Source organism: Neodiprion pinetum, chromosome 6, assembly GCF_021155775.2.
Source record: "Neodiprion pinetum isolate iyNeoPine1 chromosome 6, iyNeoPine1.2, whole genome shotgun sequence".
Lineage (NCBI taxonomy): Eukaryota > Metazoa > Arthropoda > Insecta > Hymenoptera > Diprionidae > Neodiprion > Neodiprion pinetum.
In genome coordinates, this window is record NC_060237.1 from 23,238,258 (window position 1) to 23,374,564 (window position 136,307).

Below are 136,307 nucleotides of genomic sequence, written 5' to 3' on the forward strand. Positions count from 1 at the left end.
CTGATGCGGCCGTTCTCCTTGAAACTTAATCTATAAATAAACGAGGCAAATAAGACGAAGAAAGATATTACGGAGAAAATGAAATGGATCGTATAACCATAAAGTGGAAGTGAACAAAAATAAGAAAAGAAACCTCGTGTTTATCCATACGCGCCGCAACCGCAGGGCGGAATCTCTCCGGAGGTCACGTCTATATCGAGAGTTTACTCGAACCTCAGACAATCGAGCAAAAACAAATCGCTGGGGGATCTTACGGCCCTTCGGCGATGGTAACCAAAGAGCGTTAACTGACTCTACGCTCTGAGTTGTCTATATTTACTCGTGATACCAAATTTACGAAGGTCGCGAATAGATTTCAATGTCGCCGAAATATCAGAAAACTTTCGATAACCTCAGCTCCTTTGAGATCATTTCTAGAATGGAAAATACAATCTGAGAATTCTTCGCGTCGTGAATTTTTTTAACAAATAATTACCCTACATGTACAGTTTTACGTACTTCGATTGCCTCGTGCTGTTTAATATCCCGGTTACTCAAAAATATTCTCTCACACCTTGCGAAGATATTTGTGTGCACGAACGGATTCTATCTACATTCAATGTATAATTTAGTATTTGTTTTCGCGGTTGAATTTTATTCGATGTTTTCGTTCCTTCCTCTCCCTCACCCCCCTATTGGATTTGTACTTGTTTGTCGTGGGGGTGAAATTGTGTTCAACGACACGGTAACGTCGTGATTCCGAAAGCGAAACGGGCAAAGCTGCAAGCGTCTTTTACGAAGCCGCGTATCCGTGGGAGCAAAGAAACGTGGTATACCACGTTGTATCACCATATGGGGTCCAAAAATTTCCATATACTTATTCGATGTTTCGAATCAGTCGATTTGCATTAGTATATAAGGCAAACCTGTGTCGAACCCGGCAGCAAAGCCATACACGATCGGAAAAGGATCATCTGTCTGGGTGGATTATTCAATTGACTCACAGAAAACGGCAGCTGAAAGCTCGGTGTACGTATTTCTATTCCACTTTGCGGGATAAATATTTGAATCGTTCGCATGCGATTTTAACTCGGTTTACAAAATGTAATTCATTTTCTAAACGTGGGTTGTTTCTCATTGAACAAATTTCCTGTATACCATTTCTGAACCCCCCTTTATTTTCCTTTGGAGAACTCATAATCCCAGTGCAATATATCGCTTCGGAGTTCGACCCTCGAGCGAGAAGGGTCTCCTCGCTGTGAAAAAAAAATTGATGGAAAAATTAATATAAACATAATAAAAAATAAATAAAAAATGAGCAAATTCATGTTCAATTCCTAAAGGAAACGCCGAACAACTACGCCGTATTACGTCTTTGGCATAATATTGAAAGTCGGCTGATTCTGCGGGGCTGAATCTGACCTACATACGTAATTCGATGTTGAATGTTTGATCTCTCCCCACGTTGCCCTGCAGACATCCGGTCTCGGAGTCTCGCCGTCTGTCGCGATGGCGTGGGCGTGCACCATCCGCGTGTCTGCCGGCGTCTCGAAGCGAACCTGTAGATCGAGTTGCGTCATCCTCACCCCTTTCGATTCGAGGCCCCCCGCCCCGTTTCCCTCGTGAAATTTAAATTCAGAGAAATTGCACCGCCCCTGCGCCGCGCCGCAACGGTTCAAAGCACTAATTTCGCTTCCTATTCATCTTCATTTCCCACTCAAGCCCCTCGACGCTCATCCGCAGCATCGTGACGCGAACATTCGGTAATCGAAACCTCTGTCAATGTCGCGGCAGATATTATTCCTGCAGGACACGAGTCGCGTCAAATCCGGATTCTCCCCCTCTTCGTTCGCCGGTAGCCCCCGAATCGGGGGAGCATAGAGTCCGGATTATCCCTCGGGCTGGGATTGTCCGACTGTCGACCCGTCGTGGTCGCCTTTACTCGAGCCGTTGTTTGGCCCCGGAGTACAAGGTGGACAACGGTCACCCGATCTCGGGGGTTGGCTGCTTCGGTCCCGAATGCTGCTGTGAAAGCGACTCGAGTCCCTCTTTCCCGCTGCCCTCGAATCAGCGGAAGCAACAAGCGGATCCACGCGACTCTCGCGGAGACGTGAATTCTGGTTTCCTTCTGTGCGGATCTTCTGGTCTGGGTTCACGTCGTCAGAATCCCGGTTCCCGGAAGATACGCGGATGGGTTCACAGTGGAGGACTTTCGTCTTACACAAGCTGGGTACTCCTTCTCCCTTCACTTTCTCTAATACACCCTAACAAACTTGTCAAATTTTACTACCGTAAGCCGAGTCGACTCGACGTGGGTAACTTTTATCGATGGAAATTGATAGCGGAACACCGCTGCTGCTGGGACACCAGTGAAACGCTATCGGCCCGATTATATCCAGATTGTTTGTAAACAGAGTATGAGTGATTTGTGACCAACTTTTTGGAAAAGGCACGTTGCCCTATATATATATATTCAAGTTTGAATTTTCCACTCAGAAGCCGCGGAATCGTCGAGATTGAAACGCAAATCTTCTCTATCCGAGAGTCGAAGGTGCCTCGCGCGCTGCAAGTTTCGTTTTTTAGGATTTTGTTTATTTCTTTCATCCCCGAAAATAATTTTCCGTGTTTTAAATTTCACCGAGGGTTAACGTTTACTTTTTCGGCACGAGGCTGCTTCGTTCGCGTTTATACCCTCGGTCAAGAAGGTATGCGTGATATAAAATTTCTTGACGCATTTTTTCGCTTATAAATTTACCGCGTAGTGTCTCAATATACCACAGGGGTGAAAATATAGTCGACGGTTTCCGCCGGAATGCATTTGCAAGATCACCACCCCCTTTCCAACCGGCGTCCGCACCCCCTTCCACACGGCAAAAAATTACGCGAATCACGACGGCGAGCCAAGGTCATTACAGAACCGACCCTGATAAGGCCGGCGTCCAAAGAGTGCGAATCACGGAGATGAAGTGAAATCTGACAGACTTATCGCGGTGTCGCCAATGTGCGGATGCTGGGTCGTTTCCCTCGTGATTACGTTGATTTTTTTGCATGCCTTTTTTCAAACCTCTTTTTCTCTCATCTCGTCACTGTTTGAAAGGAATCTTTTCTCTTCGTTCTTCTCGTTATAACTCTGCTCTATTTCACTTGACTTTTTTACTAACCGAAAGCACCCCGTGAATTTGGAAGACGGCGAGGCGCCTGCGCGCTCAAACCTTGTACCGCAGACCTGGTGGTGGATGCCGAGCTGGAGGTAGACGTGAGAAGGGGAGCGCAGCGACAGTAGGGCCGCAACACCAATCCGCGACAGGCATTATTGTGAGTAACTCATTTTATGGGTAATTGTATACGTTTGCTTTTTTCCCTCTCTTTCCACAACGGAAAAAAGAAAATGATTATTTAATTTACGAAAACCATTTTTCACAAAAAGCGAAAAAAGAACACGTTATTCCACCGTTTGACAAACGTCTCGATTCGAAATCGTCTGTGGGTACGCAGATGGACGAACGTGGTAAACAAGATGTAAAGAAAAACCATTCTTGTTGCAAAAATCTGCGCACAATCGGGTATATGATAAGTTTGATAAAGCATTATACGTACAGTTACAGATGTACCGGTTTTGTTTATCGCGTATATTTGTTTAACCACATTCCATCCGCTTGTTTCACTATCAGGACTATCAGTATACCTGTAAATGTGACAGACGACATTTTTTATGGATCCATGTATATATCTGCGTTTGTAGCGGCGGGAGAACGGTGTAACTTAATATTCGATCTCTCCAGGGAGTCGTAGTTTGCTACTTTTGTACGTTTATTCTCCACTTTATACGAATAAATAATATTTATAGTACACATGGAGGTATGTGGATGTTTAGCGACGAGTGGGGTTAAAACTGAAAAATCTGAAACTTTCAAAACTCTTGTCTACGGTCGAGTGATCAAAGAACGCGATATCGTTCCCTCGCGACGGATTATACAAAAGTAACGACTGTTCAAGCTGCTCCTTGACATCAAAGAGAAGCAAGACCGTTTTTGCGAGGTCGGCGTGCGGTTAATAGCAGCCTTCTTTGAACACGCGTACCAAACTTGGGTAATTAGCACTCGCGAAGGACTTCGAAAGTTATACCGATTAGCCAAAAGTGTCGGCATGATCATTCTCTAATGTCGCGTCGTGTAACGCGAGACGCGCGCGTTTGCGACCGAGGCGATTCGGTGACGCCAAAAGCATGAAATCGTCTCACGGGATAATGAAATCACCATTTTAGTGTACTTGGTGCGGTTGGCCCGCTGGGATTTACCGCGCGGCCGTGCTGCCGGTATAATTTTCATGAATATATCGCTCCACCATTAAGTCCAATGTTTACCTTAAACCGGGTTGCGCGCGTTCGCATGGCCACGACGCTCATTTATTACCTTTCTTTTTCAACTTTATTTTCTCTCGTATCTCGTCCCTTTTTTTTTAAAGCATTATTATTTAATTAGGTTAAGCCCGAGTCGACGTTGTCGGCTCGTTCATCCGTGGTATATAAATTGGATGACGCCGCATCTGCCCTGTGAAAATATCTCTCGCTTCAAACGCGATCGATCCTGGTGGATTTGCTCGGTTGACCATCGGGTGAAAAAACCGTAATAACGATATAGCATTGCCGGGGTTGTTGTACGTGTAATACATGCGATTGAAAAAAATAAATAAATAATAGGAGGACGGAAGACAAAGGACGAAGAACGTTGGATTTCACCTGACAAAGCGGCGACGGCGCAAGGGATGGTTATAACTTTGTAAATCGGTTTTCACGCGGTACGAAATGCATAATTTAACCCCAGAGCGAGAGATAGAGAGAGAGTGTCTGAAGTCTGGAAGGTGAAAAGTTTCAGCACCGTTTTCATGAATTATATGCAGCAAGTCGACAGTAGAGTGGCCTGATATACGGCCAGACAACAATGGGCTAGACGCGTATACTTGGACCCTCAACATCTTCGCGTGTCCCTTGTGTGTATAGGCATAAGAAACAAAAGCTGAAAATTAAATTCACCAGCTCACTGCATACGTATAGCAATTCGTGACTCAGGCCGGATTCCGCTACCTTTGTATCCGATGGCGTGGATTCTTACGGCAGGATTTACGATAAGGAAGGATAAGGGTTGCGGTTGATCGGTGAAATCGAGTTTAGATTCGAGTTAAAGCTGATCTTTGCTCCCCTTGGCTATTTGGGACTTAGATTGACCAAGACCCTGGCCGTTAGATGGTAACACTTCAAACCGGAGCCCCGGTAACTGAACGTCCATTGTTTGCGTCCATTTGCATGTTTCCCCCTGCCTTTGTAGTCAATGGATTCGTTTGATATTGAAATCGGCATCCGCGGGTGGATTTTTTTTTTATTTTTTCCACCTTTCATCCGAACCGAATCAAACTATGCAGAGACATAAAAGTGCGTCTTTTGTTTCGGTAGTTTTGTCAATAGCGACTATCTAATCGAACCTCGTTGAATTGAATTGATACGCTATCGGTAACTGTTGTATATCTACCTTTTCACCGCGTACGTACGTAAAACTCACAACGTCGCTTAGCTCGCCCCGGAGATCACCCTCGCCTCTGTGCACGCGTGCATGCATCCGTGATACACGTAGTTGTGTGCGAGTGCGTATCTCCCGTTTCTCGAAATCCTTGCGCCTCTCTGGTTGGCACCTGCAGGATTTCAGATACGAGCAGAAACGGTACATAAGTATTTATACGTATATACGCGTCAATCCCCGAGACATTCCGTCTGGTATTTTTCATTTTTATCGCAAGGTTGTAACAAAAATAAAAAAAAAAAAACGAAGAAAACGACAGCCAGACGGAAAACCTTTTATTCAATCACGAAAATGGTTGTCTTTCTCTGTCGGTGGCAAACACTTTCGATCCTTTGAAGCGTCGCGGATCCGGCCATCGGATGGTTGAGCGATAATTCTGTTTTTGAGTTTTTGAGGTGACCGAGGGGGTCCGGCAAAAGAACGCTCGACCACGTTAATCGAATGTCTTTTATACAGTGTACGTCATATTTTTATGAATTTCACGCATCGATTAACAACAGTCCAATTCGAATCGTTGATCTCCGTTATGTGAATATTATGTCGTCTTTTTTTTCTCTTTTTTTCCTTTGAACCTAAATTTTTCTTTCTACATCTGCATGCTCGTTGCTTAGCGACGATTATAATTCTTTTTCCACCGTTCGAAAACACTGCGTCTCGTTCGAATGCAGGGGGAAAAAGTTGAGCCATTCATTTGGTTCGACAGACGTGAAACTAATTGATGGAATTTCCGATCGTTCGACCGCTGTAGTTATCAGGCAGAAGCAATGTGGCTTAAACTGTTCCAATTTACACACATTATGAAACAAGCTTTCGTTCGATTGTGAGTAATGCTTTGTACAAATCGCAGCTTTTCTCACTTGGTAATTAAATTCGCACGCATCCACAGTCAGCGAATCGCGGCCTCGTTAACGAACACAAAGAGAGAAAAAACGGATCAAATATTGTACTGTGAAATGTAAGGAGCGACAAGTCAAAAGGATTTCGCCACTCGGTTACCAACGTGCTCAAAAATCATCCCCAATTCTTTTCTCGAGAAGTTCCCGTGAAATAAACCGGTTTCAGTAGAGCAATTCGCGTGATGTATTAAGCGGATCGAGTATTCATTTCGCGCAGGGGAATTTTTTTCGACAGACCGCGCTGATCGTGAACCCAGAGGATACGCAGGGGGATCAATCGATCACTTATTTATTCATTAGGGATTAGCTCTAGGAGCAAGAGGTATTGGATGGTCAGTAGTTGAAAGCGAAATTATACCGCCGAGGGGCAAAATTGTTATCATGCTCGTTCTCCGCGTGATCGTCGAGCTTACGATATCAGTCTCGAAATTTGATCACGCTGTCCGACATTAAGAGGTTCGTCACATCTGAGACGAGTAAAAAAAAAGTTATCTTTGAGATTTTTTTTAGCGTATGAAACCCACTTTTATTCGACATTCATGACATACATTTCAGAGTATAGTATTTTACGTTGATTGTGTTAAACTTTCGTTGGCAAAATCCTAAAACTTAAAAAGTCTCGGCCGTCCGGCGTCCGTCCGAGATGCATTTTTTTTGTTTAGTCAGCAGTTGCGGTATCAGATGTACTTTCGTTATTTTGTATCAGATGAACAAAAAAAAAAAACACAAAATTTCCCTGAAAGTATCTAGAATTAGCAAGCAGCGATCTGGAATTAGGATATTCCAAGTTTTTGGAAAATGGTAGTCGATGATTTGAAAATCGCAATATTTTATCTAAAGTCGTTTAGTATTTACAAAAAACAAAACAACTAGACTTGGTATAGAAAAAATGGATGATTCTCAAGTAACTACTGGACAATCGTATGAAGTGGAACTGCATTGTAAAAATTTTAGCCGAATCGCTCGAGTAGTCTTTGAGATATTTCTTCTACCAATTTTGAAAAGATTGTTTCGGGAAAAACGCGTCTTAAGTTTGTAGTGCAGTTTACACCGAAACAAATTTTTTTTTCTCAAATTTTTGGGTTTTCCTTCACAAGATTTCCCCGACATACACTCACACCACATGGTACTTGCAAAAAGACATATTTGCGAAGAACCGATTTAATCGACACGCGAGAAACTTAACGCTGCGCACTGCGCTGCAAACTGGCAGCAAACGACTAGGACCAGTTGCATCCGGGCCGATCCGCGCACTCCTCGAGCAGTTGGGCAGGGCGCCAGTGGAGGGCCACCTGTTGCGAGAAACTCTTTCGTTGCACTCTCGGCCGGCTCAATTTTCCCCAGCCAAGTTTCACCCGGTGTAAAACTATGCCAGAGACGGCCTTTTCGTCGTGCAGGTGGCGCCGGACACTCCAGACTGCGAAACACGTTCAGAAGCTTGCAGCCGGGTACCGTCTACCTGCAATTAATTCCCCATGAATTGAAATTTCCGCGCTTTTGTGCCGCGAGCTAGTGGGTTTTGCCTCCTTTCGGGGCGAAAGTCATACCGTTCTCAATTACGGGCCAAAGTAAACTCTGCGCTGCATGTTGCGGTGACAGAGGCCGCAACGCGAGATTAGCCGTCGGTTTTGCCGCCTCTCTTCGCTCTCCGTGCGTGATGACTGTGTGCGTCGATATCTGGGCGTATAACATGTCCAAGGTTAGCGTTGCCAAGGGGACTGCAAACTGGGATAAAAGAGACACGTTGGCCCCGTGGCCCTGGGGATTCCCCGGGGATGATGCCGTGGCAGCCCCGCTCCTGCCCCTTTTTCGACCTCCTTTTTCGGGAGTCGTCCGCGAAATACCAGATATATACTAGATATAACAAATTCGGAAATCGATTCGCGGTCACATCTCTCGGCTTTTTGGCTCTTTGCTCCGTCGGACCTTTTCATACCACCCCCTTACTCGGGCGTCGGTCCTACGCAGCTGCTACATGCACTAGGCGAAACCTCGTGTACGCAATCTCTTTTAAATTGAACGCTTTAATGCCGGAGGGGGCGGAACTCGATGGATTTTCGAGAGGTCGGCGAGGAATGGTTATCACAAAAATATTTTACATTCAACTCGTCAATATTTACCGGCTTCGGGGTACGCGAGAGGAAATTTAAACTCGCTGTCTACCTTATATACAATCTTTCTTGGGTATAACGAGACGTACTGTTTATCTCTTCCGAGAGGTCAACGCTATTTGCAAAAGTCACTTGATCGTTTCGTGAACTTTTTCATTACCTTCAACTCTCAGACTCGCAGGGAAGACAGAAGAGCAATTTCCCAAATGGAATATCAGCGTTTCATTACTTGGTACTCCGTTAATCAACCTTAGCGAATTTCCTGCCAACGCTGCTGAAATTTTTCTCACTGAATAATTGCTACGATCGGTTTTCCTAATTCGTTGGAATCTCCGAACCCTTAACAGACGTACATCTAACACATCCCGCATAAGATTTCCCTTGACGTTCACATATATACCTTATACCGATCCCACGAACAAACTCTGCAGGAAATTTCCGAGTCAAATTCTCCTTCTCAATTGTCTGGTCAAGGTAAAATCGTCCCTTGTCGATCTGGCTGATTATACCTGCAGTTTAAATTTCACGACAGAAATATCCCGACTAAACGGGACTCCCTGACGTGTCCTAAATCCACGCAGCTCTGATGCGACGACGGGTTCAGACGCGCTGCGGATATTCAATATGGACAAGAGCGAAGAATTGAATCCGAGCCAATAAAGGTTCGTTATTCGAGTAAATTTTCAAGATTTCTGGGAGCATGCCTGGAATACCTTGTGTCACTGAATATTCCTCAGTGCGCATCGCTGACGAACGAAATTTAATTCTCACCACAACGGTTCGTCGCGACAGCTCACTCCGTCCTCTTCGTCATTGCGAGAATATTATAAAAAAATTATGGAAAGAGAGATGAAAATCCGGAATAAGAATGAGGAGAAAAAAGAATACAAGAAAAATGATATTCCTCGCGAAACTTGCCGCACACGCTTATGGATTTCTCGAAATACGGGGCAGTGATTTTATTGCTGTATCGGGCTTCGACTCGCGGGGCGCATTAGCCGCGTCGGCAAAGCTCAGCTTCCCAGTTGGACATCTCAGCTTGAAGCTTTTCTACGAGCCGTATAAGTATCAGAGGAATCGTTTACTGTAATGGAGTTTTTCGTCGTCAATCGAATCGAGTAACCGGTTGGTTACACACCGTTATATATATATATAATAATTATGTATATATATATATATAAAATAAGACACACCGTCTTGATTTCGTTTCTGGCGTCGGTTTCAAGGAGTTCAAGACACCCGTGAAGCCTTAACCGCAGGACTTTGCAGAGGCCTCCATCAAGGTCCAGCAGACCTCTTCAATCAACTCCTGAACACGACACCAAGTCTCAGCCGTGGTTCAAACTGTCTCAAACTGTCAAAGGAGGGTCATGCCTTCGAGAATCACGCGTTCGCCGCGGGTCCAGGCAACGCGAAGGACTCTGTCTCCGTTAACCCCACGCCACCACTCGACGCCGATGGTCTCGCCGCAGGGATAACGAGCCGTCTTTCGCGTGGCTTGAGCCTTGTGGAAACCAGCCAGTCGACGACGTTGAAAGCCGTTCCGACCCGTAGATGATCCCCGGGTTCCTTCGGCGAACGAGCATCAAATACTCTTGTCATTGGCAGTGTATTTCGAAGGATATATTTTCTTTTCATTGTGGTATGTCGGCTTCGTTAAGGTCGTTCGATGCTTCTTTACTATCATGCCAGCAAAGAGTCACTTTTTACGAGACTGATGCGTCTCGCTACATCGTGCCGAAAGCTGAGCTACCGAAGATCCTGGCTTTGTCTGATTGAGTGGGTTTAAAAAATAGTCGCAACCTGCCAGGGAAGGAGATTGTGAGTTGTAGAACCGACTCCCACGTGATCAATCAATTCCGAAATCAATCGTTCCGAAAGCACCGAGTCTTTCATACTACACATCCGTCATTTCGTCACGATCAACACGCAAGTCGCCGTGACCAGTCAACCGCGCGCTGTCAGCTGGCAATCACGCGTCGCGAAATGACGGATGCGTGTTCCTCCGCGAAAGCAAAGGGCTCAATGTACGAACCTTTCTTCCATTCGATCCTCGAGTGATCAACCGAGAGACTCAAAGCGCAAGTGAATAGCTGCTCGAGGGAAAGAAGCTTACATTTCACCGATCGATAATATACGGTTCTCCGGTAATCAGCTGTATAATAATTTATTTGGCAGATTATACGGTTCCAAAGTACTGCAATATTACTTCGAGTGGATGGAATTCGTTCTAAGTGAGAGGAAGAGGCTGGGCTGGATTGTACAGGGTAGAGAGCAGAGTCGTGTAAGGGCGTTCGGCTAATCGAATTAATCTGCTTAGGATGAAATCTTGAAGGTTGGGGTGGGTGGCCGTTGTGAAATTTCGTTCAGGTCTGGTTGGCTGAGCCGATGTACATACATGTATATTAATGTGTGGATACAGCTTGCGTGTTCGCACCACTCGCGCTGGTCCAGAGATGATGACCATCCGCGGTACGGGGAGGTCGCGTCTATTTATAGCCAACGAGGGGTTCAGCGAGACTACCTGTTGTTGGCGTTGGCTACGTGCACCTGGGTCGAACAACCCCCGGCGAGGGAAGTGGGTCAACCGACCCGCGGAACTGGGTCAACCCAGCTCCCACCCCAACCCCCACTCCGATCCCTCCGTTTTTGCCCTCATCGCTCCCGACCCGCCCCCGACTCTCGTCCTTATCGCCGTCTCCGATGAAATCGCCTTCTCGATGTCGTCCCGCCACCCCGGCAGCGGCTCTTATACGCGTTAAATAACGCCTCAGTGATCTGATGAAAATTAGATCAAAAAATGTGTGATAAAAGTGATTTTACATCAGCACCTCGTCGCACTTTCGGGCGCCTCGAGTTTGGCGAAAGCGTAATCTGCCAAGGTCGATTTACTCGACGCACGGTGCTCCGCTATTCAAATTTCTTTTTTCCTCTCCCTTTTTGTTTTTTTTTTTTTTTTTTGTTTTTGCTTTTTAGCTTCGTTAGCTTCGCTTTGCAAGGGCTAACCTCGTTCCCGGACAGATTTATCCTTCCCCCTCCCTGTTCCGTTCTTCAAATATACCTTGGGGCGTGCAGTCGGGAATCCCTTAGCCAGTCCTCCTGTGATTCACCGCGGTCTTTCAACCATGGCCGGGACCTGGAGCGCCAATAAATATCCGTAATCAGCTAATTGAAATCGGTTCAATTTATAACCGCGTCTGTTTGCTATTTTTATTTATTTACTTTTTTTTTACACAAAGGCAATTCATGTATACAACATTAACGATTTCTTGATACTCGTCGTGTGATAGCTCTCAGTCAGAGTATAAATAAACACGTATGTACCTACAAGCTCGTTCGTTGTTCGCCTCTTCACTCAATCGCTTCAAACCTTTGTCTCCATGGTACTGCCAGTATAGTCAATACCGTTTGGTGATAAAAAGTAGTAAAATATCGAAGGTAACGGAAAAATATTCGGTATGTTCTGGCCGTTTTCTGAATCGTCAGCAAAGCTGCAGCATGGGCAAAGATTGGTATGAAAAAATGACAGGATAAAAAGTCACGTTGCTTCATCTCGCGGTGATCGTGAAGTCTTAACTACACAACTTGAATTACGAACTTGTACAGGGGCGATTTTTGTGTGGAGTGAGCTTCGCCGCGAGAAGCGCCAACCGCGATAATTTCCCGCGGTGTTATTGTCAGCGGGTATTTCATTTCCGGTATTTATTCTAGGAATGAAGTCGGTATAAGATGTAATTTCTGCGCGGCTTTTACCCTCCCTTTTCAGCCCTGTCGTCAGCTCCTTTCACCCCTTCCACCAGCGGATGACCCAGTTGTCACCGGGACGCAACAAGTCCAGATTCCCTCCCTCGCGAACCCCATCTGGAGACGTTTTCTCGGGTCGGGAAAAATATTGTTCCGAACGTGAACAGCCGCGAGGGTGAGAAGGGCAGAGGACAGCGTGACTCTGACATTCGAAATCCCCCTTTACTTCCGGTGACTGAGTAGGTACGTTTACACGCGCGTTATTCGCATTTATAGGTATAATAGATACGTTTGTACACGGGCGGAGAATCGTCGGGTGAAAATATCCTCGTCGTAGGCGCGTGGTAGCGAGGAAATTAAAAGCGATATTTATTGGTGACTATACATTATATGTTTATACTCGAGGAGGCGGAGAGCTGGACCGTTGAAGAATGGGATCGATAACCGTTACGGGATTGAAATCCATCGGCCTTGGTGTATCCCCGGCGTCGTGACGTCCTCACTCCAGGTTTCACGGCTTCGAATTCGATTATTTCCCATCCTCATCGATGAACGCTTCAATTCTCACCCCCGTGATGGGGCCGTATGGCCAATTTCGTATTTACCGGTGTATTTACGCGACATGGTCGGAAGCTTGAGCGACACCAGATCCCGGTGCCTATTTCGGTTCTCTTTCGCTCGGGGCTGTCTCGAAATCCATTAAGGACGTGGCTCATCCCCGGGCCTCCGGCTGAATTACGTATTTACGTATACCCTTAAACCCGTTGCCTGCAGAGCAAACTCGCGAGGAGTTTTGTATGATGTGCGTTTCTGTATATTCGTGGAACCCGATCGCCTCAAGCTGCAGATCCTTCGATCGGTACCGGATAGACGAATTGCTCTAGTCGCGACCTGGTTACACGTATCTAAATTCCCTGTAGATTGTATCGACGCGGTGTGAATTCAACTGTGTGCAGACGTGTGAAATATCCACGGAATAGATCATATACTACAGCAGGAAATTCTAGCAAGGATAGAATTTTTCGTTCGAGGTGAAATTCGCATATCGATTATACTGCAACATCATCGTTGTTCCTTTTTTCTTCCCCCTTTTTGTTTGTTCCCTGATTTTTTTCTCTCTCTCTTGTTTGCCCCCAATCATCGGGATATAGCTGAGGTATAACTTTTTAATTCACCGTCGGATACCAACAGTTGCCCTGGGGGGTAACGGGGGTTAAGAAGCGGTGGAAACGACAGGGAGCGTGCAGAAGCGGAGAGGTAAAGTTGGTGTTACGTCTGGGCTGCCAGCCGCAGGTTTTCCTCATCTCTTCCGATCATTTATTATCTATTACTTATGCTTACCGGTTCTCGCACATTCTTTACAGTAATCCTATGGTCTCTTTCCTGTCACATTGTTTTCTTCCGGCCTCAAGCTAGGCCTTGAAAGCTCACGCCACTCGCTATCATTCTAATTCAGCAACTTTTGTTCTTGCACCCTTCCTGCATTCCTACTCTTTTTCTCTAAAACATGTCTATTTCGACATCAATCTGAGTAAATTTCATTTCGATATTCAATTAATTACCCCAAAACTGAACGAGACCAACTACTAACTCCAACTACCAATTCCAACTATGGATTTCCTATTTCGATATCCACTTTGTTCACCCGAACACCTTCACACTCCTTACTGTTTTAATAAATCATTTATACATTTAAATATAAATCTTCATCATATCATTTCTTACACCTGCTTCCATTCTCGAAGTTGAGTGTAGAGACGAGCTTGAGCCGAAAACAGACGATGATAGTAACAATACTAACAATAAAGATACTAATAAAGTAAAAACGAACCATAGGCGGCGGGCGGTGGATCTGTATTCCGAGGATTAACTTGGTAATTGGGGTCGTTGCAGATGCGACGTTGGAAGCCGATTTAAGGTCACCAAAGCCTAAGCCCGAGTCTGCAGAGCTGAAGGTACGTCATCGTCGGTACTCGGAGTGTAGTGTGATTAAAAGCTCATGGCAGGCCAGAGCTTTTATATGAGACGAAATAAATCGGATTCCAAGAATTAAATTGTCGCTGTAGCTTTCCAGTAGTACTGCGAAAACATGGAAATCCCTAAAGTTTCGGGTATATCGAAAAGGCTTTAAAAAAACTTCGATAAAAAGAAACCAACCGCGACTCGCCTTATTGGTTGCGTTTACTTTCGCGCAGAACGATTATACAAAACTCATGTTCAACCACGCAAGTTCTGCTCGATTCCGCTTCGCGCAGCAGTTATTCGCAGGCGTTGCGAGTGTCGCATGGCTGCTTAAACATAAAAGGGCAAAAAAAATAAAATAAAAATTTGTCACGCAACTTACAATAGCTAATGGGCATCATCTCTTGCTGCGAAGTTTCCTTGAAACGTTTTTTAGTGAGTGGAAATGAGAAGCGAAAAACCTCCTCGGGCGTCTGAGATACCGGCGAATAAGACGCGGAGCTTTTAGGCGGCTAATTTTCAATCTCGAGCGTCTTTCAAAAGTGGATGTATACGTACCTGCATAAAATGAAATTTAATCCCGTAGTTATCTTCCTCTTCTGACGACATTTTTCTGATTAACTCGTACTCGCGGTAAGGTATAAATACATGTACCCTGGGCACAAATATGCTTCGGTATTCTGTAAGGCGGTGTATTTCCACAATTTTTCACCGCATTTTTCGCCATTCCCTGCAGCGTGAGGCATTTTCGTCCGAACATGCAGCGACGGCCGTGTATTTTACGAAATTAAACCGTTGCCCAGCCGTTTGTGAAACATCCTTGCTTTCCTTTCGTTTGCCAACTTTGCGGAATTATTATTATTACTCCGACGAGTTAGCGGTACCTTTGATACAGCCGTGCCCCCCGGGGCTTACCGGACTAATCGTTTAATTTTGATCCACCGGCTCATTCGAAGATATCACGCCATGGAACCGAACCACCTGGAGCATGTATTAGTTCGTGTAAATTCATTGATCCACGTCCGCGAGCCACGTATTCAATCATTTTTTCATATATTTTAAACAACGGTTCAGCTTTAATTTACGACACCTCGTTTCAGGTTTCTCTTCGCTGGATGTTTAATCGGTTCTTACTTATAATACCGGCTGGCACACAAATTTCATTTTCCCTATCATCGCGAAGTTTTGGCACAACGCGCAAAAGAGACCCTCGATATATGTACTCGTTGCAGATCAATCGCTATTCAAATTACGCTTCACCGTTTCAAGCGAGACGATATTGCGGGACGAAATTATAATCTAAGGCTCTTATTATATTTCGAAACGAATCTCCGTTAATACCCAGCTACGCGGGATGAGGTTCGTTCGGGATTTATGAAATTAAAGTCCGCGGTCCGACGGTTCCTCGATTATGACCGGTATCAAGTTGAATGATTCCCGACACGTTATACCGCCCGTCTCGATACTTCCCGGGGATCGCGTCCGTTTCATTTTTTATAGCCTCTTTATCGTCTTGATCGCTAACCCTAAACCAGGCCGTGAACCGCCGCAGTTTATCACCCTTGAATTCGCATCGCCCAACACTTCTCAACCCTCTCACCGCGATGTAGAAACAACGATGCATCTTTTCGCCCTCGTTCGTGTATTACAGGGGTTGGTTTCTGTAACATATATTACGCTTCGCGCAGTCGAGGGAATCCACAGGGAAGGCCAAACTTGTTTTCTAGGGGTGAACGCAACAAGTGTATCATCCTCCTCATCAGTAAAGACTGCACAAATTGAGAGAATACCCTTGTGCCTTGAGGAAGCGTGTTTCATGGTGAAAGGGTCGAAGGACGTTGAAAGCTGTTTTCCTTGTTACTTCGACTTCTTTCATCGTACATGGAAATTTGCGATCCCCCGAAATTTGGATACACGTTGTGTGCGAGTTTTGTTTCGCGATTCTTTATTTCACAAGCGACTAGCGGTTTCTTGAACGTATCGCGTGGATCAGTTTTCACATTTACACGTTGTTGTACAACAATTGCACGCGAAACTCTTCCTTTTTTCATGGCCAAGTGGCGAAGGTATATATTTGAAGCACGTGTCAATGTTCTAAATTGGAAATTCGAGAAAATTTTTTATTTTTTTACTCTTACCCCTTTTTAAACCGAGGTCGCAGTCACCTCTCTGTACCACATTAATCATGGCCCTCTGTTCGGCGACAAAGACTTAAGTCGGTTGGTGTAATACCCAGTACAGCTTAAGCGTTATTACGCAGCATGGGAATATTCTAATTCAGACTATCAAATCGATTAGGTACTCGAGCGTATAAGGTACAACTGGCACAAACGTTCTCGATATCGATAATACTGCTATATTGATATCACATCGTGCTTCCGTTAGCACGACTCGTCCGATTTTGGATAAAACTCGTATTCAACGCCGTTTATTTCCCACAACGAAGAATGCTCGATCGTCGATGACTGGTCAATTATCTGTGTTTCCGCAAATTAATCTACGCCGATGTGCTTGATCAAGATTATTTCTTCGAGAAAAGCGGTTACGAGACTCTTATTTTATGCTCGTTATTATCGTCTGCGCGAAGATTCCTGTTGCTGAAGGGTGGGATCAAAGTGATGGACGATGATGAGGTTGATTCGGTTAGCCAGTACCGAGCCATTCCTTCCTGGTTAATTATCCGGCGACGTTCGGAAATTGATACTTCTTTGCGCGATATATTCTCTGGGTATCCCGAGTTGCTCGAGGCAATCTTGACAGTTTTCGTTCAATGAAGTTTCATTTAGAAGCGATTGGTCCGTGCTTGTGTGTTTCTTTACTTGTTGACTTTTTTCTCTTTTTCATTTTACCCCTCGTTTCGTTATCTTGCCTCCTGGCCGAATGCCGGAGTTTTTCAACTTGGACGCTTGGCAAGACGCATCATATTACTTGATATCCAATTATCCTCATCGCAGTTCAATTCGCATCGCAACCCGGTGATGTGCAACGAAAATTTTCATGCCCACACGCGGTGCGCAAATCCCATGCCTGTTGTGCTGATTTTCGCAATGCTGTATATGTACCTATAACATTGTACATACAAATGAGCAAGGAGCTCGGCGGGTATATGCATACCTACACCCTGTGCGAATCGATAGAGCAAACTGTTGATTCCCGCCCGGATACTAAGGCCGACTTTTTCCAATGGTGAGCGAACGACTTAAATTCAATGTTATTTTCCAAGAAAGTGAAGTGATCAGAGCAATTTCCTTTCTTCTTTCCATTTTTCTTGTCCTTTTTTTCTGTTTATCACGATATTCCGTAGCGCGGGTATGACAACAATTTTCACTCGAGATACGTGCGGGACGTTGGTGGATGAAGTTTCAGGGCAAACACTCCACAGTTGCATAAACTCTGCCACGTAGAACTTGTCACGAACTTAATCTAATTGTAAATTGCGCTGGTAATTAGTCGCATGTTTACGTCTGGGTCACTCGCTTAATTAGTGTTGATGTTCAACTCGAACGGGGGTTATTGATTCTCTGCATCGAAGCGGTCGGTGCAAATGGGGTGGCGAGTGAAAATTTTTAAACCGCTGCGACGTGGTTTAAGTCATCGTGAAACGGGATAGAATCGGCTTATAAATGTTTACTGAGGAATTTCCTGGGATTCGCATTACTCTCGCGGATTTAGTGCTGAACCGTCAGTCGATAGGAAATAAGGAAGCTTAGTTCTCGTGCCAATTTAATTTCCTCGATACTTTTGCTCGTGGTGTCGCAGAGGCAGGGGTTCGGTTATATACGCGGAATAGCTTCGTCCGAAGTGCGTTTTATTATTCAAGGAACTGTGGCTAATCTGTAAAGCAAATTCTTCGGAAGTTAACTTTGCCTTGAAGGTTCGTCCTTTGAATATCGCAGGTACCGCCAAAAAATTTCGACTTGTTCCTCGTCGAGCAAACATTGCACGGAACAGGCAACAACCAAATGCGAGAGTTGAATCATAAGGTACCTACTGTAACGTGCCCTGCAGTACTAGGCGATAACATCGGATAAATTAGACCACCTTCAAAAGTTTCCGTTCAATTTATTTCCCCGCCATTTATTGCGATTAGTGAAAAGTTTGTCCGTCTAATGCCAATTATCGTGAATTTCTTCTTCTTATATTTTTTCGCGTTTAACAAAAGGCCGATAAGTAGTCACGCGAACGTTTCAGTTCTGTTGAAAAAACGTGGGTGCAGTTCTCAATTACAGACGTAAAACAAAGACGAAAACAAACAGATCGAGAGTAATCTGCGATTAAATAAATAAGGCATCTGCATCTCCCAGGTTGAAGCATTAAGCATTGGTACAAGTTACCATTTATTTCCTTTATTTATTTTTTTTTTTATCTACAGACGATCATAAGTACTGAATTTCCAGAATACGATTGGACGCGTGAAGAGAAAATGGAAAGTAAGCATCGTCTCTGATTTGAAAGAGATTTTTATAGAACTTGTTGTTTTACGTTTACATTATTATTTCAGCATGCACGCACGCACACACACACACACGTGTTATTGAACAATTAGCTGCGGGAATTCGTATCGTTCTTTCCCGTTGTAAAACATACCTTCGTTTAATTTTGTCGAGTTTTTCGTTGAACACCGTGTACACGGTGTCCATGCCGTCCCTTTTACGGCCAGTACCCTTGATCACGACGCAGATAGTATTCCTTATCTGTCTCGTCTCCATTCTGAGCGCATTAGAAACGGATGGAAAGCTCCTCGTAATATTCACGTGTGCAATTTAAGCTCGGAAAACCTCTCTTCACCCTGACCTCATTCTTCGTGGAATAAATGCTCGTCCTGACCCCCGCGCTTTTGCCATTCCGACAGGGTGTATCTTCCCATCGTGCAAAGGGCTCAGTTTGCCTCGGTGACATAAAGGCCGAGATCCCGAGTCTCTGTCATTCGTGATACTCCGTTAATATCGCTAACCGTTGCCGCATCTGAAATCGATGGAGCCTAAGTTCCGGAATAACCGCAGGGTTCTATGTAAGGCGGTCGGAAACTCAACGGAACCAACCCTCTTGACCCGCACTTTATTCCTGCGGTCTTTTGATGCTGATTTCTGTCTCCTCCCCCCGGAATTTCTGCGGGCTACAAATATTGCCTTCACTTCGAGGGCAAGTTTACTCGGAAATAAACGAAATGGTCGTTCGTTTCTAATACAGTACATAAATATTTATGCGCAAACAACAGAAATACAAGTGGAAATGCCGGTGATATTGACCTCAGCATCGAATTCTCTTCGCAAGAAACCCATCTGGTGGGTTCGTAACAAGTAATTATTGTTTTTCCACATATCTTTCACGTGAAATTCTTTTGCGGCTGTAATGAATCAGGGATGAACTAACTTTCACCAACCCAAGCCTGTAAACAATTTTTACAAAGTTTCCAACTCGTTTCATTCTGTATGTGTCGTATATTCAGTATTCGATACTAGTTTGAAATTCTCTCTTGTTCAATCTGATTTTCTTATACCTACGTCGGCGGTAATTCTAGTCAAGGATTTACTCTCAATTCAACGGGCTTTAGAACCTGCAGAAATTTGGTTTCTTGTATTCCTTTGCGTCGTGGTTCAAGAAAAGGAATCCTGGTCTCCAGTTGTGCTTTTTTCCTTCGGGAGAAGGAAAAATGTTGGTACTAGGAGGGCAGAAACAAGCAGTTATAAAAGTGTAAGAACATTTCGGGATTGTTAAAAATTGATAGTGCACTTGATGCGAAAAGCTTCGGATTCTGCGTTTCGACCGCAGAATACAAAGCAGGGATCCTCGTGCGGCGGTTGGATACCGAATTTTTAATGATCGGTAACGTATTCCGCCGAGGAGCAGGTGTATTATCGTTGCGGGGGTACGATGACGACGGTGGTACCAGATTGAAAAATTGCGCGTACTTTTTTGACATGTTATAAAACCAGCGTTTCAGGTACGAGTCCTTTCAGCGAGCGCTCCGCGGTTGAAACACCCTTCTCTTCCATCGCTGAAGCATATTGAAAATCCCCGACGGTCATGAATACGTTACAAAAATTCATGATGGAATCGCGGGATGTTTATTGATTGCCAAGAGTAGGCAGGCAGGCAGCAGGGACGAGGACAAAGGGTGGCATCCATCTCCGGTGTCCCTAAATCTCGGCAAATTTCGAGAATTTCATATCTCTGATACTCGAAGATGTCTCCATGTCTCCCTCGCGTTACAGATCGTGCCGTCTTTTTCCTTCTTATGACATACATTTCTCGCTTACTTTATTCCCCTCCGGTTGTTCGAACGCCGAGCCGTCTAGAGTTTAATAAGCTCCTCGATGGATATTGTCAGGGTTCTTTTGCAGACTTTTAGAGTGATTTTTATATAATCATTATGAGCTTTCGTTAAACGTCAGTCGTTATAACCAAGATTCATACTCGGTACTTGGTTCGTCGAGAACGACGCGGAGACTGTTGATTGAATATAATAGATTTTCATTTACTTTTTCAGCAAACAAACGAAAGTATTTTCTTCGAGTGTTTTTACCCTCCACCGAGGACGAAGTAAAATCCAGGAACGTTAAGCAAGTCAAGCGAATACAATTCGAATCGTAGGGACCTGAGTGTATTACGTTTAAGATGATGCATGCCGACCGAATCCCCTGTTTGCGGGGATCGAGCCGTGTACTAAATAATAACAATATGCTCTGCAGAGCAAATTTCGTTGGTAGATAACATCGCGACGCGGTATTTTGAATGATTTGTCACATGGGATAATCTCGGGAAATGATGCAGGTTTCGTGCGCGAAACTCTTTGACCGAATCAATCACGTGTCGAATAGCGTTGCAAAACTCGAACAGCAATTACCGATAGATTTCCAGGCATTGTTTGCACCCCCTCCCCCCCCCTCCCTCCCCCCGAAACCTTTGTTTGCACTGCGTTTATTTTTTTCTTATCTTCGCGTTCGGCTCATTACCGCGAAGCACACTGCAGAGCACAATGGCTGCCACTTGCCGTTGGCAAAGAGCTGCGATTTATTGGCTCGAAAGCACAGGTGCTTCTGCGTGCGTGTGTGTGTGTCTGTGTGTGTATGTACACGATTTTCGCAGTACAATCGGCCGGGCTAGATTCGAGCTTGAACGGTATCTCAAACGAGTTCTAGGCTGGATGTCGGACGGCGACTGCGTAAATTGGCGCATTTTTCATCAGATAAAAACGATAAAAATACCCAACGGCATACCTTCGAAGTCGAGATCCCTCCCGGGTCTTTGAAAGATTTATTTTAAACCGTGTTGACTTTCAATGGTATAAGTAGCCAGAAGCCGTTACGAACGGATGATTTATTCCTATAAAGACATGAATGTTTGATTCAATTTTTGCGCTTTTCTTCGTCTCGCCGAGTTTCTCGTTATACTTATGTGTATACCTATAACATCCGTAATATATAATGGACGGGAACTTAGCGTGAACGTTCTGTAAAGGCTGTCAAACTTCTATAGGAACAACACTATCGTTCATTCGCATTGTTGGCGATGAGAGGGCTGCTCCCTGACAGTAAATCGATATTGAAATTCAGTATACGGACCACGGTGAGCTTTGAATCGCCCGCAAGACGTCAGATTTTGATTCAAAACGCGCGTGTAACGATAATACGTATGTATCGTGTATGTGTGTGTGTGCTTTACGTTCGATTGACAGCGTCGAAAGTGCCTCGGCGACTCGTCGTGCGACTGTAATTTACATTGGATATCTCCTTCCTTCTCTCCTTCTCCTCTTGCATCCCTCATTCTCTCGCAAAACTCTGCGCAACAATTCATAGCGATACGATACAACGTTCTTGTAACAAGGGTGTTAATAGCTTGTATATTATATGTATTGGTACAGAGTTGGGTGGAAAAAAATTCGTTTCCCAGTCAACGCTCGGATGTGTTTTTAAAGAAGCGTGAATCTTCCTCGCTCACATTGAAAATGAATGATTTGCTGAATATATACCCGGCTGGTTCTGTTCGGCTTTACAAAATTTCATATCGTTTTCGCGTACTTAATTACAAGCGTAGAGGTAACATTATACGCACAAGAAGCTGAGATATGTTAATTTAATTTCGTGTCTCTGCATTGAGCCGGCTCTTTTGACACAGTAAGTGTTTTTCTTACCTCAAGAACCAACCCTCGCGAGATTGTTCATTTCCGTTATTTCCTCCACCGGAAGGGCGGAAATTTTGCTCTACCGCGATAGCTTCCGCTGATCACGGCTAAAACGTGATACAACTTCACAGTTAGCTGGTTCGTATTTACAGTTCGTATTTAAAGAATTCTCTACCTTTTATCCAGCGAGAGCGTATCGGCTGTTCGTTTGAAAACGGAAGGCGAGCGCGTATAAAATCCGCGAGATTTTCGATAGTACAATTACAAGATGGAGCGCTTGCTTTGACGCCGAGGACCAAGGGCTCGTAAAACGGTGGCAATCCGCGACATGTAATTGCCCCGATCTTTAAGGGTGATCTTTACGACCTCGAGTCAAGAACGCTCCCAGGGCTTCACGTCCCGATTCGCATTACCGCAGGATACCAACCCCCTTTACCTCTCCGTGCTGACATTTTCAAGGTTCCCGGATAAGCTCTCGCTGGACATCATTGAGGCAATATTTTTTTCCCACGCATTTCTTCAAGCCTTATACCTTTCTTTATCGTACGGGTAATTTTTTCGCCTGTTCAATGTGCGCCCACGCAAGAGCGGCGGATTATACGGCCGGGAATAAGATGTACGAAGAGATATCTAACGCGAGATCGATTCCGCAGAAACGCGAAATTGCCATTACTAAACTCGAGGGTGGGTAAGAATGTCGGAGCTGATCGCGTCTTCGAGCTTCGGCTCGAGCTTGCGACGTTAGACAACCGCCTGTATTTTCTCATTCACAATGTATATCCATTTTAATTTTTTTTTTTTTTCTTTTTGTGCTTTTTTCTACTCCTTTTTTTATCCACCGAGATGGCACGTGCGGCGAGTCAATTAGCTGCTGCCGGAAGTACGGGATTGAGGAAAGGGTGCCGCCGACACGGTCATGCGTGCAACGCTTCGTCGTGTATTCGACAACGTACGGCGGAATGCTTTTACAAGTTGGAAAAAAGAGCGCCGCTGAGACACGGAGAAAACAAGTTTCGCTCTATCTTGGACTGTGTTCCAATCGGTGGATAACGGCGTGTCGGTTAAACTTGATTGAGGTAAATGAAGCACCGGCTAAGCCTGGAATGGCGAAGGAAACTGCGAAGTACGCGCATCTCAATTCGGAACTCGTGCCGATTGAACAGATTTTTATCACCTTTCGATGTCACGTTGGATTGGGAAGGTTTCAACTCGTGATGACATCGCGTTCCTTCATTATTCCCCGGCTTTGTACCCGTCTAATGTCGCCGTCGTTGTAGCTCCCATTTCCTTTCATTTCAACTCACTAACCAACGACGAGGTAAATCATACAAGTCCTCAACGCGAGCTTTGGATTCACCATAAATTCGACTCGGAGGTGAGCTTTGCTTCTCGACCTACCTCCGTCGCGTGTAATCATACAAATGCAAAACAGATTAACAGTCGAGTCGAGTTTATTGCGTTCGATATACGTATATTAAAGGCCAGCGTATCGTGTGCAGGGGTTTCATTCAAAAGTTGCTTATTGTGCCGTCGACAGACGGACGATGAATTAGAAGAAGGTTGGAAGATGTTGATAACGAGTCCTCTTTGCCTCGAGTAAATATCGTTTTTGCTGTAGTTATCAAATTTGCATAGATCGAATTAGACGGTCTGAAATAGCCCCAGTTTCCTGCTTGGCGTGTGATTATTCACCACCGTCGTTAAGCACCAGTTGATATCTTACACGTTGTACATGCAACTGTAATAGATGGTCCGAATGACGTGCGGCATAGCTCGAGACAGAATGTCGTAAACTGGAAAGCTTGCGGCGAAGAGACGTCAATTTTTTATCTCGAGACAGCGGGAGAATGAGGGACAGAGGAGGCGGAGCATTGTTAATGTTTGCTCGCAAGTAGAATCGCTGATACAAATGGGGGAGTCTCTTCGTACAGCGATACATTCTAGATGCTTCATACCACTGCTTGTATTCTAGCTGTACGCGGTTGTTCTTTCCCTTGTATAGGTAATGCTAACGGCTCTGGGTACGTTGAAATACGCAACCCGCGTTGCTTATAGTTCACGGGATTTTCAGGTCGACGTAATTATCGATATTCCAGGCATTCCGTGTCCCGTTTGCAGTGCTTTCTTCACCAAACAAATTTTTAATCAACAACAGTAGTTTCAATGATCGTGCTTTAGTCTGATTCCTTGTGTTAATTATCATGAGATTCGAAGTCGAACTAATTTACACCGAATATCGAAAACCTAAACAATTTCACCGTTCATCGGAGATTGTTAAATGGCGTCTCATTAGATCTATAATTAGGAAAATATGGAAAACGATGAAATTTTTACGCACAAGCTCAACGAAATGTGAGGCGTTTCATGGATGACTGGAACCGAAATATTTTGATGAATATTATTTTTGAGAGAACGGCGGTAAAACGAGTCAGCTTTTGATGTGATTGTTTTTTTTCTTCATTCTATCGCTGTTTTTTCCTCCATATTTCCAAGCTCTCTCTGATTGGAGTTGATATGCTTTGAAGCAAAAAATTTCATCACTATTTGTTCTTTTAGCTACACACCATGATACAGGCGTGTATTCAACTGGGTAAAATTCAGAGTCCCTGCAGTAATTGAATTAAAAACTGGTAATTTGATCATTTCCACACACTTAAAATTAATTTCTGATAGTTAATAGATTGAAAAAAATGCTTTGAAACGACTGAAGCCTGATTCATATTACTGTAATTATTCTCGTTAGTCGAACACTTACCTGTATACGCTAAACAAAAATTTTGTCACCAAATAACGATCGCCCGTCGTGTATTTTTGTACATACCTTACTAACTTCGACCCTGTGTGAGAGGTCCGATCACCCGATCAGAATGATGTTTGATTTTGAGGGTACAACAGAGAGCTGCAAGCTATTTGTCGCGAAGCAGTGCACGTACGGGTTGGTGATAAAAGCTTGTCGCATAATTTGAAAATGATACCACCAAGTGTCGTAGGTAAGCATTGCCAACCAATTGGTGGCTCCCAGTGCCTACATACATTTCACCACCGGGGTATCAGTTTTAGTGAAGAATTCCCCGGCCTGAAAGCCCCTTCGGCGACACAATTACGAGGCACAAAGTACCTTGGAAGACGAACGCGTGTGTGGGAGACGAACGAAGGTCGACTGGGACTATGAAGAGACACTTTAGATCTCGGCTCGCTTCGCTGTTGTTCGAGCACCCGGTGTAGATGGAATACGTAATTGATTTAGGTGGTGTACCGAGTTGGCTATTACCCAGCCTCTGCACACACCTGTCCTCCGCCCTTCTGCCGCTAAGATCTTTCCCCTACCTCGTTCGAAACAGCAGCTTCCTCCATCGGTAGCTATACACTGCCACAGTTGCTAACTCAATAAATTGTCTAATGGCGTTAGTAATCGCGTTGCAAATATTTTAAACGACTTTATAGTTTACCCATTGCAAACAACTGTCGTAAAACTAAACTAAGAGAGAGAGAGAGAGAGAGAGAGAGAGAGGAGAGAGGTTGTCTGCCGTTCCTGTCGTTAAGGTAACGTTCTTTTAAAAGGTTTCCGTATCTATTATGTATTCGCCATTATACTACCGACACAGTGTACGTTTACTTTGGTGAAAAATTTAGGGTAATTAAGAGGAGGTGCCGTTGTGATGGAAAATTTATTCAATGTGCTGTGTACATATATATATATATATATATATATATATATATATATATATATATGTACATTTTTGGTAAATTATGCTTTTCAATATCTTGTTAATTAACTTTCCCATTCAAAGTGCGTACGCATTCATCGTGACGAATACGTCAATTTTAGCTATTCGGAATTCCTGCATTTGCGCGTTAAAGTTTTCAGAATCCAACGTCGGCGATTCATGTTTAAAACGGCTTTTAAAGTAATAAATCTCATTATCGTAGCGAAAACAGATGTGCGCGAAGCATGAAGAAGAGGGTATGGCCTTACAAGGAACGATTTGGGAGCGGTAACTGTTTTCATTTGCGAACATTTATGCGTAACGCGATTTTCAGCGAAATACGTGTAACAGATTGCCAAATTATTCCGAATGAGATCCAACAAATTAAACCGTGTCTTTTGACAGCTGTGATATAAACTTGCATATCCGGGATGAGAATCACCGTTGATGTATTTAAAGTTAAAGGAATTTGCATATCTGCCTTCGAAAATCTCGCCGTATTCAATATAAATAATTATTCCCCTCGTACATATACGCCATCAATTATTACGTATTACGGTATAACAACATTTTCCACTTAAAACGCCGAACAAAGTGAATGTTAAAACGCTTATAAATGACGTTAACTCGTAATTGCAGGACGCTACGCTGGTCTTGCTTATGCTCATCTCCTACGGAATCTGACTCGTGATTAGTATGTGTCTTTGTGCAGAAACTAATTTAGGATCAGAATAAGTGCTGTATGGATTTTTAATCATATTCTTCGGAAAATCGTGTATTATATTTAACAAGCTGCAAGAATTTACAACAAAGTAATCGTCTCGGCAAGTCTTTGGTACAGATACGAAGAAAACCTCTAAGAAGAAACTAGTTTCGGTATGTTTTGCAACGTTTTTACAAGAAATTCGTTAGGATGGCTTACCTTGACCGCAGGGACCGCCGCTTAGGATCACGACCCTATTCTCTCGGAATGACTTTCCGGTTCTTTGCAAGCCGCTTTCGTACAGAATAAACCAGTTCAGAAGGTCACGAGCAGAGTCGGACAAGTAGACGGAGTCGAAGAAGGAATAACGATGCATTCTGTTACTTAATTCAATCTTTTATAGAGAAAAGTATCGTACCTGCGAATTTGATGTTCCTCGAGTGACCCTCTCTGAGAGGGGAGAGCAAATGTTAATACCCCAGCCTTTTTCCCGTCCTCTCGTTCGCAGTTTCAGAACGATTAGTTGAATGAATCACCTGTGCTTAAGGAGGGAAACGACGAGAAGAACGATGGCATTGCTCGTACAAAGCAGTGCTTTGGGAAATGAGGGTGTATAATATTTGAAAGGGAAAATAGTACGACCGTGAGAGCTCGAGGTGTACGCAATCAATGCCGGATAACAAATGCGGTGTTTAAAAGGGACAGATAAAATGGAAAATGATAAATCGAAGTGAGGAGGGGAGGGGGTTGAGAAAAAGTGGGAGAGGGAAAAAAATGGTGTCATCTATCTCGTTAACTAAAGTGCTCAGAAATTAAATTAATTCGGGATACGGGCATCGGGTAGGCAGGTCCACTCCCACTGAGAGTATATTGTTCTGACTTTTTTAGAAGATCCATTGTGGGAAGTTGCTAACACTGAAACAATGCCCTCATTGTTTTAGCATCCCTCAAAACAGTACCTGCACTCAAACCACGCGATCTCGGTACCCCCGTGCTGCCTTTAACCTGATTGTCATATTCGTCCTCATCGTACATATAATACCCTCGTCATTGGCTTCGGCTCCATGAAATCAGACTACCTTTGCGTCCGCCTTTTTCATTCTTTCAGCTTTCGACCCCGATGAAACTCGACGGAGGTATACGCGTTTCTCTTTTCTCATCAAGCTCGCGAAAAGAAGCTTATTCATTTATCCTCAGACTGGAATTCTGAAATCGAGAGAGATATTTTTTTCTTATATATACTATGCCCTCCTACACGTGCTGGAAATTGCCCCTCGCCGGAACACGCTCTATTTTCACACGAACAGTTTCGTTCGATGAAACACCACCTTCGCTGTAATTTTGACGGAAAAAAAATGAATACACATATATACATAATAAGACCAACTAAAGTAGCCGTGTAATGATTTTTTTTCCCTCTTCTTTACACGCCGATGACGTACAATGTGGGCGGTGGCCCAGCTGTGGGGCTACTTTATGGCGTCATATTTTTCCCATCCTCCCTAAGTATCCCACCCACGGACTTGCGCCAAATTTTGTCTCCAACGAACGCAGATGGTACGAGACCCGGAACAAGAATTATAACCTGGGGTGGATATTTTTTCGTTTTCCGACTTTTCTGCAGATCAAAGAGGAAAAGTGATGAACGAATTTTTTAATGCTCGAAATGAAAACCCTCCGATAACCACTTTTTTCTATACATGACTGTGCGATTTCCATCGTAGACCTTACTTCATAACAGGGAATATTAATGGCTCCCGAGCGGAAACTACCACCTTGAATCTGAGCAGTAGGTCGTGCAGCTTTTCATGTTTCATACTAGGTACAGTCCTCTTTGCAACGGGCTCTTTGCGTATATTTGCGAGTATGGAGATTCAAGCCTTTCTGACCGACTTAGGACGGGCAAAGCTCTTTTCCTTTTCACCCTAGCATCGATTTTCGGTTCTGCAAAGACCTCGCATCAGACGAATCGTCTTACCTTTCCCATTCACATGAAATTTCAACGAAGATCTCCTTCTTCTCGACCTTTCGATGACGCGTAAGCGTAAAGTATTCAAGGTCGATTTAGTTTTCACTTCTGCGAAGTCAGCCACTTATATATAATACATATAGATCGTTTTGCCCCCTGGCTGAATCTTTCGTGATCATGAGATTCATTTTTCCCTAACTAAAAACGAAGCAATTAGAACTGCGCGAGAAAAACCAGTCTCATCCTTCCGGTGTGCTGTGTGAATAAAACTTTGCACCCCCTTTTCCTCAACCGTCAGGGACAAGTTTTACCGATACAAGACCGACCGAGAACGAAGGAGAACGAAACCCGGAGGGCGGAAAAAGGTGAGAAAATAGAGAAAGTGAGAATGAGAGACACGTCGTAAAAGTTCACTTTGAAATGCGAAAGAGACCGGTTATATTATTTTATTTCATATTACAGCCGTCACTTTCTTTCAGATGAAGTGCCTGTCGTTTCAGCGATCATGCGATATTGATAAACCGAAGTTGTTGTGTGCCACTGAAATTTGTTGAGAGAAAGAAAGAAAAAAATAAAAAAAAGACCAACGCGTATAACGATAACATCAAGGTATATACCCAGAAGCCATGTATATCATGTATTCATGTATAATGTATATACATATTGCAGAAAAGTTCTCTTATCCATAACATTTCGTAATTCAGGATGGAAAGTGGCAAAAGTTTTGTATTCTACTATTATTTTTCTGCAAATCATAACGCGATAAATATCAACACCCACAAGATAGTTCAGAGACATTAAACGGGTAGCTCCCGCCCATGGAAAAACGACCGATTACCTTGGTTTCGGGTGGTTTTCACTCTTGTACCATTTTCTGTCCGATGCATTTGCCACAAGCACTCAGGTCGGCGAACCGCCTGCAGCCCGCCGTATCCGATGTACCGTCAGATCAGCACGTCAAATGAATATTCGCGTATTCGAACCGCGCTCATCCCGGAAACGCCTGTTTGTTCGCCAGTGGTCCCGATCCATGCGGTTGCGATAGTCGGCCAATGCGAAGAGTACAACCGATCATTGCAAGCCTGCGCTATTGCGCGATTGCGTGAGGCCAGCTGGCTAATGTTTGTTCGTATAGCGCGAGCGAAGTTCAGATAATGCGTGTCGGCAGTCGAGGAATGCCGGGTACGCGAGCAGGTTATTTGATATTAATTAGTGCCGGTTGGTGTAAGCGCTGAGCGTAGCCGGAGCCCCGGTTTCAAAGGGTTGTCAGAGGCAGACAGAGGACGAGAACAAGGGTACGGGGGTCGTAAGGTCGAGGTCGGGATCGGGGGGGAGGGTGGAGGAGCTTTTCACCCCGTGTGTGAGCAGCGTACGCATGCATCGCATTCGTACCTATTTCCATATGTATGTACTTACTTACCGACACCTCGGTGCTTGTACGTAACCGTATGAGTACCTACTTGTCAATATTCATGTTCAGGCAAAGAGAGGAGAGTTAACTATAAATAAACTATGGATTACCACGCTGTCATTTCCAGCGCACGAGTAAAGGTAAGGGTGAAACCTTTGCACAAGGTTTATTAAGCATGTTTACCGACTCCGGTGCTTTACGGAAATGAAAGAACCACGCATTACTAATTTAGCGGGGCGGTTATTTATTCGTTACACTTCTGTGCATCATTCTCAGACATCGATGTAGAAAAAAAAAAAAAAAACGTATTAATCATCGGCCAAGTTCCAATGAAGAAGAGATACCGCGTAGTTTTAATATTTCACGAAGAATATGAAAAATTCATTTCGTTACCTTAATAAAGTTAGCTAGTTGGTAGAAAAGAGTTGCTATTATATTCCTATTTTCTTCGGTTGGTGGAATTTTATTTTTATACCATTTTTAAATGATATTCAGACGAATATAGTTTCCGGAAAATGTACTTCTAACTTTCCCTCACGTTTTCAAGCGGTACGGCAAACTGTTTCTCAAAATTATCTCTATCAATCAGTTTCCTGTCCATATTTACAAAAGCTGGGGCCTCGGTCCTGTTACAAACTTGCCCTGCGATCAGTGAGCTACGGACAATAGGTTGAACCCTTGCGCGGTGGTTCGAAACCTCGTTGCCAGTATTTGTAGAATGTTCAGTAATTTAAATTTCTTGCTGTACTTTTCGTGATGTACGGAATTTTTAAGTGGGCGACGGCTTAAATACGCGTCAAGGATGGAGCCGTTATAATGAATAATAATGAGAACAAAAGAAATTTCGAACGCGTGTACCCTTTAATCTTCTATTGTATTTCCGTCCCACGCTCACACCGTCTTTGTTAGCCCCCCACCCCCCCCACTTTCACAATCAATTACCACCGTCACAAAGTCACCCTGGAAAACAGGGAACGTCATACCGGCAACTCGATCGTTATAATCACTCGCAGATCGAGTCAAAGGCAGTAATATGCGCCCAAAAACGAATTTCCGGTGGAAAAATCAAAACGCAATTGAAAACAGGGGTGAATGAAGATTGTTTTCGTATCCATAGAAATTTGTTTATCCGCGTGCGTTTGTTTACCAAGCGTAAATCGAATGTATTTCGAAACCTCGATGCTGGTTCCTCCAATGTTTTGAATTATTTTTACATCCTAAGTTGTCGATGATATTGTCCAACTGGCTAAAATGGGGTGAATCGGTGAACCGAATTTAACGCTCACAATGCTCGGGGTTAGAGAGAAATGAATATCTTGCAGCGGGTGTAGAATGTTTCAAATATTCTACTGACGGCGATTCTACAGCGCCAGTTATATGGCCGTTGTGAATCGAGGGAACATCGAAGTGTAGATTTGAACAAATATCAAAGCCATTGTAGGTGCATGTGATTATTATTTCGCATGAAATCCCGGCAAAAAATTTCCAATAAATTGCTTGAAACTTCAAATATCCGTTTCTAGTACATGCATATCGTATAAATCTACTACGCAGCAAAGAGATACCGCTGTTCTTTAACAGCCGCGCTCGTCGCAGCTAGGTACATAGGTACTTTACCGTTTTGATCGTGTACGAGTCGTGATTCATGTCTCTCTCACACCGCTCCTTCTCACATTCTCGTTTATATCCTGCCGTGCTCGAGCAAGGCTATATATTATTTTTCTGTAAAAGAAACAACAAATTGATACCAATGGTTCCCTGTATAGACGACTTTGCCATATCATATTACCTGCAGCCAGCATATGACTGTTGTAGCTAACAACCGGACCACATAATGACAAGATAAAACTACATAGCGTGCAGGAAAGAACCTTGTGTCGAGTTTCTGGTATTCGTTTGAAATCTGCAACCCGTGTACACAAAGCCTTGCCGTTCCTTTGAGCTGACGTTTCCTAGATACGTATCTCGCGCTTTCAACGACAGAACTAGAACACTCTGGGTCACATCTCAAATCGCCCATCCATGGTTCATTACACGTTCTTACGATCAGTAAAAATTATCGAAGGATTCCCTTTCGCCTCTGCATCGACGAAATAAGATACGCGCCTTAATTGTCTAGTTAATTTTCAGCCCAGCGGGCACCGATCAAGTTGCAAAATGAAACTGAGTAATTTAATTTTAGTTGGCTTAAAGTAGCAAGATGGAGGGAGGGGGTGAACTTTGTTTGTAGTTTAGTTTCGGTTATTATAACGAGCAGATGCGCGTCTAGCAGGTTAATGTGGCAGGGCTAGGCAACGCAAAACACCGCACAAGTTTCCCCTCGGTAGTGTGTGTCTTGGGACCGCTTAACGCTTATTGTTAGTTGATAGAGTCGGGAGTTTGTGCTGATCTGAGTCGGATGGAAGGGCGGGAAGAGGGGGCTGGTGAGGAGGAGGTAATTTTGATGAGGAAAATAAAGTCTGTCCGAACAACCCTGTGCTCTTTTCAGCTTCCTCTGATCTTCGCAGCGATTAATTACAGAATTCTTTGAAATTTTCTTGAGACCGTTCTGCGCTAACAAAATCTCTCCGGCGATGAAATAAATTCACGCGTCTACTCGTTGCCATTAATAAAATTTCTACGTTTACCAATCCCGCGATGTAATCTACCCCGTATCGAAACTCCGCGCTCCTTATAACGGCTTGACCTCAACAATTCGCATCTGTGAACTCGAAATTCCAAACTTAATGTTCGATATGACGCTATTAACAGTCGTGTCCACCGAGCCATAGCGGCAAATTGAATATCACTGACGACCCATGCCCTAGTCCTTGACTCGACAACTTCTTTCCACATTCACTTGACTCCCATAAATTTCTGTCCCTTCCACCCTGTAGGAATTCCAAGGGTTTCCTCGCTTATCGCGCTCCGTGTCAGTTACACCCTCTTACAAGCGAATGAGGGACGTCAGAGTCGGGTATCGATGACATAAAAGTCCTCTTGGATGTCGACGAGGGAATTTAAAGTTGTGAAAGGATGGAAAACTGGTCATCTTCTTTACCCTAATTCCCCAACTTGAAAGGGTCCGCAGATCACAGTTTGGACCTGGTAAGATATGCTTTGCCAGCACTCTGCATACACGAGGCCCGGCCCTTCGCAGGATTAATCAAAATAACCAGCCTAAATTATACTGACCGAGTTCTGACAAGAGACGATATAGCGAGGCTGAGGGTTCGTCTGAAGCGGAGGAACTTCATCATTCCGTTTGAGTAATTGAAAGGGTTCCTTTCAAAGATGCAGAAGCCCAACTGGGGCCCGAACCTCGAGTCTCGGAGAGAAAAGAAGAAGCGTTTTGATCGTGCAGTTGACTTCGACGCAAACCCGTTTCACATTTCGCGGAGTATTTTGAATACTAAATTGATACCGTAATGGGTTCCTGGAAGTGTGATTCAAACGAGTTGTGACTCGTAATTGCGTTTATTGGCGCGGATCCATTCGGAAAGCCTTTCATACCTTCTCATGGTGAAGGTTACCAAACTGAATAGAATTGTGCCCATAATGCAGCAGGAGAACAAAAGCTTTCATGGGAGGCAGAGTTCCATCGGCATGGTATACACGTTCACGTCAAAGAATCTGTTCGGGCATCTCACGGGTAGAAAGCACTTCGCTCTTATTACTAGCCAATAACTTGAGGTTGTCGTGGATACGACGTGAGCATAAGAGGTCAATGGTCAAGGCACGCGTGCGTCGGGCCGACTATTGCGTGGTCACAAAGGAAAAGTACCCTCAAAGAGGACAGTAGACAAAAGGCAAGGCACCCTGTTTTTCGTCTCACGTCTCAAATAATTTCTCTGTGTTCCCTGTTCCTCTGGTGGTCCTGGACAGGCAATCACGCTGTCAACTTATGCCTACGAAATAAAACCAACCCCAAGTTTCACCACATGGTTTTACAGAGACTGTCGACTACATTGATCAATTCCCCAACGCCTTTGTCTGAAAATAGCATATCGCTGCTGCATTTTAACAAGTAAAATGTACCGTTGTATGTCATAGGTATGTGCGTATTGTTAGTGACTGGTAACTGTGTTACATGTTCATTGTGATTCTGAAGTATTCACTCAGCGCGCTTTCCGCGAGAACTGAATCGACAACCTTGAATGTTTTGATCCAGATTACAAATCTGTCAGTTTTTTCAGTTTACTATTGCACGAACAGCACTGCGATTGTCAGTTCAATGCTGCCTCGTATCGTCAGACGGGTTTCATGGTACAGAAGATCGAGTAAGATGGGTCAATCCCGATAACCATTCAAAGCAAAAACGAGAAGAAGAAGAAGAAGATAACAAGATGGGAATTATTGTCTGGGTCACGCGAAGACAGGAGAGAACGCCTATGATCAGCATTGGAGAACAACTTTTGGCTCGCGCTGTAAATAGGATTGGCAGACGAAACATCTATTTTGATCTCGGAGCGAGCGAATGCTTCAAGTAAATGGCGAAGCCCGTTTCTTCATCACTCTGGGGTGCGCACGACAGACGCGCTACAAATGTAGGCCATAGCCGGCAGAAGGGTAGTTCAACTTGCTTACACGTAACTTTTCGACGAGAGAACCTTCGGGACGTCAAGCCGAGAGGGAGACGCGGGAGTAACGGGAGAACTAAGAGGGTCGGGAGGACTTGAACTTCTTTCATCACCGGTACCGGGATCCGGCCCGTTCTTCTCTCGGCAAGAGCCGGTTTTGCAATTATTAGAAAGTCCCGTTTGTTCCCATGGCGACGAGTCCCTAGCCTATCTTCATTCTTCTCACCGTCTACCTGCCGGGACGCGGAAGCCTTCATTACTCCGTTAGGGTACATCCAGAGCACCTTGAATGCTTCTCGAGATACTTGTCCTCCGGAACATTCACCTCAAGGATACTTCCTTTGTGCCTAGTCTCGAGCATGGTTTGCGCAATGGTTTAGTGTGACGCGAGTTTGATCAAATCACCATTCATTAGCTTCGCTCGAAAATTACTCGAAATTAATATTTCGACAACTGGCAATCTCCAACCGGGATCGCTTATCGCCATTCGCATGCTCGTTCACCCTCACGAAGTTAGACTCTCCACATCCGGGGCACCGGAACTGAAGAGTGCATTGAATTATTAATTAAATCACCGTTACTGCACCGTAAAGATTCGTCGAAATTTCCGTGATTCTGCTCACGGTAATCCTGACCTATGAATTATAACGGAATCGATGCGTTACACGATTCAGGGAGCAAGTTATTACCACTTTATACTATCACAGAGGTGTATTCGGTGCTGTATAATAGGTACCCTCTTTATCCCCATGACAATGGAGGGAAAGTTGAAGAAATAAAAGTCACTTTCAACGAGTGTCATATACCGGCATAACTACGCCAATAAATTCAAATTATATTTCTCGCCTCCTTCAACAATAAGTACAGTATCCATATCGCGTGATGGGGTCGAGCCCATCTTGTCGGTGAGGCAGGTCTTTCTCCCAAGTTTCTCCCGGTTTATTTTCAGGAGTTTTATTCTAACCTTATACTTCGGTTTGATGAAACAGCGTTAAGTTGGCAGATTCTTTCATGATGCACCAAATAACCTACCACGACCATTCCAGCGAAATTGCGCTACCCCAGATTTTTCGGAAGTACCGAAAAAACTTGCCATCCAATGAAGGGTATGATTAGAATAATGCTTCCTCGGGGATTGAGAAGAGCACCGAACCTGGCAGGATTTGAAAAAAAAATCACTGGGTAGGGATCTGCTTTATTTCTTTTTTATTTTCAAAACAATGGCGGACGTATCGAAGAATTATTGATCGGTGATTGTGAATCGAACACTGAACAAGTTACTGTTTTTCCCTTTGAGTCTAGCTAACTTTCAAATTTCCAACCATAGACTGTATTTTAGGACTCAGAAGAAATTTGCAAAATTGGCGAAATATTCTTTCACACATGTATGTGAAATGACAAATTCGAAAATGATAAAAATCTTTGTAGCGATCAGATATGAGAGTGCAGGGTCGTTGGATCAGGTGTACTCGCCTGAACGTAGCTTCCATAATTAACAATAAATGAGCGCACAACGGAGTGCACGTTGCACATCCCTTCCATTACAGTTAACCGCGGTCTCTTCAACAAATTATGCATGTCCGACCACAAGGGGTCAGTTTGTAAACATTCGAACTTAATTAACCTTGCTGCTCGTGTCCGTCAAAGGCGGGTGTTATTTCAAAGTAGAAATCCAATCATACACTGTTTTTCCGGTTTTACCGGCTTGACCGGCTTATCCGGTTGTATTGAACGATTACACAGGCTTGCGATGATTTTCCCATGATAAAACCGAGTAGTAATTTCGGCAGGTATTAGATACGAATCTATGAAAGAAAGTGTTTAAAAAATTCTACGCGTAAATTTTCCAAGAAACGTTTTTTTCTGATTTCCTAGTACTCCTAGAGTTAACTTTCAATTTCTGTGTTAAATATATGTATTAATGGTAGTGTTGGTATTTAAATATTTATTTACTGTCACTAGATGTTGTTTAGGGTGATTTTAAGCATATTTAGAGATACGTAAGAACAAGAGAAAAAGATTGAACAGGAGTTTTGAAGAAAGTAAAAAAAGATATAGGTCGTTTCGATTTATCTAGTCTCTTAAATCTTGATTAAAACTAATACTGTACATTTTATACCTAAGCGTACAGTTCTATATTCATTATATTTTTATTTTTTCATAAGAATTGTTCAAAAATCAGTAAATATGCGTATCTTCCATAAGAATAAATCGCGATATGCTGTATAAGAGCCAGCGCTATATATGAACTCAACATACGTGAATACCTAAAAAAAAAACATCATTGCTTAAGGGGGAAATTAAAAGTTGTATTTCGCAGGTCTGTGTTACGTGTTTAACGGAGAGCGATCACTGCCCGACCGTTTCACGAAATTACACAAACAATCGCAGAAAAAAAACCAAAAACATATAAACAAACAAACAATTAGGTCAATTCACACATCTCTCCGATTTCACCGACGAGCAAAATCTCGGTATGCTCGAGACCATTGCAATAGTTTAAATCACTGTCTCATAAAATCGTATACTCGAGTTTGCTGATTTTGGGGTTGCTTTCCACATTTACCGACTGCTGACTGAGCGTAGGGATTGGGGTTGCGGTTGAGATGCTGGTGGAAGAACACAGAGATCACTTCCCCGATACTCCACCAGTGGCTGTTGCACGTGTGGATCAGACAGACTGATCTACGGTAGGTATACAAATTATCGTACAAGCTCTTCTATTCCCGTCTACGTACGGGACTGTAGCTCGGGAAATTATTCGTCTGACTCAAGGTCACCATTATATACATCTATATGATATACACCTATGTATGTTTGATTGGAATTGATGAAGTTGGCAGTTTACAGGTATGGGGCGATTTTCCGTATCCAGCAAGCTTATTGATTTTGTTGATGAAACAAAAATTGACTGGTAATTAATTTTCTGAATTATTAAAACAATTTCTTCACACATAGGGTAGTTGATTATACAATTATAAAATGTTCTACGTGTTGTGAACTTTTAATTTGCTTGGCTATTGATCGGTATATACGTTTATTATTAATACGTTGCGTTCGATTTTAAACGGGCTTCGAAAGATTCTTTCGCAAAGTTATTTCATTATAGCGGTTGTATAATGGCGCTACAGTAACGAGCAATTGGGAATCCGTCTGGAATTTACCTCATACCTCCTCGTTTACCATACGCTAGTGAACTCTAAGCCCTGCGATTTACAATGCCGAGAGTGATCCAACAGCCACCGGCGTTGAATTAATATACAACTTTATTTTTCTCCCTCATTTCACTTCTTTGTAGAACGGTTATTCGAAAAAAGTGTGTACCTATCTTTTGCAGGTCGGCCAGGCCCTTGCCATGCGATGTCGTTGCCCAGCCCCAGACTTCGACATTACAGGTCGAAAACACAAGATCAAAACTTATTTTCTCAAAATTTCTATACTCTCGTATTTTCCATTCTGAAATATTTCTGCTCTGCATCCTTAAGCTTTGGAATGAAATTCATTGATTCGAGTTACACGCATATTTTATACACATATTTTTTTTCACAACGTATTACGTTTCAACTGTAACATCATTGTTATACAGTTAACAGTTTTTGCATACGTTTGCAGCATTACATACAGCATTGTATACATTGTTGATTGTGTTTCAACAATACATTAAGGTAGTAGAGTTTTTCTTGTGTAATCAGTTGGTCGCTAACCATTCAACAAATTTCGTACAATGTGATTTTAAGTTCATTTGCAAACATATAATTGGCTTCATATACACATGTTGTAGAAGTAAATTACATATATACCTTTTATCGATCACTTTAAGAGAAAGAAACAGATCGAGAACGATTGATGACTTTTAATAAGAACTCAGACGAACGGTTTTTTCTCACTGACTGTAACTCGACCATATAAGAAGTTACTTTCAATTCGGTATTCACGCACACATGTACGTAGAAATATAAAAAAAGGAAGACCAAAGCAAGACTGTGGCTTCGATCAACTTCGTTCCAATTATGTAATAAATTTGATTCATAGAACCAGCTGAAAGACGCGGTTCACTAGACGAGGTTTGAACGCGAGACGAGTTAATCACCGTTTAAAACCATCGTTCGACTAAGTCTGTTAAAACTGCTCTCTCGGCATGGCCTGGTTAACTCTGTACTTCACTTTATATTATAATTAAGATGCACCCATTTCTATTCCTTCCACCGTATAAATACGATGTAAGCAATCCACTGCTGTTTGGTAGCAGTATCGATAACCGCGTCAATGTTTTATTTCCAGGACCATGACAGCAATTTGCTTCGTGTGCAACCTGCCCATCCTCAGCCATCAGGTGGGACTAATTTGGCAGGGCGGAAATGGGTGGGACGATCTTCTTCGAGAGCAGGTCGAAGAATCAACCCTCAAACAACGGCTGGGTAAATATTTTCAACCAAATCAAGCATGAGGAATACATATCATGGTTTTATAAATCACTAGCCAACTTGCATTTCTTATTAGCGCATGAGATTGAAAATATTTTTGACAATGAAATAGAAAGAAGGATTTTTCCATTCCGCATCGTCTTCTTTTTAACTATCTCGTACTTCTGTTTGAATGTTCAAGACTTCGTTTCTGCAATTATTTGGCCACGGTGGATAATGCAATCCTCATACATATTTCTACAGCTTTGGTTGGTATCGAAAATTGAGGAACAAAATATTTCTGAAAACGATGATCTGATACCTCTTTTAAATTGGATAAATGAAATTTCCTGTGGTTAATGTCACGCCGTCGAGGCGTTTGCTTGAGTATCGTGTTGGCCGTATCCAAGGAAACCTTTTGCCTTATCGCGTCCCCCGCAACCGAGTAATTTTAATCAGAGCTGGGCTGGGAAAAGAAAACAAACCAGCTAATTGAAAAGTTAGAAGCGTTATCCTAAATATTCTGAATCCTTGGAACGCTACAAGACACTTGGTAAATTAAACAGAAATTATATTAGATCAACCACATCGCCTTCTGCTTCTTGCTATTTCACCCTCGCATCCTCGTAATTTTATTACTGTACTCATAATTCCGGACACTTGTAGGAGCGGGGCGGAGGGACTCAGCCGCACAGATTACCTCAATTTCACCACCGAATGAGATCCAGGAATCGTCTCCTCCAAATCAGCGTCGGCGTCGGTCCAGCTTGGCCCAGTTGACGGAACTCCTGAAGGAATGGGGCGGCGGCGGGACGTCGAGCAAGGGTGGAAAGGGTGGGAAGCTGCATCGGCGAGAGACCCTTGCGGACATCGCGAAGTCCATGCCATGGCCGAGACAACAGACAACGGACGCGAGCCATATGACGAGCCTCCGAAGTAGGAGGGAGAGCTCCGTCGACAGCGGAATCAGAAGTCAGGTGTCCTACAAATCAAGGAGAGACTCGACCATCAGCGACTTCAAGAATGAATTGGCCCGATTTTGGAGCAGAAAGGACTCGCAGCAGTCTTCGGCCCCGCCAACGGTCATTTCGCCAACCACGAGGAGAGGTAATCGCGACTACTGTATTTTACTGTTACAATCCGGGCTCTGCAGCGATTCTCGAGTATCTTGTTCAAGGAGCTCGATTCTCGTAAAGAAGTGGGCTCCTTGGCAATGCTCGGGAATTCTGTGAGCTCCCGAAACTTTGTTACAATCCAACCCAGGCTGCCTCGCCCTGCTTTGTTCGAAGTAATAAAGAGAGAAAATTGCTGACAAAGTTGTCTTAAAGGTCAAGAATCTTCGGCGTGGATATACCGAGAATCCACCTGGAAGAATTTCGCGCGTTTGCTAACCGGGATCAAATTTTTTTTTAGGCTCCGGAGAATCCGTTAAAAACTCGAGACGTGGGTCTGGAGAGAGTGCTAAGTCGCGGAGAGATTCCGTCGTCGGTGGGCAGTCGGTCAGCCCTGGAGAACGGAAACACAATTGTCGACACCACAGACGCAGGCAGTCCCAACAGTCCCAGGAAGGCGGAGGTGTCACTCCTACTAAATACTACCGTAGTGACCAAAGGCCCAGCGCTTCGAGCACCGACAGCGGGGCCAGCTGTGCGGTTAGGTTCGTCTGATTCACTTTGGCAGCATTAATTTTGCAAGAAGCATGTGGGAACGTATATCACGATAAACGGATAGCCGACAAAGTTTCGCGTGGGCGGAAAACAGGAAGGGATTCCTCCGGTATATTCGCTATCAAGTTTGCGGCGTCCTTGCATTTAACCGGAACATTGGAAGTTATATTCTATTGAAACTTGAACGATTGTTGTTGTTGATAAAAATCGAGATATACACGCTCTGTTATACTGCTCAGGGAACATCTGGAGGCGCAGAGACTTCAGGCTGAAAAAAATGAGAAGGCTAGCTCGACGGTGGACGTGAAGTCTGACGTGAAAGCGCCAACGACGACGCTGACGGTAGAGATGAAGACCACTGCAACTGACAGTGGCAAATCCATGAATCTAGACCCGACGATGAATCCTCCCACGATCATCACGTCCGCAGTGACGCCGCCTCTGGTGTCACCGATGGCCGGAAGCAGTCTTCCCTTGCCAGGAATGTCCGCTTCCGGTGGCTCAAGTCCCGTAGGAACTCCGAATTTGAACAGCACCCCAACCCACCCCCTGCTCACCACAAGAAGAGATTCCACCACTCAGGTAAATGTTTCAACCAAATTGGTCCACGTCGATGTTTACAAATCCATATTCCAACGCAATTAATGAAACATGAAAGTCTGAATGGAACGACAATTGAATAGTCAAAGGCGCTCGGACAAACAGCCGTGTAGTCATTAGTTCGTTATAAACACATTCGGAAGAGGATTCTGACTTTTGATCTGAGGACAATTACTCATTGAAACATTTGTTCAAGTGCTATTACAAAGGAAAAGAGGCATCACCGAGCAAATTGGCAAGGCTAACGAGGCAGGCAGCTGCTATCGACGAATCGCTCCCACCTTCCGGTCGACGAGGGAGTCAGCCGACGCTTTCTCCGGATCCTGACGACGGAGGTACGGGCTCGAATATATAGAAGGGTTTCCGACCACAGTGGAAACGCCTCGAGTGTACTTGCTCATCAATTTTACGGTTTGTGGTAAGAAATTTTGTCCGTTTCAAGGTCGCAAGGCTCGCAGGGACTCGTTGAGTCCAGACTCAGCCTCCTATCCCAGAAGGCGTGACTCTAGGAGTCATTTGAGCCCGGACAGAAACGCTACTGATAAACGGGACATCAGTCCGATTCGACAGAGAAAAGCCAGGCTAAGACGGCAATCAACGTCCATAGCGTATGGTCGACCGCCCAGGTAAATCCTAGTTTACGTCAAAATAAATTGTTTTACAATATTTCTCCTGGTAAATCATTTCGGTACATCTTGAAACGATTTATCATAATTTCACGACAACTGTTGGGTTCACCAAGGATCGGGTAAACATAAGAGGTATTGCTTCTCATTCGCGTTAATGTGGAATTGACAGATGTTGAAAAAGATGTATATAAAACGATAATGAGAAGACTGTTGCTAGCTTCTTATACTTACGTTTCATGCTTGCGGAAATCAAGTCAACTAGATTCATTTATAAATTTTCACGCTTCACTGTCCCAGTCAAATATTGAAAATAACGTTGGACCGAATTTTTGTGAATCCCAGGTCTTCGGATAGCTCATCCTGTTCATCACGGGATCCGAGTCCATGCGCCCGTGGACCAACTACCATTCAACATGCGCCGGTGATCAGAAGACAATCAACGACTGAAGAGATTTTGATCGCCAGAGGTTTCAGGCGGCAGAGTACAACGGAGGAAATGATACGATGCAGAAATTTCAGAAGACAAAGTTCCCAGAGCGATGACACCGTAGGTTTTACATATTAAGAAAATCACGATTCATTAATCGCCGACCGAACAAGTCATCTACCTTTCAAAATTTGTTTCAGGTTCAAAGGTACAGAGGCCGAAGGGACAGTTCGGCTCAAATTACTGACGGAACCTTTGCCACGATGACGGTCGAAACGACCAGTACATTTTTTGACAGCAGCACGCAGACCGGTGAGTTATAAATTTCGAATGAGTAAATTAACGATTCCCGTACTGTGTTACATTGACTGGAACATCGTGGTATTCTGGACTATTTCATAAGTTTGAATGAATGACTCACATGCGTCATTGCTAACGCGAATATTCTATCGTAACACACGAAATAACTACAGTGGCTCAAAATACCTCCGATACGATGTAAAATTGTGAACGTATTCAATATTTGGAACAAAGATGTTGCCGAATAAACGCAATAAGGTTCCTTGAACTTTAAATTTTGGTACATTTCGTGAAAAAGTAGCTGAATCCGATCGAATCAATACTTTATCCGTATTCATCTCCATACACGAGGTTCGTGTCGTAATTTTTAACGTTTGAACACGACGCCGAAATCCCATGATACCTCGAATTTTTCGGGCCAATACGAAGCAGCCCTTTCGTGCACGCGCATGAGTAAATAATTTTCATAGCGGGTAACATCACGCAGGCGCTACCCTTGTTATAGTTCCCTTATATTGTAACAGGGTGCATCCCAGTCGATAGCTGACAACAGAATCAGCAGTAAGTAGAAAAGTCTGTCGAGAGATAATAATAATAAAAGAAAACTGCAAAGTCTTAAGACGGTGATAAAAATGCTACAACAACTAACCACGGGGTAGGTGTCATGATTTCGAACGTTTGAAGAAATGACAGAAGCGGGGAAATGATTGATTCGACTTGTTGGAAAGTGAATTGATTTGTTCGTTGATAAGTCGTTGATATCTCAAGTTGATAGATTTTTAATAGTGTCTTGAACGGGATAGAGGAAAAATTAAGTGAAAAATAAAATGGTTGAATACGTGAAAAATTGAATAATTGTTGCGGTGAAACAACGTCAATAAGTGTATGGTGTGCGTGATGAATAAAATAAAAAAAAAATTACAATCGCCCGAGAGTGGTGTATATCGTAATTGTTGAAGGGGTGAACAGTTAGAGGGCCGTTAATTAATTAAAAGTGACCGTTCGCACTATATTCGTATATGCTTAATCATTTTAAAAAATTCTCACCTAGGACGAACACTTCGATTTTTCATTAGCCACGCAATGGATGGCGCCCTTTCTGAATATTTTATCAACTCAGGGATTTTGTATTGGCAAAAAGTGAGATACCTTCGGTCATTCGTGCTAATGATGATAATTCGTTTGCCCATCCGATAAATTGCTTCGCAACGTCTGTCTCCGTTTTTCATCCGGATGAGAAAAACGAGATGAAAATTTTTATACCTTTTCATAGACAACCACTTGTGGATGCGAGAAGGCGAAATAAGCTCTTCCCGTATAGGACGAACGAAAAGACCCATTCTAAAATGTCATTCTTTGCAAAGCGCGAGTGAATTCTTGATTTAATTAAATCACCCATTAATCCCGACTTAATATATCAGTCTTAATGAAATTTTAAACGAAAATGGTTTCCGTAATTGAATAACCTTTCATTTCGGGATAAGGATTATAACACGTTAAGTATAATCAAGAAAAGCGGGCGGTGAATTGATATGAAGCGAGATAGCCAAAATTTAATCGGCGGTACACACCACTGAAATATCATTACGGATGAAATCCGAGGCTTTGTTGGGAAATTCCACCCCCACCGCTCCGGAATTTTCATTGTACTCAAGCCACACCCAACTTCTTTATTGCTGAAATTCCCTAAATTTTCAAAGTATGCATTTCACTCAAGGACCTTCGCTTTATTTCGATTTAAAGAACCTTCTCCACTTTATGACAACAACCATTACCACGAGGAGTGCCTGAGATGCAACAGTTGCGGCCTCAATCTTACCGGACCAAATCAGAAGCGCGCACGCAGGTGAGCCAACCAATGGCAATTTTTGCATTCCCCCGTATCTTCTTATACGTGTAGATAAGAGCATCATATAGAATTATTCTGACATGTATACGTACACCAGTAGTACGTGGTTACGCGTCTGCATGTTTAGCGAGAAGGACTTAATCGGCGGGAGTAGACCTTGCCACTTGGAGATATGAAACCCTCTATTGCTGACCTATACCTACATCGAGACGATAAAATTGCCATTCCCCATCTCGAATGTCGTTCGGATTCTCATTTTATGCACTTTCTAGTACATGATCATCCCTTCCCGCCTATGTTTGCACATACATGAACGACCAGGATTCGCCATTTCGCCCGCAGGTGCCAATAACGCCTCTGTTAAACCAGCGATCCGATATTCCTTCCAGTATTGACAATGAAACGTTTTGCAGTTTCGACATTTTATTACTCAAAATTCATACTCACCGCATTCTTTGTCCTTTACATACTTTTCAAATACATTTAGTCAGCTGGATTCTTCGGCACAGAAGCTCATCATTTTTTTTAATTATTATTTTTTTTTATTTACAAACTAATAGTCTACTGAAATCGATCTATTATAGGTTCAAAAACCACATTCTGTGTGACTTGCACTTTGCGGACGTCGCTCTGATGGAGTGTGCAGATTTCATGCAACAACTTCGCAGCTTCAAGCCTCAGAGTCTGGGCTGTGCCGTCGCCCGTCGAAAGTCATCGACTACCCTGATCTTCCCGTTACCACCTCAAGCTTGTTCAGGTTAGTAGCAATTCGTATTCCAGCGTACTAACCGCGTAGTGACAATTGCCTGGAAATGTTAATAAGTGAATATTTCGCACTCGTTATTACGTAGAAGTTATTCTGCAACATGTACTCAGATATTCAAAAAGCTCAACCGTCTGCCGGAGCGATACAATCATCATTAATAAATCGTAATGCAAGTAAAGATGGACTGCGCATATTTTCTAAATTGATTAATAAGCTGTTTGAAGTGATAGTAAATCAGCAGAAGTTCTTCGCATCGTGTCAGCCTTGTTAGTCGCGCTTCTTGCTAGTAGAAGTATTACATGCTATGTCAGCCACGCTGCTTGCCTAGTAGAAGATTTTGAACCATGTCAGCCATGCCAGCCTCGCAAACCGCGTGAGTAGAAAAGTCCTGAACTATGTCAGCCGCTCCAGTAGTGGAAGAACTCCGTGGCATACCAGCCACCGAATTATAAGTTATCTCACGTTCTTAATCTCGCACGATGTGCTAAATCCGAAGAAGTCCAAAGTGATTGTTGGGTCGCAAAACCCTCGCTAAGCTTTGAGAGGTAGTTTTCAACCTCACATCTGGTTCCCAAATATTTCTTGCCAACTCTCACTGAGTCCTTCAGCTTTCTATCCGTATTTCCTATGTTCAACCACTCAAGAACTTAGCTGCATTTTCTCCCACCGCGTCTGCATTTTCCAAAATTACCCCTGTCCTGTACTTTATCTACCCTCTCCCACAACTTTGGCTTTCTTTCAATTTCAAATGTATGCTAGTTTTGACCACGCACCCTTAACCGTAGCGGATGTTTTCACTCCACGAGTTGTTCTCAATAAATTTCAATCTATACTCGTGTAACAATCTATCACTGAGAACTTCACATAAACAACCAATCACATCGATCTACTACAATATCAACTCGTTAAATATATTTATTGTTATTTTAATCACGATCAAACCTCATTCAAAGCTAAGTACCCGTAATCCTTTAATTAGAATTACAAGGAGTTTACGTGATATCCGAAGCTAACGGAATACAAGGGAAAACGTTAACAGTGATCTTCAATGCCGATGAAGAGAATTATAAATAAACAAAAAAAAAAAAAAAAACGTACGTAAAGCTACCGCAGGCGGTTCACTCTAAGTTCGAATACCAAGCCCTGTCTGCCAAACAGCTTGGTGTTCTACCTTACAGTGAATCGACTGCGGTCATAACATCATCGCTTTCGACAAAATAACGAAGAAATTTATCGACAATACGTGCTCAAGGGTTGAAGAAGCTACTCTCCATATCTGGATCTCGGTCAAGATTTTCTTCTCCCTCTATGTGTACGACCATCTCTCGATTGGCTCACTTAGTCTGAGATAACGCAGCAGTTTGGCGAAGCACATTTGCACAATTAAGACAACGTTGATATTAATTATATTCAGTGGTAGTTGAACGGAATTAATTATCCGTGTTCTTTCAGACGAGTTCTGCGAAGAATTTCCTCACAATCTAATCCCAACCCCCGGGTACTGGATCGAATGCTCTCGTCAAAAGATTGCCTCGGATACTATTTGGGACGAGAGCGAGAGTGACAGAGAAGTAACAGATCCTGATCAGGCCGAAGAGCAGGCAGATTCAACGTCGAGGCAGCAGAGGCAGGATTTTTGCCTCTTTGAAGAGAACGAGATAGAGACGGACGATGCGCCGCGTAAGAAAACTGCGATCGAAGAACAGTGGGAAAAAAATCAGGGCTTCGAATTGACATCGGTTGAGCAAGAAACGTACGAAAAATACTTTTACGGGTCGGAACATTGGAACTATTTCACCAACGACGACGACCTCGGTCCGGTGATACTCAGCATTAAACAAGAGACGATTAACGGTAGAGATCAGTTCCGGATTCTGGTCAGAGCTATAAGCTACACCGTTCACGGCTTGATACCGGCCAGCTGTGTGTTTGCCGATCGTTACAACCGCGAGGAAGTTGTTCGTAGCCTCGGTAAGGAGGTGAATATCAACCCTCCGCTGACTCTGGGTCAGCTGCCAGACACACCTGAGGAGCTTCTCAAGTTGGACCAGGTCTTCATTAAGTCCGAACTCAAGGTTGGGGTGATTTACGTACAGGAGGAACAGTACAGCGAGGAGGAAATTCTGGACAACAACGACAACTCGCTCTCGTTCGAGGAATTTCTACAAATTCTCGGCGACAAAGTCAGGCTCAAGGGCTTCGACAAGTACAAGGGTGGATTGGACACCGTGCACGACTTGACGGGGCTTTATTCCGTTTACACAAACTGGAGAGGAATCGAAATCATGTTTCACGTCTCGACGCTGCTTCCTTATGAGAAACACGACCCTCAAAAGGTATTTCAGATACTCAGATATGCTTTTGCCAACTTTAAGTGGTGTAATACTCTTTGAAACAATATAAAGAATTTTTTTTTTTTTTTTTATTGACAGTACTACTAATCTCATTTTCCCATACGTATTCGGTGAAATTCTGGTTACAGCTGCAGAGGAAGCGGCACATAGGCAACGATATTGTTTGCGTGGTGTTTCTCGAGGCCGACAATACGAGTTTCAGTCCAGCGTGCATAAAGTCGCATTTCCTCCATACTTTCATCTTAGTGCGAGTCAGTCCAAGAATAAAGCGTAAGATCACAAGGTACGAGGTGTCCGTGGTGACGAGGGATGAGGTTGGCGCTTACAAGCCGTACCTGTGGGAACAAAGTATATTTGAAAAAGGTAGGAGGTTTGAAAAACGCCACTCATCGTCAAACACCGATTCTATAAGTTCGTGATCATTCGACAGGACCGATGTTCAGGGAGTGGATTCTGACGAAAATAGTAAACGGGGAACGAGCCAGTTACTCAGCGCCAAAGTTTGCGAGGATGCAAGAAAGGACCAGGAGTCAGATGCTCGAGGACATTGTCGCCAACTTGGCAAATCACGCGGAAACCGGGCAAATCCCTAAGCCGTACAGGTAAAATAATGCTTTCTAATTTACTCTGATCTTTCAGTTCGTAGCACCGATTTTTCCTGTAAGAAAAAAATAAAATCTTCTTCGTCTCGACGCTTAGACGCGGGTCTTGGAGACCTATCGGTCACATGAGACCCTCTTCTCCGTTGTTGGACTCCGTGAGAGATCAATTCGAAGACTACGATCAGCTGGCCAAGGATTTCACCCGAGTATTTCTGAACAACGTAGCGAACGTGACACTGAACGCCAGCTTGTTTGACGTGTCCTTTTTGGTTCCTGGCCAAAAGAAGCAAAAAGTTCGGTTTATCGGAGTTCGAGCTATTCTCGGTGTCAGAAGCAGGTCTGCGATTAAATCTCGAGTTATACCGACGAAAATTTACCCAAAGTTCTACGAGTTTAACGGTCTCGACATTTTTCCAGGGTCTTTCAAGAAATGCTGTACGGAATTCAAACGGGATTTGGAAGTCCCCAAGTTCCGGTCGGCGAGTTACTTTCCAGGCCTGTCCCCACTGCACTTAGTCCACAGAAGCCAAAAAGTTCGAACTTCCTTCAGGTTCCTGACGTGGAAAGTCCAAGGTAGGTTGAAGAAGCAGTATTTAAAATCACCCGTCAATCAATTTCCCTGAAACTCGGAGCAGGAATTTTGGCAAGCGTGTCCGAGAAACCAACGATTGGAGATTACTCTTTTCAATTCGGTTTCACGTTGAAAATAAATGCACTTAATGGTGATTGGCTTGGAATTATGTTATCGTTAATATGGTGAGATTGATTGCTGTAATTTGATCGATGTCGAATGATTGATATCCGGGTAACAACTACGTGGCGTAAAGTCTGCCATGATACAATCCACACATAGTGGCCATTACGATACATAAATTCATTTGAATTATGCCAAAAGATATATTCAAAAATTTGCGTTTAGTAATCAGATTGACAGTCAGGGATCAGACTTTGAATATAGTCCGCTGATACGAATAAGCCATGCCAATGCTATGTGGCATTAAATATGGCAGGTGGGCTACCCGGATATAGGAACATATATGTATATTTCGATGTATTTTTCAAGGCACATCCATGAATCCAATCTTCACAGCACCGCATGTTTCCAAATTTTTACAATTACTCTGATTTTGGCATGTTTATATACCGTTCATGGATAGTACATGTATATTATATATTTAATTCATGATTTTCAACACGCTTGCTCGGAACTTGTTGTCAATTGAAATATTTCTCACCTTATTGTGTTTGAATGTTTTTTTTCTCCTCAAAATTTACATTCTTCATACCACCCATTTCATATTTTACCATTCGATAACATACTCGATATATCCCAATAAAAAAATAATCTCTATGGTAATTTAATTCACTCTTGGTATTCGAACGACATCCGACTTACAAAAAATTGGAGAAGAATCAGACTTCAAAACTGAATACCGTGACCCTTCGCACCATGTAACTGCACCTTTTTTAATCATATAACTGTGACCCTCGGATCACTCTGTGTTAAACTAATTCTGCTACAGGAGAATTTAACGAATCGCACACATTGTAGACACAAATGAACGATGAACAGAAAAGACACTTCTTTCAGCACGAGTTATCCGCATTGACGTCTTGTTAATCGTACAAGAAATCACATACCCAGCTATCCCGAAGCTCCCAAAATCTCCTTAAATCCATTTTTGAATATCATATCTGATTGTCCTCCGAACCCCGAAGTGCCGCCCCGCGGTTTCTGTGAGATACTCGTTCCGATATGTTTAGGCCCAAAAGTGTGCCATCCTCTCCAATGGTGAAGCGTGCCTTCTCACGTCTCGGGACCATCACGGCAGGATGGGGTCGCAGCATTCGTAAACACGGAAGCGGAAACACCCTCCAAACGGAAGACCGAAAGTTGTGGTCCAGCTCTCAGGACTGCAGCAGTAAGCAAATTTCGCGCACGATTATATCAACCGTCCGCGTGAAGGCAAGTGTCTTTCAATTCGTTTGAATTGGCGAAATCCTAATTGCAGATAAAGAGGGTAAGGAAAAGGATCGAGGAGTACAGTCACTGGCTGTTCCCAGGCTGAGCGTCTGTGCCGATGCCCAGAAAGTCGACAGAGCAAAGCTCGCTCAAACTGAGGTACGTACAATATCCCACCAATTTTGAGTATCGAATGCCTTTTGCGGGTTGCAGCGTAGCCCAGCGAATGACCGGCCGGCCCTTCCAATTTTCAGTTCGACATAATCGAATTTGACCCGGAAACCTTCAGGACTTTGTTGGATTATCTGCACACCGGATCATGCCCGCTAACCTGCACGAATATACCGGGGCTGATATGCGCCGCCGAACATTACGACCTCCCCGAACTGCTTCAGGCATGTTTCCATCACGCGAAGCAGTTCCTGCGCATCGAGATAGTCTGCGTGATGCTCTGCGCTCTTGAGAACTACTACTGGAGATACACTTCGGCCTCGGAACTGGTCAACATGATCCTCGCGTTCGTTGAAACTCGGGCCTGGCAGCTCTTTCGGAATCCCGATTTTCTCACCCTAAGTGAATCCATGGTCCAGATGATCATGTGCCGGGAACTGACTGTCATTGAAATACATAAGTTCGAGGCTATGCTGGAGTGGGCGAAGCACAGGGTAGAGACCAAGACTTCGGAGCTCGACGCCGAGCTGGAGTTCAAGTGTATTATGGAAAGACTGACTCGGGACTTGAAGCTGCAGAATATTGCACCGCACGAACTCATCAGGGTGAGTCCGGAGCCAAGTTGCTCTATGGCCAGTAACGATTATGTAGATGGAGGAAAGTCGAACATTGAGATGAGTCCGCGAATCGAAATTATTGTTTCAGACCGTTTTACCGTCTAAGGCTATCAAGAACGAAAGGATTTTGGAGACGCTGATGTACCAGGCGCACACTGGAGTTTTTCGCAACGTTGACACTTTCTTGGAAGATTACCAGAGAAGGATACAGAATCCGGAAAGCTTGGATTGAAGGTTATAAATTAATTTGGTATTGGAATTCATGCTGCACTCCTCAATTATTCGAGGAAAAGATTCTCTAGTACCAACGGTTCAAGAGTATTAAAATAATCGTCGCGGATTTTTGGCTTAGATACTTTACCGGAATCACAATTTGCGCATAAAAGCGCGAGCGATCAGAAATCGTTGATTTTTTCGATTTCTAAACGCAAAATGAAAAAACAAAACCTGAGTAAAACTTTTAAAAAATTTGGAAATAAAATGGAGAAACGAAACAAATTTATTCGGACCGTTAAATACTATGCTCAATGTACTGGGATTTGCTTTTTCTAAATCTTTGCGACGCGGTTGATCTGCTAAGATCAAGACTTGCGATCACAACGGTCGTAAGTAAGACCTAACAATGCGTATACTACGTGTAACGTATACAATGGTAAGTCTGATGTATTCAAAATTTTGGTAGACAATACAGAGTGTTCCTAGAAATAGTTTCTGGTTATTGTATATACACTAGACGTGTATATAGATGCGTCTCCGCGATCAGCAAGTAAAAAGGAACTATAAGGAGGTGGTGAGAAGTTTTTAACGTTTATGAATTAGTTTTATATATATAATATATACGAATTCTAGATTATACTAACGATAAAAGTATAATAAAGTCTGCCTTGAACTGTGCGTTTGCGAGAAAAAAAGGTTAGAAATAACGCGAAACAATAGAAATGCGCGTATATTTCAATCAATCTCAAAATCAATAAGAAAAAAGAATTCAAACGTTATAAATTTATTTTTCAAGTATATGAACACGCTATATTTTATTATTCAATACAAAAAGGTTATATTTTTTTTCACCCCGTACGACTTGTTGGTCAACTTTTTTTCTTGTTTCCCTCTAAATTGAAAAAAATGTCGTTACTTTTTCATTTTATTCCACACGTACGAAAAGTTATAACAAGGTATGATTGAGAATTGTCAAACTTTCACCTTCTTACAGCCCTTTTTATTTCTGTTTAATGGCAGCCAGTGACGGTGACGCTATGACCAGAGCACGTATCGATGTAGCGACACTCTGCGTATAACTACTATACATTACATACATACATATGCTGCTGTATTCTAAATAGTGAAAATGACAAGCTAAAAATTTTCGCAAAATTCATGGCTTGGTTGACAAAGTGAAAGAAATTGATATCACACGACAAAAAAGAAAAAAACTCACGAACAAATGAATAAATAATATATAAACACAAAAAGGAAATGAAAGAAAGAAGAAAAAAAAAAAAAAAACTCCTCGACACCTTCGAACGAGGGCCGAATATTAGTTAGGTGTGAAAAATAAATATAAATTCTAATGAAAATACATGTGAACTTGATCTTTGGCAAACTGAAATCCATCGCATTGTGTGTATAAAACAATTTTTCTCAAGGGACGCGATGTGAGCTTGTGTGTATAAAAATTGAAATTATGTGACGACAATCTCGCCCGTTGTAATGAAAGTAACTCGCATATAAATTGTTAATAAATGTTTGTGACAGGGTTAAAAACCTAGCGCATGAATGGGAAGAATTTTTTTTTTATATATATTAGCGGAGTTTTAATAAGTGTTAAAAATTACTATCTGCACTTTATACGTATAACCTTGACAGGGCGAACGTCGCGTCTCTTAAAAAAAAAAATTCACGATTCAGGCTGTCTGCATTTGAAACCAATAGTAGACAGATTATTGTAATACTTATGACATATACTTTGCAAGCAAGATCAAATAATCGGCGGCATGTAAAAAAGCCGAACATGACAATCTATATAATAAAATAAAAATCTAATATTCGATAAATATGAAATAAACATTATATATACAATAATAATAATAATAATGATTAACAATAACAATTATTGAAAACAATAATAATATTAATAATGGATAATGAATAATAATAACTATTATTATTGAAAGCGTTGATGTTGAATGTGGGGTAAAAATATTTGAAGTCTGTTCTGTTTTCTATCGTAGATTTTGTATCTTCAATACTCTAAGACAGAGATTCTAAAATCTGTGGGAACGGGCTGGAAAATCATCATTTCTATAGGGAACGTCAAAACGGTTCTAAGGCTAAAACTAATTGTAAGACCTGTTAATCGCTGTTACGCAGAGCCAGAAACGTTCGCGTATAAAAATGATCGGGTCTGTAATTCGAATCACACGACTGTACTGTAATTTCGTATAAAGATACTCATTGCGCTGAACGGAGGCCGAGACGCGTCGAGCCAATTAATTATTCCTGCAGGCTTTTAAGCAACATATTATTATTATTCGTAGCGTTAATTTATTGTTTCGCGTCTCGGTTCACCGACACCTTAGTTCGCGGCTTGGAATTGGATCGAAATACGAAGTCACGAGATTCATACTTTGAAAAGGACGATCCTGTCATTACCTATTATATTACTGTGTCTTACCGTGTATATGCCTAACGTGTATAATATCTGGCCATACACAGAATATGTATGTATTACGTACGTACATGTATAATTTACACGTCGCACATGGAGACACGCACGCATACAAAAAATACAGACACATTTAAAAAACAAAATAATTATAGTAATCGTAACAATGATGAAGGTAATAACCATATAATCATAATAATAATAATAATAATAATAATAATAATAATAATAATAATAATAATAATAATAATAATAATAATAATAATAATAAGTGAAAACAAATTACACATACAGAACGTAGCTGCTGCAATGGAGAAACCAGACAATAGGATAAAATATTGTACAATACGTGAACAAAATTACATTATCGTGTACAAAGGTGTAAAACAATGAATTTATTTTGAATATTAATTGTGAAGAAAAAAAAAAAAAAAGAAAAGAAAAAAAAAACACAGCAACAACCAACGGGGATTGAAAATATTGTACTACGTGTGAAGTAGGTTATATGCTGTTACTATTCTTTTACTGGATCAATTCTCCAACGCTTATAATCGTCTAAGATACACCATAAATTTTTTGCATTATTCGTTCATTAACTATTTTTATTGTCTATAAAATATAATTAACGAGTTTTTCCGAGTGATAGAATTATTCGTCGTACACCTAAAACACTTGTTAAAACGTGAAACATTGAGTGACAAGTTTAGATTTTATACGAAGTGTTCAAGTCTTGTCCTACTCATATTCTTTCCTATTTTTTTCCCCTTTCCTTTAACGTAAAAACTGCTGTATTCTACGGATAAATTTAGACCGTTGCCAATGGGATCGTCCTTTGCGAATTCAACAATGATAAAACTTAACAAACTCTAATACATAATATTATCTAGTACATAATATTATACCTATGATTGAACAAGCAGCTGTATATTATTACATATAATCGTGTATAAGCTGTGGAGCATATTTTCAACGCCGAGTAATTTTTCGAGCCCCAATTCCCCACGTATAATGTATATTCTGTTATACATAAAGAGAAGAAAAAAAAAATTGTACTACGATATACATGTACATACATATATGTGCAAATATACATGCATGTACACGCATGTACGTATGTATGTATGCAAATATTTATTCATACATGTATAATAACATATTGTGAAATAAATATTGTTGGTTCTTATCGAAGAATCGCCCGAACTGTTAACAAGTGTCTTATCGTTCAGGCAGAAGGCTGGATGAAAGAATTATACAGAAAATTAATGTATATTTCCTGTTAGAATTTTCCATCGTACTCCAACATTATATACGCAACTATACATAAACCATCATTATTATTCGCATCATTCGAGTATTCGTACGTAACTTTTGAAATTGAATCGTCACACTCATACCTACTTTGTTATAATATTTCTAAATGTTGTCAAAACAACAATAACCAAATTTACCCTATTTCTTGAATTTGGCACACGCCTATCTTTATTGTACTCATGGTATAGGTAGCCAACTTTCATTTCACACACAGAGAATGTGGAGACGTTTCGGTTTTAATCAAAAACCTGTGACTCACATCGTCTTTCATCGTTATAATTGTGTAATCAGCAATAGAATATAAGGCATAATCATAACTGTATAGTGTATATTTCTTCATGTAAATCGGATATTTCAACCACAAAAGGAAAAAAGAAAAGAAAAACAAAAAGATCAAAACCTTCTACAGATGTACCTACAGAATTTATCGCGAAATGTTGCACGCTAATGATTGCGGATTCAATGGGATGTGTCCATCCATTTGCGACGTTAATAATTGCGTTATATTACTTGGTTTTACTGTCAAATAATTTCGATTCAGCTTTAGAATCAGTCTCTCCCATTACCAGAATTATATAACTCGTAGAAATCAATTAAAAAAATAATATTACAATGAAAACGATCGCATTAATTTCTCTACAGAATTTCGTACAAATTATACCTCATTTCGCGTACTTTGTGTATTATACCTTTCCACACGTACCTATGTATGCACATACTTGTACGTAAATACGCAACATCTTTTTTCTTATATAGATGTGAACTGTCCCTAATAAATCCCAACTCCCTTCAGCTCTTGTTGTACGAAGTTAATTCACAGTTATATAATCAAAAGGATGATAGGAAGAAAATAGAAAATCTTAAGAATAAATAAAAATTGCCAAACACCGTTACATAATGGGCACGTGACATATTATTGGAGATCATCTAAACTTTTGTGAATGTTGAGATTAGCCAGCGTCAGTTTTTCAATTAAGTCCAATATAACGTATATACTTGCAGCGACATCGAAGAAACGAATAAACGTTAATATTATCCCTATATAATGCGTGTTTATTCGATTTGTATAAAAATAATGAGTAATATTAATGGTGTAATGATAATAGAAAAACTTTATAATCGTTATAGTAGAAGGATGCGATTTAATTATCGGCGCCGCAATGCGCGAGAATTGAAAACTTTTTTGTTCGCTTTTGTGAGAAAATACATATTGGCGTTGTTATAAAAGTTAACGAATTCACGATATTGATTTTCATGTTCCTGTGTGGCAGGTCTCATCATTCAAAGACTTTTCGACGACACAATGACACGCACATGAAAGCCAACACAAATTAAAGTAAATTATTATATGACAAAAGTTTATTGTATATGAAGCTACTGTGATGTTACTGTTGAATATAATAAATATATATACAATATATATATATTGTAAATATATTATATATATTATATATATACGTATATATATATATATGTATGTATGATGTATTTATCTTATGGATTATTTATTCCGTACCCTGCGGTTGAGAAAAAGTAAGAAAAGACAACTCTTTGATTAACCATCCAGATTGATAAAATATGAATTAGTACAGAACAGAGGCTTATTTTCTTACAGAGGAATGAGACCCATCTCAGCATTCTTATAAAATCTCATTTATTTACAATTTTACACTCTCAAAGTGTATCGCTGTACAAGTTGTATAGAGTAATGTAATTATCGCTATAATAGTCATTTCGTTCATTGATAATGCGCCTTAAAATTTTTTTATACATGTGTTTGTATATATATATATATATATATATATATATATATATATATATATATATATATATATATATACAATATACTTATATATATATATGTGTACTTATCCAATATTAAATAATTTCTGTGTCCAGTTTCATGAATATTTGCCATTAGATAGATAATTATACTTATAGCTATATGTATAAAGATATTCGACAAAATTTGCGCAACTGCTTCGTTGATATTACAATTAATATACATGTTTGTACATCTTCACCCTTAATTTTCCATTTCCCTTACACCGATACAGACTAAATCAGTCGATAAATCTTACGATTCGCCGTTCATGATTGAATACTTAATCTAAAAAAAAAAAAACATCTTTCACATTTGCTGAAATACAAGACGAAAGATTTTGACAATGTTCGTAGATTAAATCTATGAAAAAAGGGATTTTTTCTCGTTCCTCCTTTTTCAGTCAACAATTGATGTCCACCACATAAGTAACTAGTCGAATTAAATCGAAATGAGCTTGATTTATTGTAAATCATAATTTTTTTTCTCATAGCGTCTCTTTTTTTTTGCTTTTTCGCTCTCTCTCTTTCTCTCTCTCTCTCTCTCTCTCTCTTCCTTTCTCCTATAAGCGTGAAATTTAATACAGACAAAAATACGCAATGATAAGACAATTTACAGATAATCGATAACAACTTTGATATAGCCCGCCATGGCACTATACTACAATCGGTAAACACTTTGTAGGGGTTCAATTAAACGTTGTAATAAACTAAAGATAGTAATTATGGTTCATACTTAATTTGTAGACATCTTACCACTGTTATTATTATAATTTTTGTTTTTTTACCCCATGCTACACTGATTTCTGGTGCCTGACGTACTTGTATGAGAAAATTAATATCAATGCATGGGGTAGTGCACTTGGACTTATTGAATGAATGAAATGTCCAGACCAAAGATCCTTTGCACCTTTCGACCACAACGTTTAAAAATAGTCTTAGGTGTAATTAAAAATGAGCGTATAGACAATGCTGGTATTAACGGATTTAAACAGTGGGCAACTAGCCGGGCAATGAATTTGAAAGGAAAAAGAAAAGCAAACGGAATAAATTGAGTGACGAGAGCAATTTCCATATCGTATAAAAGGAAAATAGTATTTGTAAAACTTTGAATTCCCTTGTCGAGACTAAAATTCGCATTTTTTGAGCATACTTCTCTTGTTTCATTCTTACTATACGGTTACTGACGGCATTAATCTAGTCAAGTTCACCACATTGCTTGTTCTTCAATGCCGCAGACGAAGATTTATTATTTTATGCCCAAGTTGTACGCAGTTTAAGTTTGGTCACGAGCTGTTCAACGCTACCGTGCATACAGACGATCAGACATACAAATAGATGATCTTTCTACGATTTTGTATATTAATATAATAACTGTGCAATCGTGAGTGGTACCATAAAATACAAGATCCGAACAAATAACAAGCGCACCACACCGACGTCGAACTGCTCTGGCCGTTGTCTTATAATTATTATTATTGTTATTATTAATTATCGTTATTCCTATATTATTAAATATTATTAAATACAATAAAATAATATAGAAGAAAGAGCGTTGGCAAACCAATTATACTTAAAACACATATGGAATGAATAATTAACAAGATCTCTATCTGTACAAGTATAAGAATTTACATCTAACAATATTATATACATACATATGGTGTATATGTATCATGCAATATTTTTGAAACTAGACACAGCAGGTTTAAAACGAGAAAAAAAGCCCCACAAATTCGAGAGTTATGTACAATTTTGCACGCTTGCGTGACGTAGATAATCAGTTCCAGGATTCCTGAAACGAATTTTAAATCACATTAGCGTATTTGTATTGCAAGATATTAGTTTTGTTCACCATTTCGCTCTGACGCTCCAGTCTTTTGGTGTCCAATGAAGACATTTTGGGTCTATTCCTATCTGACGCTTCTCCATTGCGGCGGCGTGTTGCTGTATTATATCTCTGTGAAAATATACAATCATAACTCAATGATTTTTCCACTAATTTTCGTTCAACGTTAGATGTCAAGTATATTCATAGAAGTTTAGATCACGATGAAGATGATGAAATCGATCATTTGTTGTCTCCTTACCTATTAAGCGTAACGATGTATTGTCCTTTGTAGTAATTAATGAGGTTTAAATTTTGCAGCGTTGATATGACGTCTTCTTTTTTTATCGACGTCAGTTCACATATTTCGTTTATCGTTATCTGTGGTTTTTCATTCTCGACTAAGGGTTTGACGTTTAGTAAAATGTCTAGTATCGTGTGGGCCCAGTAACTTCTATACGACAATAACCCCAAGTCGGACAGTGGCTTTTCCGGAGATCCAGTCTTACCCTCAAATTTCGATAATTCATAAGAAAATTCAATTAACAGTTTTCCATAACCCTTTCTCTGGTAAGGAGGCATTGTCAAAATACAAGCGACATTGTAATCCTCGGTCGATTCTTTCTCCTTCGAAAAATATCCCACAATATGAAAACCTCGGCTATCGAATTGTGTCATAACGTAGAACAAGAAGGGATCCGTGTCGTAATATAAAGTTTTATGATCTAAGAATAACTTTGCTAATAAACAAAGATTTTGAGCATAATTCTTGTTTTTCCTTCCATCTATTTCAAAGAACGATATCGAGCCTTTTCTGTATATTTCGTTTCCAGGCGGATGCCTTAAATTACATTTTGCCAAGTGTCTTTCTAGACATTTTCGACTCTTTCGATACTTGAGGCAGAATTCACATATGTAAATACATTGGAGGCTGACCATTTCTTGAGGGTACGGGCTAAAATACCATGGTTTTATCCTATGCCTTCCCAATTCAATTAATTCTATATTTTTCATCCTAGTTACAACATCATCGTGGTGATGCGCTACCAGTGAACCGGTAGACCTTGGGCCGGTAGCCGCAGGTACAGGTTGCGGTGGTGCTTCTTGAGAATCCTCGTTCTCTAAGAATGTAGCTTTTCTTTTTCTAGAAATTTTTTTCTGTAACGCTGCCTGCAGTACTGCCGAACCGTTGACCGGCTCAGGTATCACATTGTTTGGACTCGGCGGCCTGCTAGGAATCTGTTTTTTTGGTGTCGCTGCCCCCGTTCCAGGCGCTGTACCATCTCGCCTTGGAAATTGAACTTTCCGCGTATCTAAACAATTTTCCATCACCCACTCGTCCAATCGTTTGTTAACTGAAATAATTTAATTTCCTGTTGTTCGGAGTGGCATATCGAAGGGAAACAATGTGCACTATTCAAATATATCAAGTTTGCAGTGACAGTTCAAGTTTTCATGGCTAATGACAGTAAACTTTTAACAGAAAAGCTAATCAACTGGCTATTCCATGATAATACAAAGATACGTTTTATGGAATATTCATGTTTGCAAAGTTTCCTGTCATCTAATTGCAGTAATTGAATACTTACAATCCACATAGTGGACATAGTAGCATTTGACACCTCGCATCTCTTTGACGCTGATGATTTCAGCGAGCGCTGTAAAAGAAAACGTTGTGTGAGAAACGAAGAGGGCAGCGGAACGAGTTCCAAATATTTTAAATAATTTTGCAGGGCCACAAGTAACTTACGCCAGTCGTCGCCGTCTTGCATCCTGACCGGCAAACGACAACCCTCGACAAGTGATGACTGAAATTGAGGTTAGAATTAGTAAAATTCACAATTACATCCAACGTTTGCTCCGGGGTCAAATATTCATATCCTTCGCAGTTGTAATACAGCTCTACTTACCACTGAATCACATATCGTCTCCCGCTCATCGTGTTCCTCGATCATTTTGATCAGAATTTGACCAAAACTTGTCACTAAACACAATGTTGTTTTCATACACTTCGGGGAGCAGACACTAGCGCTATTCTTGGCTCAGAACAGAATCCTTTCACTAAACGCAAGCGTTGCCGGTAATATATATATTGTAAAGAGACAAGGTTTGCGGTTCGTCTCGTACTTTCCATTAATTTTGCGTTAATGCGAAATATTTAATTAATTCCGAAATGCGTTACAGATTATGTAGTACAGAAAATACAGAATACATATTTACGCCTGACGCTGCGGAGAGTAGCAATTTTGTACGACGCGGGCCGCATTCTGCGCATTCGCCGCGCGCAGCCCGAAACTCCGTTCCGTAAGTGAGCGGCGTCATTCGCTTTCGAGCAGCAGGAGCAGAGCCACGTGCGTTGATCGTCTAGAATTCGTACCGCAATATTTGGTCTGCATAAGGTGATTTGAGTTCTTTCTAAAATTTTGAACTTTTCTAGATAGTTCATTGACACATTCAGATTGTTCTCGGGCAAACGTTTGACTGTTCACCAGCGTTTTGTGACGAGAGAATGTCCCGTTAATTCTCTGTTGCGATTTTCTCTCTCAATTTCTGATCAAACGGACCTTTGTAAAATGCAATTTTAGCACGTTTATTATGACTTGGTTTATTTTGCCGTAAAAAACAGTCTATCGGAACGTACGCTGAATGAAAGAGTTTCGTTATTAACATGTAGTTGTACTCGCGTCCCTATAATGCGTAGCGCGGTGACTCGCGCAGTTCACCGTTCGCGAATCAACAGACCTTCGTTTGTTTATCAACACCGAGGCATTTCTGGGAATTTTGATTCGTACTTCCATGCAACAAGGGTTGACGCGTTACAGCGTTACTATTTATTTCGTGATTTTAATTGTGACCTTGTCGGTAGCTTATAAGGTGACATGTTAAAATTACACTAAACATCTTATACTTTATAAAATAATCGCTAATGAAAAAAATGAATGAAGACGAATCGCTGATTGTTGTTTATATTTTATATTGTCTTTTTGAGTAACTCTGGTAAATTTTGAATGCTGCTTAGATCGATTTTAAAGTTATATTATGAACAAAATATTGCGTCAACCTACCTGATTAGAGAAACAGATTGCAACAAAGTTGATTAATGTTAGCAATTAGCTGGATTGTAAAATCCTGTTAATAAATCTTGGAAGATGTAATGCGGTAGCTGAACAGATGAATTTATTGCATAAAGGTAGCAGGCATAAAACAATGAAAATTATTTCTCACTTTATTATTTAGGCAATCGATAAAATTTTCCAAGGCTTAGCGTAATATGTAACATACTACAATTCCGTTTGTTTAACACTGATCGTGAGTATATGGATTTTGAATATGAAATATTTAAATCATATGGGTGGTCTTTGATCTGATTACAGAAATAAGCTGCAGCGAGATCGATTGAGGTTCTAGCTAAAGTCTGAATCGTTTGACCTTAGCAATGAATGTGGGAAACAAAATACAATAACCGAACAGGTCGTAACATTATGGAAGATCGCAAAGCAGGTACACGTTTTATTTCATTCTTGATTATCCTTTTACACTATTTTCACTCTGGAAAATTGATCTTTTATTCGAAATTTATTGCTGTTTAGTTTTTTGATTATATTTTATAAAAACTATGGTGCATTTCCAATGCTACGTGTATTGATTTAAACGATAAAATAATAATGAAATGTTATATCTTACCCTATTACAGGAACAAACTACACTGCAGCACCATTAACCGCATTTAGCAATGAAGTAAATAAAGTAACCCGATTAATCGATCTCTGAGAACAAAGTGAAAACTAAACCATCCACTACAGTGAAGAAAATTGGAAGGTACGTAATTGATATGATTATTGTTTATAATGTCGCTTTTGATTGTAAATGATTTTAGCTGCTCGTTGATTTTGTGCATTTACTCACTACTTGTGCTCATTTCATTAGCTTTCTTTTATTCATTCCTACATGTCATTTATTAATAGCAGCAGCGACCACTGAGATAATATGGAAAAAAAAAACCGTCACGCGAAATCTAGTCCAAGTATATTGTGTGAGTAATCTTCTGTTATTTTCTTATTGCAGTGTAAATACGGCGTTACCTCACCACTCAACCTGAGATGCTACAAGAACTACTGCATGTAAAGTGTGGAGCAACCTGGAGAAGGTAAGAATACCTATCTTAATTATTGTTTGATAATTCAAGGTGGCACATTGAGAGACGAATTTTTGTCTTTGTGTAACATTCAGTGAATAAATATGGAAGTAGATAACAGTAATAATTAATTTGAGTACTGAAAATCCAGTTTGCCGAACTAATTCGAGTTAATTTTTTTATTTTTCCAGAGTGAAGCAGCGACATCCGAGTAACTTCTCCATTACTCGGCAACCCCGGTGAGTTAGCATGCGTTTAGGTTACGGGTGTTTTCCTTGGTCCCCTTTGTAACGTAGCATGGCGATTTAAACGGTTTAAGTGGATTTATCTGAGGTTCTAATATATTCCAACTATTGTTTAATCATATTCACATGATTATTGAATCAATGCAATTTCAACGTTCGATATAGTGTAACGTAATCAAATTCCATAGGAATTTCTGATCCATCTTACAAATAGTTCATATACCGATAGTCCACCAGCAACCTTTAAAGTAATACAAACTATAGGGATAGGGTTGGCGGGAATGTAAGCTTGCCACTAATTTGATTGAAACCTGCGTCTAAAATACGTTATTGTCATTTTTTGAACGTAACTCTTTTAAGTACAATAGCATTGCAGCTAGAAGACAGGGGTCAAAAACATTTTACTTCCTAGAGGTAATCAACGAAAAAAGTAGGTCACAGTGAACACAGCGCAAATGAGGAAGAATGACGTGTGTTGCAAAGAATGGAGAATCGCGTAGATCGAATATGGGTAATCGGGTAGGTAGGTGATCGTCTCGGGATCCGTCACGATATTTATGTACGTATCTGTGTCTTTCTTTTTAACATTTTTTTTTTGGGTGGTTCCTTCTGTCATTATCAATTATTGTTCAACTCAATTGATCTCTGTGATCGTCTGAATGGGCAAAACTCGAAGGTTCGCGTCAAAGAGGACCGCCGGCCGCCAGGACACGCAGTAATGCATGCCCTTCCAATCTCCCTCCCGGTATTGATTCACATGATGTGAGTCGAGCGATCGTAACTTTTGTGCATCCATTTCGCCAGTATGTGCAAAAAAGTGACGTAATTTTTTTCAAGTAGGGAAATCTTCAAGTCTGGTCGCGTCTTTTGAGCGTCAACTTGATACTTTTTGATCCTGAGAGAAAGCGTGGCATTTGTAGGCCGGCGCTCAAAGCGCGTAGATGAAAATCGTGGAATGTATATTAATAGTGAAGAATCTTGTGTATATAGAAGTATTTGCTTTACTGATCGTATTGTTTTGTATTCTAGGGCAGTTAAGCGATTTTTTTGAAAGTAGATTGACAATGAGATATATAGAGGGTTTACTAAAAATGCTTACTTCAATAATTCTTGGAAAAAAATTCATGTTGATTCAAAAAAGGAACGCTCTCTAATAGACAGCAATAATCGCGTTAAAGTCCTATACTGCAAATGTGTTGGACAAGCACAGATTTTGTTAGTGTACCGTTTGTTGTTTGTTCCGTCTTCATGCCAATCCTATATATTATCTCATCTGTTTCACACTACAGTGGAACTTCACCATGGTAAATATGCTCTGTATTATCCACTGCTTTTGTGTAAGCACGGTAAAACGTGGGTCGGTAACCGACTTGCATTTACGGTTGGAAAAACCTATTTCATGTCAGAGAGTGCTACCAAATTCTTAGGAAAGCGAGTAAGCGCGATTGCAGGAGCTGAAATGCGAAGCGCGAACAAAAAATTGTCCACAAACACGACATCGACAGCTTTTCTCGCACTCTGAAGCTTCGACACGGTAAGCCGAGTCTCCGTTGTTCGAGTCAGATAATTTAAATATCGTTCTCGCGACAATGGTAGTTCTATAACAGTTCTCGCAGTTCCCACCATCTCGTACCATGTCGTTCCGGTCGGTCGGAACCAGGATCCAAGCTTTATCGACGCGACCTGCGACGGTATTCTATCATAATGGAGTACAATACGCTTTGACTCTTTCCTATTTTGTTGTAGCATAATGTTTGTCGACTTTTTGGCTTTACTACATCATTATTGATTTGTCGTATGTATTATGTAAAAGTGAAAGTTGAAAGTTTTCTGACATTTCACTGGATACTCGGTGCGCAGAGCTCTATTACCAACAGACGGTAACATCGAAAATCTGTGTCGGCGCTGTTATAAGTCAATACAATTTGATCGTGTTGCTCTTTACAATTCGCTGGCGGTTTGTTATCAACTTGAAAAAAAAATCCTTTTTTAAAAATATGCAGCATACTTTACACCTCCGTAATTAGTGTGTTCAAATGTTATGATGTTCAAGATCGAGGGCGAAATGCAGAAGCGAAGAACTGTTTCATGATATGTTACATACATTTCCTTTGCTTCTCGTTTCTTATTTGCCTGCTCTTAAATGATTTGCAAATTGCATGGAATTAGCACCTACTTACCTATAAATTTTCTGCTCTGTAATGTTTTCTGTAGAGTAACTTGACGATTTTTGCTGTTAACGTATCGCTTTTATAATGTCTTGCGGAATGTTTATTCATTTTCATCTTGCATAAATTATCAGAACATATTTTCGAACGCGTATTAGTATATGGATACGTGCTCTTCCTTGTGCATTTCGGTGGTATACACGCACCTGACTTTATTCTTTGTTTATAATTTATTCCTGCGACGGGCTTACTTCTAGTAATTATTTATGTGCCGCCTTCTACGTTCACCAAATATCATCGTGTTGATGTTTTAACCCTCTGTGTTTACCTCCGAATGAACCGGAAGTGTTTTATTACGGGATTATTCCATTTTATGTTAAATCGCGCTGAAGTTGAGACCAGCTTACCAGTGTCGAAAAATAAAGAAGAAAAATTTTTAGTCAAGTGTCTGTGACGGTTCATATTATATACCTTGCTCGCGAATATAAGCTATAGATCGTGAGGGTGGCAGATTACCATAAACAAAACTCGGGGTACAAATGGAATTCATGGAAAATACTTTGTTTTGCTCATTACAATGATTCTTATCACAATCTTGGCTGCTGATAAAATGAATTTCCAATTATGAATTCAACGTCGTTCAGAAATATTAACGCGATGTTAATGAATTATCGCAGATAAATCAAAAATTTGATTGCTACGATCGTTTCTTCAAGTTTTTAAATAGATGTAAGAATCGACAAAGATCGAATCTCACAAATATATTGATAATGGATAAGTAATTTTTCGTATTACACTGGAAAGCATTTTTTGTTGTGGTTTTCGTTTGATGTTGGTAGAATAATAAATTGATCTTAAGGCCCTTTTCATCTGAAAAATTTCGCAGACCAATCAAGCAGATTTAACGTTCCTATAGTCAGAAAATTTAGTATCATCGGCGATAATTCCACCAAATAGTAGCTCTTACAAAATTGTCTTGCAATTTTAACAACATTCAAACCCTTATTGAAACGATACAGATATTTTTCAGAACTGTCTATAGTAACTATACGAGAATAAGAAATTTTTTCTCTAATTGCTGAAAAAAATTGGTTTCGTTCAATCGAAAGGCGTTAAAAAAAGCAACTTGGAAAATAAAAGAAAACGTTGTAGATATTCAGAAAACACGAATAATCAAAAAAAAAATATCATCCTGAAATAAACACCCTGTGCACCCGGATTGAATTCTCACCCGGTAGATATGCGTCCCTGGGCATATATTGTTATACGAAGTCCCCGAGTACATAAGTGTACCCACATCGAGCACATAAGGGTTGATAGTGCTCACGCGTACAAGGCACCCTTATGTACAGGGCGTGGCCACGGCCGGCCAATCGGATCGTAGGAAACCCCCGAAAGCCCAAATCGAACGAAATAAAAATTTTAGCGGCTGTGTCAAACGCCACGACGTAAGGGGATCAGCAGGGTTGATCTGGGCTTACCTACATTTTTCTTACTTTACCGTAGCTCTCCGATCTGCCTATACCTCTTCCCTCTTCCCTCTTTCCTCCTCCCTCCTCCCTCCTCCCTCCTTCCTCTACACGCATACCGCTCTTCCAATACTCTCTATCTGCACACTCTGTCTTTCGATTCTTTTTACCACGGAAATTTTACCTTATCTCTCACTGTCAATGCATTTACCACTCAGGGAACGGCGCTCGGTCTCGTTCACATCACCCAACGACGCTCGTGTTATTCTTCGAGTCAACGTGCGATGCGAACCTTTTTTTTGCTTTAAAAAAAAAAAAAAAAAAAAAAAAAAAAAAAAAGACCTTAATGTACCTACAACCAACGGTCGATATTTTATTCTGTGCACTTGCACCGATGTCGTGTGATTATAACTTGTTAATTCAACTCCGTTGTATAACGAGACTGCTGAAACTAATTATTATCTCTGTAGAAAAATTTTTCCTTCTATCAGCCAATATACAAATTCGTAACGAAAGTGGGATAAAATACTTATAAATTTCTCGTCACAGGTAAAGGATAGCGATTTCACAGATAGAGCAGGAAAATAGTTCAACCCCTGTCCGAGAAGATGGAAAAGAAACAAGCTAAATATAAAATTAGTCGCGTACATGCTGCAGGCTTAATTCTAATCGAATTAACGCTGATTTTTAAATTAATTATTCAACCAATTTTCTCGGAGCAATGCGAAATGAGGAGGGCGTGTATTTAATAGCTTTAGTGTTACCTCGGAGGCATGCTGCCATTAAGAATCCCACAAGACCACCCCTATCCTTCTTCCTCGCCCTCCTCGCGAACTCCTCACCCTCTGCATCCCCGCCCTTGCCAACTCGCACACTTTATACACATTGACTGGTTCGTACGTACCTACGTAGGCGAACGGATGGGCGAATAACTGCACACTCCCCGAAGGTTTGTACGGCACATGGGCATCCCGGTGTGTACTAAAATCATTAGACACACGTGTGTCGCACATCGCGCAGAATCCTGACTTGCTTAGAATGCTTAGATACCGTAGCCCGGAAATCAATATGAAAACAAACTGTTACGAGATGTTCTTCGAGGTTCGTTCTCACAAGTTGCGTGTGTATTTCTTTACAAAATGTTGTTCGCTACGATGATTCTCACCTCTTTTACGACGATTCGTCGGTGTTGAACAGAAAAAGACTTTCGAAACCTGTAATTTGTGCAATGCTTTTAGGTATTGATACTCTTACCGCATCGTGTACACCTTGAAGAAAAAGATTGTTTCATATCTTGAATCTATTGAAGAATTAGTTCAATTTAATTAAATATTTATTCAACTACTCATCATATCTATGTGTAGGTTATACATTACAACGAACAGATTTTATTCTGGAATCATTCAGTGTGTGCAGAAATTGAAAATGATTTGTTTCAAATGTCGTGCTGTTCTCTCTTTGCGCGTGCCAGTAAAGATACTCGAAAATTCTCAACTTTACAAATTTTGCACACAAGTCGAGTGCTGGAAACTGACGATTTGGATGCATGAAATGAATAGCGCTGCACCCTTAATCTTGCAGGAAAATGAATTTAACTCGCGTCGTCAAGAAACGCCACGTTTACCTCTGTAAAACACCTGCACCTTATACACGTGTATTATACTACAATGTGTATGTGTATATAATATAGGTGGAAACACTTTGAGAGCTATTTCGCATATACGTACGTGATCTTTATGCATCTATTTTTCTAAATTACATTGCCCTCTTTTGCCGCGTACTTTCCTCGGTGTATGTACGCATGTATACAAGGTGCAGTGTATATAGATATGTATATACTGAATATAAAAGGTTGTTCAAAGGAAGAACGTTTTCTCTTGCGACGCTTAAAATTCATAAGACGTTCTGTTTACTTACTAAAGATACCCCTGCCTCTTTGCCGTCTCCCTTTTTCTCATGTTTAACGCGTGCTTTATCGCTAAAAAGAAAATTATTATTAGCCGCACTATTATTTTCCACCACGCGCTTAGATATTTCCACGATGCTTACGAAAGAAAAAAAATTTAATACGGTACATAAGTATGAAAATGGAAGCAAGTGCATTCAATTCAGTGAAATGTTTACTTTTGACATCAAGAATTATGTCACAATGGGCAAATTTTAAGGTTGACTTATAATCCACCGAAACGTTGTGTCGACGGAGGCAATAAATAGAAAAAATATTCTAGTCCTATCTATGAACAAATTTCATACCGCAGTGGAAAAGATTTGATGGTGATTACGAAATTAATCCGTTTCCGACGTATTTTCTCAGTTCTTTTTCCTACGAGTTTTTGGTCGTATTTTTGGAGTTCCCGATGTGTCCATTAGTTCAATATTGGGCGAGGAGGTTACAAATTAATTCCGAGACCATAAGCTTTTCGCTGCAAATTTCGTAACAAAACCGAGGCTACATATTTTTAGTTTTTGCCAAAATTCTGAACGAGTTTGAAAAATTATAGAAGTATGTTTTGACCACCACCGATTTAATTCTGCAGATCCGAGTATATTTTCATGAATAATATGAAATCAACATCGACATTTCGTACGTGTAAGTGCCTATATCCTACTCAATTAAATTTTTTCGTATTGTCAGACTAATTACTTAATTCATTTTATCATAAACATGGAAAAAATATCGATTATCTCTCGGTAGGATACATTAAAAATAAATTATCTTTTCTCTTCAAAAAGGTAAAAATTATCGTTAATAAAATCAGACGGTAACTGGTTTTAATTCCGTTTAACGAAGCATGCCGCGATTATGCAGTAGTGTATAATAGATTACCAAAAATAGAAATTCAATCAGAATCTCTGAGCTTTTCTTTTCACCAAAAGTCCAATGTGATAAAAGTCGGATTGAACAAAACGACCGTTTGTATCGAGATATTCTTACAAACTTGTACAGTAACAAATGTAGGTGTCGTAATTGTCATGCCGAAATGAAGTTATCCTGCGGAGGCCTTCGGGGCATGGTGAGAGGTGGGGTGAGGACGAAGGCATTATTCCTGGAGAACGTGTGCATCTCGGTGGGTGGATAGGTACATCGGAGGCGAATACCTGCAGGTTGAGTTACGTGTGTATATATATATGCGTATATATATGAGTATTTCGCGGGTTGAGAAGACATCAGCCAGGGTAGTAGAAGGGCGCGCGGTTGGTAGCAGCCATCTTGCCACAAACTTGGCTAGACCAATGAGCGAGGAGCCGTGGTCACCGCCGTCTTCTCTCTCATCCTATAATACACGCGCGCAACCCTTTAATTGTAATCAATTTACTCCCACGAGCTTTACTCGTGCTCGCTGTATAGGCATATATGTATGAATATACGTATATATAATTGTTGTGTGAGCCGCGGTGCGAATATAGTGAAATAATTAGCGTGAAAGATGAATTGCCAAAAGTTAGAGAGCTATTGTTAATGGCGTTGTTACTCTCCCTTACACCCTATACGACTACTTACACGCGCGCATACGTATATATTTATATAAAATCGACAACTTATATATATATATATGCACAGGTACATAACCGACTCGCCGACAAACGTTCAACTTGCTCAAATATCTGACTCGTATAATAATTATGGTACTTTCCTATAGTAACGATTAATCGCATTAGATTCTCATATCTTCGGTTGTATTAGATATAACTCAGGTCACGATCGTCTGCGAAATCGTAATATCACAATTACCCAATGCGTTGTCCACTCTTCTCTACTTTTCTATCAGTTCTTTTTTTCTTTTTTGTTCTCTTCACTTGAGGACGAGTGTTTGCTTGCATCAAATTACATAACGGGCTATTATGCGTTAACAATGTGTAACGTAGTTACACATTTGCCTAGTTTTGCATATGCTGTGCAGGGTCGCGTGTTCCGTAAACCAGTTTCGGTGGCATTCTAAAGGTCTTTTGCTGCACCCGCGCCCATCGCATGACTAACCCGTTGGAAAAGTTGCAGCGAGGGTCAAGAAGCTCTGACCTCTGCACGAGCGGCTTTCTCAAAATGTCAAACGGGTCACTGATCAGTGATACCGGAAACGTCACCGGTTTCGCGTGTTTATTATATACGTAGGCGCAGTTTTCTTGCTTCGTATACATCCTTCTTCCTGAGGGATGAATTGCGGGAATCCGGGATTATCGATCGATATTCGGGCTCTCCTGTTTTTCTCGGCGCGTAATCTGGAAAAGGATCATTTACATCGAATTAAACACTTGACTTGACGATATGCGATGGAAATTCAGAAATTCATACAGATTCATTGTGTTCGTTTAACGAATAGATTCCTCATTGAGCATAAGGATTTTCGGGATTTTTGTTATTGAGAGGGAGAACATTTAATTACGTAAGCTTTCTACAAAAACAAAAAAAGATACAGTAATGCTTGCAATCGTTTTCCAAAAGCTCATAGCCACGAATTATAGATCTATAGGAAGTGTTCGTAACCTTTACATTAATTCGCGTTCATTCTGCAGAGGGATGAAGATGATTATCATACCGTATGAAAACGTAAAAAACACTTTGCAGCCGCACATACATGTGCGATATATTGTTATATATATATTTTTTTTTGTACCATTTTAATCGTACGGAGCGAGATTTTGCGGGAGATCAGCAGCAGCAGCTTTAGGCTGCAGTCAGCCACCGGCTCCGATGGTAACTGATCAAGTTGTTATCGAGGTTCGGTCTGGTGAGCAAAAGGGCGAACATCGTCCGCGATGAATATCGCGTCGCATGTGTACGAGACGGAGGTACGGGTTGAGATTTTTCATCCCTCCGGTTTTGTTGCGGCAGGTAGTCACCCTCGGTGCTAATTAGAGCTGAGCCACCCACGTGTCTTTCCACAGCTTGGTTATGCTAAAAATAAACGCAAAAGGACCTTTTCAGGTTTCGTTTCAACGTGCGGCTCTGTATGCGAATCCGCACGCGCGATTCGAGCTGCTTCGCAAACCTGAATACACCTACAACCCTGTGGGTATAGGTTGGGGCTGGTTCGCCGCCGCCATGTCTGCATGTATATACCATCGGGGTAGTTAATTATCGTCCAAGTGTTCTTTAAAGAGCGAATTATACACGGGCTACCTTTGCCGCCAGCCACCGAGCCTTTCAATTTTCACTTCTCCGTCACCGCAGGACGTCGCGCGTTTTTTCTTTTACGCCTCGACGGATTTTTTCTCTCCCTCTCCGCCACCGTGTTAATTCGACAGCTATTTCTTCTAAATGCATCCCTCGCCTTCATCCCGCTCTCTTTATCCTCTCAGCTAATACGGATGCAACCATTTTCTTCCGCACGTTTTTCTCCCATCATGTATTTTTCGTTATTTATATTATGTATATATATATATATATATATATATATATTTTACACCGTGTGGGCTGTGGGTAGAAAATGAAAATTCGTATACTGTAGATTTTAAATGACGATGAAAGTGCAGATATGAGATGGAAGTATTAGAAATTTTTTCTTCGTACACACAAGTAAATAATTATAGCAAGTTTTTACAACTTCCAAGTATGCAAGAGTATCATTATATCCATAAGGCTTGGAATGAATTTTTTTTTGACGTTGTTGCCGTTAGATGAAAGATCATTTGTGCAGAAAAAACTGCACGATACACGTTATTGTGTTCAAAGTTATCGTAAATTATAATTATCGACCAGTGTTTAATCATTTTATTTTGTCACGATAATCGATCAAATTCAACAACAGTTTCGTTCGAAAATTAGTTCGATGCGTTTTTTTGGCAAAACTTTGAAAAAAAGAGAACCAATTGTGCCCTTAATCTCTAACTGCTAGAAAACGTCATTGAACTCGTTATGGCTTGTAAAATAAAATCGATGAGAATGGAGGAAAACAATTTCTACAAGATGTTATTCCACCAAAAAGTCAATGACGAATAAAACTTCATACCTGCGCATCAAGCTGTTATAATAATTATTCGTAGAACAAATCCTAAAACATGCGGTAAGCAAAATATTGAAGTCACGGTTAGAAGAGATATTTGGTTCGAGGTTCGATCAACCCTCGGGACGACGCCCATGGTCGTCACCGCATTTCACCCCCTTTCTCGTTGAGTCAGTGACACGGTGCGCAACGCCGTTAAGAATCATTTCCGCAGCTAAGAGACGCGAGACGTCGCGTCGCGTCGCGTCGCGTCGCGTCGCGGCTACGTCAACTATGCGTTGCAAATCGTCCGGTCTTGGTCCTCTGCCGTCGAAGGGAGCGAGTCCCTTATACGCTTCCTGTTTGACTCTGGGCACCTCCATTTTCGCGCCCCCCTCGCATCCCTCGACCCCACCTCGGTCGACACTCCACACCCACAAGCTCGGCACCCTCGACGTTCCGCATCCCTTCGGTGTCCCTCGTCGGTATTTCGAAAGCAGACCCCATGGCTATGTGCCTGGCCTCGGGGGCGGCGAGAGGGCGGCAAGGGTGGGAAGGGGTGGGGGTGGGGGGGTAACGGTCTACCAGCCCGAGCCCCTAAGAGGGTTTCCTCTGATATATTACCTCTGTAGCCACCCTCGCGCGCCCTAAACCATCCCTTATAGCAGCCATCTTGAAGGACTCACCCCGCCCGCCGCGCGATCGAAAATCCTGTTAGAGTTATATCGGTTTAGCGTCCATTTTGACGAAGGGTCCTAGGGTGTTCCCGGGATTTCACTATATTGCGTAGGTGTTTGTATGCACACGTATACGCGTATAGTTGATCGTGTATATACCCACGGGAATTTACCAAACTATTTCGAGGGAGGGTGTTTCGAGTTATACACGGAACTCGGTACCGAGGATACCAAACTAGGCAACGCGGTGTGCGCCGTACAAGAATCTCGCTATGCATTGTTAGAACTCTTCGAATAGTAGGGATTTCAACCGGGAGACGGCTGTGAGCTGCCCTGTAGTCTATACTTTCAACGTTGATAGTGTATTGGTACTTTCATGACGTTCAGACTGCTGATGAAAGTCTTCGGTCGGATGAAAGTTTCATTAGCTTCGCACCAAAGTTACGTGTTCATTATTCTACGATTGAGTGTTGGAATGAAAAAAAAAATATATATATATATATATTATATATATTCTAAACTCACCAACACGGCAAAGAAAATTTTCCGTTCATTCGAACATATACGTATGGTTTTATTTGATAACACAAATAGTTGTCAACATTTTCGAAATACGAAATAACATTTTTTTTCCCTATACTTTTTGATCGGTCTGTTAGGTCGTGTAAAAAGAAAAAATCCTTTTCTTGTGTTTCATAGATATATTCTTGAATGCGTATATAAATATACACATAATTCGTGAGGTGGTAAAAAATGAAAGCAATATGCAACGGATAAGGATGTAATGAACTGAAACCAGCGGAGGCAAACGTCACCTTATAAATACATCTGATAATAATTAAAGCATCGCGGAAACCGTGAGATAATTAGTAATCACCGCGTTTATCCCGGATTCAGCCTCGCAGTCGCGTACCTTTAATTTTCGAAAGAAGACGAAGAAGAAGAAAGAGAAGGGAAAGATAGGGCTAGACGTTAATTATTTTCACGTACTTTATGTAACGCTCAAGGATCGTGCCGACGCTTTATGTGTAAAGTAATGTATGTAATACATACATTCGTTACATACATTCTCTCGCGCGCTCAGGAATTCTCTAAAGCAAATGATTTTATGCTGAATATAGTGTACAACACACCGTGAGAAAATATGACACTTGACACTTGATCTGGTAATTTGAACAGATTTTGCCGAGGCAGTTTCAGACAATTGTATTGCAATAATTACTACAGTTGAGAAATTACTTTTAAAACTGCACGTATGTATATGTTTGATGCCTCGATATGGTAAATAATCAAAAAAATAATCAATGTAGAAGATCGATTTATTATACGCATTTAGTATCGCAGAAACGAAAGGAAAAAATTTCTTTCCCTTATTTTCAGCAACCTGCCTACGTCGCGAATATCTTGTACATACATATAATATGAGCTCGGGGTGATAAGCAGTTTTCTATACCGTATTCGGTACACGCCTGTATCGCTTCTCGCCTGTGACACTTTTGAAGATGGTAAAAGTGACGAGAAGGAGATACACACCCCACTTCCTTTCATCCAGCCACTAGGTTTTCACCGGTTCTTTTCCGCGCCTCGCAAGTTTCACCGCCTATCCAATTTTTTTTTTTTTCATCCCGTATACATGTACGCGGAATTTCAAAGATCACCTATTCTTATTCGATGATAGACCTTGTACACGTAGTACATTATACGAAAACATGTCACGCTCTGTCGTATGCTAGAATCTTTCCTGCGTAGTAATAATAATAATATATCAATATAAAAATGATTTTAATTTTTCTGTACTCCGGGCGGGTTTGTATTTTCAATGGTGTTCAAATGAACGTAGACTGAATTTTTTCCCTTGTCGCTAATTTTTTCATTATTTTGTTTATTAGAATTTTGATTTTCAATTTGAAATTTATACGAAATACCCTACAACGTTTAATATTAACGAATGACGAGCAAAATGAATTCTCCCGCGGTTAATGCTCACATGGGCTTGCATGATACATTTTTTTTCAAATATTGACAGTACAGTTTCGCATTTTTCTGAACTAGACCTGGTGTACCGATCGACAGATGAGGTAAGAATCGGCGTTCGTTCTCCCTTATGCAAAACCGATCGAAGACTGCGGTATACATATTTTACGACCCCTGGTTTGAACGCAGGATTTTTAGCCACCGACGCCGAGCGCCGGCTTATAGCACTCCATTTGAATACTGTCGATTCTCAATTGTTACGAATCAAAGAAGGAAAGGAAAAAGGAGAAAGAAAAAAGAAAGTATATAATTTGGGACCGACGCCTGGCAGCTGTGTGGGACCGATATGCAAAAAAGGGTCCCGGAATTAGAATATCCTCGCGGTCTCATTTGAATTTGAATCTCGAATGCGGATTTTCGGAGGGTTAGGTGAGTATCTCAGGTAGCGGAAGGGTTACAAAAATACTTTGGCCCATTAAAATCTAGGCTACCGACACACAGCAGCTACCTGGATCCTTCGGGACTCCGGCGTACGTTTCATATGGTACACATTCAGCGACGGGCCGAAACGGCGAGAGCCGTTCGCCTCTCTCCGGATTTCATTCCTCATTAGAACCGTGTTAAATATTAAATACGGAGCAGTGGCAGGGCTGCCCTACCGACGAATCCACTGCTGCCAACTTGGGGTCTGTATTTTCACTCGATATTTCAACGGCGCGGCTGAATCGTCAGCGCTAAAATGGTCCCAATATTTTTTTAATCCAATTTACGTCGTACCTAGCTACGGCATTTTGCCGGAAAAGGTAATCGCTGCTTTCTAATCTTTGTCGCAACGGAGATCGCCTGACGCGATATGTCCTGTTTTACGAAATTCCCCGCGTCTTCCACCTCGGCTATACCTCACCCCGAACACTTTGATATCCATATCGCACACGACACACGCGGTATAAGACGAGCGAGAGGGTGGTTTTGGTGGGTGGGAAGCTATAGCCCCGGGCCCTTCCTTCTGTACAGAACGTTCTATGCTCCTTCCACGTACAGTCAGTCCAAACACCCGACGCGATCATTGAAAAGTCATCGGTCTCCGGATTATTTCACGCTTTCTTCCATCCCAGAAAATGATCGTCTCCGAGAATCCGTGGAACGAAATTTGATTCGAACTGCTTAAAATTAACCGTATCGTTTGATCGACTCGGTATTTTTTCCAGATCGTTATCCATGCATGTACGGAGATTCAATCGGGACGGGTCGATTTAGGCAGGGGAATTACGAATACTCGAAGATGCGGTAATTTGACTCGAAACCGAGACGCGATCGGTATCTCAAGACCAATCGCGCCAATTTATGTGCAACGTATGTACGTATAACGCGAGGGGAGAAGAAGCAAGCGAACTTTTTTACGGTTAGGTATATTTTTGGAGGGCACTGTACCTACGCCGGGAGTACGTCGGGTCCGTCAAGTAACTCGTGCGAGCCCCGACGTCGCGCGTGGACTATAAGTTTACCGTCAGCCGGGAAATTTTCGACCCCTGACGTGCCGTATATACTCCGTCAAACCGTCAAGCGGAGCGCTTGGAAAGTTTTGGATCTCAGCCCCGGGGATTTTGGTTAGAATATTGAATCTCGAGTCGAGGTTCTCTGGGCTTTTGGATGAAGGCTGATGGCTGCTGCTACTGCTACTGCTACTGCTACTGCTTTCTGACTCGTTCCTGTAACGAGCGACATCCACTATATACGACAAGGCGATGTGTCTGCCTTCGCGTTTCTACGTCATTTCAACCCCCCCCCCGCCAAATAAACCGATTCCTTTTCGAAAAACGACTTCTCACCGAATCGAGAGACGCGCTCCGTCTCGTCTATTTTCCCACTTTATTTCGCCGTTTGGATAATCCTGCATGATCTATATGTATTCAGATTTTTTTTGTCAAACCCATATCGGGCAACTCTTTAATCAAACCTCTTCGTAATGACGTAGCGGTAGTTTTAACGGCTTGGTATATTAACTGACGAAGAAATTCACCTAAATTCCGTTAATTTCCAATTAAAGTTGTAAGAATGATTTTCCGAGCTCAAGAGAACGAAATTGAACACTAATTTGTTTAAATATAATATTTCGAAGAACCTTCGTAATTTTAACGTTAATTTGGTCAAACCATAATTTCGACTTGGGATTAAAATGAGCGCCGATTACAAACGAAATTTATTTGATACCTACTTACGCGGCAGTAAAAATACGACGAAAAAAATTACTTTATGCCAAACACGTGCCGCGGATGATATTCGGAGAGAATTTTTGAAGAGACACTTCTCGTGTCTTTTATCAATCTAAAGGTTTCGGAGCATTGATTTGAATAAAAATCATAAAACGAACTGTGACCAAGTACGTATAATATTGTAAATACAAAATTCTATCGTATAAGAAATTTTTCACTCGCGAAAACTACTTTCCACTAACGTTACAATAACGACTAATATCTTCACAGCGTTCGCCGTACTTTTTTTTTTGTGGAAAAAAAAAGACCAACCGCAAAACTGCAGTTGGAAAAATTACAAAGATATCAATATATTTCCTCATCGTTTCTTGAAATCCACACCTTATTTCGAACAGTTGCGGAAACAACACATAACCAGCTAGGAAAATTCAAATTTTCGAGGGGGGAAAATTGAAAATCAGAAATGGAAAAACTTGAACGAACACGCAGGGGGAAGTTGGGGGTCGTCCAGATTGCAGGTAGGCACTCGAGTCGTCAACGAACCAGTTTCCGTTGCAGACCGGACAGTCGATTCGCGCGACGATCCCTTGCTCTGTTTCCGGACAGCGCGAAGCTACCTGAGAATACATTTCGATAATTCGCTCGACGAGATCGCGACGCCGGTCACGCGAAAGGGTCGCTTTGACCATCCGAAGGCGCGTGCCCGACCCTCGGGCAAATTCCAGGGCGCGACCGGACGGCCCGAAGGGTCAGTCTTTGACCCTGGGCGTGCAGCCTGGCCCCGACCCTTTGGTGGTCAAAACAGGCAGAAACATGGCCTGACCCTCGTATATCAATTCGGCCGCTTCTTCCGGCGCGCTAATCGCCTTGGATGAATCGGTCACTCGACCGGGAGTCTAATACAGCTGAAGAACCGCAATTGATTCTTTGCGGGAGGAATATTAACGGCTATTAATTTTTGGCGCTTAGATCACGCGCTGCGTGTGGCGAATTGGGAAGATGAAGGTTTTTGCAGAATATTGGAAGCCGAAAAATAAGGATGTTTGATTGGTTCATTTGTTTATTCGTTCGAACAAAAAAAAATTGTTCCATATTTCATACATTTATTTTATTTTTCCTATTTTCAGTGCTCGAACATTATTGTATCGAATAAGTTTACGAGTCGATACTGAGTGTTTTACAATAACGTTATGTCGACTGTAGACGTAATTGCTGTAGTAATACCTGCCTAATTACACTTATTCCAACTTGGATGCCTAGTCGGTTTACAGAAATGTTCATAGAAATTGGAAAACGTTTCATCGTGATTTCAACGCCCACTTGTTAAACCAAAATTTAGGTCTAATACAAGTTTTCATTGGGGTGAAAGACCGAAATAAAAATGAAAATCGTAATACAAGTCTCCACGGTGCGTATTCTTGTGGAAATAAGAATAAAATATCAGATACCTTAACGGTTAATTACGCGATTGGTTTGGTGCAGCACCGGAAAGCAAATATTGGCCAAGTACCAAGTTTCCGATTACGGAGGAGATACGTCCGCGAACTTTTGGCATTGAATTTCGGAATTTCGTCTGCAGAGCCTCGAGAGTAATTCCTCCACGTATAAGGTATCCTGGAATGATAATAATAAAAATATATATCGGAGAATATATTGACAGCAAAATCAGACACGCGGGGGTGGGGAGCCGACACAAGGGAAGCTTCGGAACCTATAGAAGCTCGCCCCTCTTCGATATTAAAAATTTCAATATCCTAGCCCCGAGGGGGTGAGGCGGGAGGGGGTGGGGGGGTCGCCGAGTACGGGGCTGCTGCCGAGGGAAACACATAATGTATTCAGATGAGGTCGCGGCCATTCCATCGGCGGGAAAAACGCACAGTTTTTCGAGAAATCGAATTCTCTCCAACGGTTCTTTGTTTCACTTTTCTCATGCGGAAAGGAAAGTCTACCTACCTATAGCCGACTACGTGCGTTCACATCTATTTTTCACCTCTCGAGACGTAGTGTAGCTTCGCTAAACTTCGAGCAACGCAATTACTTTTCGCGGTCCGTTAAGTGGATAAATGATTTTGAAACCGGCAGCTTCCAGGCGGCTTTTGACATCTATATATATTTATGTATGTATATATATATATATATATATATTTTTTCCTCAGCGTCTGTTGAAACCATGATCATGGTCCGAGAACAGAAGTTTCTGGAATAAAAATAATTTTCAGAAAACATGTATCTACGTTACCGATTATCAGGTGCTTCGTAATCTTTGTATTAAATTAATAAATGAGCCGGAAATTTCTTTCCAGCGTAATTTGATCCGGTTAAATACTTTGGGAGCTTTTTTTTCGGCACGGACTGCGAAGCGAATTACATTTAGCTGGAACGCTCGTGTCCTAAATCTCGAACAGACACCAATTTCACGTCGTTTTATTTGCTCATTTGTGATATTTTAAGCCTCGAACTCTATCCGTTTAAACAATTTTGAAGCCTCTATCGAAAGAAGCGATTCATTTTATTAGAAGATTCAATTATCTGAATTACCAATCTTTCCTAAAAATATTACTTTATTCATACTACAAGGTTTATCAATTGAAATTTCCTCAAATTGTTTCGACGAACGAAAACGAAAATAAATATTCTATTGAAAATGATTCAAGACTGCAATTTTGTATACAGTAATATCGGTAACGTGCGTTTCTTCTTCCATCGAGCTGACGGAATCAGAAAAACGAGCTTGAAGGCGAAAAAATGGGAATACGTCTGGAAGTTGGTACAACGAGTTATTGGCCCGAAGGTTCTGGTAGATCGGTCGAGTTCTGACGGGAATAATTGGCAGCGCGAAACGGCCGGATTTATAGGTAAAAAATGTCCCGGGAGTAGTCAGCGCGGCGTCGAAGGGCCTCGAAAATAAAAGGGAGAGGGCAGAGGAAGTATGCAGTACGTCTCTTCCAAATGAACCCCCTTAACTGTTCACGGCGTTCGGTCTAAACAACTTAACGATAAAATTTATAGTTCCACAGCCCGCCCACCCCTGCGGGCCCCCGTCCTCGTCCTCGTCCTCGTCCCCGGGATCCCGCCAACCCCCACGAACCGCCCCTTCGCCCCCGATTTCATAGGCCTCGGGGTTTACGCCAGCGTCCTCCTATCGCGCTATCGTACTTCGCCTCCGTCGACGGCCTTAGGCGTCTATTTACCAACATGGACGTTGCGTGCATATGTGTGCGTGCCGTATAGGCAGCTAACCAAGGGTACGCGCGTGAGCTCCGCAGCATCCGTCGGCATCCGCGGGTATGCGAAAGGGGGCCTCGAGTGTTGGTGAGCTTCTCGCACAGCCATCGCCGTGGAAGGTCCCTTGTAAAGGACTTTTACCCTGCAGAGTTGCGTCGTAATTTATGGATGCTGTTCCCTTATCCTTAGGATACGAACTCCTCTCCCCACACGGTGGCCATCCCTCTATCGATCCCATGGCCCAACGGTACAAGGCACCTAACGGGTGTCTTCGAAGAACTTGGCCCTTCGCCGCCTCCGCGCTCCCTTATCCCACGGTCTCATCTACGACTTGACGCCCTGATCGCGGGGACGCTTAAGATTTTACTCATTTTTCACCTTTCTCTTCTTTCTCCTCTTTCTACTCGTTCGTACTCCTATTTTCGCTTATTTTGATACGCTTGTATGGTATATATATTTTTTTTCTCTCTTTGCCAAAGGAGGAACCTCCGTGCAATTTTGAAAAAGAAGAGTACAGTTACAGCTGTTCCCCCGCGGCTTGATAAAACTGCAGGATATATAATCGGATATAAGAAACGACCGTTCGAGCTTTTCCGCCTCTCATTTACCACCCTAATCGAAAAGTTTAAAGAAGATCGGGGAAGAGCCCTCTGTAAGGTACTCGAGGAATTCGCAGAAGTGAAAATAAGCGGAGGCGACAAAAATTACGGAGCCAAGCCGGGGTGTGAAAGGGGGTGGAAGTGAATTACAATAAAAATCACGAACCCTTGATATACCAGCACGTTGCAGTAGCAGTAGCTTCCGCTTTACTTTATCTTTCGCCCGTAATACCTATCCGGCACCAGCACCATATCCCAACTCCCTAGGTACGTACATACCTATAACACAACTCTTGTAAGTCGTAATCGCCAAAGTTCACGCGGCATTCTGCACCGTGGTAACGTTTCCGTTTAAAGGGACACGTTTTACATCGTTCCATTGCAGCTGCAGTATAAACTGTGTAGCTCCACTCATCCAGGTAGGCGAAGTGTAAAGTGAAAAACCAAAGCAAAAGATGTACGGATATAGTACAAGTTTAGAATCGACGATCCGTCAATTCATCCGAAACACAGAGTGTCGTGCATATTCAAATGAATTCTCACTTCGAACCCCTATATATAGTGTATACTGCAATTCAGTCCACCCGTTGTTTATAGCGACTAGAGACGAGTGTTGGTCTCCACTTATCGTTAGTAGCGTTGGTGGTCGGACCCCGTAAATCATCCAAAGTTTGAGGCTGGGTCCGGGGTCCGCGGGCATGCCCGTCGAGCTTGCAGACGTGTAAGGTTGTCACGTCGAGATACGTCTCGGCATACATGTACCTGGATACTTATGCGGTACCTTCATCGGACGCGTGTTAGCAGGAGGACGACGTCGGCGGTTCTTCCACAGCTAGGTCGGTTCTGGAGCAGAGAGAGGCCCGTCTTATATTGATTTCTGTCCGCGCCGTACGTCCCGCTTTCCCGCTTTCTACCCCGTCGCTTACCGCCCGGTCGTTCCTCCCTTCTCCACCTCCTCCTCCACCTCCTCCTCCTCCTCCTCCTCCTCCTCCTTCTCTTCGCCCTCGGCCTCACCCTCACCCTCTCGTTACCCTGCCAGCATTCGGGGGATGTGGATGTGGATGTGGAAGTGGCCGAGGAGGGACGGTAGGGGGCGGAGGGGGGCCGCCGCACTTTCGTCGGGCTGGAGACCCTCGGGGGCGGTGGTACTCTGTCACATTCAACCCCCATTGAAATAAGAGGCCAGGCGGGGGTGCTTGCGCCGGTCGGTTGGGGGGATGGCGGGTCGGTTGAGGGGGTGAGGCGAACGGAGGCGGGGGGTGAGTTTCGTCCGGCCAAGGCATACCTCGATCGATTGGGGTTGTCCAAGGGGGAGACACCCGCGTGTGTGTTATATATATATATATGTATACACGTGCATACATATATATGTATATATTTACCTGTGTCTGTGGCCATGCATGCGTGTGTGTTGGTCGGTTGCCATGGTTACCCACCCTCGCCGCGGGGGTGAAACGCCATTGGCCAGTCACGGACCCGACCAATCCGGGATCCGTCCATCCCGTCATCTTCTAGCTCGAGATGTGACCGACGATACTGGCCACGAATTTTCAAGTTTGTTACAATACGTTATATATATATTTTGTGCTGGCTATTTTTGATTCGCATTGATAGATAAAAAAAAATGAAAAAAAAAAATTAGAAGGATATAAAAATTAATTCATATTACAATGTAGGTACGGCGTTCGGATGAGATTTAACAGGTTTTACTAATTTTATACTTCAACGCGCTCGCGTCCGTTTTGTTTCAAAACTTGGAAATTACTGTTTACAATACTTTTGTATCAATTTACAAGGGTTTCGTTTCGAATTATACGTCTTCTACACATTTGTTGAACGATTGCTTTCATTCTGCGTATTCCTCTTACAGAAATACAATTGAAAATACTCGTTGTACTGAAATAATTCTCACACGTTATTATAGATAATCTTTCGTTGCTGATCAGGTTTCACACGCATACATGGCTATTCGCTTTGCCAATTATTTATGTACATCGAGTTTCGAGAAGCGAAATATACGTTGTGTATATCATGTATAGAAATATGCAGGGAAATGAGAGAAGGTGTAAGCGGCAGAAAAATAAGAATACGCGACTGGTGTGATAAAATAAAGATAACGTCGAGACACGATCTGAGGTTATCCGGTAGCGGTGGCGTTCAATTCGAAAGAGAGAAAGAGAAAGAGAGACATAGAGTGCAGAGTGAGGTCTCGCGCAAATAGGCGACAACCGTTAAACGCCTGAGGACGCTAATTGAAAGTACACCGCGATAACACTGTCTCGGCAAATCCTTCTCCTCCCCCCCCCCCCCCTCTTTACCTTGAGCAGCGTACCCTCTGCTTCCGTTCTTATTCCCTCTTCTTCGTCCTTATCACTCTCTTATTTCAGGGTTTCCTTGAGAAAAGACGGCGGGTCGAAAAGAAAATATGGAAATTTTTTTATTTTTTTTTTTCACCCTCAGGAAAGGGAGGGGGGACAGACGAAAGTTTGCAGGTGTGCGCGTGTATTCTCGATGCCGGTATAAGGAGGGTGGAGCTGTGAGAAGTGGGACGAGGGGGTGTGTAAGAAGCTGGTGGGAAGGAAGGAAAGACTCGGCGGAGCGCGCGAGAAGGAACTCATAAAATAATTTAACCCACTTTAAGAAGAAAATTAACAGAATGGCGAAAGTCTTTAAGGATCCCCTGTCCCCGCCTCAGCTAGCGCCACGTCGAGGTTGCCGCTCTTATTCATTGAGTAATCCCCCCCACTCTGCAGACTTCCGCCACTTTCTTCATTCATTCTTTCTTCTTACTACGCCACCGTAGTACTACTATACTACACCGAGGTGTATAAGGTACAGTTATAACGTACATAGGTATTCGCATTGCCACGTATATCGTACCTATACATACACCTGTGTATAGTTATATAAATGTATATATTTATATAACTACTCCTCTGTTTTCGCCCTTTGTTTTTTCTGCTCACTCTCTCTCTCTCTCTCTCTCTCTCTCACTTCCTCTAATTATGAATGAAAATCTTTGGTCTGAATTTTCCGACCTTCCCCTTCCTTTCTCTCTCGTTCTTTCTCATCTCTCTTTTCCCTTTTCTATTTACCTTGCACTCTCCGTGCATATTCCTGCAAGTTTAACTTTCTTATGCTACAGATCTTCGACGCAAACACATACACGTATGTTATATACTCTTACGCGCAGTGCACTTATTTGCATCCAGTTACGAAAAGTACGTTGTAGAAAGTTATTTTCTTTTGCGTTCTTTACTTTATTATTCTCAGTGATTTTATCCTACAAGTACATCTACATAACTGTATGGGAATGTGCAGTGTGATAGCATTTTTCCCGTAAGCTTTGTCTGAGTTTTTTTTTTTTCCTCGCGTCATTCCTAAATCCTACATAAGTTCTTTTACGTATATTTCATATGACATCTATATCTTCAGCCATGCACTCCAATTTATTACAGTAATTACTTCGTGGTTGCGGTTTTTTTTTTATTCTTCTCACTCTTAATGATACTCATGAAACACGTATCGATGTACTCGAATGCATTTTTACTCCTCACCGTACATTGTAAGCAATTTCAACGAATCTTTCAGAGCATTGTCACTTTTGTCCAATTATTTGATACCAATATCTATAATAGTATCATTCTTTTGGCATGATTATATTGTACGAAGGAATTTCATAAAATTGTAAACAGTAAAGCTTAGTTCGATAATTTCTAGGTATATTTATCCTCACCTGCGGCTATAATTTCAATACAATTTTCTTCCCACATATCTCGTTCCATTTGTTCTATTACATAACAATTAACTGGCCCTGTTCGATCGGGTGATTGTCTAGGCACGTCGATCCACATTCTAGACATGAAATAGAGGCGTACCCAAAACGCGAATTCTCTTCCACGTTTATTGTTAGAAGATTTTGCGAGTTATGCGCAGCGTAAAGTGGTAGCTGCGAAACGCACACGGCATACATATTTAGTTGTAGGGGTAAAATTTTCGTACGCATCCAAGAATGAAGTTTCATCGAGAATTGTTTTTTTCATAAGATATACATTCGCGCATGTATAACACATCACAAATCCATGTATGCGTATTATGCACGTATAATGTATGCGTTCGCTACACGATATCGCGTCTCTCGTCTTGTCTCGGCCCTCGTGTCGGTGTACAAAGCTGGAACATTTCTTTGGCAAATATGTTTTACCCGTGAATAATATAGCTACTTCAATCTCCGAGATGATAATCGTTACACGTGTATAATATGCGCGCATTCATGCGCGGGAAATGTTAGCTCTGCTCTGCAAACAACTTCCAATGCCTACGTGGTGTATTATATTTACGATACACGTATCGTAATATACCTGTTATTTTTATTTTCAGTTTTTTTTTTTTTTCAATTTTTTTGATTTATTTCACGGGGCTGGCAATTATTTCGCTGCCAATTGGGTTGAAGAATCTTTGTCTTACACTCGGTAGAAAAAAAAGAATGTCTCCTTGACCTCCTGCTGACGTGGTTATCTCATTTTACGAAATTCCTTCGTACAATGTAATCGTGTCAAAAAAGAACGATACTGTTATAGATATGAATATTAAATAATTCGACAAAATTGACAATCCTCCGAACGATTAGCAGAAATTACTCACTGCCTTGTAGAAGTAATCGAGACACATTTCCTGCCGTCGAATGTTACAACTTAATTATTTCGTGGTATCAAAGAATCACGGACAACGAATTTTTTTCCTTGTTATGTTAAATGAATATCCTTTCAAAGATACTTGATACTACTGTCAAATTAGTTTAACGCTGTATAAAGACGTGTCTGATAAAATTACGTGACATCTAAAGAAGTTAGCTCTTCGTTCTTAACCCTCCGACGGAATTCATTGACAAAGAAAGCGCGTATTGCTCACGCTAAATCGCATTGTATGCGAGAATAATTTTTTCATCAGTTTTGAAAGCCCTCAAGCTTTGATTTACGAGGAACCGCGGGTTCCGCGCGTCACTTTTCAGAGTACGACGCGGGGTTCGACCAGTTTTACATCCCGTCTCACGGTGCTTTTCAAAGCTTACCCTGCAAGCCGAGGCGTCGTTCGAACTTGTACGACTCGTCGTCGTCCTCGAGCCAACCCGCCGGGTAAAAATCGGGGTCTTTTCGAATAAAATGTGAAAAACAAAAGGCTCGTGCTGGATGCTTGTGGTGCAGGGCTCAAATTTCCTCTGGTACGTTTGACGCTGTGGTCAGATACGACCTTCTGCCATCCGGAGTCACACGCGTGGAGAAACAACGGCGAGAGGAGAGCCCGAGGGAGATGGAGAACGAGAGAGAGAGAGAGAGAGAGAGAGAGAGAGAGAGAGAGAGAGAGACGCGAGCGAGTGGCAGGTCCCGCCGCGACCACGAGATCAATATGTATGCTGGGGGGGAAAATCGCGGGTTGCGGACCGTTCGCGGAGGTTGGGGGTGGCCGGCGAGGAAGCTGATTGGCCAGCGGACAGCCCGAGGCCACGCCTCCGCCCACACACGCTGTCTTAACCCCCTGTAACCACCTGGAGCGTCGCGGTCGCGCCTTGTCCTCCCCCCCCCCCCCCCTACCCCCTTGCCCCCCCCTTCCTCTCCCTCCCTCTCCCGCACCGCAAATCCCCCCAGCAGCCTGCATCCGCCAGGGGATGGAAGCCGGCTACCCCAAACACTCTTACCGAATTCGGGGAAATTCATCGAAAATTGAAAATCGTCTTAGAATAAGGCACCCGTCCGTCCCGGCGGGTTTGAAGCGCGTTTTTTTTTTTTTTTTTTTTTCTTCCACCCCCGTAATTTTCCGCGCGCACGTGCGTCTGTGCAGCGGAAAATACTTACGCCTATTACGTATAGATCATGTATACGTGCGTATTTCGATGGATAGTACGCATGCAGGGATGTGCGACGTGTAAATGTATTTAAAGAAAAGTTTATCAAACCGTTTTCCTTCCCGACTGTATAAATGTATGCGTATATATGCATGCTCGGGATGAAGAAGAGAGGCAAAAAACGCTGGAGAAAGAAGCTGGAAGAAACGCGCGTCACGCGTCTTGTGATTTCATTTTCCTTCAAGCCTCCTTTGTGTGAAACAAAGGAAAGGAACTTTCCTCGTTCACGGTTAAGGGTTGATTCTGAATTTTCTCTTTTTATTTTCTACCTTTATTCTTCTCATTTTTTTTCTTCGGCTTTTCCATTATAGCTTTCTCTTTTGCGAAATGAGGTGAAACATACTTTTCGGACGGATAAACCTCTCCTACGTACATAACCACTTTACAATTTTCATCCATTTCTCGCAAAGAGATACCGTACATGTACATGAGTGACGATCGTGTTACAAACACTGATATCTTTGTATACAGGGTTAAACGAGCTTTATTATAATCACATATAATTGTAAAATGTATAAAATAATTCGCGTGTACACGCGTCTAGGTTTCGATGTACGTGCATTGTGTTGTAGAGAGAATTTTCCTCATTCGGCAGGAAACAGCACGGACGTTTTTATAATAGATTTTGCAAAAAATCCCATCTTCTTTACATGGAACCTAAACCTAAACGCTAACCGTAAAACGAGTAGGTCGTGTAACTCCGTATTTACGTGTGCAAACGCGCAATATCGTTATGGGTACGTTGCAGTTTTGTTACACAGGTACGTAGCTGGTGCGTATATTGTGCGTGCATGCATTCAAGCGTAAGTGCCAACTCGGGAGTTGCGTTTCTCACGTCACGTATCAAAGTTTTACAGAGTCTTCTACTTTCCATAATCTGCACCAGTCTCGCTTACCTTCCGACGACCGTTTCACTGAATATTAACCAAATTATCGTCAGTACTATGCGACGACGCGATCTCGTGGCAGAGATGTATTTTTATCACATAAGATTCCCGTAGGAAAGAGTCGGGAGATCCTCGCAGCTTCTCCAGCATCCTTTAAATTGGTTGAATATCATTTTTTTTCACGCTCGCATGCTGCACGTCATTTTACGTAGGTACATACATTTATCTACGTGTATATGTATATATGTATGTATAAACGTCCCACGAATGTCGGCAGGGATTAATTCCCGTTGAATCGACACCCGACAGCGACTCCCTATTTTATTCGCTCTTTTTTTTTTTTATCCCTTTCCGAGTTGGACCGTTGGTCGATTCGAATAATAATGCGTGAATGAAAAAAAGAGGAGAAAAAAAACAATAGTAATAAAAATGAACTAGAAAAATGAAAAGAAATGAAATAAATAATAATAATAATAATATTGATAATAATAATAACGGTCAGCAGAAACAATACCGCGAGTTCCCACAAAGCCGTTGGCTTCCGTTAAAACAATGGGGGCAATGCGGATAAAACAAAGAAATAAACATGAAAAGACAAAAGGGAGAAAGAGAGAGAGGCCGAGGGAGACGGAAAGACCCCGCTTGAATCCGTAATTTGCCCCCGCGCTCTTTTGTTTCTCGAAAGCACGTGCCCCTCCCCCCACGTTCGCTCTCTTTTTCCATCTCCTTCTCACTCGATCACTCTTTTTCTCTCACTCTCTCTCTCTTTCCCTCTCTCACTTGTCGAAATGAAACCCCTTTTCCTCGCCCTATACCAGCCACCGTCTTTGCGGTAGGTCTTGGGCATCCGAGAGTACAGCTTCCGGAGTCTCTGTTTTAAAATGTCGTAAAAGTTTCATGGCTATAAAATTAAGAGGCACCAACTCAGACTCGACGGCGCCTTCGCGTTGCTGTATATAGCATGCATACATATATATATATATATATATATATATACATATATATAATATACCAAGCGGGAAGAATTCGAGATAGAGAAGAAGATAAAGGGACAGAGGAAGAAATTCTTTTGATTCTGGTTATTTCGAAAAAGAAACCAAAAAAAAAAAACAACTGTGAATGTACGATCTTCTCTCGATCGACGCGAGACATTTGATATTGGATTATACCTAATTGTAAATCATACTATAATACTCAACTAGATGTGTAATGAGCGAAAGTAATTCGCAAGTTACTTTCTTGCCGGCGAGTTTAAAGTTTGGATTTGCCGGAGGCGTGCGGGTTATACGATATTATATACAGACATCGGATGTACGCGGCGCAAGGGGAAGTAAAATTCTTAAGGGAAAGTTTTCCGGTAAATTCTTTCCTCATTTTCCCCGTGCGACGTTGAATTATTCACAAGCTCCTGCCTCTCTCTCTCTCTCTCTCTCTCTCTCTCTCTCTCTCTCTCTTTTTCTCTCTTCGCTTTTGTTTCTGGGCCAGGGTCGCATCCGGCAGGGTCTTTAGGTTAACGAACTTTGGATGCTTATTTGTATCTTTATTTCCAAACGAATAGCACACTCCTCCCTCTTCGCTCTCTTCCCCCCCCCCCCTGGTTCTTCATCCCCTACTCTTTCTTACTTCATCACCTCTTTATTTTCACTTTCTCTCACCCGCTCTCGCTCTCTGACAACAATTTTCCCCGAGTTCATTAACCCGCCAACCTACTTTTTTCCTTTCTTCACTTCTTCCTTATTCTTATTCAGCTTCTTATTCTCCTTTTTTTCACGACGAGCTCAACTTTTTTCACCTTGCTCGAGGTCAGGATCGCTATCGGAAACCTTTGAGTTAAATCCGAGACGGTAAACGAGGAAGAATTTCAATCCCCCGAAAGGGGGGGGGGGGGTGTGAAACGAATTTTAGTCGAGTAACGCGTAATTGAGATAAACTAACTTGACTAAATCTTATGTATATTCAAATCCGCCATTCCGAGTCAATTGTCTCTCTGGGAAATCTTTGCATGCTCGATTAATAACCGTCCGACGACATCGCGGTGTCGTATTACACATATGTATGTATTATATATATATATTTTTTCATTCATATTTTCTTCACTATATTCATGCCGAACCTTCGCATAAAGTAGGGTAACTTTTCCGGGTAATTTGACATCCGTAATCCTACAGTCAAATGCAGCAGCAAGCAAATCGAAGAGTGTGAACGAGAATTGATTTATTCAAAATTTGGCCCGAAGCGATTCCCACGGACCCAGTCAGCGAATAACTGATATATTCGGATTCCGCGTCCTGCTGCCGCATGCGGCGCGTACGCAGGCACGGAACCGCAACGAAATAGTGAGCACGCATCCTCCTAATAACAAACGAAGGATCCGAAGGGGGTTGGAAATTCGAGACGAAGGTTTTCGCCGGGGTGGACCTGGAATTACCTACTTTGCTCACGGCGCCTCTTTTGTCAATGGACCTGCCTTCGGATGCAGTGTAACCCTTTCCCAAGACCCTTCGAAAGCCCCGCTTGCACACGCAACCCTTTCGGAAGATGATGCAGTGCAGCGAGCTCTCGCCCCGCGTTTTCTTCACCGATTTTACCCACCCGATTCTTCGCGATATACCTACGATTCTTCGACCCTCGCGTGTCATTCGATCAGAAAATTCGTATAGCCCTACGGCAGTCTCGATCCCTGCAGCGGCTCACATTTTTCATCCGGTTTACATTGTTCGTCCTCTTCCCGAAGCGAAGAAGCCTCGTACGAAGCAGGGCTTAAATTTAGAGGACTAAGACGCGAAAGGGTTGTTTTATTTCACGGTTATAAACACCGTGGCTAATCCTCATTCTCGACAGCGAAATTACGACATCACAGTCAAGCCGTGAATCCAGGTTAAAGGGTGGAGGTCGAAAAGTCGAATGCCCACGCGATAAAAGGATCGAAATATCGAATTTTCAAACCGAAAAAATCTAACTCGTTGAATATCAAAACACTGACATGCTTAGTGCACTGATATCGAAATGTAGAAAGGTTAAAGAAAGCAAAAATATCGTGGAATCGTCGAAATGTATTTTTACATTTGAAGATCGGTTCGGCAAGTAATACAGTTCGGATTGAAATTCTCTGCGTCGTTTCACCTTACATATTCTCATCTACAAGTCGGAACATTGATATTCACACTCACTCAAACGACTCCGCGAAACGTTGACATTGCGTGTACCGTCAAATATTCTATTTGTTTCACATTTTTAAGTTGTTCAGACTTTATTCAACGTTTGAAGCGGCAAGAAAATCGGCGTTCGATTTTTCTTTGCTAATTATTCCGTATCCTGTTCCTTGTCAACGATTAAAAAATCTCTGCGAAATGGAGCCTAGAAAAAAGGTTAAATTAAATTCGAGTGATGTTATATAAGAAAAGAGCACGTGTAATTTTTGGCATAAAAAATAGGTCAAGTATTATGGAGAAGATTACAGCTGTCTGTGATTAAACGTAGGAGAAATTTTTATATTCTTTTTCACGCGTCTCTACCTCTCTCTCTCTCTCTCTTTTACTCCATCTTCCGGACACTGAGAACACCCAATGTTAAGCTCTCTTACTTCTTTTATTTCTCTCGATTTACTCTAGTCTAATTTACTCTCAAGCAGCGTATTACATCGTGCTGTCCATCTCTCTAGTCACAGAGTAATTTTTATTTTGTAATATTTTCTTTTATTTATGTATTTTTTTTTTTTTTTTTTTTGTAATTCTCTGTGGCTAGGTACATTGTCTGATATTACTACAGACATAAATACACATACATATCCATCCATCTATCTATCTATCTATCCGTCTCTCTCTCGTTCCCTCGCTTTGCAAAACGCAAAACGACGAACAATCCCCGGTGACACACGAAAAGTTACCGCAGTTGTTGTAACCGCGGATTTGAGTATAGGGATATTTTTTTGATGAAAAAAAAAAATAAAAAGTTCACGTGTATGCACGCATATGACCTATAGAAGAATACGTACGTGGCACGTACAGGGTTCGCTTTTTTACGAGGTGAACATATGCGTGGCTACGGTTATCCATCTAGTTAGCGTGTACGGTATCGGCTCAGCATCCCATTGAAATATTGAATGGACCACCGCGCTTCGTTAACCAGTCTGTCGCATTTTTAACCCATCATACCCGCTCGCCGAACCCTTTTTTTCGATTTGAATACATTGTACCATAGGCCAACATACATATGTATGTATGTATATGCTGCAAACCTCGTCTCCCTGTGTCTCTATATCAAAAAATTTATACCTGAGGCCGCGCGTCCGCCGTTTTGTTGCCTTCGGTCGCATTTTCTTTTCTACTATTTTTCCCTCTTCTCTCTCCTCAACAATGCGTCTGATTTTGATTTATACGACGCGAGATCGAGCCTCGGATTCAATGCAGAACGAGCTGTCACGTGTTGCGTGAAAATTATAAATTCATATCCCGATGCATCGAAGCGTTTCGATCTCTTCTTTCCCTTTTTTACCCCGATCTACATCATCCTTGTTCCCTGGCTCCCGTTACCCTTTCGTACCACGTTTCATTCCGAATGTAATACAATTCGAGCCAATCACGTGTACGAAGAGAATGAATAAAAATAAAAACAATCTGTCACTCTCGATTTTTACCTATATTATCATACGCGATTACTACATACTACGTAAAAATAAGCGGTGGAGTTAAAAAACGTTTACTGGTATTACACGTAACTCCGTCTCGTGGAACTTGCGGCAGAAAAAAGGCTTAAATTTTATCCCGTCACGCACTGGGGCTTGACAATCAGATTAATGTTCCTTGTTAGGCAACCCTTATTTTTTTTTTTTAAGGACCATGCTCTTCGGAATTTTTATACTCCTTAGGTACGCCGCTCCGCCTGCTCGTGGTTTTCCGTTTCGCACGAACCGCGAAAGCTTTCCTTCCCTCACATTCATATTCGGAAGGAAACTTTTTTCCGCCTCTTCCCCTTTCCACTCGTCCCGCCCGCCGTGCAAAGTCTTGAACCTTGAACTACATTTTTAATTGCGATTTCCGCACCGCGCCACGGCTCGCGAGCCTGACGATAAAAACAAAAGGGAAACAGTTCTTCACCCCCTTTTTCACCCTGCACCCTCCGACCAGGGCGCGGGGGGGGGGGGGGGGGCAACACGCCCCTGAGCAACAAGTAGCGCGTTCGTTTAAGACGTGTCGACGTTCTTTTGTTCCTTTTTAAAAGGCGGCCCAGCAGCCGGCAGCTTCCTCTACCCCTCCACCAACTTTAAAGAGAACGACGCTCGACGAAAGAGTTAAAACTTTACCAACTTTTTTTTTCTCCTCATTATTCTTGTTCCTTTCTTTTTTTTTTTTTTTTTTCCCTCCCACACCTCCTTTTCCTATTTCGCTTCATCTTCTCTCAATTTTATTCCTGCACACTTTTCATTCCGACTTTTTCTTTGACCTTCGCGAAGCTTTTGCTTCCATCACTTCACCGCGGCAAACTCTTTAGAGTCTCGAAAAGAGTCGAAAGTGCCGTAGTATGTATACTATATACATACATATATATACTATATACATACATACATATACTATACACATATATATACATATGTACATACATATGTATACAACACATACGTATAAAACATTCCCGAGATAATACCTGCAGCGCGATTTCTACACCGCACAATGCCGCGGAGTCAATTTATAAAAAACGAAAGAAAGCGAAGATACAGAGAGAGAGAGAGAGAGAGAGAGGAAGAAAAACCACCTGGCGCAGAGTCACATCGGTGGATTCACCGAGTTTCCGAACGAGGATGATCAGATCGTAACTGTTTTCCTAGTACACACTCGGTGTCACTCGAAACGGTGGAGTAGACTAGACTTTGGTTATTTTTTTATACCTGCCGGTCGGTGGTTTCCCCTCGACTTTTTGGGGCGAACACGAAGATCGGTACCTAAGTATTATACGCGTGGAGTCTGCGAACTGCGTTATGGGGGGGCTATGGTGCAGGGGATCGGCAGGTAAGCCCTTTGACGCGATTCGGGGTGATTTTTTGAAAAAAGCTTCACCTGTGTCGTTTTCGGGATTACGTCTGTTGAAAGGGTAGAAAGAGAGCCTGAGTCTCTCTCTCTCTTTCTCTCTTTCTCTTTTTCTCTGTGACGGAAAGGGCGCGGTGAGGAAAAAAAAAACGCGGCGGAAAAAAATCACACAATGAGAAAAAAACAGCATTATTGGCTTTTCAAAATAGTATTTACCGAAAATAACCAATTTGGGGGGGTAATGCGAGTTCTATAACATTCGCGCGACACTTTGATCCCGCCGCGCCGTGTCAACCACCTCGAAGTCATTTTTCACCATGAAATTTATTAATATACGATCAGCGCTGCATGCTGTGCTCGGTAAAAATATTTTTGCAGGTTCGCGAAAAGAGTAGGAATTTGAAATTGTGACTGCTACGATACAAGTGAACCACGTTTTCTCATTTAATTATATATACTTTTCCATGATCTGATCATGGTCAATTATCCGTGTGCAGGTTCAAAAAATTGATGAATATTTTACTCGCGAGTGATTTGAATATTTGTTCATTCAACGAAAGTGTTCTTGATCACAAAGTACACTCAAAGAAACGAAGGTATTTGTTACAAGATAACAAAAATCTCTTCTTTCAATCCCAAACAAAAATGTATAGAAAGTAAACTCAGTTTTGTTTGATTTTGTGAAATGCAATTAAATAAATTCCTTTACCGTCTGAAAAAAAAATATTTTAAGAAATTTCTATCGTAAAAAAAAAAACAACATTTTATCGATTTAGCAAAGTAAATTTTTCTCCGAAAGAAATTATACTTTATGTAAATTGATGAGGCGTTTTGCTCAAACAACAAACCGATTTACTTACGTTAAATAAATAAGGGCAAAGAAGTTCCGCGAAGTGAGTTCAATTTTCATTCAAAGACAATTAGTTTTCCCATTAGCGGGTAAAACGGTCGAGGGCCTTCGCTTAACATGGGCGATTCAATCTCATCGGTATCGAATATGAAATCACGTAACTATATTACGAGGAAGCCCCGTAGAACGTACGGTTCGATTGCCGATCGTAAAAGGACGACGAAGCCATACTCGGGCTTATACACGGCCCGATACGCGTCCGGGACGTCTTGCCGGTTTGAATCGTATCGCTTTTCGGCTCCCTCGAGCTGAAATCCAGTAAAAATGGCATGTGCTGCAGGTTTGTAAATTTTCAAAAGTGACAGAGCTTTTCCCCGCAAGAGGAATCTCAACGCTTGCGTGCAGCAATTTGACCGTAAGAAATTGAATTCTTGTCGGGAGATTGTTGATGGCGGAGCCGCGGGACTGTCTCATCTCGAAACTGTCCATATTTCTTACTAACTGAAACGTCTTGGCGTCACGTAACCGCTCTCGCATACGTGCCGAAGACTCGCGTGCACCAACACGCAAAGCTTAGTTCCTGTGTCACGCGACACGTCGGGGAGGACCGAAGACACGCAATAGTTTCCCAGAGTTCACCCCTTGGGGAGAAACCGACGGTCCTTTGCCAGGGCTGGTCGCTCCTTCCTTCTTCAGTTCGCGAATTCGCCTGTGTGCGTCTTGCCGTCTGTACGTTTACACTTTATACACTGCGCGTATGCAACGTACAGTGGAATCTCTCTCGAATAAGGCGAGAACGCGGAGAGGAGAGAGAGAAAGAGAGAGAGAGAGAGAGAGAGGGCGCGAGAGGGAGAGAGCGGGCAGGCTTCATTTGTTTCAGGAATGGTGGGTGGTGACGTCACGTGGTGGTCGTCGTCATGGTTACCATCTGGGCTTGTCGAGACGGGGGGGGGGGGGGAGGATTTCCTATCCTAGTGGCTGGAAATCATCCTCCTTGGAAGTATCTCGATGGTGTTACATGACCTCTGAAACCGTCAAACGAAACTTCCTCTACCTTGTACCTAACCTTCGCTCCTGATTCTCCCGGGAATCGCTCTTTGGTTTATACTCCTGGCACACCTCGCGAAACGATCGATAATTATAAAACGCCAAAATTCTATACTGAAATTTCAACGGGATTGAATGAGAGCGTTATTTTGACCCCATACCCTCGAATGGTGACGACAAAATTAATTGAAAAATTTTTAGGTGTATACGTTACGACGATGAATACATCACCGTGGTTGAAAAATTACTCACACCTCGAGTCAGTCGCGTCGAATTGTGAAGACGTTAATTTCAGCTAAAAACGACGAAGGAACGATTAATCAACCCCAGCTCGCGCCACTCAACCACACCGATTATCACAACGTAATGTTTTGCGCGTATAAACTACGTGTCTTGTAACCCTGTATATTAATCTTGTTTACAGAGTGCATTTGATGCGCGATCAAATTTGTATTCCAACACTACGAAGCTTGAATACATTTTTCTTTGTACTAATTGTAACGTTCGTTCGCCAAAAATTAAGAGTGAGGAAGATGCTTTTCAGCATTTTTTATGGAACAATAAAATTTTCCCACACACAGTGGCGCAATTTGAATTGCAGCATTGAGCGAATGATTTATCATCGAAATATCTTTTAACACATTTTTGCGATCCATTGCGTACAATTATGATTGAACATAATTAACCGAGCATAGCCCGGGGCTTTTGTATACCGCCTGTTGACTCGCCGATCTGTTTCCGTATGCGTGTTTGCTCGCTACACGGAGTAAGGAGAAGCGGCAGTGTGAGGCATATACGCGAGTATTGTTTCCTTCTATGTTTGAAATTAATTTGAAGTTGCCTAGGCAACCTTGTAGAGCGAGGTTCGCCGGGCGCACTTGGGAAGGGCCTTACATCCCCCGGAGCCCGACACTGCCAGTCAATAAGGACTGTACCTACCCAGCGAAGCAGTTTCGAAGTTACGTTCGCCGGGCGCCGCGAGATTTTGGCGAAGGGTAGATACGAGTCCAGAGTTTTCCGTGAAACTGCTCCGCTGAACGCCGTCCGACAAGCAACCGTAGCTACATAGGTAACGTTTTGAGCTTTACCTACGTCACCGATAAACAAGCGGCGAGTTTCACGGCAATCTGTCCTTTTCAAGTTTTCCTGATACTTCGAGAGAATGCAAAAATCGTGATTTCTCCCTTGTATCATCATTCAGCCTCCGCAGGGCGACTTGTTCGACTTTCGCGAGCGTCTTCGCGCCCTCGCTACGTTCGAGGGGCATGCGAAAACCACCCTGCCGTACATCCTCCCCGTTGATATATAAATACGTGGCACAAGGTACACCCCCGCCGACTCACACACGCCGGGATGACAGCCAGCGTCTCGGCGGTCCTCCCTTACGGGTCCCTTTACTTCGCCTTGAATACACGAGCCGCGCGTACAGCTCGGGATCCAGGCTTCTGCCGGCTTGACGGTATGCGAGGTGCACCCACACCTCGATACACGGATACGGACACACGCGAAGGTTGAGACTTTGAATTGCTTGCCAGCGACTTATCGTTAGCGTCTTCTGCAGTTCGGATATATCCCGCTGCCATAGCCGTTGCCGGAAGGTGCCTGATGCCAATTTACGTCGACTTACCGTCGTCGGCCCTTTACCCTTTATTCAACCATTCTTAAGAGAATTGACAATTACCCGCGACATGCCGTGTCAGGATCGGTTACAATTGCCGTATGGAATTAATTGATTGATGTTGGTATCCGGAAAAAATTGGAGATCAAACGTTTGTTCGGAATATAAAAACAACGTGGCGTATGAATCGAGGACTTTTACGATTTTCATGACGTTGATGAATATTTTTTAACCCTTGCAACAGGCTTGCAAATTTTTTCCATTCCATTTATTCGCGAATGCGAAGGCGATTATACGTTTTTAAATTTGGCTCCATTTGTCTACGGCTAAAAGTTGACAATTGATTGACTGACAGGTGCACCGTGCAAGTCGCACGCACACATTAGCTCCGTTTGTATTTTATTCCAGAAGTTGCCGAGCTGATCCGAACCAAGCTTATTGTTTGTTTGATTGTTTATCGACAAATTGATCGCAGAAGCAAATTAATTTTGAGGTTATAGTGCGATTCAAACGCGAAGACAAACCTTTATAATAGAAGTTCATTATCAAACTAATGTTTTTTTTCTTATTTAATATTATTTTCATAATTTTTACAACCAAAAGTTGAAGTATTTGCGACAGTCACATTCGCAAAATATTCCCCACGTTTTTTGTGAATGGGAATATTCGTTACATCATTAATTGTGATGTAAAAACGCGGGAGGTACGTAGAAGAAACAATTCAAACTTACTGCATTTTTATAGCATCACTGTAATTAAATATTTACTCCAAACGTACAAATAAATATTTTTATTTGGTATCAAACGATTGTGGCGTATAAAATTCCCGTTCGGATTGAACAATAACTAAAGCAAAAAGTAACTTGAAAATAAATTAAACTGAATCTATTTTTACGTAATCGTCATTTACCGTAATCATTACCTTGTAGTTTCGAACTCTGCATTATCTATTAAGAGAGGTATAAGGAAATGCAGCGTGTAATTTACCGCGCGATTACATTTCACTTGAACATTTGAAACTGAGAAATTTGCGGCGTCGTGTAATTTGGCAATGCGGAAACTTTGTTCCAAGCCCCGGGACACTCGGCTACGGGACGAGCATCAGGCGAGCCACGGCTGGGCGTTTTAATTAAGGGCTTGTCTAGGCGGCTTGTCCTCCGCAGCTTGACGCAACGGTTTCTTACCGCAACACCTGAAGCAGCGTTTCTAGCCGTACGGCGATCTTCTTGCGAACGCGAGTAAACTCGGCTACCCGGGCTTCGTTTTCCCCGAGATGTATTAATTGTCATTGTCGTGGCACAAAAAAAAGAAAAAAGAAAAAAATCGTCGACTGATTCTCCGCGGTTTCATCACACCGCTCATCGGCGAATTAAACCGTCGTCGTTCCGCACCCCGAAAAGTACAAAGTAGCAGCCCATAAATCATAAGGAACCATCCCCGACGTTCGCCTGACCGAAAAGTGTTGTTTGGACTGACCCTCGACCCGGCACCTAGTCGGGGCACGGGCCCAAATGACCCCTGGTTGACCGGCGAACCGGATTTTTCACTTCTCGCCGACCCGGCCGACCCGAACGCGGTTGCATCACTCCTCCCCGTGGCACGCGTCCAGCCTTATAGACCTTGTATAAACCGAGAAGGGATGATGATAATTTATCGCCGTTTCGTCTTACAGCGCATATATGCGGAGCGATTATTAACCAACTGATTTGTTTTCCGTTCCTCTTATGGCCTCGGGATCGAAGTATAAAGGTACTTACAAGGAGTAGGTATAAAGGGAGTTTCCAGAGGCTCGCTATTTTTTTTTTGTTTTTTTTTTTTTGGAACCAAAATCGGACAGGGTTTCCTTTCCAAGCAAATCTTATGCGCCGATGACTAGCCACGCAAGTGACAGGAGAAATAAACGATACCTTGATCATAGACACATCAAACTCCTGTAAAGAGAAAACTCGTTGCAGTTTTGATTCCAAATAGTTTGCGGACCACTGGGAACCCATTAATGAAAATTGTTGTACGTAGATAGCAGAAAATGTGACGCTGGTGGTCGGTCAGTTCAAAAGTTTGAGAAACACGTTCCTCGATTCTCTTTCGCCTTTCTCGATCGATCGATGTTTGGTAGGATTGTTATACTTAAAACGAGACTTTGCCAAAACGCCCCTTTCCCATCGTCGCCATTCTGCTCTAATCGAGTTTTCTCCACCATTGGCGCTCGCACCAGGCGCAACTTGTAATTTCCGGTCAAATTCACTCTCGTCAAATCAACTTACTCACGGTCAAGTAGCACTGCCCAGTGGTCAACTGGCTCGCTGCGGGACGTCCGATTCTCTGGTAAAGCAGAAGTTCACTCGGCACAAAGAGGGCGCGGTGTTTAAACCTTAAAAGGGGTCGGACACGAGTTTTCATTTCGCGGGTGTATAATCGCCATTTTGACTAGCTGCCGACGGCCGTCGCGACGCTACGCTGGGTGGATTTTTCATTGCGGAATACAAACGTCCCTCTGTAGCTACGTATATTGTACAACGATGACAATCACCGCTGCAGATTTATCCATTACCGTCATCATCGTCGTTAATATTTCTCCGTCAATTTTTCATCACTCGCAATACTCGCTGAATATAACCATATTTATACGTGACAAACGATCACGTATTTTATGAAAGACGATATGCGGACTTCTACAAGCAGCGATGCGTTATATCGAAGTTGTAAAAATTTTCTCTCCACTCTTAACTTCAATTTCCATTCTCGCATACAAGTTGCGGTAGCTAGCGTCCGGATATATTTTACTTACATAAAGACGGCTCAGCGCGAAAAATCCAGGGTGCAGAAGCGCGGCTCGTCAATGTTAGGTAGTTTCCACAAGTCTAGCAATAAATAAAACGGTTTATACGTGGTAATAAGAGATTTTCAGGATAGTTTAACGCCGGGCACCAAAGCACGATGTTAAATTTTACAACTATAACGCCTCCATTTTCAACGCGATCGCCGCTGTATACGAGGGAGGTGGCGGTAGTAACTTACAAGACGGTTATTACGGACGGCGCCTTTCCTTAATGTCGTTTTCGCATTACTTTATTGCTATATCTGTTATACGTATACGTGCATATCGTTTGAACATACTTTTATACATATACGAATGCTTGTATTCGACGAGCAATATTCATTCGTTGTATATATTCTTCGACGCCATTTTTATTCCCTATACACATTCCTTGTCGATCGTACGACTCGCCGACGCGTCGGAATTCTCATTGCCATCTTTTAGTTGAATATATTTTGACTTGACGATCACTTTTAAGTCGCTCGAAATGCCCGAATACTCTCGAGTCTTGTAATGTACATGCACGTAAGTTTCAAGTCCGCGTCACTCGGTCTGAATTTCACACGAAACAGACAATATTTACATAAATTATATGTATCCGTATATTAATGCATATTTTACGATCTTGGATACACGAGAGAATTTTGTTTTTCAGATTAGTATTATATTGTGTGGTGTCCTGAAAATGCAGGCTAATTTTTTATGGTAAATAGTACAAATTTTGCAGTTATACCGTTTACAAGGATTTCTAAATATGTTCACCCCTGAATTTCAGAACGGATGATGTAAGCACGCCGCGTGTATACCTACTCTGTAATTTGTGCCGGTATTTATGAAAATTACCCAATGTGCGCTGGTACCTAGCGTATAAAATACCTACTAAAGTATAGTTATCGTATAAATTCCCTGTGGTAAGGTTTGATTCCCTAGAAGATACCCAAAATCGTTTGACGCTGCGAGTAGTAAAAATTGCAATCAAGAGGTATAGTTGAAATTCTCTGTACGAGTACGGACAGATTTATTTGTTTGTTGTCGCAAAATTTAATATGAAATTAAATGATCTAAACCGTGAAAACTCGTACCGAATTTTCGAAATCTTTTTTACACGAGTGTCTGTACGTAATTCATCGGCATATTATATCTACAGATACTTTTTGAAACGAGATGTTAGGAAATTTTGCAACAACTTTTATCACACGGATTTGTGAAAATTGCAGAGCGACGCGATCGCGACTAATTGTAAGAGAAAAATCTTACCTCGACTACACCAGAAGTCCACAGATTATATCCGCGTTGAAGCAAAAGCTGCTGCCGTCACACTGCCAAATCGTCGACTAACTAAAGGGTTAAAATATTCCTGAATATAAAAGACGCGTGACGCGGGACACGTTAATGTATGCGTGTGCGTGGCGGGGCCGCACCAATACGGTGCGAGCGAAACTCACGCATTTCGGGGCCCAGGTGGGGCCTTCAGAAATGACGGAGGTGCAGAGCGTATGGAAAACGCGAATCGAAGCGAGTCTACCTGGGCCGGACGAGGAGGGGAAGGGGGCCCAGACTTGGGGGTCTCGTGCCGATCGCGAGTCCTGGAGCATTTCGAAGGGCTTGCTTTATCACCTTAATGCCAATTTTATAAGGACATGGACGTTAGCGCTGGCCGCCAAACCATGCACTATACTGGATAATTGATGATCTTTCGAAAAGTACCATTTGTTAAACGATCGTTCACACGAGGTTCGGTTCCCTCTTCATTTTATTGCTTGACAGTCCTTGTTGGATTGCGGTTACCTATCACTTACATCCTCCGGCTCTATTGCCGTTTTTTGAAATCCATTTCAGACTCAGCAGGTGCCGATATGCCAGTCGGACTCCGTCCTAGTTCGTTCTCTGCGTGTCGCTACAATTTTTATAAGGCTTGAAATCAAATTGACGTCAAACATCAAACGCAAAAAATTTATACAGCTAATTGTATAATTTTATCGGATACGATTGTTTTCCATTGGTGATAAAAAAAAACCAGGATGATTTCAGGCCTTTCAGATACCGGTGTGAAAAGCGGGCAGGTTCAGCCACCGAGCAAACAATAATCCAGACAAATTGAAAGGCTTGTCGGTGCCAGCTCGGCTATATATAATATGTATATATATATATTTATATACACGTCTGATTTAATCGCGCTCGGATTTATACCGCGGCAATCCTGGATTCGCGACTCAAAATACAAACTGAAATCACTCTTGTATGCACCTGTAGCTTACAAGAACGTTTCTGCTGACAAAACGCAGTCGGTTTGTTGCATCGGAATCTGCGATTTTCAGATCTTGCATTACCTTCTGCGGTCTACGCGCAGATCGGAATAATAAAAGCTCTGTTTTTCTTCAACCCCTGGCTTAATTTAATATCGCGCTATTTTCGGGGCGTGATTTGAATTGGGTATAAATTTTTGCACAACCGTAGGATATCCGCGGGATCTGTTTTACGGCCGCGCCGAGTCTCGGATGATATATATAAAGTACACGCGAAACCTCGGTTCATTTGATGATTGAATTGGATTTTTAACGGCGTCGCGGTACAGGCGGAAGGGTGGAGGAGGGAGGCAGATAGCCCGAGGCGATAAGGTTGTTTTTGTCAGGCGTCGAGTAGACGGCGAAAGGGGTTATTTGGGCCGCGTTTATAACGGATGGAAAATGTTACGTGGAGGATCGGCACTGGACTCAACCCGCAACCCTTCGAAATGCCGCAACGCCGCTTTCCATGCAGAGGACTTAGTTAAGACGTCAGTGGGCCTGACAATAAGGTCACCCATGCGGACCACTTTCGCACCTTTCGTCGTATAGAATTTGATTTTTATCTTCGAGTGGCCCTACTCTCTATGCGGGGTTGATTTTGAGATAGCGCGCGTTATTTTCTAGGACTCTTCAACGCCCGACGGACCGGTCGACGTCCCCAATCGTAAAATCGTTCCTCACTCTCGTCGACTTCGAAAAGGCACGCTCATTGCATCGGCTTGGCTCTGACCTGCATCTGCTTTTTTGGATCCGTGACGTTCGAGTGTAATTTTTTAATTTTCGTTTCGGTAATTTTTTTTCCACGTTTTCGGTGTTTCAACTCGCGTTAAACGAGACGCTAATTCAACCGTTCGCACAGGGAAGTCCCGAAGACTGTCTGTCCCGTAGCTGTTCGTGCAGAATGGAATCGAATGCGTTTACAATAACATTGATTACGTCAATAATGGGCCGAATGGGTCGAGGGTTGAAAATGGGTGTTAGGTTTTCCGGGAGCTAACAATGCCCGGCGAAGTATACAAATAAAAAATGGGGACGGACGGGGTTCCAAGATACCTAGTTACCCCTTGAATATTCAAATCGCAACCCTTCTACCCTCAAAAGGAATTCTCCGACCCTTCGATCGCTCGTTCAATAGGAATCGATATTCAAATTTTTTTTTCCGATGGAGGTCACGGAAAACCGTTACAATACGACTACTGCACTGGTTATACTTAATTCGCCTGCTGCACATCAGCGCCATCGGCTTGGGTAATACTTACATTTGCATTTTTCTCTCTCCTCTCTTCTATCTTTTTACTTATTCTCTTTTGCTATATTCTTGCATCAACTCTATCTCCTCTCTCTCTCTCAAAATCTAGAACGGAAACAGCTGTGCGACGTTTTCTATTTGTACACACACTATCCGAACACCGTTGCATTCCGGATGCGCGTAGGTACAGTGGAGCGAAGATTCTTCCCTGTGCATAATCTGTAACAACGCAATTCGATCTCTTAACTGCACTTGGAGTAGAGTTTCTTTTCGAATGTCTTTCATGATCTGCAAATTGTCGATACCGTCATATTACAGTTTCAGCGATACGAAAAGGAACGTATGAGGTGACATCTTCCACTGTAAGCTCGGATGCTACAGTCAATGAGAAGATTCAAATTTTAGGATGCGATTTAGTAGAACCGAGTACGTTTCGGAGGTTCATTCAAGTTATACGGAGAGGAGCAAGGGGGAGAAGAGAAGACTTCTTTCATCGTTTACTACGGGAAATAATACGCCGTAGCGCGGCGTAAAGTATAACCTGTTAAATATTCCATGGAATCTTAATAAGAAGAAGAAAATAATGACTCTTGTAAGTCTGGGGTGGTTTCGCGTCGGTTAAGGGATGGAGAATATATAAGGCGCCGGCACCGATGCTGGTGGTGGCGTCCTGAGCGGCGTCGGCCGTGACCTGGTTTTTTCCGAAGCAACAGGTCTCTTCTAATTAAGAACACTTAAGAAAACTTCCCTCTTAAAGCCGACGCTCCCCACTTTCTCTTTCTTCCGCCTCCTTTGATAACGCCGTTACATATTTTAATAACCCCTTATAAAAATTCACTGACATTTCACCGAGCAGCCAACTACCGATTAATTACCCCCAATGCCTAGCTCTGATTTTATTCGACGCAATGTTAGGTAAATTTGTTTCTTTCAAGCGTCAAGTTCGATGTTCTACAGTCACGCCTTCGCGCCTCATGACTTCTTTAATCGTGTAACAAGAATATGAAATCTATGACAATCTGTTCATGTTTTCATTTTTAAAAATATCCTAGGATATGTAACATACTTTTGTTTAAAATTCATTCAATGTACAGTCAAGTCTTGTGCATATAGACAATTTTTGGCTGAAATTTACGAATCATATATTTTCAATTTTCCTTCTCGAAATCACTTATAGAAAAAAAATTACAATTGTGCGCGAAGTGTGTTAGAAAAGTATTCAAACTTATTAGTGGCGGATTTCGTGACATTCGTACTTTTTATCTGCCTACCCGAGGTATCGGGTACTTGTGCCAGCTACGGGTGCAATGTGTTTTTGTGTAAATTTGTACCTCAAGAAGTAAGTATACAATCGAGTTAAAAAAAGAAAAAAATCTACAGAAACCGAGTTTACTCCTCGGGCTTGCAGAAACGCGGGCGGAAGTTGAAGATTACAAGAGACTCGGTGAGAACAAGATCGCCGCATTGCCTAGGTCATGCAAACCGTGAAATAACGACGTACAAAATAATTGTGTTGTTCGGATGGATGCTCGGTGTAACAACGACGACGAGAAAAAGAAGAATGATAACAAGGATCAGACTCGGAATAAGAAGAAAAAGAAGAAGAGGGCGATACTACAATTTGGGTAGCGTTCAGAGTGCCCTTCAATTCACCCGGGTCACGGGTGCTGCCATTTTTCCCATTGTCGGGGTTAATTCTCCAGAGTATAGAGAAGAGCTATGCTCGATGCTTCGTTGGCTCTAAGCTCAGGTTCAATTCCCAATCGTCGCAGAAATTTGACTAACCCGCAAACAGGCGTATCCACCTCTCCTCTCACCGATTCCACTTCTCTCTTGTTCGCCCACACGCGACCCTGTACACAGAAAACCCATATAAACCCAAGTATAAGGTACAACGCGATACGAGGTGAAGTTTCTCAGCCTTTCCGGCATTCATTAAACTTGCAACCCTCGGGGTAGCTAGGTGGATACGTTGACTACACTTGATACGCTCACCCCGGTAAAGCTCGCGCCTACGCGCCCCGACGCACACCGACTTTCGCCCCCCCCCCCCCCCCCCCCCCCCTCATCCTCATCCTCGTCCTCATCCTCCGCCACCTCCTTCCGGGCCCTCAGAGTAGGCGCGAGTACATACGCAGCTCGGAGAGAAGAGAGCTAGGCCTCCGCGCTGAGGAGAGCGAGCCTCGGAGGACATGTATGAGGGAACGAGTATGGCTGGTGGAGGGATGGGGGTGGATGGCGGGCCGGCGGCCATTTTGAGCGCATATATCGATTGTTTGGCGGCTAGGCGGCTCGGCCATTCGCCGTCGGGGGGTGGCGGACGGGGGTGGGGGGTTGGGTCACCCTAGCTCTCGTCCCTCCATGTTGGCTAGAGTCAACGGAATGCTGCAGCGGGGCGTCGCGCGGACTCTCTGCCCCGTATATTTCGCCACCTGTCTCTTCGAGTGCGAATCTCTTCAAGGTATTAAGTGTTTTTCGGGGTGAATGCAGGTGATGTCTCGGAAACCAGCCCTTTGGCTTCGCCGGAGTCCGCCCAGACTCTCTCTCTCTCTCTCCCCCCCCCCCCCTCTCTTTCTCCTTCTTTCTCTCTCTTTCTCTGGTCACCAATCGGAACGCGAAATGACCGCCGGACACACGTCTGCCAGGGCGCAGGTCCGAGAACCAGCGTCCACCGCGGGCGGAATGGGGAACAATTTCATCCCGGGGGGATCGAGAGGGGATTAAACTGGTGGATTTAACTTTCCATGGCCGTACTTGTTTTATTTTTCTTCTCTCCTCTTTCTTTACTCATTTTAGTTAACCTCCCGACGGGATATTGTGAAAACGATACGCGGCGACGACGTCACTCGTCTTAAAGGGGAGACTTTCCGTTTAGCCTACCTACACAGCGGGAAAGTTCTTGCGAAGGTTTCACCGTCTTCTTCTATTTCTTGTTTTTTTTTTCTTTTTATTTTTTTTTTTTTTTCATACATATACTTTTTATCTCCCTTGCTTCTCTTTTCCCTTCTGGCGTATCGCCAACTAGGTGAAAAGTATAACAGAAAGTGAACTCGGGAGTTTGCAGTAAGCACGCGATGGTTGTACATACATATCTTATATACATACATGTATACATACTTTCGTTTTAATGTTTGAATACGTTGTATGTATAAGTCTTAACTCTTGTAGGTATATTTTTTGTATAATTAAAGGTGGAAAATTGACAACGATCCAGGGTAAAATGATCTAGATTATTTTATTAGCAAATTTTCATTCGCCTGTATTCCGCGTAATCATTTATTCCCGTTCATCAGGGCACGAATTATTCATTTTTGTTACACGGTTGTGCTAACCGACAAGATTTGACACGGAAATTGACCCAGTTCTTCGCACCCTCAAGTACCTCGGAATCATAATTTCTCGTATCAGTAGACAAGCGTAAGACAGACGAATGCTTTCACTGAAAATTTTCCAAGCTATCTATCTGTAACCCATAGAATCGAATAGACATTTAATTTTTCAGATACACAATAGTTGGTGAGATAAAATCTCCGCACTCCGAAGGTATTGTAAACTTGAAAAATGAATTTCGAATCTGAAATCGACCAATCAATCGACGCGGCGATTACTATCTTTCCGAATATCGTCCGTCGCCGGAACCTTGACGATTTCGCTCCCTGACATCTTACAGACTATAGGAGCGCAGCGGTATCATGTGGGTAGGTACGTGTATAAGATATATAATCTATTCCTCCGGGAAGAACGTGTAAGGTATCTCGGAGCAGGAGGCATTCTAATCCTCTTTGAGAGACTCGGCTCAGGGCGCGCATTGAGATATGCCTTTGAGGGGCGCTCCTTGGGACTTCGCTCCTATTGGCTCCGGGTAATCTCGCGTAAGTTGGGTTGCCTAGCCACAGGATCCCGCACACAGAGATATCCGCTCTCTCGCACATGTGCTTGTTAGCCGCAGGACGCCGACCGTCAGGCGTTCCGATCGATAGGGCAGGTCCCTCTAAACCTTGGCGCATGTGCCATCCGGGTTAGCATTTCGCCTCACTAGCTTCGGCATCGCTCCACCAGAGAGTGCTAGATTACGTTTCCAGGCTGACCCGGCAGGCTGATGAAATTTCAAATCAGATCAAATCTCATTTCAACACCATTTTTATTTTGCTAATTCTCGGAATTTATTTGTCACATCGATTGTTATTGATTCAAGGTACTACCTGTCGCGAGACAAGCAAGATGATAGCAAGAGAATGAAATGCATCGATTCATTCATTCGGGTAGAGAGAAAGAATTGTATAACGAAATTCATCGATTTCGCATCGATCTTAGGTATGACAACGGTAGTTGTTAAACATCGTTTAAGAATTGCGAGACAAATGATCGAATACGATAATAAACGTATTTTGCAAAACATTGATGTAGAAAATGTGAAAAATTGTTGAAAATAGAACGCATTTTGGTGAATGGAATTTTTTACTGCTGGCAGAGATAAAATTCATTAAAAGCGTCAATTCAAACAGAGCCAAAGACTCGCGATATAAATTTATAAACGAGTCAATGACCGGCTGGCGGTTTTACCGCTTGGTAGAGAAGAATTCGCGATTTGAACAAGCGATGTTTTTCTATACCGCAAATAAGGTCAGAAATCCTCGGCCTTATATGTTACTGATAATGGAGTGCATAGTTCGCTTGTACGTCATATATTCAGAAACATCTGTTGACGTCATTTGGATTTTTTTGTTCCTTCATTCTCGCCTATTAATCATCGTTGTATGCCGTACGAATGGCGAGCTCCTATCAATTTCTATCGAACAGACATACGAATTGTTACATCACAACTCGCATGCAAATTTATCCATCTTATGGCACAGGTCGGTCCTAATGCCAACCGGTGCGATAACTTAATGCCAAATTTCGGCTAATCCTTTCAGAGTAGCTCAATTATTAATTGATGCATAAAATAATTCAAAATTGGATGGTATTTTTTTTTTTTTTTTTTTCGAGAATAATAACTTCTCAGAGTGAATATACACGCAATGACGATAGATTAGGACATTTTTTGATAATATATTCCTAGCATGATTCAACAATAATTACAACATCGAGTGTATGATTGAATGAAAAAAATTCCAACCGCGATTCTATGAATTAATAACGCGGAATCTATAAGCAGCAATCGGCAAAGTCTTTCAACGACATAGGTATGACTTTTGTTAGATCTGGCGTCCGGGCCACCGATGTAACGTGACTAATATTTCCCGAGTCAATATTACGCAATAGAAATACTTGGACTCGTAGCTCACTACTGCAAACTCTTTGTTATTTAGTGTATGTACGCTTGTGACGTAGGCGCGATACGCCAAGCTGCCCCTCTTTCCTCGCTCCTTTCGTGTACGCCGAGTTTCGTTCGTTGCGGACATAATTTGCGGTGGGAATTTCGTGAAAAATAATCATTTTCTTTGTTTAATATCGCTGAAGCTGCGAACGCGAAAAATTGGGCCCGTTTCGCCTGCTCCTATGCAATTCGTTCGCTTCTGCACCCGGGTTGCACGTCGTCAGGGTGCAACCCCTCTTTAAAATTCAACCATCGAGCCTTACGGGCCGCAACCCGTCGGACGTTAAGCGCACCCTTCGCTGCATTTTGCGCCACTCGAGATGCGTTTCTAATTCGTCACCTTCGGTCTTCATTCGAAGAAAAGTAATTTGTCGAGCGGTTACATGGCTTTTGAAAATTCAGAAAACCTATTCAAAATTTTTTTATTTTTTTTATCTCATAGTAGAACATGTCAAGAATATTTTCCCAAAGTTTCACGTCAATCGGAGTAAACGTCTAGGAGAGAGAGAGAGCCTTTGAAAATTCCTCTGATCAGGCTAGATCGGCCAGAAGCGTTATATAGTTCTTTTCTCAAAACTATGTTTTTCAAGTCGGTGGACACGATTTTGCAGAAATTGATGCACCGATTTTATTGATATTCTGCACACTCCTTCTAGATAGAATTGAGTAGTACTTGAACGAACGTTTTTTATTTTTCTTCGATTACAACTCATTTTACAAGGCAATACATGGTGTAGATTTTACCGCAAATTGATACAAATATTCCAGTTTCAATTTTTTTTTTTAAATCCCTCTCTCAAATATAAACTATACTCACCTACTAACAAAAAATATTTCAATGTTTGATTTCTGATAAAACTATCACGAGTTGTTCTGTCCACCGCAAGGACACTTTTTTCTAAGGAGTTTCTGAAAACTAGATCTCGACGTCTGAAGTTTGAAAGTTTTAAATGAAAATTTTATAAAACATTATTAAAAATATTGTTCGTTTTTATGCCCCAAGTTTGAATAAAATAATTCGTTCATCGCATTTTTGAAAAATTGAAGAAAATATGCTTTTTTTTTACCTGCGAAACCCATGTAACCCCTTAATAAATGAAATGAGTTCAACTAAATAATAATAAATTGTTGAAGAATTTTGACTTGATTCTTTGAGGAAAAATTGCACTAAACATATATAGTAAATATTACAAAGTCAATGTCGGAATGTCAAAAAATTTCGGAGAGCAACTATTGTTTTTATTAGTTTGTTTGAAATAAATAAATTTGAATTATTTTACACGCAGACGGAAGACAAGCTCTTTCAAGAGCGACTTAACGAGGCTTAGATTTATTATTTTCGAAATGAATCGGCCGAAGATCTTCTTCTCGGGTTTCGGTATCATCTCGATCCAGGGGGCTGAATCTCGTTGATCCTCGAAGAGTCCTTATCTGCAAAACCTTAAGAGCGGAGCGAGCCGCTCTCCTTTGCGCAAGAACTCGTGTGTGACATCGCTGTTGAGAAGAAGGGCCAAATTGGAGCAGTCTTGGATACGCGGAGATTATTAATCCAAGGTAAATATTAAAACGGTAAACGGTGGCGAGGCAGCGACGAGGAAAAGAGAGCGAGAGAAGAGAGAGCGAGAGAGAGAGACGCGGTGTAAGAAGAGACAAAGACTGGCGACGAGGCGACGAGTAGCTTTGAGATATCTCAAATGTGTTATCCTGCACACCGTTTGCTGCCGCTGCTACGTACCTAATAAATTTATTTCTGAAATCCCAAGAGCGTTTTGTCACCTCGGAATTTTTGCTCGTGGTCACACCAGAGGCGACACAAGAGCAAACAATTGTACAAACACCGCTGTATTTCATGATAACACGTGTTCAAACAAGCCACTTACGTAAGGCTCGCAATTAAAATAAAACTGGACTAGGAAAAATACCCATACCTCAACTCCGTTTCACGCTGTTATTATTCGACTCGACCGCGTTACTTGCCGTCTTCGCCTATCGCAGGACCAGCCATTCGTGCCATGTTATCAAAATTTCCGTGAAAATTATTCACATCTCGACAAATAATCGTATATCACCCTTATCTTTGATAACGAAGAAGCAAAGTGACCGCGTGATTGCCCCGCTGTATTTGTTTTAAACAACTTCGTTTTTATTTTATTTTATTTTTTTGCCAAGATTTAACCGCTCGCTATTAGTCAAACCTTCCAGGATCCTTATCTGCATATACTTTTATTATTATACGGTCAATTATTTGATACGATCATTTTTCTCTCGGTCCCTTTGATTTTTTCGCAAACACGTAGTCAAAATCGTCTGAAAAGGCTTCCAAACGAAACGCGGCCTCATGTTTGCACGATACGCGAAACGAGAAATGGCCGGTACAAATTCTCGTACAGCTGGTGCAAAAGTTCTCGACCCGGCTGCCTGTTTTCTTCAATACGCAGTTTCTTTTATTATTCAAGTAAACGTATACATTGTGTGTATATATATATATATATATATATATATATGGGTGTGTGTGTCTGTGTGTAATAATATTTCTCCGCAAGTTGGAGAAATGTTAATAAATTAATAAGTGATTTTTACCGTGGGAATAGCGGGCGGGCTGATACGAGCCGCTGCTAATAACGTAATAAATTACATGCGAGTTTCTTTTACTATCATTTTGCCTTTTATACTTTTTCTTTTTAAATTCTCTACCCCGCGCATTACATTCACGCCACGATTTATAGACTCCCCGGTGAGAATGGGTCTAGGAAATTGAAGAAAACCGTAACCGCGTGCAACTTCCTTCCTGACCCCGCGAATCTATCTCCTACAATTACTAATTATGATCTTATACTTTTCTTAGTATTCGGTTCTGAGCCCAGGTGTTTAAATAATTCCAAGTAAATTTTCCGCGGCATTGGCTACAAAATTGGGACGAATAAACAACGGACGTATGATCGAAATTATATTCGTAAAGCCAGTCGAGGACGTTGTATCACAAATTTGTTAACAATAAATTTCACGCTACATGTGCATGTGACGAAAAATGTGTTTTCTTGTTAGTTTATTGTTAACAATCGCAAAGGTGCTGACCTCAAACCGGAATCACTTTCGGTTATTTATCTGAAAATTACCATTTCTACTTATTGTCGTCAGCTAGCCGAAGCCAGTGATGTAATCCTCTAGGACATTTACTTGATAGAGCAATTCATACGCATCCGAGGATCGATTCCTGGGTGTATAAAGATCCATAGAAGATTATCCAGGCAACCTCTAATTTTCTTAGACTTTTACATTTCTTCCGCTTTCGTTTCTCTCTCTTTTTTTCATTTTTTTTTCTCTCGATTCTGCTTCTATTCCTCCCAAATTCACGAATAATAGCCATTTGAGTTCAGAGTGCTAGACCATGTGACATAATCCCGTTTGACGCGAACATGCTCCTAAAAGCGTGAAGGATCACTCTCAAAGGACGTTTTTTCCAGATTTTGTAAATAGGAGAGCACAATGGGTAACTGGTTGACCCCTGAATTTATCCACCCTTGGTCTAAGCTTGCAGTCCTGTAAGCTCGGCTATCCTTGTTCTTTTATTTTTATGCAAAATCGTTACCCAATTACGGTTTCGCGATATTGACAATTTAAAAACAATTATCTTACTTTGTTTTCCCTGAATTAGAAGGAAAAAAAAAAAAAAACCACGCACGAAGGTGCATGATCGGGATTCTTGCGATTGAAAAAAATACAGGTTAAGGTCGCGATGTTCCGGCTGAAAGAATCTCAGGTGCAGGAGGTTCAGGTCGAAACGGGGACAAGGAGGATGGCGCAGGTCCTTTCGAGTGAATTCGGCCAGCACAAGATCGGGGGCAAGTCGGGCATCCTCGACGATCGAGGATGAGCATGCCGGGAAAAAACGTTTTTTCTACTCCTCTCTCTCTCTCTCTCTTTCTCTCTCTACCTTTCACACTCGCTTCATCTTGTCCCCGAGAAGGTAAATCCTTTTTATTTCGTCGTTGCACTGCAGAGATCGGACACCCATCCGGCTCCGTATGGGGGACAGCGTTATGGGGGACAGCTGCAAAAACGTATCCAGCTTTGCCTCCTCGTCACCGTCGTCCTACCCTAAGGAAAGGATACGTTCGGCCGGGTCAGGTCGGCCGGCCTGGGGGACGAATCTTTTTTATATCTCAGATCCTGGCTGATCATTTTTTACGAACCCCTTTTCCCTTTCTCGGCTACGTGAGAGGAGAGAGGGGCCCAAGGGCCCAGAATCCGACCCCTACACGACTACCCTCGGGCTCTTCGTTTCGCGCAACTGTCGTCGGAAGAAGGGCGTCCTTGCCGATCCTTTATCCGTTTTTCTTTCTTTCTTATTTCTTCGTCTTTTCTCTCATTCAAGTTTCATCATTATCCGAAATTTCTGTATCGATTACTCGATTCACGGTTGGCATTCAAAACGGTGAAAATAAAGCCCTTCTATCCAAGCGGTATTATTAATTGACAGTTCAAAATACCTGTCTCGAATTCGAGCTACGAACTCGCGACGCCTTGAGCGAGATAAGCGCGCTAAGAAAGAAGCTAGAGATATTTACAATTCAAATTCCTATCCACGTATCCTGCGCGCGCACTTGTTGAACAAATTTTCACAGCTGATATAGTTCCAAAAACATCACGACGACGGACACGCCGGTACATTATTATACAGGTATACATATATATATGTACATCCCGTGGCGTTATAATTGCTCATTAGCTCAGCTATACCTGTATATACTTGTGCCGGTATACATACGCAGACATTGTAGCGTTCGTTGGTCCTCAACGCCACTTGATCAAACATTCGTGTACCGTCCATGGATTAATCGATGAAAAGACTCTAAAATTTATAACACATAGCCTCAGAAAAAGAAAATACCTCGACTATGACACGTCAAGTCTTTAGATCGCGATAGGATGCCCGCAGTGCGCGGTTTTCAACAGACGCACATTTATACGTCATTACATGTATACGGTTTTAGAGGAATCAACTAACGCAGCATTAATGATTTGTCCCGCGAACTTTGAAAATTATATTACCTCTCATCGATCTTACGCTTTGCATTTAAAAAAAAACTTGTGCACATTGAATGGTATTCAGTATTTTAAGCAGCTCGACACACTCGTTGACCAGCTGTTAATTTGATGGTTTTCAATATCCTGCATCCCTGCGTACTAACGAAACGAGAATCCAAGCCCGACTCCGCACTCTAAGGGGTTTTAAATCGCCAGTAATTTCAATGAAAAGAACCCTAAGGGGTATCGGGAGGACGGATTTCGAGTATGGGGTCAGGTTGGCCGGACCCTCGGACTTTTCGCGGGGTGTAAAAAACCGGGGACGGGAGAGAGAGAGAGAGAGGATAATGAAAATGGTAACAGAACCACGGTAGAGCGGAGGGTGGCTTGAACTCGACCTTATCGAGAGTCCGTCCCAGGGGCGGCTAGTGCCACCCTGTAGTAGTCTCCGTTTTGGATATCGTGACTACTGGTCAGTTCGAGTTTGTTCGATAGTCGGTGCCAGCCAGAGATAGCCAAGGGTTTGCCAGCGGTGACTGAGGAGGGTACAGGAGGGAAAAGGAAGAGAAGAGAAGGGGACGGGACAGGATGGGGAGGTGGTGGGCCTTGGTACCGTTCTGTGCCAAGAGGGCCACCGGTCAATACCTTCAGACGTGACTGCGAAGAGCCACGTGCAGAAACGGGGGGGAGGGGCGTGTGCCGTGCAAGCCTAGTAAACTAGCTGAACTGTTGTAGGTGATCGCTGCCGCGGATATAGAAAATAGTCCAGGGTGATACGGAGGTGAAATATAACCAGGTATACCTACACGCGTATGGCGTGCATGCACAATGAAAGAGGAAGAAGAGGAAAGAAGAAAGAGAAAAAAAAAAAAAACAAACGAAACGTCGGAACTGGTATAAAAGAGCGGGAAAAATTTATATTTATGTAATAATAATAACAATAATAATTTCGTACGGGATATCATACCGAACACGGTTGTCGATATAACCGCGCTGCTGCATGCCAGCAAAAGTTTCCGAAAGCTCGCAAAGCACGCGTGGGCACCGAATCAGGCTACCTATGCGAGTGTATGGAGGTATAGTTTATTGCATAAGCGCCGTATCGAAACATGTATGTATGTATGTATGGTGTGTGTTAGGTTGTGTAAATAAAAAAATAAAAAAATGACAAACGACGTGAGATAAGAATAAAAACGGTGCAAGGTGTTGTCGGTGTCTGGATTTTCTTTACCGCAACCTCTGACCCCGCATTCTGCAAAACCTTGACCGAGATATGCAAAGTTTGAGCTTGCATTTGCAGGAATTATAATCGCGTGCCGGTTGAACCAGCCTCGGATCTCTTTGGCTGCGTCGGAGACGAGCGGCGTCGCAGCGGTGCAAGCGTGTTATAAGGCTCAGGGAGAAAAAGGATGCGCTCCGTAAGGTCTGTAAGGTCTGCGTGTCTGCCCACGGATCGCCATCGTGAAGTCTAGACGCAACAGCTTCTCTTGGGGGTGTTGGAATAAAAATAGTTCGATGTACCGAGGGTCCGACCCGCGGCTCGGAAACTCGCCTCGTGGCACGCGCTACCCCCCAACGGATGTTGGCAGTCAGGGCTATTTTCATTTTCCCGCAACTATCTCTAGACCGGCTCCTCCTGCGTGCTCGATGTCTCTTCTAGCCGCCGCCGCAAAGGCACCGAACTCCTCGTTTCGATTTTTCTAGCTTCGAAGCTCAGGACTCGGTGTCTGTCGCCTCGCGACCTGCATGCACGTATTCGGGGTGTCCTGGTTACGTTGATAGTTTTTTTTTTTAAGCTTTTCCTCGTACTTTTTCACACAGTTTTTTGTCGCTAACCGAGAAACGCCGATCAGTTTTTCGTACCAACGATACTGAGTCTTGTTAGAGAATGTCAAAACTGTACCCAAGAAAAAAAAAAAAAAAAAAAGAAATGCTGTCTGATATTATTCATTTTTCGATGGTTTGTAATTTTCGTAAAACGCGTTACGTTCACGATTCTTACAAATCTCACTGCGACTAGTGTAATTTTCAAAAACTGATTAATTATATTTGCAAAACTAGAAGTTATTGTACGTTCAGTTTTACGCAGGTACATAGATTGAAGTTTTTCCGTAGGTACATGGAAAACGTATAATGAGTTTTTTCTTTCCACCTGCGAGTATCTGTTTGGTCAGAAAAATTGGAAACTCTGGATGTCACGAGGCGTATGCAATTCTTATCGCGTAAGCGCTATTCGAGCTTAAAAGGCGCAACTAGTATCCGAGTAAAGAGATGCGGGGGCGGTTGATCGCCTCTGGCGTAATGACGTCATACCCGGGAGTTATACAGAGAAATGGCGCGCGAATTTTCGTTGCATGACAAAGTATATAACGCGAGTAAATTACGGTCCGTTTGTTAGTTGATATACGATTCGTGTCAAGATAATATTTTCGTACGACTGGAGAGAGACAGAGAGGGAGGGGTTAGACCCAGCACGCGGAACGTAAAGTCAAGTCTTTATGCGATTAAATTTAACGAGATTATAATTGCGTACAATTGTGACCGCTGATGGTTGTAATATAATTAAACAAAAGCTGGAAAGGATTATCTGCTTGACTTTGAAAACTTTTTTTCTTTTAATTTAAATAAAAAGTTTCGCTTATTTTCAAACGGGAGCCTCTTGCTGAAACTTCTATCAACGTTTACGCCCTGATCAATCCTGCTGCTGCGCGTGACATTTTTATATTATATGATAAAACTCATTTTTTTCATCTAATACACTAACATACGTAGACGTACGGATTTATACGAGATTGAGCAACGCGTGAACGTGATATATTGATACCGCAACGTAACCGTGAGAAATATCTGCCGTGTCCAGACATTTACGTACAATCAAATAATTCCTGTGGGGTATTTTTTGCTATCAATTGTTTGGTTTTTCATCTTTCTTATTCCTGTTTTTTTTATTTTTTTATTTTTTTAATCCGCAACAGCCAGCTGAGAATTTTCGAATATTCGTGAGAAAGTATACGTAGAAAACCCTCGAGAAGATCAGTTTTTTTTTTCATAGGGTTTGTTTTTTTTTTTTTTTTTTAACTTTGTTCTCGTCGCCGAAGTCGGAAGAAAAAAGTTGCACTCGAGCGGGGTGGAAAAAAAAAAAAAAAAAATAACTTGCGGCGGAAAAAAATGTAAGTGACCGGAATCGTAGGATATTTCGTACTTCTGTTACAACCGGTGCAGGCCAATAATATCGATCTATTGGACATTGCGCCCTGCATTGTCACCCTGGCGCGTTTTCTATTTGAATACGCGTATACGCGCGTCCTTCCGGCCGGCTCCCCTATTATGTGTAAATTGTATTATTTTTACCCCAAATATATATCCCCTCTGCATGGGGTCTCGCCCGGGGTCAACAGGTCAAATTGCACATGTCCACCTAAAGTCATATTGCCCGTGGTCCACGACGTCACATGGATGGACATCCGAATCTGTATCGTGTGTGTGTGTGTATATTTGCCTCCTCGTACTCACTGGCGCGTTTTTATTCATGCGTTTATTCATCACACCCTGCAGTAGGTACTATGTATGCGCATGTATACACTGTTAGAAAAAAAAAAATGTCCCAGCAGGTCCACTAAAATTTTTGGATTGATTTAACCATTTTTTAATACATTAATAAGTCAGATGTTGTTACGACGATTTAAATGTTAAAATCACAAAAATGTGTGTCATGTACACTGACAGAAATGTAACAAATAACACGCTGTATAAAGTGAACCTGCTGGAGCATTATGTTCAGTAAAATTTTTCAAACAGTGTATACATATAATATGTGTATGTACGTATTTCATGGAGTTTATTTGCCGAAATATTTGCCGAACTTTTACCATACGCGCAAGCGGCGATCAGTTTATGTATACCGACGTATGCAATAGTAGATGAAGTTTTTGATTTCCTCTTCGAATGGATTAAAATTACTTTCAAAGAACTGAAACACAAATGAGAAAAAATGAAAAAAAGAAAAATCTAGTCCGCAAGGAAAGGACAAGAAAAAATTTATAACGGTAAAAACAACTCAAATTTCACAAATAATTCTATAACCGTAAATTCATCCCTCAACGATCCTGCGAGGTAAGAAATGGAGAAAAAAAAAACACTGAAGTTGGAAAAAATCATCCCGTTGAAAGGACGTGAAAAAGAAGAGCGCGAGGAAAAAAATGTATATATAAATTGTATGCAAAGAAGCGAAAGGGTGCTTAATTTAGTTAATTTAGATTTTATCCGTTAGCCAAGAAACGAATGAAAAAGATTTTGAAAAAGTGGAGTGAAAAAAAGAAACCGAGAAAGGGTTGAAACTACCCCCGGAATTATTATATACTTATTTAAGGTCTGGTTTTCCGAGGGTCCTCTGGTCGGGATACTTTTTTGGTCAGTCCGCGTTTTTGCATCAGTTCTTTTATTATTATTTTTTATTTTCCTTGGTTTTTTTCCACCGCGATATTATAATCGGTGTGAAATCGTAACCGATCTCGGACCAGGTTCTGGTAGATTCACACACACGATATGGGGCGTCATTTTTTCGCCAAGAAAAACAAGTACCATGTTACAACGAGGGGGGGGATGACACACAAAAAAAAAAGAAAAAAAAACTTATACGTGCCCGGTTAGAAGTAAAAAATTTATGGTTTTAAAATCATGCGAAAAATTATTATGCCCGACCAGGCACCACCGGCAGGAATTAAAGAATAAAAATAAAAAAAACCTGCCGTGCCACAGAGAGTGAAAAAACAAGGGCCACTTTTTCAAGTATTTATCGGGCAGGTATCTTTTGTATAATCACATCGTTTTTGCAAATACCTTGGGTATACGTTTGAAGCAGCAAAAAGTTGTCTGGTTACGGGTACCGAATTTACGATTTTGTAATCCGTCGAGAAATTATTATCGAGACGAGGAAAAAGAAATAATATCAAACGTAGGCCCATAACTCTGTGCGTTGTTCAAAGTTGAGAAATTTTCATTTTTCTTTTTGTAATTTTTCGTTAACGAAACAGGTTCAAGACTGGACAAAAAGACACCGTTTTATAAAGGACGTTTGTGTGGATAGAGAGGTGGAAGAAAAAAAAAATGTAATAAAAAAGTATTACGATGGTCATTTAACGTTAGATAAAAAAATACACAAAAGAATAGAAGGAAAAAAAAACGCCTTAATAAAGAATCACACAAACGGTAAATACAATTCTCCCGTAGGCTACGTGTCAACATTTTTTTACCCCGCAATGCACGCGCATTGTAGATATTATACATACATACATGTTTGTCGTCGGTAGACATTTGGTCATTTTTGGCGACCCTCCTTTTTGACCGTTTGACCATATGTGGTCGTATGCATAGACGCGTATATGCAAAAGGCGGATATCGATTTTTCGCAATAAAAGGCGGAAAAGCCTGCGGCAGACAAGCGAACGTTCGCTCGTTCTCCGGTGAATGGGCCTGATCGCGTTACCCAAATTGCGTGGGTCCCACCGTGACGATTTAGTCAGATACCCATGAGCCCATAGAATCGTGGGATACCAATGACCATGTTCCTTGAGCGTGTGCCTCGAGCACGAGCAGAAAAAATAACGGCCGAATTTGACAACGTGCTAGTCATAAAGATAAAGTCTAGAGTGTTTCAGATAAAAATAATCCACGATTTTTCACCATGGCACCACCTGAAAAGTTTGTTTGGGTTAAAAGAAGGTTTCGGTCAAAAGATGAGCGTTCTACGTTATGCGGAAGATCGCGCTCAGTTGATTTTTCACTTGTATAAAATTTTTTTTCAATTTTTCAAGTATCGCGAGTAATTTTTTATTTGATTTATTGCTCACGTCAATCATAACATCAATTCGCGTCACCGAGATGACCCACACTTGTAATATCAAGTCTCCAGTTAATGTTTAAGAGTGTGTCTGACAAGTTTTCCATTATTAATTCAATCTCATAAAATAGTTACAATTCAATATTGACTTTTAATTTAGGAGAATAAAATTCCCGAATGATATATCGTTGCGTTATGGATCGTGATATTTGGGTCGAATATAAATGTCAGGAAAGAAATAATAATTGAAGTGCTACGACGTGTTTCTTTGCAAATTCAAAAAAATTTGAAAAATGAAATGATCGCGATCTTTCACACAACGTAGAACGCTCATCTTTTCACAGAATCTTTCTTTCAACCTGAGCAAACTTTTCACGGGGTGCCACAGTGGAAAATCGTGATTTTTTTTTCTGAGACGCCCTGTAATAGATACGCACGAACAGGAATTCGGGAGGACCGAAAACGCGACGGTAACGTGAAAAACGCACGTGAACAAAAATATATGATCAAGGTCCTCTCTCGCCAATTAAGCGAAGTGCCGACAGTTTTTCTCTGAAGATGAACATCCCATCCCGCCTCTTTCTCCCCCGTGTTGTAGTGCAGTAAATGACGGCCCGCGACAAACGCGAGTACGCCCGCTCTTTTAGGGTCAGTTTTAATCCGAAGTCTGACGCCTGCTTTGACGCGAAGCGAGGGATTAAACGGGGGGGGGGGGGGGGGGGGGGGAGATAATACATGTATATCAGAAGAGAAGGAGCGGGAATAAAATGTGTTTATATACGTGTATCCATTTCATTATTTCACCGCTAATTAATTCGCAATTACGCGAGCTTCCTTTTTACAACCCCTGTGAGCCTCGTGTCCACGCTGCTTGTTAATCCCCAAAGAGACGGCGTCGCGCTCCGCGGGCTTGACAAATGTCTGTTCATCTTTTTTTTTCCCCACCCCGCTGAATTCGCGGGGCAAGAATTCAGCATCGAAGGCGTGTGGAAAAGTAACCGAGTCGAGGTGATTTATTAAGAATTTACGACAATCCCCGGGCCTCTCTATAACGCCGCTTTCTCTGTCTTTTGCTCTCTCGTTCTCTCTCTCTCTCTCTCTCTCTCTCTCTTTCTTTCTCCTTCTTCTCGCTCTCCCTTTCTCCGTCTCTCTCGCTTGTTTGCACGCGAATCGCAAATCCGACGTAATTTTATTACACCATCCTTTACAAGGCTGTGCTCTGTACCCTGACCTAACTCAACGCGTCGTAAAGACTCGAGTGATATTCGTTATACGAAGAACGTTAAAATTTGTATTATTATACTTACGTCATTCGTTTCGTAACGTTTGTTCTTGTTTATGTATAATATATATTATATACGTATATTTATAAATACTATTATCACTTTCGCCCCTTGCTTATAACTGTTATACCTGTGTATACATACAACATACCTATGTGGAACAAATCATTGGTACTTCACTATTATTGTAATAATGGGAACGGTTATTCGTATCGATGTTAATAATTCAATCTAACCTGCGCTTAACCGCCACCTCGTCTGCACGGTGCACCATAAGCTATTCTTTGATTCCATTAGATATTCAAACCGCTGCAACGAGCCGGGGGATGGTGCATGGCTCCGTTACTCGAGCCTCGGGTAAAACGTTGAGGTGTACGGTGCAGCGTATAAGAGTATAGAGTGAAAAACGTTGAAGGAAATTCTTGGGATCGGAGAAGATACCGAGATAGGTGTGCATAACAGTAGCGTTAGTGTCGTAGGATCGACGTCTGTTGGATACCCCGATTTTTTTTTCCATTCTCTTTTTCATCCCTTCGTTTCTGCATCTCTCCTTCTTTATCTTATTTTTTCTTTTTTTTTTTTTCCTTCTTTCATACTTCTCTCTGCACGTTGTTTGCAGAGGGTAGCGTTACGGTGACGGGAGCCAGTCTCTTTTTAACCCTATGCTAAATAGGGGTGCGTCTCGATAAAAAAAATAAAATAAAAAATATATATATATATTAATAGCTTCCCAGCCCTCGATTTTTCAAACTTTTAACCCCCTCTGCTATTCGCCCTCTTTCCCCCCTCCTCTTCTATTTCTCTCACTCCCAACGAAATGCGGTAAGATATATTATTACGCTCTTGATTATGCGTCATCGGTTACAGTATAATATACTGGATTTATTTATTGTTCCAAGACTGATAGTACAACGTCTCGGAAAGCTGAACACGTTCCTATTCGAACATCCGTTTGAACTTGCCCCCTCTCTGTCTCTTTCTCTCTCTTTTCCCTTCCCTCAGGGCGAGTATCTTCCCGCTTTTAAATACGCACGCATGCGGATAGGTACCAAATAAATTTACCACGAAGAGACGTGAAACACTGAGATTGTCTGCAACGTCACCCGGTGTCGCTGCCACTGCAGCACAGCTGTTTTGCCCGAGATACGGTTTGGGCCAGCTAACGGTTTCACCGAACCCTGAATGCGTCGGGGAAAAATGTCTCGGCATGCGCGAGAAGAGAAGCGAAGAGAAGGGGAAATGAGAGAAAAGAAAAGCTCTATACGCTCCTGCACTTAGCGTCGTCAATCAGCGGCCTCCGGCCCTCGACGTCAGCGTTGACCCTGCAGATTTTTCGGGGATCGAAGGAAGTGGCTAATCTCCACCCTTGGATACATTGATAGACAGAGGCGCAGGATGCGATTGTGCAAGCTGCAAGATGACGTATCGACGCGAGGCCGACTCGCCGCTGGTTTCTGGGAGGGTGAAAGGGTGCGGGGGTGGGCGAAAGGGTGGCGACAGAACGGAGGAAAGTATAATGGCCCGGTATGATGGGCGCTTTCACTTCCATATGTGTGAACAGAGCATAACGGGGAACCCTTTCAGACCGTACTGACGGACAGACGGACAGACGGACGGTCCGACCATCGTCGGACTTACGGACTTTCCATCCCTCGGATTCTGGCTGCCCAATGCCGCGTCTCTTTCCATCCCAACAACCCCCGCCGCTTGCGTAACGCAACAAAACAACAGCTGCGGCTTAGACGATCATCAAAACACACATGCGTGCCGTGCGTGCGTGCGTGCGTGCGTGCGTGCGTGCGTGCATCGCACGAATTTGTCCGTCAGCACTGCTGCAGGCTGAGCTTTGCCCGTTAAACCGGTGCCGCACAGTGAAGAGTGGATAACAACAACAACAACAATAGCAACAACAACAACAACGACAACAGTAATAATTTCATTGATAGTAATGATAATGATGATAATAATAATAACAACACGCACGGGTGGCGGTTGGCACGCCGAATCACCTATTACGACTATTATGTCGTATTCAACACCCGCCTCTGCCGCATTCACGTCACTGTCACCAAACCGTGAGGAAACGAGAGCGAGTCAAAGAGATGGACACCGGAAAGGAGAGGTATAACGGCGAAGAATGGAAGAAAAGGGAATGAAAAAAACTTTACAGGGGTAAAACAAACAGAGACAGAGGAAAGGATGCGCCGGATATACGAAAAGAAAAGATAGTCTGGACGGTTGAAGGACCCACGCTCTTCACTCAGGGTACGTGATTTTAATCGAATCAACGTGAGATTTTCCTTTACAGATAATCGGGATACCCGAGATATTCTCGGCTCAATGTACAGCCAGCTGTAGCGAAGAAACGAAACGAAGGTTAAATTTGATTTGAAAAAATATTTTTGTTTACTGGTTTCGATAGACAGCGTTCGGTGATGGTGAATTTTTGTATCTTGTACAGTTGGAGACTAAACGGCAATATCGTACCTGACGTTGATGATAATTGAAAAATTCAACGCAACACCGTAGAAATCGCATCTGAATAAATCAAAGGAACATTTATAACGGCAAGATTTTAGGAATGGTCAGTTGTAAGTGGCGGAAGGATTGATCGAAAGCGCCGAGATTCGATTGACCTGGGATACTCGATTTATTCATGTCTTCCAACGAAGGAAGAAACCAGACGAGACGTGGGGGAAGATTTATAGGAGTATATCTAGGTATCCAACTCGAGCCAAAGTGAAGGATGCACCTGATACCGGTGAGCCCGTGGATAGAGAGCCTCCTTGGCAGTGTGCGGTGCGGTGGATCCAGAAGGCGAAGAAGAGACTCGGTGCACCGCATCAAGGCACGAGGCATTGAATAATGTTTGCTCTCAATGACCTTAACGGGTCAGGTTGGAATGCTCGTCCTCGTCCAGCCACCGTCGCACCGCCCGCCCCGTCAGCTACTTCGGCCTCCGCGTTAATTATAACCGACTTCCGCCGATCTAGATTTCATTCTTAACTCATGCTCCGACGGAGTTTTGCCGGCCTGGATGAGGAGGGGGGAATGATAATAGCTACCGTGACCCATGTGGTCAGTTCACACGAGAAATGAGACTTTAGCAACGGAGCTTCGTACATAAGAGACTTCCACAATATGCCTTGTACTCTCCCACACTCAAGAAGTCTCACGCCCTCGCATCCTCTCCCGCGAGTCCGCACACACTGCACGCTCCTCGAGATACTCCTGCCGATGTCTGTTCCAGGAGGCGGACTTGGTTCCGTTCGACACGACGTCAGATCGTAGACCGATCCTCGGATCGGTCGCACCTGTTGTTCGATGCCCAAAATCTACTTGCGAGATCATCTTTTCTCTTATTCGGTAGGTTGAGTCTGGAAGGAAGGAGTCGAGTGACGCAAGGACATCGCGGTTTGCGCGTTTTACCGCTTGTCGCGTGAGATCGCAAGTTAAAATGGAGGGTTTTAAGTAAATATGAATTTCGCATGCTCGGCAGTTGACGAAGCGGCAAGGTGAAGAAAAGGAATTGGAAACGGCTAAGGCCTCGATCCGATCGTTCGTATCGTCGACGGTGAGAGGAACACTCGAATGCCTTCTGTGCGCCATGGCTTGGCCTAGCGCACTGCTATCTTTGATCTTTACTTCGTTCGACTTAAGACACCGCGTAGCTCTACTCCATTTCATTAATGTTAATTGTCCGGCTCCGTTGTAAGGTGCTTCTGCTCTCCTTCGACCCAACGTTTCCCGGGGAGGGAGTTGAGCCGACTACCGTCCTACTACCGCGGGATATGGGAGCCGGATTGACAATTTTTCATTCCCTTTCTAGATTGTAAAATTTATACAGACGCGGTAGGCTTACGTTTGCCTACGTCAAGTCGACGCGTGCAGGCTTGGCGAAAAGTTTCGCGTTTCGTTTGCTTTTTAATTTTCATCGCTCTGCCGAGGTGTAATCGTACGGGGTCTCCTTCGTCGCGAACGAGCGGAAAGAACACCGATCGAAGTGAACAATTATTACCGATAAGAAAATTTTCTCATCCCTCTGGCCGTCACCTGGCGTAATTAGAAATTCCTAACCGTGGGTATGTTATAAGGCTTGTCCGAATACCTCGTTAAAAATCCGTGACACACAGAGAAAGTTACGAAGCCTCTGTGGAACCGACGCTGGTTACCTTTGGCTAACGATGCCTACTGCGGTAATACATCTATTCGCTTTACAATAACGCTGACAGACTTACTTTACTGAAATTGGCCGGTCTCGTGTTTTCGGAATAGTTTTTCAAAGGAACAGTTATGTATCTAATATTTTTTATTCACATCGTAAATGCATTTCACGAGTGGATTTACTTGTCGCAATTTTCTTTTTTCCTTGTTCGATTTCGGCGCAAGAAGTTTGTTCGCAGTTGTTATTTGAGTTTGTTACAAAGCGCTGGTTATGCTCTTCGCTAACGATGTCAGCTGGGAAGGGCTGCAGGAGTAGCAGTGGTAAAAACTTATCAAAAAGACATTAATTCGCAAATCACCGCGTAATTATATACAGGACCGGATCAGGTTTTGCGGTCATCATAATTTACTGGGTGAACAATTTCAATCTTTTGTTGTTGTTGATTTTTTCCATCTCATCCTCGATCCCTCGGTACGACTGAAAATTATTTTACCCAGTCCAATGATCCAACAAACAGACGTTATTTAATTCCGTCTCAATACATCGCCATAATCGCGAAAATCGCGAACAAACATATCTTTGCAATTTATTTCTCATTCTCTGAAATAACGTTGCGCTTGATTTTGTTACTGTCTCTACATGCGACGAAATGATGTGTAAAAAATTGGAATATCAATATGTCATACGAAGCAATAATTGATGAGTGAAATTTGTTAGTTAGAAAGTTTTGTCGTTCGAAATAACTGAGTCGGTAATATATTGCGTCAATTTGTCAATCGATTCGCACGATATAAATTGTAATTGCTAAGAACGTTTTGTCCACGCGATTAATATGAGAAGAAAACAAATTTTCACAGTGAATTAATTGAGAATTGAAAAATGCAACGAAGCATCTAATCGCAGATCATATCCCTTCTTCAAATAACCATACAATATTCACGTTAAACGTACAATTATTTGTTAATTACAATGCCGAAAATTTCTGCCACCGTGGTTCGGAGTTACGGATTCTGTTTACATGAAATTGTTGAATCCTGATTTAGGAAAATATCTCCCGGTGCTCCCTGTCGTTACGGTATAATTGAATCAAGTGCTGGGTTTGACTCGCGGACAAGTTAGGGAAACGGTGGCCAGCCAAATCCAGCAACCGTCCCTTCAAACAATGCGTCCACTTCAAAACAAAGCAAGATATTAGATAACCGCTTTTTAAATACGCAAAGCCAGGACTTAACTCCATGAGGGCTGTCCAGGACAGACTTGATGCTACGCCGCGATTAACTTGAAAAGACTCCGCGGCGTGCGTCCGGCTTTGATTTCACATTTTCCAAAAAATTATTTATATCTCAAAGCTCCGTTATGACGCGGCACCGTCCTCGCCCACTTTTGTCGGGTAGAGGATGTGAAACGTTCTCCGCAAACAGCAAAACCGAAACGACGGATGAAAAAAGAAAAAATGACCCACGGTTTTCACCCCTTTCATCGGACCTAAAATTGACCCCGATCAGCCCTTCAAATTCCCAAGTTCCCAAGGACTGGATATACCCGTTGCCCCTACCACAAAATACATACCTATCTGTATATGTATGTGTGTATATATATATATATATATATATATATATATATATATATATACACATATTATACGTGTACGCATAACTGTTCGATCCATTGGGTTCAATATTTGAGGAGATCTCATTTCAATCGAAGACCAACAAGAGAAGAGCCTGCATGCAGTTCCCGCTGCGAGTAGTAGGTACTATAGTGCATCCAGCGAGGTATCGACAAAAAATACCTACCCCTAACGGATCTTTCGAGGGTAAGGAAAAAAGATTTAAAAAAGTGAAAAAGGAGAAGGAAGAAAGGGGGACGGTGGGGGGGGGGGGGAGGGGGGGGATAGCAGCGTTTCGGGTCCAGGGTTCGGAGATGGCGCGTTAAAAAAAATCCTGAGGGTTTTCGTATCCCGAGATTTGTTTGGGCCGTGTACCCGTACTCAGCACAGGTATATAATCTACTGGTCGCGATGTCCCGCATCTCGGTATAAAAAAAAAAAAAAAAAAAACAGAGAAATAATCTGGCCTGAGAAGCGAGAGAGAAGGACGCCCCGTTATCTTTACGATATTTGCAAAACGATGGCTTATTATCTGGCGACACACAGTACAGGCCGGGATTTCATCATGCCAGAGGATGGGTGTATAATACATAACGTGCAACGGCACGGCGAGGTCTCTAAACACCGAGGACAATTTTATCTCAGTTAAGAATTAATCTTGGCCACACTTGCTACACAGCCTTACGGACGACCCGCAGCGGGAAACCCGCTTCTTTGAATCGCTGTGGAACGAGCGGAGGAAAATAGAAAAATAATAATAATAATCCACCCCGTGAAGCTTTCATAGTCTTATACAGACGTCGACGTCGGCAGGTTACACGGGGGAAGTGAAACGTGAACGTGGGGAGAGTTTCAGACTCATCCTCATCGCCCACTAAATACCCATATAGCGCGAAAATTTCGGTTACAAGCGTTATACGGTTGCGAATTGTCGTACGGACCGCAGCGACTCGTTAGATTCGTTACGTTCGCCATGCGAAGTGACTGTTTCACCCTTTTTATTCTTGCGTTATTTCCTTCTTGTTGTGGTTTACCGAGAGACTCTCGGTGTAAAGGTAGGGTAAGATGGAACCGAGAGGACCGAGAGGACGATGACTGCGCCTGACCGCAATGCAAGTGTAAAGAATAGCGATGCGAAATTAAGCACGAGGGAGTTTTAAGATGCGGGTGGGACGGGGGGGGGGGGGGAGAAATTTTTACTACAAATCGTCAATTTTACGCAATTTTCTTGGGTGGTCCTAATCCCGGATCGCATTCGCTCGACCACGAATCTATTTTCTGGGTCTTAGAAGGCTCTGACCGAACTCTTTGTCGAATACTGAACGCTACGCGAGGTCTCGTCATCTACCTTCGAATCCCGAGACGCGTTGGACGTGAGAAGGCATATTATAACCGTGAAGTGATCCGTGGCCGTTTCCCACATCGCCGACTTGTGAACGCGGAATTTGTACATTTGACAAATTTTTACGAATGGTCAATTCCCCCCGCGCATCGGCCATGTCGATGGAAAAGAACGAATCTTGTCCTTGCTCGTTTGCTCTTCATAAAATCAAATAAACTAAATAAACTGAACGAGGGATGTATATGCGTTATATATGTTCGTGCGAGCGGAGGGATCAAATTATGCCTCGGTGCGTATAATAAAAGCTGTTCATTCCGCATCTAGTCAATACCGGGAATGTGGGGAGAATACGTAATGGTCGCCAGTTCCGATCGGATAAACAGCATGAGAGTGATATCGGCGAAAACGGCGTACCCACCTACCCTTGTCTCTCTCTCTCTCTCTCTCTCTCTCTCTTTCTCTCACATACGCATACAATCGGTATCTGTATCCGTGTATTACATTCACGCACGTATGACGTAGTACAGAAGCCAGCCAGTTTTGTACGAGCCATGCCGAAACGCAGCTATGCATACATGCATAATGTAATATGCCGAATAGGAATCACTGTTAATCCAACCATCTGCCCGCCTTCCGACAGTTATTTCCGATTTCGTGTATTTCGTATTTTCATTCTTTCAACTTTTCCTATCACTACATCAGAGTTAGTTTTACACGAAAATTATTATTTTTATTTTTGCGGTCAAGTTGACACTGGACGCCACATAATGTGACGAATCGTCATCGTGAAAAATATATACTTGCAAAACGGTTGTCTAAGGTTCATGGAAATCAATTGTTGTACCTATCAATTCCCGTTTCCGTAAAACTTGTAAGAAAATTATTATAAAGAGTATAAAAGAGCCGTTCGATTAACCCCGCATATTCATTGAACCTCGATGCGATTGCATTAATATACCAAGTTCCAAAGCAGCGATGTAACATGACGGTACAAAAAAATACGGGAACGTTGGCGGTACGTCTGCAACGGAGTGGCTCCGCAGTATTTTATAACGCTCGGGCCAAACTTATCGTTGAATAAACTTTGAGCGAACGGACGCAGCCTATGGCGAAAGATGAAGGCCTCGACTGTCCAGTGTCTCACCTGTTCTCTTATCTCGACAAACACGGCTCGTATCCGTCACGGTTATACTCACCAAGTTCTCTCGCAGGTCAAAACCAACGAAATTTTTCAGACCCATAAAATGACCGCTTTCTTTCCCTCTTTTTTTTTTAGCTTTATTTTTATCTCTCCTTTTATCTTTCCTCCGGCGACATTGACGCCTCAGCGAAGTCAAAATGTAGAGATTTGCTCGTCGAAAGGATTCGTGATGTTTCTAATTCGCAGCCCCTCCTTGAAAAAAAAAAAATATAAATAAAAAAAGTGATTTCCGTAGCAAGACGAATGCAAGAGAGAAGAGAGAGAGAAAAAAAAATAAAAGAAACTCGCGCGAATAAATTTCGTTGGATTGTACGAGGAGCATAGAACAGCCTGCAAGACTTCGCGGTCTGTACCTACCGTACATTATATATTTTAGGTCACTCGAGCATTGCCCGCGGTGCGGCATACGTGCAGCGAAACGTGGCGTTCAAGGGGGCACTTCGTCACCTTTGGTGAAGTAGTCAGGTGAAAGCGCATTGTCTCGTTAAAAGAAGCCCGCCGATTTTTACCCGATGAGGTGAGAATGAAGAAAACTGACCGTAACAAAACAGCGCTGTTCTTCTTCCATTTTGCCGATAAGGCGACGTGGTCATTTGTTACCTTGTCCGACGAGCATTGTTTCCCAAATCTGATCGATACTCTGCCCCCCCCCCCCCCCCCCCCTTCGGGCCCCCCTCCGATAGACTCCGGCATGTTGCGTGCATTGTTTTCCTCAATTCTTGCAAAAGAAAAGCGTCTCTCGGCGAGATGCACGCGTTTCATTTCACCACGCGCACTTAATAAATACGACCCAGCCATCAACGATGTTCGCAAGTTTTTACTTTTATTCTTACGTATAATTGTTTTTGTTTTTTTTACTCTCTCTTTTCTTCACCGAAACTGCATCTGATACTTTTTCCCGATCCCTCGAAATGCATGCGACTGCATTCTGTGGAACCGTAAATGTATAGGTATATAATAAGGGCCGAGTCGGCTGCCAAGGGAATTGCGAAAAGAGAAATTGGAAATCGAGAGTCAAGTAATTGGATTAGCATCGATTTTCGATTGTTCGGTTAATTGATGCTCCTCTATCGGTTTATTCTCATTTCGCAGAACGTATTAGCCGATACTTTTACGATAATGAAGCCAGTTGTTAGTTTTCGTTCAAGTTTACAGGGTCCCGTTGCGATGCGACGTGATAAGAGGTGTATATAAGTTGAATGAGAAGAAGAGTTGATAAGATAAAGGCAGCAATTGCGAATCTAGGAATATTTTTCATTCCACGCAGCAATCGAGAGCTTGAGGAATTGGAAAATAAACGCAATTCACGATCATTCAAATATAGTAAGAAAATTCTGATTGTGAATGGGAAACGCCGGAATATTATTCACGACACCGGACGAAGTTTAGAAAGCCCGAATCAATTGATTTTGGAGAATCTGTATTGTTTGTAACTTACATAATACACGGACAATTCCCGCATTTGCAAAGCGGCTACCTACTGCGCGAGTAACAAAACTTGTACCAGCGAAGCTTTTCACGATATAATTGACCAGCTCCAGTTGTTACAGAGAGACGTTCGACGAAGCGACGTCAGAATTAACGAGAATACACTCGAGCCGCGAAAGCCTTTCCGATAGACGAATAATACATCTACAAATTTATAAGTTTCAACACACTCGCGTTACGTGTACGTATACCGATCGTACAACTCTGAGCGAAGAATATAATAACTTGTGCGAAGCATTGTCGATTACGTAAGCCCGGCGATGGCATCAACGACGCCGTCGGCTTTGTGTCCCTCCGCGTTCCTTCTTCTCTTCAAAGGTGCAGAGCGGAGACTTTCAAATCGGTAAAAATCTCGCCACCTAAGAAGGCGAGCGACGGACGCCCGACGTATCGTTCGAAAGCTCTCGCTACCGATCATTCAGGGTGCGTACGGTTTCCTCATGGCGCACATGCGACCCGCGATCGGATACTTGTAGGCTAATTAACGCTCCTGTACCCCCGATGAATCGGTTCTCCAGCCGATCGTTTGGCTTCGCACGCCGCGATTCTTGGACTAGGATTGCGCACCGGGGCATCGGTGGAGAACTACGAGCGCGCGTGGAGATACCGCTGTACACATACCGATCAAGAAACTGCACGAGACTCGACGGCGGTGGATCTCATCGTGAGTTCTGCATTAATCCGTACACCAAACGCGTGTGTGAGTAAAATAATATCGGTGTTTGTCTCTCTGTGTTCGGTTCGAGTGGCTGCGGTACTGTTGGCGCGGTGAAGCGCCGGCCATATAGGCCAGATACATGGGAACGAGACGCGAAAAAGTTCAGTTCTCCTCTTCGTTGCGAGAGGCCGAAAAAATGAATTCGTGCGCATCTCGTGCCCACACATCTAACTTTCACTTTGGCTAGATCCTCGCCACTCGCGGACTCCGCATAGACCCCGTCGTCTCACCGCCGACGACTTCTGTGCTGGAACAACGATCCTCGTTTGTATCCTGCCTTTGCCGGACCCGCGAATCGACCGGGAAATATATTTTCAATGCAGGTTTTTCACTCGGTCGAAACTGTCCCAACGACTTGTTGCCGAAAATGGATCGGAGATTCGAAGGGTCAAGATCTAAGGCCACTTACTTCGGATTTATAAACAAATATTTATCAATTATTTACAACCCCGTGTTGAAAACTCGACGGATCCTCGTCTGGAGTTCACTCGTTAGGTTCGGTCAAATTGCAGATTAGGAGCGTTACCTCCGGGCGGAATTCCACCCTATTTTTGAACTTGATTCCTCGACTTTGTCCACCCTAATTTACATATGCGTATTCGCCGATTCTCCGCCTCGCTTCTTACGGTATTATATATAATGATTTGTATAGTAAAATCCATCCGCGCCTCGCAGTGCGTATGAATAAGCAACTTATCTTTCACTTGAAAAATATTAAATATTCTCGTTACACTTTCGTTCGTTCGCCGATTCATGTTATGCATGTCCAACGTACCTACCGATCCGCGTACCTAGTATGTGAACGCGCGAGACGATTCAACCGTTTTCTTCGGTATAGGTGAGGATATCAATACCTAGCTACGTGGAAGGCGAGATCTACTCGTGCCAGACAGTGTTGCAGTCGTATTCTCACGTGTCGTGACGTATGATACATCCGTGTGCGATACCGATCTGGCAGCCTGGCTGGTCGGACCCAGAGAAACATCCCCAGCGCCGATACCGCAAATGCGCTCTCCCTATTTTTATTCTTATACTTCTTCTACTTCCTCTTTTCTCTTCTTTTTCATTTGCCCCTCTTATACCGCAATCTGTACCGTAACTTTCTTCGGCTTTTCTGTAACCTATGTTCGATAATTTCTGTGCGGTATGGGAATTTAATTCCAATGATCGTTATCCGCAATAGCAGCTACCGGAAGAAGAGGAAATCGATTCAACATGTTTTTTTAACTTCTCCACGGTTTTTCGGTTGTAAGACGTTGCAATTTCCGTCCCGAAGAATGATACCAAGAAGAAGAACTTTCCTGATGAACGTAACTCGTAAGAAGTTGTGTGTAATTTCGGTTTAAGAATCTGTTCCGCGATTATAACTGTGACCGACTCCTTGTCACCGATCGAAAAAAAATCGTCGAAAAAATATTGCATCTTAACAGAAACCCCGATGACGGCTCCGCGACTTCTCGCTGTTAGATAAAACGCAATTCAGACGATTTGAAGCGGAGATCTGGATGCCCGGAAGAGGTGAGCCATGTACATGTTTAACACCGAAGCGACACGTAAGAGGAGAGAAAATGTGTCCGCCACGTGTGGATGAGAGGAGGGTGGGAGTCATAACGGCGGAATGTCCGATGAAAATGCAGCATCCGTACGTATACTCGAGTGAATAGGAATGACGCAGAAGGCCGGAGCCTTTCTTCTTCTCGAGCCCGGGCTTCTGACCAGTGGTTAGAGACGTCTTCCCTCCGGTGAAAAAAATGGGCAAAACCGCTAAGAGCGCAATCTGAATACCGCTTTGTCGCATCACGATTTTGCCCCGGTCCAGCAACACGAGGCGACAGCCTCCCGGCTCTTCTCGTCCTCCTCGAGAAGCCCGGCCTCGAGTCTCAGCCTCGGGTAACCGGGACTCGGCAATTTTCATTAAACATTGTGATTTCGTGTAATGTGCTTTGTTCATTTTTATTCGCCGTTTCCAACCATCGTCGTCGTCGTAGTCGTCGTCGTCTAGTGCTATTTCCATTCCTATTTCTATTATTCTAGTCGCGTGTATATATATATATATATATATATGTATATATATATATATATTCACCGCCTTATAGCTGCAGGATACTCGAGGCTCGACTCCTCTAACTATAACCGACTATCTTTACCGCTTAACTCTCGATTCTAATCTTTCGCAAACTTTACGCGTTATCCGATCTCGCAATTTCGGTACTACCGTGTTCGCCTTGGTTGCCATTTGCTTACAAAAATTTCATTACAGACGGTGGATTTCCACCTCAAAAAGAGGAGAAAATAAATAAACTACTCGCAATTTCGAGTGGATATTCATGAATCTTGATCCGATGACGTGAAATTTTGAACGACTTCACACGAAGATCGTAACTGATGTGACATTGCAAGACGAAGCTTTTGAACCGAGCGACCGATCGGAGACCGGATTCTGCCTCCTTAGCATCGATCTCGATACATCGAGCCTTTAAATTCAAAATCTCGACTCGTAGCCTATATTTCGCTCGGATCGCGGCCTAGAATGAGGGGCACGAGTTTAAAAGACAGCGACACAAACACAGGAGTCGTGCTCTCGTACGTTCCCAATATAGGGCAGGCACAGTCTCACGGTCTAAGGCATCTATCTGCTCGGCTATGGCTGTGTGTACACATCCTTACACACTCGAGTGGCGTTAGAAGTGCACGATACACCCACACACCCACACACATTCGCTCAAAGTACACACGTACCGAGTTGCGAACTTTTTCAAACATCTGGGTAGTCGGCGAGCGCCGAGCTCGCTTTCCGATTAGATTTATTAGAATAATTATTATGTCGTCGAGATGCGCGGAGTATATCGCGTATACATACACGCGTGTATGTGTATTTGCTCGCGATTACTCGCACGCTGATAAAGGCTACGAGGCGGCGCTAAAACGAGAGGAATAAGGGGAAAATACATCAGGGTAGAAAGAAAAGCATTCGAGACGGTCGGACGAATCGGCAAGACGCGTATGCCTGCACATGCAGGACTTGGTAACCACCTCATTGTATAACCCAACAAAGGAGGCAGCGAGATACGTCTAAACTGTGTAGGAGATAGCCGGCCGTCCTCGCGAACTATCGTCACGAGCATACCGCTGTAGGTATACAGTGAACTCTTGAACCTTTCGTCCGATCGCCAGTCCATCGTCGAGCGTACGTACGCACACTTGAGATTACATTCAAGACGCCGGTCCGACGACCGACGCGACTTCGTCACCGCTACGGGGATAAATAACCGGCCGGAAATCCTGCGTGAGAATTGGGCAAATACAATACCAGCCTGCGTACGTACGTACGTGTACAAAAGTTGTAGTAGGTAAATGACCACGTGCGAAGTGGGCCGAAGCACGGGCGAATAATGGATAAGAATTGGAGGAAAGCGGAAGGAGAAGTTTAAGGATTCGAGTTTGGTTTGCGGGAATAAATGAAGGGAAAAAAAAAAAAATAGAAAAATAAGAATGGGAATAAAATAACGGGAGCTAGGGCTGAACGATCGAGAAAATAATCTCTCCTGTACCTCGGGGCGGACGATTTCCCGTTTAAGGTTAAGGATAATATACATTGGCAGGCGTGCAGAGAGGCAGAGGTCGGTGTTTCCGTATATAGGTAGGTGTGCTCCGTAGAACGGATGCGTTTGGTGTAGGAGGCCGATGCCGCGTAGCTAATCAATCAGTATTGCTGGGTTTTTTTTTCGGTGGCCATATGTCATAGCTGCCGGTAGGAGAACATGCCCGAGCATAGATCCTATGGATCGTCGTTTGGACCGTCGCGTTGCATTGCCTCGGCCCCCGTCCATTTCGTTATTGAGATGGGGGAGGGAAAAACCGCAGGGCGTATTTTCGCGGGAAAATTTGTCGCCCGCGCGCTTACGGAGCTCACCGTTATTAACGTGTGGGTATAATATTTATGCTAGATTCTGGCGCTGACAATGAGCTGAATGCATCTTTTTACCGGTTACAATACGTCTTGAGGTATTGTTTGTCTGGTCACCGACTTGACTTGACGCGATGTAGACGACGTTGAAAACAAGTTTCACGTATGCGAGACTTGAAACGTGTAGGTTTGAAACGTGTGTCTTTTTGCATATGTTGCATGCACCTAATAATGTGGGACGTCGGCTTTTTAGCGGTCGGAAATTTTGACCGAAACGACTCGCAGTCAAGTTGACCGCGTTTAGCGTGACAGGTACGATTACGAGTGTAATATTGAGCTCAATCACGTTTCGGAATACTTGTAGCCGTAATGAATGCAGAGGTGCAACCC

The 136,307-nt window shown here is 42.5% G+C and overlaps 2 protein-coding genes and 1 long non-coding RNA gene across 8 annotated transcripts; 2 read left to right on the plus strand and 1 right to left on the minus strand.

The window, feature by feature from the left end:
• Positions 1-3,241: 3,241 nt before the first annotated feature.
• On the plus strand, positions 3,242-56,552 carry rsh (radish). 6 transcript variants are annotated; one of them, XM_046633361.2, is made up of 22 exons: positions 3,253-3,294; positions 37,326-37,429; positions 37,590-37,653; positions 39,021-39,157; positions 39,809-40,249; positions 40,556-40,799; positions 41,049-41,391; positions 41,606-41,744; positions 41,852-42,035; positions 42,381-42,585; positions 42,666-42,777; positions 44,509-44,611; positions 45,199-45,371; positions 46,833-47,716; positions 47,863-48,097; positions 48,165-48,336; positions 48,434-48,673; positions 48,754-48,909; positions 50,101-50,258; positions 50,349-50,458; positions 50,554-51,075; positions 51,176-56,552. In XM_046633361.2, the coding sequence occupies exons 3-22, from the start codon at positions 37,592-37,594 to the stop codon at positions 51,317-51,319; spliced, it is 4,764 nt and encodes a 1,587-aa protein (XP_046489317.1). In that variant the 5' UTR covers positions 3,253-3,294; positions 37,326-37,429; positions 37,590-37,591; the 3' UTR covers positions 51,320-56,552. The 6 variants fall into 6 exon arrangements, with proteins under 6 accessions (XP_046489320.1, XP_046489317.1, XP_046489319.1 ...); XM_046633363.1 differs by lacking the exon at positions 37,590-37,653 and having other exon boundaries at positions 3,259-3,294; XM_069137401.1 differs by lacking the exons at positions 37,326-37,429; positions 37,590-37,653 and adding an exon at positions 38,077-38,134 and having other exon boundaries at positions 3,290-3,294.
• A 376-nt stretch (positions 56,553-56,928) lies between these two features.
• Positions 56,929-60,903, minus strand: Tip60 (Histone acetyltransferase Tip60). Its single transcript, XM_046631673.2, has 6 exons — positions 60,620-60,903; positions 60,460-60,517; positions 60,299-60,367; positions 58,972-60,064; positions 58,737-58,841; positions 56,929-58,676 (listed from the first exon to the last, which is right to left on the minus strand). The coding sequence occupies exons 1-6, from the start codon at positions 60,713-60,715 to the stop codon at positions 58,625-58,627; spliced, it is 1,473 nt and encodes a 490-aa protein (XP_046487629.1). The 5' UTR covers positions 60,716-60,903; the 3' UTR covers positions 56,929-58,624.
• A 1,504-nt stretch (positions 60,904-62,407) lies between these two features.
• Positions 62,408-63,078, plus strand: LOC124221393 (uncharacterized). The gene is made up of 3 exons (XR_006883806.2): positions 62,408-62,528; positions 62,775-62,856; positions 63,036-63,078. It is a non-coding gene; the product is annotated as an uncharacterized lncRNA (long non-coding RNA).
• Positions 63,079-136,307: the final 73,229 nt, after the last annotated feature.

Bases quoted from the DNA above. Each gene is read 5' to 3' on its own strand.
- Tip60 (XM_046631673.2), bottom strand. From the start codon at position 60,715: ATGAAAACAACATTGTGTTTAGTGACAAGTTTTGGTCAAATTCTGATC. The intron at 60,065-60,298 runs GTAAGTATTCAA...AAATTATTTCAG, and splicing joins CTATGTCCACTATGTGGATT to TTAACAAACGATTGGACGAG. The intron at 58,677-58,736 runs GTGAACAAAACT...AATTCGTTTCAG, and splicing joins TGGAGCGTCAGAGCGAAATG to GAATCCTGGAACTGATTATC.
- rsh (XM_046633360.1), top strand. The intron at 40,250-40,555 runs GTAATCGCGACT...ATTTTTTTTTAG, and splicing joins TTCGCCAACCACGAGGAGAG to GCTCCGGAGAATCCGTTAAA. The intron at 41,392-41,605 runs GTAAATGTTTCA...CATTTGTTCAAG, and splicing joins GAAGAGATTCCACCACTCAG to TGCTATTACAAAGGAAAAGA.